Here is a 144,179-nt window from a genome sequence, read left to right as displayed (position 1 = left end):
CGAAGGAGGCTGCTGTGCAAGCTTTCGAGCAAGACGTGCCATAGTCCTTTCTCTATTCAAATCATGTTGATTTGCCAGCCACGCTCTGTCAATACTGTATTTCCATTTTGTGTTTTGTAAATAACTCTTTTTCTTCCTTCCTTTCTTTCTTTCTTCTTTTTATTTCTTTTTATTTTAGAAGCGTTTACTATTTTTAAGGAGTCTCTCTTCCTACGGGATCTGTTCCCAGCTGCGTGTGTGTGCGGGTGTGTGTCTAAAAAGTTGTGTACAAGTGCTCCGTACTGCCTAGCAAGTGCTAACTGGGATTTCTAGTATTTCTTTGTGATGACCGATTTTGAAATGGGTTAGTCTAATGCCAGGAAATCGCGTCTGATGTTGTCAAGTACTAGAACTGCCAATAGCCAGAGCTGAACGGAATGTCCTATTTATGTGGGGGGGTTTTGTAAGACGTTCGTTCACCTTTTTTTTTAATGAATTTTTTTAAATAATAAAGGTTGAGTAAATACACGTCTAACCTTGACTGTCTCTCTATCTCCAGACCGCTATGTACACTTTCCCTTTTACCGCGCTCCAATACCCCTCCGCCGGCGCGGAGGGGAAGGCGCAGCGGCAGGCGGGAGAGGATGCGCTGCTGGGGGCTCGGGGGCGGCGAGACGCTGCCGCGCCCGGCTATGGGTACTCGCTCGGATGCGACAGGAGCGAGCACCGCCCGCGACCCAGAGGAGAACGGCGGGGTATAGGGCGTCCCCACTGGGAAATTAAAACCTCCGGGGCTCCCGGGGTCCTAGAGACCGGCCCGGAGACTGTGCGCTCCCTCGCTGACCCTGGAGAGCCGCCCCCCAGGGCTGATTGATCCCTGTGAAGGCGAAGGTGCAGGGCTGGCCAGCGGCCGTGCAAGCAAGTGAATCTCCGCCAAAACAGCAGGCAGGTGAAAGCCGTCCTGGCCGAGAGAGCCACCCAGCTGCGGATGCCCCGTCGGGGACGCGGGCGGGGCCGGAGACCGTCCGGGGGCAGCGTGACGCACACCTGCGGCTGGGCAGGGAGGGTGGCGCCAGTCCGGCGGTGCGAGAGGCAGTCCCCCTCCCCGGGAGCCGACAGCTGCGTTTCAAAAGATGGGGGATGCTGGAGCTGGGTGCCGGAGCTGGCTACTTCGGAGCCCGGCAGGTGAAGCCAAGCATCCCGCAAGCCCTGCAGGAGCCGTGAAGAGTCGCCCAGAAATAACAGGTCTCTAAGCACCAGCCGTTGCACCTCTGAAAGCCTCCTTGCCCTTAACTGCAGCGGGACGAGGCGCCCGGGCTGTTCAGCCCGTGACTGAGTTTTGGAGAGGGGTGTAAGTAAGGCAGGCCAGGGACGCTGCTCTCTGCAGTACTGTGAGTCGCGCCCGCAGTGCTAAACTAAACCTGCAGAAAGCTATTTGTAAGGGCGTTGGAGTCCCTGTTTTGTCCATGACACTGCTCCTCTGTCTATGCAACGTCCCTGTCCCTCAACATTCACTTTACTGGGTTAGCTCGTGTAACCGCTTCTGGCACCACCCTGCAAAACCGGGAGGTCTCTCACAGCCAAAAAAACAGGGCTCCGACCCCGCTCCCCGGCCGCCTGTGCCCCCATAGTTCTTGCCCTCGGTGGGAGCGCAGCGCCCTTAGAAACCGGGTCACTTTTGGCGGAGGTGTTACAAGATCCGCTCAGATACCGTCTCGGTTCCCCGACCCGTCTGGCGGCGCAGTCGGCTCTGACGGGCCCCAAACACTCTCAGCCCTTCACCTTCCGCTGATTCCACCAGCGGACGCTCCCGGCAACGGGCTCAGGGCTACAACGGGCTCAGGGCTACAACGGCTCCGCCCGGCTCGGGCACCCCCGGTGATACTGGGGCGGCGCGGCGAGCGCCGGAGGTGGGCTTGCTTCCCCGGCCTGCGCTTTGGGAGCTAGGAACAGAGCCCTCAGAGAAGCCCTGGGAAGGAACCTCCGCAGCAGTCCCACGCAGGGCAGGCTGCGGAGGGACATCAGTCCACTCTCCACATCGTGGGCACCGCCCGCCCAGGCACAGTAAAGATGTCAGTGCGTGAGCCACTCCCAGCTGCCGTCCCTGCCTCGGCTTTCTCTCCGCCACCCTACGCGGGACAGACAAGCACTTTTCTCTGATCCTAGACTCCCAAACATCAGCATTCCCGGTTGCCACTCGCTTAAGGACGGCGACGCCCCGCTCCCTTTGAACGTTGTTCTCAGCACGGAAAGAGCCAAAGTGATGTTGGCACGGCCAGAAGGAGGGGAGAGGAAGAGGAGGCGGACGCCCACCCTGGGCTCCAGGCAGCAGGTGAAGGTGCTGCTCCTCTCCAGTCCTGCGCGGAGGGCGGCTGCTGGGGGCAGCACACCGCCGCCGTCTCGCTGACCCCCGCCTCCGAGCGCCTCCGATTCCCTACCCTCCCAGATCCTTTCCCAGCCCCACGCGTCAATAGCAAAGCCAGAAGAGCTCCTGCAAACACGCTCAGCGGATCTTCTCAGGAGGCCGCCGGGAAGGACCTTCTCACGTAGCCTCAGGGGAAGGGCGGTGGGTGCCTCCGCGTCCCCGCTGGCCAGAGCCGGGTCACTCGGCAGCGCTCGGCTTGGCTTCTTGAGGCGTGTGAAGGCTCGGCTCACCAGCACTCACCTGGAGGGTGTCAGAGACTGTGCGGCTCCGCGCCCACCCCCGAAGCCCCACAGGGTTAGCCGAGGTCGCACGAGCTGCTAGGGCAGCCTCCAGTGAGGCGATTACATTTTTTTTCCCGCCAACATCGTAGTTTTCCTTGCTTTACAATAAAGCCCTCATTTGCTTTCTCACCTCGCTCTCTCTTTTTTTGAGGTGTCCCTGCCCATGGCAGAGGGGCTGGAACTAGATGATCCTTGAGGTTCCTTCCAACCCTAACAATTCTATGATTCTATGATTCTTACCCGCTTCTCGGGTGCTTTAATCCGAAATTACGGGCAACCCCCAGGCACATCCCCCATTTCCTTCCCCGGTCTGGCCCCCAGGGCATTTTCCGGTCATATGGACAGAAATGATCACTGTCCTTACTCGGGTTTTAATAATTACAGAAACAGCCTTGTCTTTACTTTCTGCTACTAGCAGATTTTGGCCAAAGGTTGTGGGAGGTCATGATTTATTCTGCTTTTTCTAAATAAGTCAACTTTCTAAAGCTACATTCCTCCTTTAAACTGAACACAGAGCTCTTGTTTATCATTTTAATCAGCAGCAGAAAGAAAGAAAAATTTGCTGTGAATGCTCAGAATCCCTGAAAAAGATCACACTTTTTCTTTGCACAAATCAAAGTTATCTGCTTCTGTTATATTCTTCACTTAAATCATAAGCCTGCATCCCACTGGGCTTTCTCGGGGACACTTGTTTAGCCTAGACAAGAACAATATGCTTTACATCTAAAGAGCCGGGGGTGTTGGGAGCCTGTCTGGCTGATACAGAGTATTGAGAAACGTCCAATCTCAAGAGCACTTTTTTACTGCCTTTCCACCCCTTTAGTGCCTGACAAACAGAGAGGTTTATGAAAAAGATATCTGAGTGGCGTTTACGTGTTCTGTCAATAATTAATTGAATTATGTTCTCAGATTAATTACATACAGTCCTCTAGCTGGGGGGGCGGGGGGGGGAAGAAAGAAGGAAGTTATGGTGTGGTCAGAGGGACATCTCAGGACATGGTTCCAGTCATTCAGAATGTGATGTAACTCTGCAATCTGGTGTATTCTGAGGCACAAATGGGGAAATACAAACAAAACCAATGACTAAAATACTATTTGGTTTACATCAGGAAGACAGCAAAAGCACTTGTTTTCATTAGTTGCTTTCATTACTACTTTCTGCTGGGGATTTAAAGGTGTCTTACAAAGAAATTATCAGAGGTCTAACATGTTTGAACTATAAACTGTATGTTGCAATTTGGTCTTGTTCACCACATACTAACAGTACATTTGATGTTTCTGAAGTATGAAATGAAAATTAAAATCAATCTAGCAAGGCATCATACATCCAACACTAATATAGAAATTGCACATTCAACAAATCTTGCAAACAAGTTCTTAGTCTGACACTAATTTTTCTGTACTTCTTCCAGTCATAAGGGAGATCATCATATCATTATTAATTTATTATTTACTGAGAGCTGTTAGAGTGCTCTTTTGGTACACAAATGCAAGAAAACAAAGGGCTTGATTCAGTTCCCAGACAAGTTTTGCACTGGTGCAACTTCGATGACACGGGTGTAGTCACTTCAGAACCACCTGGGTGTAATTATGATCAAAATCTGGGCTATTGCACTTCCTTTGCTTTTCTAATGGCTCAAAACCTCTATTTTTCTACAGCGTGATGCGGAAGACAGACAGAGCTCAAAAATCATTCTCAAGTTCCTCCTCACTGGTGGTGCCAGTGTCCTAAATACTGCCAGAACTGAGTCATGTCAGTATATTTCCTCACCATTCTGCATTCTTCCTATAGGCCAAGAGTTGTAAACCTCACCAATGTATGTTCTTTCCCATTTGTTAAGACACATCCTCCCAGTGTCTTGAGTTTTAAATCAAGACTTTTGGATTAGGTAGCTTTTCATTTTTAAAATTTTTAAGCATCTAGCTGCCAAAAGGAATTTGACACCTGCTTCCTTCTTTGCAAAATTCTCTTTTCAGACAAACTCTTGATGACACCTCTTCAAAAAAGCTTCTTTTATGACCTCCATTTAATTGACTACTCCACGTATATCTCATCTTCTTGGCCTTCCACCTGCTTCTTCAGAGATGTTGGGAGTGGTTTACAGTGGCAAACGCACCAAACATGAACAGCCCAAAACATCACAACTAGAACAGTAAGCACTAGTCAATTATTCCTGTGTGAAGATAGATTACTAGATAAGGTTAAAATCATCTACTAAGCTTTGTATATGAAGCCTTCTCAGTGTATAATGCTTATACTCACAAAAGTATGGATCCACAGTCTGGTCTAAGGAGTTCCAGTGCTCATCAAACATAAAAGATCAGGCCTGGCTGATGTTTCCCCTCTTTTTCAAGTTAACAGCTCCTTCTTGACTTTGTTCATGGCAGCATTTGGTTGCATTTAATTTTAAGTAATAAATACCCTCCATCTAAAAAGGACTTAAAAGTATATAGCCAGATGGAGAAAGGTACTCTTACACCTTGCTCCCCCACTACCCAGAATTACCCAAACACAGAGAAAATCTTTGAATGTCTGATAAAGAAAACATTTAAGAGATGCAGCTGAAACTGGAGACATTCAAGGACAAATTGGCACATGGCTCCTGGCAGAAAGGGATCCCATTATCCATTATAGAGTAATGTGCACTATAATAAATGATAAACAGATTTAAATTTTACTGAAAATCCTAGAAATGAGGAAAAGGATGCTGACAAAGAGGGACCTGGGACTTCTGGTTGACAGCTGTCTGAACATGAGCCAGCAGTGTGTCCATCTGGTACAGAAGGCCAATTGTATCTTGGATTGTACCTGGAACAGTGTAGGCACCAGGACTAGGGATGTAGTTCTGCCCCTGTACTCAGCACTGGTGAGGCCTCACCTCAAGTACTGTGTGCAGTTCTGGGCCCCTCACTTCACGAAAGATATTGAAGTGCTAAAGCGGGTGCAGAGGAGAGCGATGAGACTGGTGAAGGGACTGGAAGGGAAAGTCTTCGGATGAGAGGCTGAGGGAACTGGGGTTGTTTAGCCTGAAGAAGGGGAGACTCGGGGGACCTTATCACACTTTACAACCACCTGAAGGGAAGTTGTAGTAAGGTGGGGGTCGGGCTCTTCTCCCAGGCAACTTGTGCCAAGACTAGAGGGCATGGCCTGAAGCTGTGCCAGGGGAGGTTTAGGTCGGATCTTAGGAAGCACTTCCTCAGGGAAAGGGTAATTAGACACTGGAATGCACTGCCCAGGGAGATGGTGGAGTCGCTGTCCTTGCAGGTGTTTAAGGAAAGACTGGATGTAGCACTTAGTGACATTGTCTAGTCAATGTGGTAGTGTTAGGTCATATGCTGGACTTGATGATCTCAGAGTTCTACTCCAGCTTCAATAATTCTGTGAATGCTTTCTGTCTCTTCTGTCCATCTTCTCTCTCTCACCCTTTTAAACCTATAAAGCAACTAGTGCTTGAGCAGTCCATTTGACTGGACTTTCACATCCCAGGTGGGATTTTTAAGGTCCTATTTCTTATTTCCTTGGAGAGTCTTACTTTTCTTGCCTAAAGAGTCAGTCAGAATGTACATTCCACACAGTAACCAAAATTCAGTATACTTATTTAATTACTTCAGGTTATCAGGCACAATTCCCGTGGAATTTAAATGAGGCTTCACAACACAAAACCTCACTTCAAGTACCTTCAACTTGACAAAAATTGTGTTGAAACATCCTTCTCAGAGCTCACAGAAGTTCATAAGCATAATTATGACAATGATAAAGTTTGTGCCAAAGAGCTCAAAGTGGAAAGAATTTTTAAAAATACATAATTGTTTAAATGTATGTTTATGAAGAATGGTATTTTATTAAGTGATAAATAAAATTTGAAAGTACAAGCTGTCATTAGTAAATCGCTATAAGGGAAGTGACCCTTACAAAAACTATGAGACTGGGCTGAATAAATTCAGGCAGTTGCAAAATTCAATGCAAGAAAAAAAAAAATTTAGTCATTTCACCACTTACCATTTATGATGAAGGACCATCAGGAAAGAATAGGGTACAAGCTTGCTGTCAACTGGATTTGCAGTATCACAGTATCACAATATCACCAAGGTTGGAAGAGACCTCAAAGATCATCAAGTCCAACCTGTCACCACAGACCTCATGACTAGACCATGGCACTAAGTGCCACATCCAATGCCCCCTTGAACACCTCCAGGGACAGTGACTCCACCATCTCCCTGGGCAGCCCATTCCAATGATGAATGACTCTCTCCATGAAGAACTTTCTCCTCACCTTGAGCCTAAACTTCCCCTAGTGCAGCTTGAGACTGTGTCCTCTTGTTCTGGTGCTGGTTGCTAGAGAGAAGAGACCAACCCCTTCCTGGCTACAACCACCCTTCAGGTAGTTGTAGAGAACAATGAGGTCTCCCCTAAGCCTCGTCTTCTCCAGGCTAAACAACCCCAGCTCCCTCAGCCTCTCCTCGTAGGGCTTGTGCTCAAGGCCTCTCACCAGACTTGTTGCCCTTCTCTGAACACGTTCATGTACATGGACATAGGGTTCAAACTGCTACTAACAGACAGGCACATGGAAACAATTACAAACAGAGATCAAAAGTAGTCCAGAGTGGTTTAGGGACACTGGAAAGGGAGAGGTAAGGACTTACGCATTTTATAGAATGAAACAGTTATTTTGAAAAGTGATCATTATACATAAATTTACAAAAATTACCAATTTCTGTTTCTTCTTAAACTGGAACACATCTATTGCTTAAATATCAGTGAATAGTAAAGAGTTCTGGGGAAACAGAATATATAAAGAACTCAGTTGCCTTGTTTCCTCTATTTCATTTATTATTATTATTATTATTATTATTATTATTATTATTATTATTATTATTATTATTATTATTATTATTATTAACTCTAGAAGGCATGCCACTGGAATGACTGTGGTGAGCTCTAGGGTTTTTTTGATGTTCATGCAGATCAAACTACCATGCCATCAAACTAAGTCAATAGTTTATCTACCTGATTACAGCAGAGGTATAGTAAGCAAAGGCAAGAAAAGAATTTGTAGTACATGGACCCATGGCCCAAAACTGACCTGCAGGATGTCTCCCATTCCCACAAGATGTCTTCACTTGATTCACTCAGTTTAAATAACTTCCAGAAATTATCTATTGGGAGGAACAGAATGGAAGGAAAAAAAGCAGATCAGGGAAGAAATGGCATTGATCCTGCTTTTTGGTTTCTTTACTGACTGAATTAAAAGTCTTCAGCTGCATTCTCATGAACACAAATAGCAGTTGAACTGAAACATACTATAGAAATACATCTGTGTTTCCAAAAGTTGGACAGGAAGCTATCCAGAGGGATGCATATCGGCACTTCCTGCAGTCACTGCTGGAAGCTGGAAATATTTTTGTCTTTTACCACATATTCTATGTTACTATGAACTGGCTTTGGAATCCTTTGTTTTGTTAATAAATCTAATCTTTAGAAAAGGGACTTGACAAAAAGGAAAATCAGACTTTTTACTTATTGAATATGCCCACTGATTCACAATTCATTTCCAATCTGTCAAGCTTCTCTTGCCTAATGCAGTAAGACAGTGTTTCATGGGTCAAAGGATGGGGAAGAAGCCATCAAGCATATAGGGTCTCTGAGAGAGACTTCAGTACTGCATTACAAATGCATGAGATAAGGCCCAAACCATGGGACAATGAAGAGAGGGAGCTGGTTGTCTGTTTCCCATGCACAGCACTGACAGTTGACAGATCTGCCCAGCTAAATACTGTCTGGTACTATTTTTAATGCCAGGTGAGCAATCAGGGTATTCACTGTAATTCCCATGTCATTCTTTTTTAGGCTACAGATATGTCATCATTGTAAAATGGAATTTTGGGTTTTTTTTTAAAAGAAATCAACACTTAAGCCGTACTTTTGAGCAAGTCATGAGACACCCAAGGGTACAATTGCCTTGTATGCTGCTCTTTTTTTGTAAGCCTAAGGAAAAGCATCACTGGATGGGTTTATAATCATCTGCTGCTTTAATGCAGACAATCGAAGAAGGCTCCTTGTTGATGGTTGTAAATTCATCATTAAGGATACCACTCAGAGTCATTTGGCACAACATTTTTTGTGCACAGAAAAGTGCAGTCTTAGCTTCTGAGTGACTAGATAAGTTGTATATCCATTAATGAGCATATTAGAAAGTGTTTCTCAACTTTGACTTCTCTCCTACAGAAGTTGAGAAGATGCAGATTGTCTTGCTGTTGTCTACTCATTTTTTTGCCGCATCTTTTCACTCTGTCCAAGATCCTGTTTGAGAGTCTACTATCATCATGCATTGTAGATTTTACTTTTGACTCTGAGATCATAACAGTCTGGCTGTGTTCACTTACTACAAAATCCACAGGATTACAGGCAATATGAGAGCAAATCAGTTGCACTAATCCTATAATGGATAAACACTTCTCAGTTCACTGCTTTGGGAAACAAGGGAATTGCTAGATCATAAGTCCAGGAAAGCTGGACAACTTTTTGATCCAACACCCATTTGCCAGTTCAACCTACCTAAAACTCAAGTGTCACCCACCTGAAATTATTCCAACAAGAATTCATTAAAGCATTACAAACTTTAAAAGTGAAACCTAAAAAAAAAAAAAAAAAAAAAAACACCCAACAAACTATGCTCATATTTCCATAGATCTCCTTTCTAATTTAAAATGTTTCATTTACAAATATAGCTAGGTTTTGCTGAACTCAAAAATCTAAGTTTCCCTGTAATACAAGTGAAATCAAAGACACATTATTTAAATTCCCTGATCTGTACTGTTTCTTACATTTCAGGAATTGTTCATGAACTGGTTATGATCTGTTAATCTACTCTTTATTGGCACACTTCATTCATCAAATTATGTGAACAAATTTTTGCCAAGAATGTATCACCTAATTGTTAACTTAAGGTATTTATTTAACTGTGATATATGACCATCATTATATGAATGGTGTCATATTTGCTCCCCTGCTTGATATGTGGTTTCCTTTTATTCAGAGAGGAAGTAACCAAATATGAAGTCATGACATTTCTCAGATGTAAATTTTCAGATGAATAATCAATACAAGTTTAAAACATATACAAAGTTTCTATCCAGACAGAAGCATTATCTACCTTTAAACCATCAACAGATTTTCAGTGCTTTAAACCAATATATTATACTTAACCGCATGCACAAAGTATACGTACAGATTATAGGAGCTGGTAGAATGTAAGAACAGTCTTTAAAAAACAAACAAACAAACAGTCTAGACTTCAGTATTTAGGCTTCCAGCATAAACAATACCACACAGGACACTCACTCAAAGGAGAAGGTTCTAGTACAAGCACAGTCCACACTAATGGATGTGAAACAGGATTTTCCATTTCCCTGACAATGTCACAGCCTGTGAAATACACAAACCATTTCCTTGGCACTTTAGGGGAATAGGTACTGATCTTGTGGGGAATAGTGAGAGAAAGACTGCTCCTTTCCTAGCAAAGGAACTTATTTCAGATATAAAACAGGTATGTTACTGTACCAAGCAAAATATCAGACAAATGCCATAACTGTGAAGCTACTATTTAAATCCAGATAATTGCCATTCTTCTTTATTTTATTCTGTAGAGAAAGTCTATTCTAACTTGAGAAATCTTCCCAATGAAAATGTACTTTTAGCCAATAAAAAATAACCTCATAAAATAGCTGATATTATCAGAACTTATACTCACATTCCAAAAGAAAAAGTCTCTTTCAAAAGTTCCAGACCATCTTTAGAATGGACTTTCAGAGTTGCATGTAACAACGTTCACTGTCTGATTGATCAACATGTTTACATGTTTGCATATCTGGCCTTATTATGTATATGATCAAGCACCATGTAGGCAGGCATGCTGTCCAATAAAATCTCAAAAAGCAGTGAAATATTTCCATCATTGCAAGCAACAGTTCTCAGTATAAGTAATAGTCTTGTCATCTCTCCCCAGGCTCATTCTCTTTCCTTTCTTTCTTCCTTGCCTGCATTTCCTCAGAGATACTCTTTCTCCGTCAACATAGCCTCATGTTACTTCTCTGCAGCTCTGCTGCCCTCCATTCTAAAATCTGGCATTACAGTGAAACTTCCAAGAATTCCATTCTCTGAAGCATTATGAGTCACACTGTAGTCTTCAGCAATATTTTTAAAACACCAATGTTTTTTTAATCACTCTTGAGACCCACAGAAGAAAGTAAGGATATTATCTTGCTAACTTACAGTCGTGGTTGTTTTTTCTATTGCCACCCACACTCTCTCATCTTTCTCCAGATATTCTGCTCCAGCCTCTCAATAGTGCAGGCATATGGTATTCAAGCATGCCAGAGTCTGACTTCAAGTTTTAGTCATTTTTCTTCCTGTAAAAAGGATGGAAGGACAGCAAGCCTATAACCATTTGTGATCTTTCTTTATATAAGAGTTTTATTAGGGTTTATATTTTAATAAATTAAAGTATATGCTATACCATAAAACTAACAAAGGTCAGATCGGACTTCACAATTTGTCATATCTGGATACCTGCAATGCCATGTGTCTGGTATGTCAGAGGCAGTGCAGAATTCAAGGGTGCAACAGTGAACATAGGAAGGGGAGAATTCCTGCCTGCTCCTTGCAGTGATTTCCAAAAACTGACTTTTAACAGAGGAGCTGGTAATCTGTAGGAGTTGTAATTCCAAATACTGTCCCCGATAATAAAAATATCAATCTTTATTCTACTATTTGAAGAGCTTTCTGTTTTAATAAGAAGAGAACTATTACTTATCTCTGGTAAAATATCAGTTACTTTTCATTGCACATTTTAATTCTTTCTCCCCTTTCTTGTGCATGGGGGATGAGGCAGCTTGTATTACGAAAGAGTTATTTGCAGCTTAGGACAAAAGTTCCACAAAATGCTGTTATCTGCCCCACAGATACTCATGTGATGTGCTGAATAAATATACCTCAAGGCAAGCACATAACACTGGACAATGGGTATTCAATAAAGAAGACCCATAAAGACAACAGTTATCTGAGCTTCTTTAGGGATCAGCTTCTTGCATGAAGCATCCAAGGATGACTAGCTGCCCCATGATAGACTTTAGAAAACACTGCCAGGAAATAAGAGGACAAAGAGACCTAGATTTCCAATTACCAGCTGATCATATGAAGAAAGTACATTCTTAGGTCTCAAAAGTTACTGAAAAATGGTCAGTGAGCTTGCCTGTGCAAGAGATGGTTGAGAGAACTGTGAAAACAAACACATCATTGAGAAATGGAGGTAGGATGGGTGTGATTGCTTAAGAAAAGGTGAGAACAGTGTTAAGAGAAATAGAAAAGAATCCATATTAAATAGTAGCATTAATGCAGCAAGCCAGGAAACTACGAGCAATCAAGACTCCTCAAGAATCAAAGGTAGGTGAGGGATTTTATACACACACGTATATGTATTTACATAAAATAAAACACAATCACATGAAACTGCTCATCTTTATATCCAGCTCATATAGGGCTTTTCTCTCTCACTGCCTCATTTCCAGAAATGTGGAAAAACAGTAAACTTATCTTTCATTTTAGTAGGATTTTGCTCCCACTATATGCATCTTCAAGGAATTTTGGCCACTTTTTTCACTTGGTTGGACTAATCCTAAGCTTTTGGAAGATGCTCTGCCAGGCCAAGGTGTTTAGAAATTGCTTTACTCACCATGGGTTTTTAAGATCAAAAATAAAAAGATCATTTTTCTAGGAAATAGGGCCAGAATATGTGTGTGGTAGCCTAATGTTAATATTTTCAATCCACATTTAGTCTCCCTAGTGTCAGTAAAGTTATGCCTCAGTGACAAACATCAAACTATTTATAAACTCATGATCATTATAGATTCAGAAGCCTATTTAAAATATAAGCATCTCATTTTGAACATTTGTCCTAAGACTGTAGTAGTTATGGGCTAAGATCTTTGGTTATTGCTGGTGTCATTGATCAGCTGCAGAGATTTTGATTTTTCACCAAAGTTATTGCTACCAAAAGAGCATGTCTTTAAGCACCTTCTGTTTCATTATTTTATACTACCTCTAAGAAGAAGACTATTGTCATCTTCTCTGAACTCCCTTCGCTGTGATTTTGTGCCTTGGATGGAATAGGATGCAATGGACACTACAACCAACCTCTGGTCTGGGCTGCACACATCAGACTTAGCAAAGAGAACATCATCAAAGATCAATTGCTAAAACTTCCAGATTAGTCTGAATCATTCCCCTGAGTGGCCTTCATACTGCCTCTTACTGGCTTTTCAGGACTAATTAGAAACAGGCAGCAGTTGTACCATTTCTGTAAGTTTGAGGCAAGCTGAAAATCAGAATTGAATTGCTACATTTTTACAACAGCAGAAAATGTCAACAGCACAGGCAACTTCCATTTGAATTTACACACACTTTTTGTCAGTGATTTAGAGAAAGAAAAGCCAGTTGACACAATAGTGAGATCTAGCACATACAAAGTATGAAGCTCTGAAGACTGTTGTGAAATTTAGAAACACGATACTGATGTGAATGTGCATGTCTCTGAAACAGATTCTTACAGATCTCAGATTTGTATATGCCAGACATAGCTGAATGGAAGCCAAAGCTTAGATGAATCCACTTTCTATATAAATTGCCTGCATGTCTATCTAAAAATCAAAACACAGAAAATAATATCAGAGAGCTCATAAAGAAAATAATGTTAAATAAGTTACAGATAAGTAAGTAATTAGTTCAGGAACTGAATAACCTTGAAAGATCTTTTTAGTTCAATTTTTCTTGCATGAAATACACTTCCAGAATTTAGTTTTCATTACAAGCATTCCTTAATAAATTCCCCAGTACTAATTAAATAGTTAGTTTGTTTGTTATTACCTTCTTATTCTATAATATTTCCCCCTCAATATAATTTGTGGGTGAAAAAAAAACAAACCTTGGGGTAATGAAAAGACAAAGAAGACAAAGATTGCATAATTTGCAAGTTTACCCTAGCATGACAATATGATGGGAGTTACAGCTGTAACAGATTTTACCTGGGGAAAAAATGAAGCAGATTTGCAGATGGAAATCATGTCTCAAAAATGTACTAGGCTTGTCTAAAAGAACGTGTGGATAAAATGACCTGGTAACTGTGGTGTTGCAATTCCATGCTTGGTTGTATATGACTTGAATTTCCATACAGCTTTGGGAAAATTCACAGGCCCTTGAAAGAGTAAAGCTACCATGGTGCAAGAGGAATGGTCCTCTTGTGCATTATTTGCTTTTTCCAAGTTAGGAAAGAAGGGTCAGTTGTCAGAAGGGAGAAAGGTTACTTTCAAGGCACTACAAAGTCTCTGCTTGAGACCCTGCTGTTCAGCAGATTCATGAGTAATCTGTAATACAGAGTAAATAGAAACTTTATGCACTCTGTTGATGATATGAAATCACTCAGGATAGTCAAAACTAAAGTTGTTTGAGACAAAGTCTAGAAGCATTTCACAGTACCAAATGACTAGCTGGTAAAGTGACAGATGAAATAAAATGCCATTTCTAAGTTGAGGGAAAAGGTGTGCACACATTTTTGCACATATTGGCTGCCTGATGTGACTCTGAACAACAGATTCTACAGAAATTTACAAAGAAATAAAACTATTTCTTTTAATTAATTCATATCAGTGATTCAGAGAATTTCTGATACTGTCGTTTAGTTTTATTGAAAGTTAGTGGCATTTAGACTATCTACTACAGTATTTTGGGGGACTGAGCTTCTCTGTCTTTACAGTGCTTAATAAATATGAATTAATTATCCTAATAATCTATGAGGTTAGAAAACTGCATAACTCTTTTCACATAGGAAAAAAACTGAGGTAGATCAGTTAAATGATTTGCACAAAGTGCTAAAAATTTGTTGAGCAACTCTCCACTAAACCTCTTACTAAAAGAAATTAAATATGACTTTGGCTTTTCTTGACAAAGCAGGAAACACTTCTAAAATGTAGGCATAGTTCAATCAGACATTTCTGGAAAAGAAAGGTCCACATTTTCACATTACAAGATTTCATATTTAAAAATTCACAAATGTTTAAACTGAATATTTTAGTCAAACAATGTAATCCAAATGACTAAAATTTGAATAATTTTTTTCCTGAAGATGGTCAGCGATTTGTCTTTCTGTTCCCACTTGGGATGACTTTGTTTTACAAAGTGTTCATCTTTTTTTTGAGAAACCAAAATGTTCATTCTCTGGGCCCATCTGTTTGTCCATTACATGCCATGAGTTGACAACATCACAAGAACTATCTCTCAAGAACTCTTAACAAAATATTATACTGAAAGATGAAGAAAAATACTGAAGAAAAAAAATAATCACAATTTTAATAGAGGAACTGATACAAATTTTAAAGTCTGTGGTAGCAACAGTACTGAACTGTGACCTAAAATGATTGGTGTCACCTGCTCAGTCAATCTGTAATTCTGCATACAGCCCAACTAATGCTATCTGTGTATGAATAGAAGATGTTAGGTAACTACTTGCGCCTTTCTAGATTTTTTTCAGCTGCTGATCTTTACACTTGCAAGCTCTATGTTCTGTATCAAATCAAAATGTGCTAATAACCCTGTGCTGGGAGAGGACCAATTGGAAAGTAGCTTTGCAGAAAAGAACCCTGGGGCCTGGTGGACACCAAGTTTAATATGAGCCAATAACTTTGCAGTAAGTGAAGATGGACAAAGTTACCCTGGGCTACCTTAGGAAGTGTGTTGTGAGCAGATGAGGCAATGCGATCCTTCCCCTCTACTCAACACCAGTAAGGCCACACCTTGTCCACCTGTGTCCAGTCCTGGACTCCCCAGCACAAGTGAAACATAGAGCTACTGGTGAGAGTTCAGAAAAGGGTCACTAAAATGATCAAGGGACTACAGCACTTCACATGAGGAGAGAACTGGGACTGTATAGCCTAGAGAAAAGGTTCAGAGGGATGTCCTCAGGGAAGGTGTAGAAAAGATGGACCAGGGCTCTTTTCAGTGATGCCCAATGACAGGACAAGAGGCAATGTGCATAAACTAAAACATGGGAATTTCCATTTGAACATCAGGAAGCACTTCTTTACTGTGAGGGTGACTGAGTACTGGCACAGGTTGCCCACATAGGTTCTGGAGTCTCCATCTACAGAGATGCTAAACAAACATCTCAAAATGGTTTTAGGCAACTTGTTCTAAGTGGTCCTTCTTGAGAAGCGGGAGTGAACCAGATGACCTCCAGAAGTTCCTTCCAATCCCAGCCATTCTGCAATTTATGATTATGTTAAATATTGTTCAAATTGATAGAAGATTAAAGAAGGAAAATGAAAGAATAGATGAAGAATTCAGAAAAATGAAGTCTTTAACAAGAAAACTATGGAAAAGATGCCTGAGCAACTAGAACAGCAGAATCTTTCTGGTACATTTATTTATAACAAGTACTTAATAAAACAGCTAGAAAAAAAATACAAACCAGAAGGAGGACATATGCATCCCCAGATCATAAAGGAATTAGCTAGTTAATTTATGAACCACTGACAATTATATTGATATGCAAGAGGAGAAGGTACTGAGAAACAAAAAAATTCAAAAGGGAGGAATATAGATTGGTACTTTTCCTATGGAAATCTATGGAATTCTAGCTGTTACTTTCCAGTATCTCTCACTTCTTCCAGAAAAAAAAAAAAAAGAATTGACTGAATGCTATTAGGAAAAAAAATGTGTAAATCCAGAGAGAGATCAAGAGCATACTAGAATCACAAGCAACAGAAAACATGAAGAGAACAAAAAGATCATAGAACAATTCAGGTTGGAAGGTATCTCTGGAGTTCATCGATCATAGTATCACAGTATAACTAAGGTTGGAAGAGACCCCAAGGATCATCAAGTCCAACCTGCCAATCTAGTCCAGTCTTCTCTGGCTCATGGCTTGGTCATCTATGAGATCTGACCAAATTGCTCATGCAGTTTGGTCTTGAAAACCACCAAAAAACTTCTGATGAATCTGTTGCAATGTCTGACTGTCCTCACTATATAAAAGTTTTTCTTTATATCCAGTCTGAACTTAGCCTTCATTCAGCTCATTCTCTTGTCCTATTAAGCTTGGCTCCATCCTCTTGGTGATATCCCACTATAAGGTCTCCCAAAAGCCATATCTTTTCCAGGCTGAACAAGCCTTGGATTCTCCTACTAAGGCAAATACTTCAATGCCCTGAACGTCTTGGTAGTCCTCTGCTAAAATCACTCCAGTTTCAAATTTAAGGGACAAATACTGGGTAAGATATATAGCACAATCACTTCAGAGAAAACCATACTGTAGTGGTGAATAGTCTTCACAGCTATCAACGTTGTAGAATAGTTTGTAATCTTTCATAGAATACATAGAATACATAGAATACATAGAATAAACCAGGTTGGAAGAGACTTTCAAGATCACCGCGTCCAACCCATCAACCAATCCAACACCGCCCAAACAACTAACCCACGGCACCAAGCACCCCATCAAGTCTTCTCCTGAAAACCTCCAGTGATGGCGACTCCACCACCTCCCCAGGCAGCCCATTCCAATGGGCAATCACTCTTTCTGTATAGAACTTTTTTCTAACATCCAGCCTGAACCTCCCCTGGCGCAGCCTGAGACTGTGTATCATCTTAGAGAACTCATACACGAAAGACACAATTTGAAAAGATCCTCCTGTTCTCTTTATTCAGGAATGAATATAAAGTTTTGCTTAACTTTGAGACTGAAATCACACTTAACAATTACATTTTAAAAAATCTATTTGCATTTCTTAACAAGGATGGATTTAAGCACATGTTAAAGTGCTTTCCTGAATATGGGCAAAAGTTATTATACGTAGCATATAACCTGCAACTGGACTTTGTATCTGATTGCCGTGTCTTTTGAAACTTTACCCACAAACGATTCACATTTTCCCAAACACTGACAAAACCTTATGAACTGCAAAGTAATTAAAAGACAGAAACAAAAGGCAATGGAAGAATATATATCAAATTTGGAAAGAGATGGTAGTGCACGCAACAGAATTCACTCAGTTTTACTTAAGATTTCCATTAGCTATCCATGGTGATAGATAAACAGCACTTACATTTCTAAATTATATTGTATAATTAAGAATGTTAACAAAGAGAATTATATGGTGCAAAGGAGTCTGAAAATATCAGACTATGGAAGCCAATATTGCTTGCCTTGCTTATATAAAATCCCCATTAAAACAATAAGGTGTGCAGAATTTGGCTCCTGGATATAGGAAATAAAGGAACAAATCCAAAGCCCACTGAAGTCAATAGGAGACATTCTTCTAACCTCAATGGGCTTTGGATATCACCCAAAATTATATTCATTCTGGAAAAATGCAAGCTGAAGGAAATAATAATTCAAAAAATATCTGGGAGAGAGATGTTTGGAAAACCTGGAAATCAAAGAATACCTAGGAGACTCTGTATAATACATGATACGTGACAAGATCTTATAAACACCGTTACAAGATTGTACCTTTTCTAAAAGCTTATTAGTCTAGAAATGAAGACAAAACATAAGAGAGAAGAAAACGACCCATTCCATCCAGTTAGAGTGTAGAACTCACAGGGATATCACATCACAGTGCAGGCAGGTTGTTTTGTATGGAATTTATGATGTGCTGAGCATCCAATAAAGACACAGCCCTAAAGGTAATCATGCTGTTGGAGAAGTCACTAATTTCTCAGCTATTGTACTATGACAAGTCTGCTAGTCTCTACAAAGATGAAAAGAACAAATGGTTTGCATAAGAGGAATTTATGGTCAGACCTCAATATTAGGCAAGTGTGACATTAGTGATTTGGTGTCTGCATTTTAGTGAAGGTCAACAGAGCCTTTTAAGATGTTGTCTTTCCAACTACACATGAACACCTTTCGCTAAGCCAAGGGTGTCCTTCCTCTTTGATGGATGGACACTCACTTTCATTCTCCCATATACTTTGCTGCTGTCAAATGGAGAACATTTCCATGAATATACATACAGTATAAGAAAGTCTGATCTTGTTCTCAAATGGACTCAGCATAGGCAATATAAACTCTCAAGCTACCTATCCTCAGCATTTATTTTCCTACAATCTCACTGTTGAGAACTGGACAATGACATCTGTAACATGCTATGTAATACGAAAATATTGTAAAACAATGATACAGCTAGTTTCCTCCCACCTAGTCTGTTGCCAGCAGAAGCACTTCTGTCTCCATTTATGCAGTGAAAGAAGCTAAGAATGGTTTGCGTAAAGAATAAATTGATTGAACTGAAAAGCTATGGCTGCCTGACTAATCTACCTATTGCAGTTCTGAATGAATTGATCCTTTTCTGCTGTCACTACTGTTGCTGCAGAAAGGAAAACTCTCTCACAAAAAAAAACCTCTCCAACCCCCAAAAACCCCTCAAACTCCAACACCAATCATGTGTGGCTCAGCAAATAGGATTCATCAGGCTTTCCAACCTCCCATTTCATTGGTTCAGACCATCTCCATATTTTCACTTGTAAGACACAGATAAGAAAAACAGTAAAGGCAATCAGATATCTGAATAAATATAATGGAATCAATAATTGTAGTATTATCACAATAAAGGTGATTAAGCTCCAGTTCATTTTAGAATGTCTTTAAGTTCCTACACTATAGATGATATGCTATTTAATATCATCCTTTCTGGTTGAAAATACTCCTATTCTTAGAGTTTAAAACAAGGTAATTGATTTTTTTTTTAAATTGTATAGCTGATCCTTCAAAGAAAATGTTGGACATTTTATTTTGAAACACTCATGTTTATGTTTCCTTTTTTTTATTTTTTTAACCACTTTGCATTTAAATCTCATTGGCTTTTGCTTGAAAATCATGCCTCAACATGACTGTAATTCTTTCAGTGGGCTTAATCCTGTGAATCCCTGAGCACTAACTTCTGCTAATTCTTATGTTTTCTCTGGATCTGATCTTTCGTGACATCATAAAAATTTCAGTGGAATGAAGTCACAAATAAAGGATTGATTCACATGCATAGAAATAAAAAGGAACATGTGGATTAGGAAATATGAAGCTTGCAAAGAAAATTCATGAATAATACAAATGGGAAAAGAGACATTGTGGATAACTTGATATACAAGAGAACATTTCTGAGCAGACTGCTTTGGAAAAATCTTTTGATAAAGCTTCAGTAGTTTTTTTAGAAATTAGACACCTATGCTCTTATTCGAAATCCTCCTTGATTTTATAACATTGATACTGGAAAAATCCAATCTCTTGCCTGAAAGCTCTAGTTCAATTAACAAGGATGTTAAGCTTTTTTGTTGCCTTTTTTTTTTGGACACATGAAAAGAGTGACAGGATTATAGACCACCAAATAGTTGGTATTTTAAGAATCTGACAGGCTCAGCACCATGTGCCATTCTAGCCTCTCTGTGTATCCTTTGTGGTTAAAACTCTTAAGCACTTTAAATTCTTTTGGTCAGTATTTTTTTTTCCTTTTAGGGCAGACAACTAGAAGCACATTCCAAGTAACCATTTATGGTGTACAGAAAATTATAAGATACCAAAATCACCTCTTTGAAGGTGTTTCCAGACTCTGGATAGTAAAACAAATATTTTATTTATAAAAAACCCAAAGTTGTTGTTTTAAATCTAGAATATAATTATCTATGTTCCAATTCAAACAAAAGACAGTAACAGCACAAAGACACAGCAAAATAACACATGTCAAATCCTAGAGCCTTTACATGGACAAATCTCCCATCAAGCTTTGGTAACAGCTTTGTCTGATGAAATATGGATGAGTCACACCTGAAATAAGCGAAACTTTAACAAGTGACAACAGTGGAATCAGTTACAAAACAACAAAGGAAATATTTTTTTCTGGTATCTGAAAAGTAATGACAATTTAGTGAATTATGAGTACAAAAGTGGAAGTTAACTTAAACAGGAGTCCTCAGTCTTATTTATCTAGATATAGTAGAGAACCAAAAAGATGTTTGAAGAAGCAGACAACTTTCCAGAATATTTGATAGAGGCTGGAAGAAATATGCAAACAAATTTTTCAAATCATCAAGCTTTGGCAAACAAAACTGACTGTAGCTTTGCATAATTTTAATTACAAATGGCTCAGTCCTCTCATGTTTCTTCTTTTCCAGTGAATAAGACAAAGGTGTAGACTGGTCCTGTGCAGATGACCTATCTAGGTGCTGAGGCTTACAATGGGGAAGAGGTCAGCATTTCTGCACTGAACCCAGGAAACCTGCCAGACAGCATGTTCCTTGGAGCCCGACAACTTGGTAAGAACTGGTGGACATGTAGCCCAAGAGACTGCCCCATTCATCAGACCAGCACACTGGGAGGCAGGAGGAGAGAAACTGCTAACCACCTGCAACTGGTATATCAGGTCACAGAGTAAGAGAAAGATTTTGGCACTGTGCTAGGAAAGTATGTAAGACATACCCCTATCTGTGGGGGTGCATCAATGCTGGAGCCAAATCTCTGAGTCTCACACTCGGCGCACAAAAACTTAACAGCTCAGATGGATGGGTAAAATCTGTATCAGTGCAGAAACTGCATAAGATGAAAGCTTCACAGTTCTGCAGAAGAATCTGGTTCTGCTCTGTACCATCTGTGTACCAGTTGTGTGGATTGTTTGTTGAGCTTTGTTTGTTTGTTTTAATTTGGGAAAGATACAGGAGTCAGTAAAAAGAATCCACTTCAGGTCAGTTTAATGCTTTTGCCCTTGTTACTGTAAATTGTATGTTCATATTTCTCACAAGAGTTAAAAAGAAGACTCATACTTGATTACCATTTTCATTTAATTTCAAGGTTTGTCCACATTACTGAGGGAAGTAGAGAAAACCCAGAAATACAAAAAAAAAGGTAAGATTCAAGGTTTGATTTTCAATGTTAGATCCTTGCAGCTGACAGTATATTTGTATGTGCATGCATTACATGTATAGTCTGAAAACTAATGACCATGTGATAGTAAATGCCTGTCAGATCCAGACCTTGAAGTGGATGCTCCCATTAGATTTGTGCTAATACCACTAATATTTTTGTTTGTTTGCATGTATTCGTACAATATGCATATAAATTAGATGGAACAGTTCTTAGCAACAAGTGAAGGCAACATGGTAAAATAACATCTTTATACATGCAGTAATTTTTTTATATATATATGCACATTCTATGTGCACCTAAACACATTTCAGACAAAGATTTAAGATCTTGATGTCCACAGGCTCTCCAAACATGCTGTGGCACTCAGAGAGGGAAATCTGAGACTATGAAAAACAAATTGGAGCCTTGCTTAATCAGGACTCTGCAGACTGCAGAAGCTCAGAGGGGCAGCCAAGAGAATTCTTGATGAAAATTGAGATTATAATGACATCAAGGTGAAAAAAGCCATTGCTCCTGTCTGCTTCTCCAGAAGCTTCTCTTGACTTACAGGAAACACAGCACCTTATGCTCTTGATCAACAGCAAAGTGCAGTGGAAGAGATGGATTGCATAAACAGTGGTAAATGTCTTACAGGAATGTTTTTTAAAATCTTGATGTTCTTTTTTGGCTTCTGGGGGTTTGGCAGGAACACCAGCCTCTGGGCCCATTTCTGTGTACACACTTTAATGATGGGCTTGATTAAGAGACGGTAATTCCCTGGAGGTTTAGCTGTCTTAGTTATTGACATGAACATGGGTACAACGCCAAAATCACATGGTTATGTCCCAAACAAATGGAAAATCACAGATGCAAACCCATGGTTGATTCTTCATTTTTCAGATTTCATGTATTTCTGTTATATAAGCTTTATAATCTAACCAACACCCAACCTGGCCTTGAAAGAGATTACCTTCCACCAAATACCAAGCAGTAGCAAAAATGCCAGCCTACATCTGCCCATGGGGGAATTACATTGAGGTCCAGTTATATTCGTCCCAGTAACTCTGCCTGCCAAGTGAGCCGTTTTCCCTCAAATGAAGATTTAAAGCAAGAACACAGATGTTGGCTCTGGGATAAGCTAAGGAAAATTGCTAAGGAAAATTCTAGACAATGAACTGTGTTAAAGAGTAGTTCAGGAGTCAGCCTCAGAGGTAAACAAGTCAATGAGTCCTGCAACCTTCGTCTCCATAGGATACCAAATTTCCAGTGAAGCCAACAGGATTTGCAGGCACATAATATATCTCAGGAGAGGACTTCACATTCAAAGCTCTCCTTAGTTCAATGAAGTGCAACCATTTCTGGGATGACCCTTGAAACTGTTTAATAGGGATAGGGCACAAAATGAATCTACCCAGCAAAGCACAATGTGGGCATGGCAGCATGCTCAGCATTTATAATATTTGGGAATCATTACTGATCACAAAATCTGTATCTCTGTCAGATTACTTAGAGATCAAAAATAATATATTGAGAAATAGAACTGAAAGGTAATATGAAGAAAAAAATCCTTGCCATCCCCTGCACTAAACAAATGGCACTGAACTTCAGCCTAATTGACCATTTTCTTCTTCCTCTCCCTGGAAGGGTCAAGGATAAGGACCTTCTCCTATGGCTCTGCATTCCCAAGAAAACTCAGTCTCCTGAAGCCTTCCGTCTTGCAGGAGAAAATGGAGATGCTCCACAGCCTGCAGTTCTACCATACTTTCTTTTATTGAAATAAGAAATGTTTCTAGATCAACAACTGAAGAAGCCAGTGGAGCATATATGTGCCAACATCAAACTCTCTTTTCATCTGTGAGAATTCCCATGATTTCTAAAAGCTTTGCCTTCTCATAGGGAGATAGCCAAAATCTCACAGAGAGTAGTTTGTGGCAGAAATCTACAAGCTTTTATCACCAATAACATTATTTCTTTTTAAATATATCTCAGTGCACATGCATACATTATTCTGTATGTTTAATTTCTGTTTTATTATTTTCTTCAGTGTGACTTCCATCTAATTTTCAGTGTATTGTGAAATTGTGAACTTTTTTTTTCCCCCATCCTTTTAAATTTTGTAGTTGTTCTCATTCTGGTACTTAATGACTTCACCCTTCACTTTTTCTTTTGTTTTTCCTTGAGGCAGCAAGCTATTCTTGTTGTGCTATACAGAGATGGGGGAAGCTGCCAGCAAAATTTCTGATGCAACACAGTAAAGGTCCTTTCATCACCAGATGAGTTTGTACAAGGTAACTCGAGATGCATTTTATCATGAGAGGCAATTGTAAACTCTCAATTTGTCTCAACATTTATATATATTCTATGCATAGATATTTATAACATAGCATGATAATGTAACAAGAACTTATGCATATTATACATATGAATATGAATGCACACATAGCATTTTCCAATATTCCAAGTAGCACGACAAATTCTTAAACAACCTGGTACTTGCAAATACTATTACATGAACAGAACAAAATATAGTCGTCAACTAACTGAAAATATTCATGTACAAGGAATAATTTTGTGTTTTATTTGATTTTTTACTTAATATTTTCATCAAATCTGTCTATTAGAAATCTGATCATTCATTTGCTGCAGTAGAAACCCAACAGTGTGATAATCTTAAAGAACCAAACAGTGAAATGAACTAGATACAGAAAACCTTCACAGTCTAGTTTCCTTATCAGAACAAACTGCAAAACCAAAATATTGAATCTGAGGAATATAAGTTATGTTGTAAATAGAGTAAGTGTGACACAAAACACACTGATATATTTTGGAAAACAAAGTACATGAAGTGATAATCTAGTACAGCACAGGAAAAAAGCTGTAAAACAATAAACTGTGTAAAGGTTATTGATGATGCAATGAATCTTTGAATATCGTATTCAATAATCTTCAAAAGATATTTAGCTGAAGAGGGAAGTGTCAAAGACAGGTAACGAAAATGTAGTTAAAGGTGCAATATGACCCTGTTATAAGAAGAGACTGAAATGAGTAAGTGACAATGTGACGCAGTCATGACGAAATTTTAGCAGTAAGTGCCATGAACAGTTATGTCCACGAGGTAAACAGGAATTCAGAGCAAAGAAACACATAAAGGAAGCATCATGTTTCTGATCACACACAACTACTGTACATGTAACAAAGAAAGAAAATAGAGGGAGTCAGTCCTAACTTAAAACAGTCTGCCAAAGGAAACAAGAAGGTTTTTGATTTTCAGGCAATAAAGATGAAGTGAAAAAAAAAAGAAAATAACAAAGTGGGAAAGCTCTGGGTCGATATTTTTCTGGTAGAAAAAAAGTCAGACAGATGTGCACAATACTTTATTGCGTTGGAACAATACAAATGACTGGAGAAAAGGGAAGTTTTGCTTCGTTTTGTTTCTTAAATTAACCAGTAAAAAGTATTACTCCTTCAGATATACACTGAAGATGTTTAAACAAGGTACAGAAAACTTTGGAAAATAGAAATTCAATCAGAAAGTGAGCTTCTCATAACTAACGATGTTGCTGTGGAAGTTCAACTCAACTATGGAGTTAATCTTCCAAATGCATTAATGGATTGCCTATGATAGACTCTTTGGGAAGATCCTACCAAAGACCACTGATGCATGAGAAGGATTCAGTAAGACACAGGTATGAAGTATGTCTAGAATTAATCCCTTGTATGCCAACTAGCAAGGTAATAAATTCTGCAAAACACTTTTTAACACATTTCATGAGATGTTAATTCATATTTGTCACCCATATTTGACAAAAGTAGCTGCACATTCCACTATGATCATTACATAACTTCCTCAAAGTAGTTTTGATATTAGCATTCAGATTGCTCCTGCATATACACAAATGACCAGTGTTTCCTCCAGCTCTGGAAATGGATATGGTAGTCACATCACTGCATGCAAATTACATTTGTTCTGAAATTGGAACTTAAGCCAACCAGCAGTAGTCTGAAGCTGGAAAGACACCATTTGAGAGTGAAACTAAGGCAAAAGTCAACAGCCCCTAGCCAAACAAGCCTGCGTTACATCATGTGGCATGAGAGATACACTGACCTCTCAGATCCTGCCTACTGCTATTTGTTCATCTCTTTCTCTTTTTCTTGGCTACTTTCTACCCACTAAGCAGGTATTTAATGATTTCTTTGATATCTCTTACTGGTGTGTCATGGTTTAAGTCCACCCAGTCAACACTAAACACCACACAGCACTTGCTCACTCCTACTCCTCTCTGGTGGGATGAGGAGGATAACGTCTTGAGGGTTGAGATAAAAGACAGGGAGGGCTCACCAGTCATGAGCATTGTTTTAGAAAAAATAGGATGCACAGGTAATTGCCTTATTAAATTCTTGATACACTGCTTGACACTATGACAGATCATTGTCTGCAAATGCTCCCAGACTTTTTGTCTCCCAGGCAAGGATGAAACTTAACACATTACTTCATGTCAAAATTGAAAGATATTGCAAGACTGTCTTACATACTTTACAGTGTTCAGTATCATATAAATTAAAATAAGCTTATCAAGATATTTTCTGTAACTTTTCACTAAGTAAATATATCCTTATGTCCAATAGCATGACTTAAGAAAGCAGAAGCAACTAAATAATAAGGAAAGCCAAGCTGAAGGAGTTACAGAAAGAAAACATTAAAATAAGCAACATGAACCACCAGATAATCTAAAGAACCAGCAATAGTGACCATCTGAAGTCCTACAACAATTTAGGAGAGAAGCATTTTTAATATTTTTTTTAATATATTTTACAGTGACACATATTTTTCTTTCACACACTCATCACTCTGACAAGCATAACACAAGAAACAAAGCCAGTTTCAAAGAAAGAAAAAAATCAACTTGCTATTCAAGCCATGGATCTGGTAACAGATGGAAATTGAACTTCTTAGACTGTTCTTACCATAATCACTACTTGGAGAACTTACTAACTCCAATTATAGCCACAATTAGCACTTTTTAAGGACATACATGCAATAAAGCACTGAGACAGATCTAACACACACACAAAAATATCTTGTTTTCTGTTATGTTGGCTTATAGCACTCTGCAACTGGAAAAGGATTCATCTTTTCACCAATTCCCCAGATTTCCTCAGTGTCCTGTTTACAGCGAATGGATTTGTCTTTGTGATTTTTAGTGACACCTGCAGTTCTACAAGAAAAATGCAGTGAGAAGTGTTTTTTGCTGTGGTGCAACACCAGCACAGTGCCCTCTATATCATTTATCCACCACTACTGGCTTTGGGCACAACCAAAAGGCACAAACCAAGATTTTCCAGTGGCTGTTGGAACAGCCCACTGAGGCCACTGGCAGTTAGCATACCTGGAGCATATACCAACTCAGAGCCCCCTTTTGCTATCAGAGAACTTAAACAAAACTTTCCTCCCTTTACCTTTGGCAGCCCCATGATGTATCCCAGCTGCAGCTCAAGTTTTACCTCTTCATTGACACAGTCAATGTCTCTCCTATCTACCAGGCCAGGGACAGAATCCTAGTGCTATGTAGTTACCTACTTACCAACACACAAATCCTAATGTCACTTCCTGTAGCTCCTTCTCATAGAATTTCATACAACATCATTAATATATAGATTTTAGTGATTGTTAAACATTAGCTGGAGAAAAGTCATTGATCCACAAAGTGGAGATGAAATTCCTGTTTAAGAAGAGAACTTCTGACATTGACAGCCTGTAACAATGTTGCTGCCTATCCTACACAATTGCTGTCTGTTTAGAGAGCTTCTGTGAGAAGGCTCATTGGTATTTCTCCCAAAGCATGGATGTTAGCCTGCAGTTGGAATGGAAAGGAATAACATTTCCAAAAATGAAAACCAATGCAACCTAGCCAAATTTTAATTGTAGCTATACAGCAAACAAAACTTTTTCCTAAGGAAAAGCAGACTTTGAAAACAAAGCTGTATCAACGAATTTTGGATTATTTTTACAATAAAAGTCGAAACAATAGAAATTATATGCAGAAAGGTATTTAGAAAGCCTTATGTAAATAACAAAAAGCCCAAGCTTTTTTTCCAGAAAATACTGAGGTGAATACTGATGTATTTTTCCAGTGTGAAGATGCTTAGGAATCTGATATACTTAGCAATCTGATATTCCCAGACCCATCTGCTCATTCTTAAACTTCTAAAACTTAATCATAATGATTTTTTTTCCACAGTTTTAAACTAAGTATCAATAGGCTCTGAAGACTTTACTGCCTTTCAGATTTTCACATTCCCAAGTCGTCATTAAACAATCATCTTTCATTGTAAACACAGTTTCCTCTTGGAGCAATGTTTATCTTTAACAGACAATGGTCCAATGAATATTTGGGGGTAGATTAGTAGTTTTTCACTACTACTCATAAACTTGTCCAGTAATGAAGAGATAACTGCTGTTCTGTAATTCAGTAAAAGAAAAATATATGGCACCTAAACATGGAATTATCATCCTCTTTTGTTTATAAGACAGACACACTAAAATTCATTCAGCAAAGCAGTCTGGAATTGTTAATTCTTATGAGAATTACACTTCTAGGAAAACTTTGTATAGAAGCTTCTCCTGTAATTCATACTGACACCTTACTAAATCCTAGCTAAATACTCTGGATCGAGACTATAGTTGCAGCGTTCCATAAACAAGGATTGTCTGGAAAAAATACCCTTACAAGGCTTAGATCTCCAGAAAATATCTAAACTAGTTACTTGAAAGTTTCCATAAAGCCTGAGATTATGGTGAAAGTAAAATGCAATCAGTGGCTATGCAGCAAAGTTGTAGAGGCTTAGTTGGGGAACTTATATGCATATCTTAGCACTGTTTAGACATTATCAGAGATTCTCTTATGTTTAAAGGACAAGAGCATCATGTAGCCTGAAGATGTAAGTATTTTCTAAGGGTTAATGGAAATACCGTCGTATAGAATATGACCATTAGGTACTACAATTTGTCCCTTTCAGCAACTAATTAACTCTAACAAAAGGCAGTTTATTCATTCTGCAATACTGGTTGACTTCCTCCTTCGAGTATTTGGATTGTTAGACATGTCCAAGCCAGAATGCCTAGATTGCCAGCTATTCCAATAATCTCCTCCAGTAGCCAGATACTCCACCCAAAAACTGAGTACAGAATGTAGAAAATAGGGGGATCCTGTATCTACTGCATGTTCCCTGCTTGGAAGGAAACATAAATTATGGACCCAAAATGAATAATGCATTGCCAAGGCCTACAATCTTGAAAGACTGTGGAGGCACATACCATCTAATATTAGTAATTAGTGAAACATTGTTCCCTTTGCAACAGAAGACTCCTGGCAAAAAGAACTGTCTATGAATTCTTAAGATAGTAGAGTGGAGTTTAATTCTGGAAATTAAAATGAAGGAATGATTAGACAGCAAATTCTCAACAAGTATTGCATGTCCTAAAGGAGACAGTGTCCTGTAGCTAAGAAAATTGCCATTGTTGAACAGGTAATACAATAGAATGGAAACTTATCTGCTATATCAAGAACCATTTGGAATGATGTGATGTATAAGAGACTATCTGGCTTCAGTTAAAAAGAGAGAAGAAAGTTATTGGGACACAAAACCACAGAGAACAAACCTATCAAGAAGTTAGAATCTATGTCTAGAAAACAACACCAAATAGTTCAGCAGCCAGCACTGCACCGATGTTGAGAAATAAGTGAGCCTGCTTGGACTGATGAGAAAGGAGACTGATCCACATAAGCCAGTTCTAGAATAGAACAGAATAGGATAGGATAGGATAGGATAGGATAGGATAGGATAGGATAGAATAGAATAGAATAGAATAGAATAGAATAGAATAGAATAGAATAGAATAGAATAGACAATCACTCTTTCTATGAAGAACTTCTTGCTAACATCCAGCCTAAACCTCCCCTGATGCAGCTTGAGACTATGTCCTCTTGTTCTGGTGCTGGTTGCCTGGGAGAAGAGACCAACCCCCACCTGGCTACAACCTCCCTTCAGGTAGTTGTAGACAGCAATAAGGTCTCCTCTGAGCCTCCTCTTCTCCAGACTAAGCAACTCCAGCTCCCTCAGCCTCTCCTCACAGGGCTTGTGCTCCAAACCCCTCAACAGATTTGTTGCCCTTCTCTGGACACCTTTCAGCAAGTCAACATCTTTCCTAAACTGAGGGCCCCAGAACTGGACACAGGACTCAAAGTGTGGCCTAACCAGTGCTGAGTAGTGGGACAAAATGACCTCCCTGTTCCTGCTGGCCACACTATTCCTGATACAAGCCAGAATGCCATTGGCCTTCTTTGCCACCTGTGCACACTGCAGGCTCATGTTCAGCCTACTGTCAACCAGTAGCCCCAGGTCCCTTTCTCCAGCCACTCTGACCCCAGCCTGTAGCACTGCATGGGGTTGTTGTGGCCAATGTGTAGAACTCAGCACTTAGATGTGTTAAGTCTCATGCCGTTGGACTCTGCCCATCTGTCTGTCCTGTCAAGGTCCCTCTGCAGAGCTCTCCTACCATCTAACAGATCAACACCCACTCCCAGCTTGGTGTCATCTGCAAATTTACTGATGATGGACTCAATACCCTCATCCAGATCATTGATAAAGATGTTACAGAGCATGAGGCCCAGCACTGATCTCTGGGGGACACCACTAGTGACTGGCTGCCAGCTGGCTGTGGCACCATTCACCACCACTCTCTGGGCTTGGCCCTCCAGCCAGTTCCTAACCCAGCACAGAGTGCTACTGTCCAAGCCATAGGCTGACAGCTTGACCAGGAGTTTGCTATGGGGGATGGTATCAAAGGCTTTGCTGAAGTCCACATAGACTACATCCACAGCCTTTCCCACATCCACCAGGCAGGTAACCTGATCATAGAAGAAGCTATTCTTGGAGTACAACATACACACACCATTCGGTACTTACACTGACTCCCTGGCATGGGCTCTTCTTTTAATGAAAATATATTTTCTCACCATTTTTTCTAGCAGAATGCTTTAGATCCACGAGTCTCAAGGGAGGTACTGCAGCATGTCCAGAGAAGGGCCACGAGGACGATTACAGGGCTGGAGCACCTCTCATATGAGGACAGACTGAAGGAGTTGGGGCTATTCAGTCTGGAGAAGAGATGGCTCTGAGAAGACCTAATTGTGACCTTCCAGTATCTTAAGGGGGCCTACAAAAAAGCTGGTGAGGGACTTTTTAGGGTGTCAGGTAGTGATAGGACTAGGGGGAATGGGGAAAAAAAAGAAATGGGTAGATTAAGATTGGATGTTAGGAAGAAGTTCTTCACCATTAGGGTGGTGAGGCACTGGAATGGATTACCCAGGGAGGTGGTTGGTGGAGGCCCCATCCCTGCAGGTTTTTAAGGCCAGGCTGGATGTGGCTTTGGGCAATCTGATCTAGTGTGAGGTTTCCCTGCCCATGGCAGGGGGATTGGAACTGGATGATCCTTGAGGTCCCTTCCAACCCTAACAATTCTATGATTCTATGATTCTAACACTCCTGCTGCCAGGGGTAAGTGAGAAGATTTTAATAGCATGCAGGCAGGACAATGTGTATACTACTAATGGTAGTAGCCTGAATGATCTAAAAGATTAAAGAAGCAGAGCCACCAGATCAGAAACATTCAGGAAGCAATACTGAATGAGTCAATGTGGATACTGTCCTACTGTGCACTCTGAATGTTGTCAAAGCTGACACAGCTGCATAACAAACTGATGCTGTAGGAGACAAGTGTGTGTGAACTTCTAGCGTTTTCCCCACAGACTGTGCAGAGTAAATCCCTAGGGTGTCTGACATCCCTGGTGATACTATGAATATTGTCACCTGTATGATTAGCCTATGTACTTACTCAGGTGGCACAAGAAATTTTGTCTCTGGTGGCATGATCAGAAGAACATGAAAAGACAAAAGCCTTCTTATTTGAGAAGTAAACTTTGCACAGAGTTTGAATCCTGAACAACCATCATAATTCCTGAGAAACATGTCCCTCATTGAAAAAAACAAGGTATGTAGGCTTGATCACAGGACACAAACTTCACTTGTTCTGCACAAGTGAAATGAGTACCTTTGGACTAAATACTCAACACAGGAGAAGTAAAAGGCAGTATATTAATTGCAAAAGATCTGCAAAGCATTTCTTTCCAACTATAGAACCTCCTTATATGGCATGTGCTGAGCAGCAAGGAATGGAACCACAGCACCCACCCCACAGTATTGCAAAGTCAAAACTTTAGATCTTGAATGCCTGGGCCATAGCAAACCCATCATAACACCTAACATGGATCCATTTCAAGAACTTGCAGTTCAGAGGGTGTATCAAGGACTAAGATTTTTTTTCTCCGGCAACAATAGCATCTGAGGTAGAGAGTATAACCTCTAAAAAGGTTGATTAGGCAGTAAATGGAAACAGCAGTGCTAAATATGAAAGGCATTTTTTAGGGCCTGTTTCTCCAAATAAATAAAGATTTAGGGCAGATGCCAGACTTAGAGGGGAGAAAAGAAAAGTGGGGACTGTTCCTCATCAAAGAGATTATTGGATAATAGGGAAATACCAGGAGAAAAGCTTCAATTACTGCAGCTGATTCTTCTTCCCACAAGGTAAACTGCACGTCTGTTCTTTCTGTAAGCCACAACCAACATACCATACCTAAAATACTAAATTGTTCACAGGAATAATTACACATTTATTATTGCACACAATATTGCCCTTAAAACTGTGTTATGTCAATGCACATTGGGAATTTACCACAGTGCTCAGAATGTAAACAGTGCTAAAGTTCTTATCGCACATAAAACCCCATCCCAGATAACTTTTTATCTTTCCATATAGCCAGGTGCACATTGGTGTCCTAGGCCCTGATCCTACAGGCTGCGGTCAGAGTGGCTGGAGAGCAGCCAGGCAGAAAGGGACCTGGGGCTACTGGTTGACAGTAGGCTGAACATGAGACAGCAGTGTGCACAGGTGGCCAAGAAGGCCAATGGCATCCTGGCATGCATCAAGAACAGTGTGGCCAGCAGGAGCAGGAAAGTCATTGTGTCCCTGGACTCAGCACTGGTTAGACCACACCTTGAGTACTGCATCCAGTTCTGGGCCCCTCAATTTAAGAATGACATCGAGACATTTGAACGTGTCCAGAGAAGGGCAACGAGGCTGGTGAGAGGACTCGAGCACAAGCCCTGTGAGGAGAGGCTGAGGGAGCTGGGGTTGTTTAGCCTGGAGAAGACAAGGCTCAGGGGAGACCTTATTGCTGTCTACAACTACCTGAAGGGTGGTTGTAGCCAGGAGAGGGTTGGTCTCTTCTCCCGGGCAGCCAGCACCAGAACAAGAGGACACAGTCTCAAGCTGCACCAGGGGAAGTTTAGGCTTGAGATGAGGAGAAGTTCTTCACAGAGAGAGTTGTTAGCTGTTGGAATGGGCTGCCCAGGGAGGTGGTGGAGTCACCATGCCTGGAGATGTTCAACAGGGGATTGGACATGGCACTTGGTGCCATGGTTTAGTAGTCATGAGGTCTTGGGTGACAAGTTGGACTTGATGATATTTGAGGTCTCTTCCAACCTTATTGATTCTATGATTCTAAGGTCAAAGCAGGAATTCCCATTCATTTCAATAATGCGGGATCTAATCCTAATTGTTGGACTCTTGAAGGTCTTTTCCTGCCTTGATGATTCTGTGTAACACTAGTCAAGAGACTGTCATATTTTCAGGCAGATCTTTAGTCAAAGAGCATTTGCTTAATGACAGTGCTTTTGCAAAAATCCTGTGTGAGCATAATAAAGGGTTAAGAAGAAAGATTTTAAATCAAAAACTTATCAGGTCTTCCCGCTTTTATCCCTATTCAAATCATATCTCCTCAAAAAAACAGTGAATTACTTCGACAGCTGCAGCTGGTACAGAATGCATTTGGAATAACCATTAATTTCTACAGCTTCAAGAGCAGCATGCTTTGGCTTAAAAAATGGTGTCTCAAATGCTATTAATCTCTTTGTCAAATAAGTGCTTTATACCTTGTGTGAAAAAAAATTAATAAAATGCTGTGGTAGTGAGAAAGCAGGAAATTAAACAGTTTGGGATTTAACAAAGGACTGAAAAAAACCATAAGCTTACATTTGATCTGACCAAAAAAGTAGAATGATCAATTAACTGCTTACATGATCTTAAAAGTTTGATGCACACTAATTGCCTTAATTACTTCAATTAAAACTAACAGCATATGGACAGACTAGGAAGAAGTATTATTGGTGATAAAAACCACTCAGGATGGACAAATCTAAAACTTGCTGCAAGGATTTGCAGAAGAATTATACTGTACTGAGAAACAGGAAATAAAATTCATTAACTACAAAGACAGTATCTCTGACTCTGGAATTTCCTGAACTGTAAACTGCTGGAGCTGGGGAGAATGTTCTGACAAAGTAACAATACATCATTGCCCTGTTCTAATGTTGTTTTTTTCCAACAGCACTTTATTTTAGCCACTCTTGGAGACAGGAAACTGGCCTAGAGTAACCTTTGGTCTAACCTAATATAATGATGTTAATGTTCTTAAAATGGATAATGGGCATAAAAGCAATAAAAACAGCATAACACACAAGGTGACAACATATAAAAATATGTCTCAAAAAGGCAAACAACACAGACAATATAAACCTACCATGCTCCCATCATTCACAAAGTAAGCAGTTCAGATATCCCATCTTAGGGGAAAAACAAACAAACACACAAACAAAAATGTGTAAAACTGAAATTTTAGCTTCTAAAAACTACAGCTTCTATGAAACTATAGAGTATAAAAGATAAATAGATGTATGTAACAGTTTCACAAAAGAGAAACAAAACACGCTAAGGTGATTCACTTCAAAAAAACAACCCAGAAGACTGAAGCAGATGACTAATGTCAATGTTAAGATGACTAATGTTATTAAGGTAATTAAGACAGTTAACAAACACCATACAAAGTCTCACATAGCAGGTGAGAGGCAATATTAAGACAGATGAACATTTGTTTTCATTTAATGTGGATGATCTTATATACTAAATGACATGAAGTAAATGAGGTCAAGAACTTACATGCAAATATTCATATGGTTATAGTAAAAATAGAGTAGATGTTCACAGGATACAGGACCAGATGGAATTCTCCTATTCAGAGGAATATAAAGTGCAAGACTTTGGAGCTCTGATTTTTCACAATTTCTGAATAGTTTTTATTTCATAGAGACACATACTGCTCTAGCCAATGCATTTACAAGGTCTTGTTTATTGTTCTGTATTATTAATATTTCTCAAACTTACTTCCCAGAACTGTTTCTTTAAAAATGTACTACTTGTCATGTCCCACTGCCCAAGCATACCCATATTTTGCCTTTTTTTTTACACTCCAAAAAGACTTAGGCACACTGAGTAAACAGATTTAATAAGCTGAGCTCAATCATGACTTCTCCAGTTACATTTGTGGCAGAAAATGCCTTTCTGAGTTTCTATTTCAGTAAAATTCACTTAATACAACCAAGCTGAGTAGGCTTTGATCCACAAAGTTAAAATACATGGAGAAAGAATAATGCTGGGAAAATACTCTCTTGGCAAATAAAAGCTGGAGCAAACTAATCCCATCAATTTCCCACCTTTAAGAGTTCAAAGCCTGCCGTCATTATTAATACTTAAATAGTTATTAACATTTGTATAAATGTAATTAGAAAAGGTCTTTGGACTTGCCAGTAGGATCGGAAGCTATTGGAACTTTTATCATATGAGCAAGATCAAAACCAAAGCGAATCTTTTATTTTTTCTTTTGCATTAAGCACCTTTCATAGATCAAGCATCTGACTATGGTCTTAACTTAAAGCACTTGGCTATAAATCAAAGACAAGTTCAAATAAGGTTCTTCGATTCCCCACGCAAGTACATGCACACATTCTTTTAATCCACTCTTCTTGCATGCAGAAGTCAACAAGAGATAAAGGCACCTCAAAACACATTCAACACTTTGTAGGAGGTGGCTCTTAGTAGAACAGAATAGTTGTACATACAGCAGTTCTGTAAATTTAATGATGGCAAGAAATTAGAATATTCAGTAGGCTTCTGGACATCATTTATGGATCAAATCAGTCATTAGTGCCTGGAAGTTGCATTCCTGAACTGCATGAACTTTTTGGAAGATTGTCAGCAACTTGTTTGTGAGCCTATAAAATGTTGTGGAACCACATGTTAACACCTAAGCTAGGCAATGTTAGTTCAAATGTTTTGGACTTTATTCCTGACTACTATGATATACTGCAGTAAATCATAGCATATTTAACTATATGAACATTTTGCTTATTAATTAATTAAAATTTCTGTTATGAAAGTAGCAATCAATAAATTTCCCACAAAGTTTTAGGAGAGTTGTGTTAGACAATTGTCCAGTTGGAATATGAATTGTGGAAATAGGAGTGCAGAAGGATTTTTCATCATTGGCTTGCCAACAAAAAACTTTATAATATCAAGGAGTAAAGTAAAAGGAAGAAAAAGCCTTCCTCCTTTTGAGAGACACTGGTTATTTAAAATTTCAGTTTGTTTTTTTTTTCTTTCTACATGAACATCACCACTTTGTGCCCTATTTTCAAGTAAATGAAATATGAAATGAGTTTTTATGTCTTTCCATGAGTCCATTAGTAGCTATGGGAAGGAAACAGTTATCAAGACAGGTAAGAGCACACCCTACAGTATTTGCCACATAGGTTAACACACTATGGCTTCTTTAACTGATCTCCTGCCTAGTGTTTGGCTGGTTACATCTTCTTTCCAGGCCTCTGTTTAATCATCTATAAAACAAATATCATATTTCTTATCAGAATAATCATCTGTTTACTTCATTAATATTTGTTAAGTACTTAAACATTGTTACATTATTCACATTAAATAAATCAAAAGTACTGCAGCTTGCAGACTCCTTATTTAGCAAGTCTCACGAGGTAGTTATTAACAAATAGATTCAGTGGGAAAATAAGAACATTAACCACATATTGATGTATAAATTGATAATTTTAAAAATGTCATTCACAGAATTATTGTTGTTGTTGTTGTTGCTGCTGCTGCTGCCATTGCTGTTATTTGGCACTAGAACTTGCTTGCAGCCCTCACTATTGGTATTTGCACTACACCTGTATTTACTGCTTCATTAGTATTTAGGCATCACTAAGTCAGTATATATTTTTTTATAATAGCAAGATTTAAGATACTCCATAGCTCATTCCTTCCAATAAATGCATGATAGGAATCCTAAAAATGGTGAGCACTCTCTTTTCAAATTTGAATTTCTTCCCTAGTGCCAATCTCAAAACATACAACTAATCCACCTTAACACAAATGTACTTTTGAATCTCTACCACATAAAGAAATTATTGAGTCATGTAATTGTGACTAGTTTTAGAGCATTTTAATATAATCATATATCCTCAAATATTAGCTTCCAAAAAAGAGGCTATTTTCACACTCAAACACAATAACATTTTGCCCAAAGCAGTAATATAAAAATAAAAATATTTCAAAGTGTTATGTAAGTCACAGGCAAAGACATACAGAATACATAAGGTTATTAGGTCATTAGATTATAAAAGCAGATATTCTTTAATCTGTAAAGTCTCCCTCATTCTTGATACCACTCGGCTTTAAGAATTATTCTTGTCATGTCAAATAAATTTTGTATCTCACTGACATCACTGAGGAATTCAAGCAATGAAGAGGCAACTGTGGAACAAAAGAAATACTGTGCATTTACATAGCCTTGCAATTATATTAAACTGATTAAAAGTAATTAATGCAAATTTTAAACAGTCACAGAAATATTAAGGGAAATAAAAAAATCAGCATTCATTGGAAGAAAAGCAGAAAACCTGATTCTTCATTGGCTGACAGGTTGTACATGTTAAAAATTCAGAAAAATAACAAACAAGGAATGAAAGGGAAAAGAAACCACAGGTAAGAGCCCTATCCTCTTGGACTCCTTATTCAGGTGTGTTTTGGGGTTTTGTTGTTGTTGATAAAAATGAATGGCACAGACATTTTATAAAATACCTGCTTTAATAGATACTTTAAGACACTTCTGGGGTCACATTTTGTGATCCAGCTCAATCTCACTACAGTGCTTGAATATCAAAAAGAAAAAAGACTGGATATCTCTGTCTAGATAGAATTCCCTGATCACAAAAGTCAATCCTAGCTGCCTAGAGTACATTATAACCAATTCCTGTAGTCTAAGTAACTAGACAATCTTAGTTACTTCCTACACAAATCACTCTATGATTCTATGAATTGGGAAGCAAGCATGGAACATGGGCAAAACAATTCCAGCTGGTGGACTGAGCAGCATGTGGATTATAATTATGCTAAGCGGTCCTCTTTTTGTAATGTTACAAGAACTGATGTAAAAGTGAATTTAGAATCTGAATCTCCCTGCTGGTCCTTTATTTTCCTTTGCCACAAAAACCAGTCCATTATCATTATATGTCGTGAATCATCATTTCAATGGTTTTATTGTACAATTATTGCACAGGCAGTGCTTACAAAGACATTTGCTTATTTACAGCAGTAAAGCCTAGATGCCTAAAATCCTCATGTTGGCCCCTATCCAGGCATCCCCTACTATAAATAATTGCTGAGTTGCAATTCCAATGGGGTTCTTTTGTACAACTCTTGCAAGCATTATTAAATAAATACAAATGATGTTGTTTCTATAAGTAACAAGAACACTCTTCTACAAACCTCAGTATTTTTTTAGAATTATTCTTTTAAACCTATTAATGATAATTAAAAATCAGCTTGTGCAAGGACAGCCACATCAGGGACTAGTCAGGAATATGGAAAAAGCAGAGTACTGTGACTAATATTGTTAATGCCTCTTTACATGAGATTATAGAGTCACATTCTCAAATCCGGAGGGAATTTGGCTTAGTATCTCACCCTGTTTAATACTTTTAAAGAACAGAATGTAATATGCTAAAAACATTTATTTGGCAAGAAAATTGTCTGAGACAATGCTGAGGGTAAAATAATTTCACAGTAGGTGGGTCCAGGCATTGGGAAAAGTTTGGGAGGTGACAAAGAAACTGAAGAGTGTTGTGATTAACAGACAAGATGACATCATGGAGTTTGTTCTTCATTCCTCAAAAGAAATGTGAACAGTACCAAACTCACTGCACGCTATATTACTCAAAGTATCTACTTATTTCTTTTGAGTAGCACATTACTTAGAAAATAATAATAATATAAACAATAGACAGGTGAATAATCTTAGACTGTAGATTCCTGTGAGTTTTTTTATAATCTGGTGTAAAAAAAAAAAAAAAAAAAAAAAAAAAAAAAAAAAAAAACCTCCCCCCACTTAATTAAATATAATTGAAAGCACATTTGACTGATATTTCTAACTCCTACACACATAATTTGTGTGTTCAAACTGTAATGAAAAATGTAGAATGACTGGGTTTTTTTTAAAGATAAGTCAATGAAGAAGGTATTCTGTCCTGGAAAGAGCAGAGACTGACATAATTACTCCAAAAATTTAAGAATTTATATTATTTTAGACTATTATAGCACTACAGCACTATTTCATTTAGGCAAAAATGCTTATTATTCTTAAAGATCTTAGTCCTGTCATATTCTGTTACCAGTCATTTTTGTACCACTGTTTCCCAGGAGAGAGCTGCTCCAATAAAGAAAAAGGCACTCCCTGGAAAAGCTGTGTGATGAATCTGAGAGTGCTTTTGTCATACAATATTTTGACCAAACATTTACAGCTCTTTCTTAATGTAAGTTTTGGGTTTGTTTGGGTTTTTTTTAATCACATCTGATCTCTTGACTTAAATATAAAAACTGGATCTCTCATCCTGAACCAATCTACTGCTCACTTTAGTACCATGTCCTTCCAGCTGTAGTCAGCAAATTCTATTTCAGAGAAGGACAGTAAAGAAATATGCACCTAGATATTGTGTCACTTACAACTTGAAGAAAAAAATCTCCCCTCATCTCTAAAGGTTCTCAGTTTAAAATACAAAGCATGACATTTAATAGATCTTTAGCTTGGGCAGTAATACACGTAAGAGTGAGTTGATACTGAAAGGTTTAGGTCAAATCTAACATGACAGCAAGTGAAATAGGTGAACATAGATTTTCTGATTTATTATCATAGCTCTGCTACATACCATTGATTTGCTTTCTCCAACTTGAGAAGTCAGGACCCTTTTTTAAGATCAATTGCTTCCAGATGTATGGGATAGTGTCAGTGGAGAGAAAAGGGAGGCATAATTCCCACTGGCATAATTGAAATCGTAGTGAAAAAGCAGCCTCCACAAATCAAAATCAATCTCTTCAGTGTATTTGTTTCTTCCCTCCTCTGTTACACACTGGATTTTTCTTATGTTTTTTTTCAATCACCAGAAAAACTAAAACATTTTGCCTGTGTAATTTCTTTGCTGATGTAATAGGACTCTGCTGCCTTACTCAGAGCAAGGTGATATCCTTATTCTCACTGAACATCACCTGCCCTAAAGAATTTACTTCAGTGAAGCCTTTGTAAAGTGACATATTCACCAAATGAAAGATCACTGCATTCTAATTCACTGCATACAGCATGCCATAACAGGGGCCAGTTCACAGGTATTAACGGAAATGGAGTATGACTCTGCTAGATTGCAAATTCACATTCATTAGTATGCAATTATTATTTGCATGACATCTTATAGCTCTTCGGTAACTGGTGAGAAATACATTTGGTTATTTTATTTCTACTGTTTCTTTACAGATTTCTGTCAGAAGAGAACACTCAGCCACTATTATACTCTTTTTGTGCACATCAGCAGGCAGCCCAAATTTTAAATGAGTGCATAAAATGAACCATGTTGTAGGTCAGCAGAGAAGGAAGTTATCCAAGGAACCTTGGCTATTCTTCCTGTGTTATTTGTCTGGCTAATTCAGTTCTGCAAAGCTAGTAGTCAAGACCCATTTGAAAAAATAATAATAGATATGAAAGTCTCTGTTTATTACATAGCTCTTCTGAAGTCTATTCTACACTTCAGTGGATAACTGAGAAAAATATTGCACTGGAATCCCAAATGATAAACAACTAGACCACAATGCTTCAGAGCCAAACATAATGTACACAAATATTTCAGAACTAACTCATAAAGTCAAATATTTGTATTTAAGGGAACATTCATGCAATTATCAACATGTGAAATTGCAAATTATATTTAATATTTGTTTTATTGCATGGCTCACTACATAAACACAGTTGGGGTTTTTAAAGACAATTTTTAAAGGATTCTTTTTCAAGGCAAAATATGTACAAAGAAAACATAACATTGCAAAACCCACTGATAGAATCATCAAGTGAGTATGCATTTTTTCATAACATAATATCAAATTAATTTGGTTTCAGTCAATAGGAACACTAAAACTTGTAATAGAAAATTCCATCTTCTTATATCCTTAAGCTATGAATTCTAAATATATGGAATACAGAAACATGGCGTTCAAGAGAATCAGGCAAGTGGAAGAAGGAAAAGAAGACAGATTCATCTGATGATACTGACATATTTAAGAGAATGTGGAGCTAAGATCAAAGTTTTTTCACTCTTTCTATATCAATGACTTATTTTAATAAAGCTTAAGAGATAAAGAGAATAATTTTTATCACCTATGATATAGGGCCTCTCTTCAGGCAAACAGATCGCAGCCTGTCATACACACATCTCCCTTTTACAGATCCTCACAAGCATTTCCACCAGGATGTCTACATACTATTTTTCTCTGACATTACTTTTCATTTCTTTATTTATCTGCACAAAGACACAGCAGAAGCAGAAATTCTGAGACCTCTGTATTTTCCATTGACAATGCTTAACTTTCAGAGAACTAGAGAAAAAGAACAATTCAGTCTTCATTCAAACACTGGTAACAAACACTGCCAACAAAATCACCAGTTGGAGTTTCCCATAGTTAGCCAATCTGAGATGTAAACTTCAAGCTATATTTTTGGGGAACTGGACACATACAGTTAATTCATTAAATAGTGCTATATGATCTGCCATAAACAATATTCCGTCACTAGCAATGTGAACTGGAATTCTGTCACTAGCAATGTGAAACTGAAGAATCAGAAGCAAAGGACTCCATAAATCACCACAAGCCCCTGAATAACATTTTCCAGGTGTAATAACATCTGAACTCTTCACATGACATTTGTAAAATAACAGTGTTCATTGCATAGTTACATATGACCCTCACTGTGGCCCCACTTTAATACTAATAGTTTTTACTGACACTAAAAATAGTTGTTGTCTCATTCATGAGAATTGTTTCTTGACTATTTATTGTTCTGTGGCTACAATTTTGTTGTCACAAATGTTATATTTTCACACTGCACTTAACATCATTAAAGCAAACACTACTTAAGGGAATTGCGGAACAAAGGCAACAAGACAATGACTTCTCTCTGTGTATATGAACTGTGCAGATAAAGTATCTCCTCAGTCCAAGAGTGGATTTCAGAGGGAGAAACAAATAAAAAATGGTAATGCAAAAATTTTGCAATACAAATTGAGTGTCAGGATAAAAATATAATTAATTTTTATGGGTTTACTTTTGCTCTTGGTTTTAAGGACAATTTGCACAAAAATTAAGAAAATATTTACCTTAAATTCTTTCTACACATATCAGAAAAACAACTTGGCACAACAGGAACAAATGCAGTTGTGAAGTAAAATAAGTTTATAAAGTATAAGCAATTTTTATTCATTTTCTCATATGTACCAATGTCAGTATAGCCTCTTTCGTATCCACCAGTGATATTTTATGGTGTATTAAGTGGTAACATTTAGAAGGCACAAGCCTATCTTCTAAAATGGAGATGAAAGCAGGAAATTAAGGCATTAAGACAGCTATGCTGTCCCCTAACTGGACCAAATACACAAGTGAGCTGGCTTATGGCAATTTTAGGCTATGCCTTTAAAACTTAGCTGCAGATTTCGAGCAGAAAAGTAGAAAATATAAATAAATCACTATTGGGTGTAAAAAGGAAAACAAAAGATTATTCTAAACAAATTTATTGGACAAAATGTGGAATAGGAGCAGCTGTACAATAACAATCTTTCACATTTCACTTCCATTCCCATTCCCTTTCTCTTCTCTGGCTTGGCTGTTCTGCTTCACTTGGAAGATAATAACGCTTCTGGCTGGCCTTGAAGATAAGAGCTAACATTCCTTCCTCTCAACTCCTCTCTTTTCTCTTTGGTACAAAGGGGAGGGGAGAGGACGTTTGGGGGGCACTGGAGCAGCTTCCCTGGTCTCTGGGGGAATCAGAGGGGAGCCAGGGGAGTTCTGTGTTATTTGCCAATTGTAAACATCTGTATAATATTGTAAATGCTGTATATTTTGTACATATTCATTGCATTCCATTGTAGAGTAAAGTTTCTGCTTGTAAATACAGCTTTCATTTGCTTCTGAGTTAGTCATGCTGAGTTAAAGTTGATGGAAAACTTCAACCCACCACATTACATGGATATAAGCCGAACGGTCTTTGAAAGTAAAATCAGGACAATAAAAGTACCAATAATATCACTTACAGAAATCACTCCATACTAGAACCTAGAGGTGTGTCTTTAACTGGGTCTTCTCTGTTTCCTGCTTCCACTTTGCCTCAGATTTACATGGGTCATGACCTCTTAATTTCCAAAATACCCTTTGAAATATATAGATTAAATTTCTACAAAATGCATCAAAACAGTGTAAAAAAAAACCACAAACACCAAAAGAAATACCATCAAAAAAGATGACTGTTGTAGTATTTTTTACATACACAGATAAATTCTCAAAATTCCAGATAAGGAACATTTTTAAACAACAAGTAAGAAATAATGTAAATTTTGGTAACATCTATCTTCACAGTAAGCAAATACTCTTTCAGTCCACACTGGTCTTTCAAGAGGGTAAGTTTGAAAAAGTGATACATTGGAATCTCAGAGTTTATTCTCTCACATAAAATTTTGCCTTTCCTTATTTTCCCTTAACATTTCAAACTGAAAAATGAAATTAAGAATATTTTATGCTCTTGTGGATACCAGTGTCTAGCAACACTCTCACCATGAGTGTTAGAGTTTAGTGCCAGAGTTCAAGAATAGACTACAAATGAAGTCATAATCCTACCATTAAACAACTTATATATAAGAAAACTACCACCACAGAATACAACTACAGAACTTTTATAGTCAGAGAAATCACAGGAAACCATATATATACTCTGTATTATAGTCACATAAAAATACCCATAGTGTAGCTGATGCTGATGGTTGACACATATATTGTCATCACATTGTATGCAGCATTTGGTTAGTCATCATATAAAAGAAAACTTAATCTATCAATAATAAAGTGGCCAGCAGGCCATCTTCTAAACGTAACTAAACCAACTCACGCTGCAGACTGAGACTTGTGTTAACACATAATGCCACTAGAGGACAGTATTGTCATATTACTATGCACCCCTATTAAGTACATGAAATTACTGTAAAGTTCAAGTTGTCTTCTAAAGCCAGCAAATGAAAAAGAAATTCATATTTCAGTTAAGGAGGTGTTGGGGTTTTTTATGCCTGACAAACCCTGAAATCCTTTTTAAAATAAAAATTGTTGAAAAAAATTCACATGGCAGAATTTCTTGTTAGTGTGTACTTAGTAAAATACTTAACATGCTATTTGTTTTCAAGTAAGTGACATGAATTTACCTCAGGCTGAGTGTGCTATGTGGGAATCTCTTGGGAGGAGACAGTTTTGTGCAGTGGTCTGACATAAAGCAGATAAGTGAACTTTATTGTGCTGGTGCTGGAAATACAAGATCTGAGATGTCTGTGAAACATGATACAGATCATGATAACCTGAGCTGGTCTAACTACTCGGTGCTACATCTCTACTCTTGTCCTGTGTTCTCCCTTGCTCTATACTGAGCCATTCCAGCACATACTTTACTAACTTTTCTGCCATTTTAGTTTTCTAAACTGACTCTCTATGATCAAGGAAGTGGTGCTCAAGACAGATGACATGCAAAAATATACTGTCCCAGCAATGTGTGGCACCAAAGTCACTTCAAATTAAACTGCTTTGTGTGTAGAAAAACTGCTTCTCTGCTTAAAAATCCATATTTTTCTTCTGTAGCTAATACAGCAATTAAATGGAAATAATTAAATTTTTATTGAGTTTAAAAATTAATTACAGAACTATTGACACCAACTATAGTATAGATCCTTTTGACAGTGTCATATACTATAAAAATGGGCTACTATAAAAACTTTCCCAGAAAGTTCAGCGTATACCTGGATGAAAAGCCCATGGGGCTCTGTGCTATTCAAGAGTCTTTGTTTTGGTTATTTCAGAATGTTCCCACTTCTTTGTAGTATTACAATAATTTCATTGGTTTGATGGAAAGTGGGGCAATTTGTGAGTTACAGATACCAGACTTGAAAACTCATTCACAGCCCACTGAGAACTAGGAAACAGATCAAGCCACACTCAGGTATACTTGCTTATGGCAGTAACAGGGAGTAAGAAACTTAGTCCTGTAATATATTGCTTATACATTCAATTGGGTGAACCAGAGTTCAATTAAAACATGCTGACAGAAGGTAGAAAAAGAAACTTGCACAAGTGTGAGAAGCACGCTGTATCAAGCAAAAAGCCATAATAAAAGGCTGTCATCAAGAATAAGAAAGGCAAGGAGCAGAAACTGCCCAGTCACCCTTCCCCCACCCCCAGCTCTACCAGATAGAGCACTGCTGTAAGTTTCTCCATGTTTAGAATAAGAATTCTAAATTCTGGGGAAAAAATCTAAATCTAGGTTTAGTCTGGTGACATTGGGGACATTCTTCACCAATAGAAGGCCAGAAGGTATTTAACACACTTGTTTTCAGCAACTGAGATCTACAATGGAAGGCAGTTAACTAATTTAGACCTATGCTTGACACATGGAACATTACACTGTTTATAACAGAGAGCATTTTCCCTTAATGCCTGTGTTCACAATACATATTGCTTACTTTACAACAATTAAATTAATGCACTTACTCAATTTTTTTTTATTGCTTTAATTTAAAAAGTCAAGAGCAATAGTTTATCCTGGAATACCTCTTTATGCATGTTCCACCTTTCCTTCATATTTAAAATTCTTTTATGATCACAAATTGCTACAGGATAAAAATCTCTGCTCATTCACAATCTTCCTGAATTCTGTACAGAGAAAAAGGTATTGCATCAGACTGGTTCACCCCACTTATTAGTAATGTAAAGAAACATTTTTAGGAAAAGGAATCTGAACTAGGTATATACAAAAGCTATTAAAAATTATTAAGAAAAGTGTGTCCAGCTGGTCTAGGGAAGTTCTCCTCCCCTTCTACTCTGCCCTGGTGAGACCACACATGGAATACTGTGTCCAGGTTTGGGCTCCTCAGTTCAAAAGAGACAGGGATCTGCTGGAGAGTCCAACAGAGAACTATGAGGGTGATTGTGGACTTGAACATCTCTCCTATGAAGAAAGACTAAGAGAATTTGGGCTGCTTAGTTTTGAGAAAAGAAGACTGAGAGGGGATCTTATGAAGGTCTACAAATATCTGAGGGATGGGTGTCAAGATGAAGGTGACAGTCTTTTCAGTGGTGCCCAGCAATAGGAGAAGGAACAACTGGTACAAGCTAGAACACAGAAGTTCCACCCCAATGTGAGGAGACACTTCTTTACAGAGAGCGTAACAGAGCACTAGAACAGGCTGCCCAGAGAGATTGCAGAGTCCCCTTCTCTGGAGACTTTCAAAATGAGTCTGGGTGCATTCCTGTGTGTCCTTACCCTAGGTGATCCTGCTTTGGCCAGGGGGCTGGACTCTATGATATCTGGAAGTCCCTTCCAACTCCTGACATTCTGTGACTGGGATTTTTTAACTATTATTTTTCTAGTTATAAATACACTGAGCAAACTTTCTCTGTACTCTTGTGTTTTATTTTGGTTTTAAATGTACATTATTACATGACTGTGAATAGGTAACTGCTGGCAGATGAACTTTACAGAAATAGCCAAGAGCTTTCATGAAAAGAAGTCCAAATGCACAGATACTGAACTTTGATCTATGAAATATTTTTAACCAGCATTAAGTTGTCTTTTTTTTCCCCATGGCTTTTGTTTGGGTAAGGAGACCGGAAACTGAAGTTCAGTTCTGATGCATGATCACTCACACATTAACCAGAGGTACAAGTTGAATTTAACACTTAATCAGAGAGTTGCAGAGCTATTAAGAAAAGAAAGAACCCAAATTACTTTCTCCCATACTTCACCTTTCAAACTCTTGGCTATTGTTGCTGCTATCAAATCTACTCCAATCATCAGTGACTACAGAAGTCTTTACAGTTTTAAAGGGCTGCAACCAGCTTTGAAATTTAGCAACTCTATGTGTAACAAAAAGAATAAACACAAGAACATTTCATATCCCACCTTATTTCACACCTCACCCTTAATACAAAGCCTATATCTGAAGCTGAGTTTGACTATCACATATACTTACACCAATAAGTCAGTCAGGGTTTTGAAAAATACCCTTCTGAATGAGCTAGTTGTGTTGTAAAAATGTGACAACAGATGAAGCAATATTGCCAGCACCAATGAGATGCAGTTAGTCCCACTCAAAGAATTACATTAAGTATGACTGAAAGAAAACCCCCTCCTAAATCAGTTTAAGATCCATCTGTACCTGTTTATCTGTAAGAGAACATAAATGGCCTTTATGCAGGTCCTTGTCCTGAAGGTCAAATTGGGGAGGAAAAAAAAAAAAAATAGAGCAGTCAACCAGCAGAGATATCAGTCAGCAGCAGATCTTTGGAGGCTCTGCAATTCAGGCTGTCAGTTACCAATCTGGCATTACCATAGCTATAGCTCCTTGGTCCCTGAGTACCGCAGTAATACAACCTTGAAAGCACAAAGGCATGAAAGCTCCAGAGATTTGTATCGGAGATGTCTTTGGGTGTTTTGGCGAGAGAGCTACTACCTGACATTAGAAAAATAACTGTGGATTAAAAATAACTTTTATTTTGTAAATGTCTCAGGTCAAGGATTACATCTGCATGCCATGTTCTCCCAGGCATATAATTACTTTCCCAGCATATACAAACTGCCCTTCTAAGGAAAAAAAAAAAAAATTTAAAAATCAATACTTCAAAAGAATAAGACTTTCAGGGACATTAAGGACTTAACAGCTAAGACTATCTTGTTTTGACTGCAGCCTTTAATTCTGACAACTTTTCAGATCATACTGTGCAGCCATTCAAAAACAAAACAACTACCTCAAATGATAAGAATACACGTTTTAGTTTTCAATTGCTCAGGTTCTAATGCAATAATTTTATTGTGCCTGGTGGAACTGTTTATTAAAAAAAACCAACATTTAAACACTGTCCAAACCAAACAAAATAGATATTTTTGGCCATCTTCCTGGCATTGACATTTCCACTGTCTTTGAAATAGCGGCACCAATTTGTGTCACAGCATTAAGCTCCCTAAATCCCAAAGATTGCCTTGCTCATTTCATAGTATTAAGTGATTTATATTATCAAGTACTAGATTAGCAGAGTTGTGTAAACTGTAATAAACTATGATACAAGTTACGATTTTTTTGCTCACACTCTCTCTTTGCAAAAGTATTTTGAAGCACTGTTTAAACATACTCATGTAGTATAGATTCTTATGCAAATCTAAGCAACCTCATACTCATGGATCAATTTTAAGGTCACATCATAAGTTTCAGTTCCTTTTGTCACCTAAAATAGAAAATACCAAGCAACTTGCCATGGCTACCAAAGAGATGTTAGAGCTCAGAAGCTAAATAATGCTGAGATAGCTCATGCTGGTAGAACTAATAGCAGCACAAAAGATAGAGCACAATCCATGGATACATTATTAATGCTGTTTTCTTCTCAAAACAGCAGATGGACACTGAACGGCTCAGGTGACTGGCAATGGATTACACAGCTTTTCATCTCAAAGTAACTGTTTCAGATCTGCCTCATGTTGATCGCAACTAACAGTTACTACTTGACAGGTATTCAATAGCAAATGTACTAACCAGTCTTACAATCTGGTTAACAAAGCTGGTATGCCATTTTCAAGCTCAGATCTGACTGGGCCAGAAGACTTTACTATCCTTTGATGTCTAAAAATTCAGCCCTTCAAAATAACTTTGAAACCCAGGTGCCAGTGGGACAACAGACTTAGTGGATATTACACTTTTTCAATTGTCAGTTTCCAGTATCGCCTATCAAGTATTTCTTCCAGTGGCCAAATTAACTTTTAAATTAAAAAAAGATAAGAAAATCAACCTGAGACGAATGGCCAAAACTAATGTAATGAGACAGACTATTGTTTTCACAAAGCTTGGCATGAAGGATATGATGCACTCTTCTTTTGTATGCTCAAGGCACAAGAATTTCCAGTAGCAATACAAACATATAGTATGGATGCAAAGTAGGTATACTGTCAAAAAAGCATTAATAAATTGATAAAAATCAAGTGACTGTAACTACCTTTTGCAGGAAGCCTAGGCTAGGCTGGCAGCTATTGTTCTCTATACAACTTAACATGGTCAACGTTCTCCATGAATTTTTAATTTATTATAGGTTTTTTTTTCATATTTGCTAAATGGAACCACACTTATGTTTTCACAGAACCCATCTGCAATTAGCAGGGTTTCAATGTGACTCAAAGGTTGCCTATATCATCCGGAATCTGACAGCAAAATTGGTCATAACATAGAAGCATTTTTTCTTTGAAAATAAAATATTACCAGGATACATTTGGAGTAAGCCTAGCAGTAGCCATCTCAGAAATAATTAATCAGTCATTTTCAAAGATAAGGTCAATATCATATGAGTATGTTTTTAATGAGAAGTTTTTTTGAAAATGTGTCAGGCAAGAAAGGGAAACACACGTAAAAGAGATGCACACATTTAGTGTAGGTCATAGAGTTGTTGAGTCAGAATTGTTACAAATACAACCACATTACCTCCTTGATAGTCACGGACAATATCTTCAAGTCTAACTTCTCTCATCTCAGTGCATAATAAGAAGACAGATGAAGACAGCTCTCTGATAGGTTAAATCCTGTAAGTTACAGATAATTGAACACTCAGTTTAAGTCTGTATCAATGTATAACCACACAAACCTATTACAATCATACTGAAATTGAATGATTGAATCTTACTTTGTATTTCATATTGTTATCATTATTACTAGAATAAGTATCACAGGAATTGTAGAGACAAATTACAGTAATGATAGATGAAAGAGAAAAGATGTGAAAAAGAAATAGAAACACAGAGGTCAACTTGTCAAAATCACACTGCAAATCAATGGCCAAATTAAGAATCGAATCGAGATCTTCCAAACCACAGCCTTTCCGGAGTTCAGAGAGTATCCCCCAGGCTTCTAAGACATTTTTCTTAGCCATCAGTGTTTACTGGTAGCAATTAATGTTAGACCATAAAAAGACCTTTTAAACAAAAAGCAACTGAATTTTCCACCTGTTAAAAATCCAATTCCTCTATAACATTCACAGAGTAACCAAAAAGTTGGATAAGAACCTCTTGAATATACCTGCTCTACCATATATACTCAAGGACCACTCAAGCCCCTAACAGCCTGTTAGGCTGGCTGAATATAGTACACTGGCTACTGCAGCCAACAGCATGCACAGGAACACAATGGTCAATATCATAAATGATCAAATTTATCTCTTCAGACAAAATGACACAGGAACTATATATAGCTGAGCAGCCTGGAAATGTATAGTCAAAGCACTCACCAAAGTGACTACTGAACCCATAAGCAATGTATACACAGTAAATTTTCTTTAAATTTTATAGCTTTTGACAATTTTCTTCTTATTCTGGCTTCAAATCCACAACTCCATGCATATAACTAATATAGCAGTTAACGGAGCAATACTATTTATGCAGCATACCATTAGGGAAGTATATAGCAAAACCAGGCCTTTCTGTGAAAAGGATGCTTCCTTACTAGCATTTTGTATACAGCAGCATGGTACTTCTATACTATGAGAAGTCAAAAAAAAAAATCTTACAAGATTAGTTATTAGTTAATTCAGTTTTTAACACTTCACATAAATAATAGAATCCTGTAACATATTTAGCAGAACTGAAATTCAAATCCTAACTTGTAAAGTTGCAAAAATCCAATTAATTTAGGATGAAGAATAGGATTTCTATATAAATGTATGAGAAGAATCCTTTATTTATATATTTTACCTACCTTATCTATTTATTTACACACTTTGTTCACCTTTTTACCTTTACCCTTTATATATATACATACAAAGGAAGCTTTGCCATGTGAATTATGGACAGGCCATTAACAAGCTGCTTATTTTATATGCTAATAGGAGGGATTTTCCAATTCAATTTAGAGTGAAAAGCAGTTCATCATAGTTCAAATGCCTGCTAATTCTTCCTATGGGGGTAGGGGGGGGAAGGCATCTCTGAAGTAATCTGGGTATTTATTCTACAAATTAAAACTAAACTAAACTAAAACAAAAAAGCAAACAAAAAAGCCCCAAACCACAAACCCACAAGACAGGCAAAAGAATGCCCATAAAATTATGTTGGTAGCCCTTGTGAAAGGAAGGGGAAAACAGTTCTCAAAACTGATTCTTGAATCAATGTTATATGTCTATAGAGTATTTCTCTAAACAGTCAAGAAACATACAAACATAGGGTCCTCTGAAAGTTGAAGAGAAACATGTAGGAGAGCAATAAACATAGCAAGCTGAAGACGTGAGCTGGTTTGTGGGAATTAAAATCTGTAAGAACAGCTGCGGTTAATCAGCTCAGTTCACATCAATAAATGTCATTTTCATGGACAGGAAAAAAAATGGCAAGCATAAAGTTAAATAAAACCCTGAGCCCCTTTTAAAAGGGAAAGCAGCAAGTATGAAGATTATGCACTGTGCTTCTTTGTAAGGCAAAAACACCTATATTGATTTTTCAATTCTCATTCATTGTTTTTCCATCTTATTGTCTCTCAGTATTTTTTTTCAACTGCGTGGTGTTCAAAAGAAATGCTAACACACCTAAGAAATTATGATATGAATGTAACTACAACTCATACCTAGCAGAATTTTTAAAATAAATACTGAACACAAGGTGCAGACAAAGTTAACTTTGGGGCAAAGTCTGTACAGGTATACCAGACAATCAGTGCACAGCATGATATAATACAGATGGAAAAGCAGTCTGTAGTTAAGTTTACTCAACTCTTCCTATTATAAGGTTCTAGTTTAAAATATCTATAAACTTTATCAATGTTTAATGGCTCAATCTAAAGTATTTCAGAGTATCTATTTCAAACCTTCAGTAAAAATGGAGACGACACCTTGTAAAATGTGACTAAGCAAAAATATTCTGGATTGCCAAAGTTGACAAATTCTTGTAACTCTTATGCTGAGAACCTGAATCTGGAATAATGGACTTGGAATTTGTGTCATCCAGTAGAATCTACAGCTAAGTGACAGACCAAAACTCCCAACATAACACATTAGGAGATTTTGAGTGTATCTGTGCTATTAGTTTGAATAATCACCTGCCTTGTTTCAAAACCCTCTTCCTTCAAATTCATTCTGTGCATGCTTGATTATTCCTGGAATCACTTTTGAAGAAAAATAACAAGGCTTCCACTCAGACAAAAACTAGAAGCCATTCAGTAGCTCCAGGAAATAGTTTGTGTACAAAGCCTCCCTTCCCTCTGCTTGGTGGACCAACATCATCCTTGCAAGTCTTTTGCCTGGTATGCCTGTATAACATGTCTCTCTAGTAACATGCTATATTAGCAAGTAAGTGTCATGCTGTGAACAGTTCTCTTTTGATCCTTGAGGGGAAAAAAAAAAAAAGTATTTATTGTTAAAGAACCTTTTGAAATTGTTCAGATGTCTCATATGAAAAGACAGACCTTAAAGGACTCACCCTGACTACCAAAAGAGCTGTGGTAGGGCAGCTTGGTGCTGAGGGATTTCAGCGTAGCCCCCAGGCAACAATACTTTAAAACAAACTTTATCCACCTTAATGTACACAATAAGAGTTGACATGATGACAAGATGCTGTCTAAGTAAAAAGGCTACGGAAAAGCCTACAGAAGACTAAAAGATCCTCCCAAACACTGCACAGTGTAGATGCAGGCAGACTGCTGTAAGGGGAGCAAGTCAAAAGCTGCGTTGGTGGAACCTACTCCTCCCATTCTGACCAGGAAGCATAGATTGCTCCTGAAGCAGATCACATATCCAACATATGCATCATCTGAGAAGGTGGACAGTTCTGAGGATACTCAGAAGAGGACCCTAACACACCTACAAACTTATGGAACATGCAGGGTCAAGTTCTGAGTATGCCTTCTGAGTCTGTCTTTCAACTCTTCCCACATAGCTATATTAGCTATGACAAACCCTAGAAAAGAAAAAAACAATGAGTGTTGAAAGATAAAATCTTGTAAGGCATCAACAGGAGGTAAAATTAATTTGATCTCTTTCCTCATTCTATAAATACCAACTTAAACAACAAAAACACCTCACCACTACAATGCTGTAATAACATCGTGTTTTCTCCATGGTCATCATTTATGTTTTGCTTGCTCATTTTAAAATAAAGTAGACCCAAACAGAAATCCAAAATTGTTGTGTTAACATATATGGACAACAGCTACTGACAACATCTAATGCTAGGCTAGTCACCAGTCAGGTATGACATTGTTTCCAACTGGTCCAGGATCTACCAGCTCCCAAACCTGGCCTGCTTTGTCAAGAGTTGTATCCGCATTGAGCCATGTCTCCTTCTACCTCGACTATTGATTAAGCTTCCTAGATGGACCCCAGGCATACATTGAATGTAGTCTTCTCCCAGGTCTTCTGGATGAACTGTAGATGCATGTGTCATGGGTTGAGTAGAATCTGCTGCTGTTATTCATACCATACTGCAGTCATGCCAGCTTCAAAAGTGAAAGTACTGGCTGGAGCAAAGTATTATGGGGCTTGAAGTTCAGATTGTAAAGTGGGAGGCTTCCTGTTCCAGTTGCTGCTTCTGGGTTCTGTTTTTTTTGTGTATTCCCTCTTCTGCAGGGATGGCAGCAAGTGGGAGTAGGGTAGCACACTGGTTTTCTTTTATGCTGTTGTTTTCAGTATTTCACTGCACTTCTGCAAATAGGCTAAGTTAAGATATCATGCATTGTATTATTAATTAGTTTATTAGTTAAGGCAATTGTGCATTTATGTTATCTCACTTACTCAGTAAATTCTTGTCTCTTTAGCTCAATCCTGCGTTTTTGTGTGTTACTTTTCCCTCACTTCTGTGTTGGGGGAGCAGGCATTGTGTTAAACCATTACACCAAGTTCTAAGTAGTTCTCTCTCTGGGCTTGTCTCCTGACAGCTCAGGCATACATTACAGGTAGTGTTGTCTCCATGTTGGTCTTTAGCCCTGTCTCTTGTTGCTCCTGAATAGATTTCTTGGATGGACGCCAGACTTGTGATATTGCCTTGTCTCAGTCTGGTGACTATCACCACCCTGACCCCACCAGGATGTCATCTCTGGTGAGAGAGGCTCTGCCTTTGCTGTAGCCGTGCTCTGCTCCCAGCTCTTTTTCTCTCATGGAGCAGCCCCACTCTTGCTGCTCCCCGACAGGTGATAAAGCAAGCTGACTTCTGGTTTTGCCAATAAGCCTCTGGGAGCTTGGTGAAAAGGGGGCTTATCATGATGTTTCACTACTTAGCTGAAGGAAAGAGAGTCCTGAAATTTTAACAGAAGTGAAAAATCTCCTAGCAAACACTTTCTATAATGCTGTAATTGCCTAAATAACTGATGATACTACATTTAAAATGTAGACTTAATAGGCAAGAAAGAGAACGAGAATGAAAACATTAAAGAACAGACAAAACTCAAGGAAATCTGTATTTCGATACAATACTTCCACATAACTACTGAAAACTCTTAAAGCTAAAATTTAGGTAGTATAATTAATCATATATGACCATATTTTACCAGTCCTAAATTTATAGAAATATGGAGTAATTATAGCTAGAAGGTATCCAATACAGACACTACTACATGTACATATGATTAATTATGGTTCCGAATGTGCACGTCTGGTTCTGTGTTGAAGTGACGCAAGTAATTGCAACTTCCCTGGAAGTTTTTAAGGCCAGGCTGGATGTGGCTCTGGGCAACCTGCTCTAGTGGAAAGTGCCCCCTGCCCATGGCAAGGGGGATAGAACTAGATGATCCTTCCACCCCTGACAATGCTGTGATTCTGTGATTTTGTGTAACTATATGGTCACATGAGGCTAAATTATCATGTTGCTTACATGCATGAAGTTCTAAAATTCAGCCTGTTACTCATTGCTTTAAAAAAGGTCTGACTTTTTTACAGCTTTGAATACAGTAACAGACACTAAAAAGAACTGAGAAGAATTAAAGCCTTACAGTTTAGACGGTGAACAGCTCAAGGATTACTTAATGTAATTCAGGGCAAGTGGAATAGTTTCATGCCAGTGGAGATAGTTTCTGAAAGACATATAAGCTTTTGTGTGAATATACTGGCTTTGCAGCTTTTGATGTTAGGCCACAGAGATGTCAATTGCAGGTGCTGCTGAAATAATTTATTTCCCCAGTTAGTTCCTCCAGACATAACCTAGCAGTTTCACTGCTCCTGAGAGGAAAGGTGCCTTAACTACTAGTTTGGGCTGCATAACTATGTAAAATTTTTCAACATTTAAACTCATCTATTTCAGCCTTTCTACTGCAAGTGGTGCTTCCGTTTTCAACTCTCTCTTCACATATGACACGGAGTGCCAGAAAAGATATTTATTTCAGTCCATAAAGGAGTGTTTTGAGAAACAGCCTGCCAGTGTTTGACAATTTATATAACAATGAAACTTGACTGGCTTTTCAAACCTTGTCCACAAGTACAGTTGCATAGTTTCAGTTGAGCCAAATTAACAGCTTGCTAGCAAAAAGTCTGTGTCCTCTCTTGCCCGTTCAGTTAGTTTTCTGCCATTTTAGCAAGTTGAACAGGCATACCACCCCATTATAGAGTGCACAGAAATCAGTAAAATCCTCCAACTGAGGATGGTAGATATTATCCCCATCACAGTGATAGTGATGTGTCCAATGAATTTGGGCCAGAGCATGACTGCAAAAAGAATATCCAATACAGTTGGGAAGGACTGTGTAAATACTCCCCTTTCATTGGCATACAGGACACTCGGCCCAGTTTCAAGGTACCGAGGTATTTTACACAAGATTTGAAATTATTTGATGATTTAACTTTTGCAAGTGTAGACAATGTAATTAATACAGTTAAAAAGTGCATGTTGGTAGCTATGCTACAAGCATTAGCTTTTGCTGTTTTAATTACAGAGATAACCTAGCACTCTGTATCTGATTCAGTTTTTGAAAACATCTACTTTGCATAAAACATGCTCAGAAGTTAATGAAAATATTAATAGAGTCATATTCACACTCATATTACATCATCTTATTCACATAGTTAATCCTACTCTGCAACAGAATAATTAGGTCTAGAGTGATACACCATTGTAGTAAAAGCAAGATTTCATCTCAGTGCCACGTGAAAATGTAAGTCACTTGTCTTATTCTCATATATTATAGACACTGGAGTATACAGATTGAGCTATTTTTCTTGTAAACTACCTCCACCCACTGATTATTTCACATAATACAGCAGACCTTGAAAAACACAATTGCTTTCTGTTACTAGTGGGGTGAGGGGGTGTCAAGTTTTTACAAGAGTTTCTATATCCGTGGTCACAAAGAAAATCGCCTAAATGTTAACTAAGTCAGTGTCATCATTTGAACATGTATTCAGTCTGGCATACTGATTCAAGGTTTCCCAGCTAACACCAAAATAAGGGCAAACAATTGCTGCTGCTATTCAGAAGTATTTGGGTAACAACGGTACTGACTGAGTTTTTCCATTATTTGGAAAAACTATGAGCACTAGCAAGCACAAAGGAGGCCAAGAGCCAATGAGAAACTCATTAAGCTGCTTAAACTGATCTAAATCTAGGCTGTTGAGGTCACATCCCGCCCCCGCCACATATTTCCACTCCCTTCCTTCAGCCGATGCTGATGTTTACAGAAACAGGTGGTGGTGTGCCAGTTCAGGAGAAAAGAAGCCAACCAAACAACACATCACTTCAGGGGAGTTTTCAAGCTGATCAATTCTATTAACTGGTTTAAGGAGCTGCATAGTACAAGCATCAGTACAGAGGAGGTAGGTAGGCACAAACCGCTGGGAACTGAGAGTAGTTTAAGCTTCTATGAAAATTAAACCTAACAAGGAACTGAAAGCTCTCGACTTTATCCTCAGTTGTACAAACCGTTTCATACACTGATCAAATGTCAAGCTACAGATGGAGGTAGATTTCGTTCTCTCATTGTCTCTTAGTATGTTCAAAATCAACCTTGTTCTGTGGGCAAGAAGACTTATTTATTAGCAGCAACTCATTCATGGCTGGCTCTAAATGAAAGCACAGTAGTGATAACTGCACCTGATTTCTAAAACCTCAAATCAGAGAAAAATAGGAAAACAGTTTGTTTTCCAGCACTTAAGAAGGAGGAAAGGAAGGGAACTGAAGCAAGAGGAAGCAGCACTCCATAGTCAGTAGACTACTTTGCAGTGTCTGGAAAAGCAAGAGTTTCTTTGTCATTTTACCACAGCAAAAGCTCAGTGGTCAAATATGATGGATACGAGCTGATGCTAGATACCATCACATCAGACACAAAAAAACCCCAGAAATCCCAGTTCCTAAAAATCAGAGCACAGACTATTGCTCATGCTGGCTTTAGTACTCACAGGTTGGGTAAGGAAAGAGATCAATTTCACTTCTATAGTGGAATTTATTAGTCTGTAATTTTTCCATCTTTTAGTAGCACAGCACAATTAGAATATAATAAGCATGTCTAATCCCAATTTTACATGCTTTATATCTTCACATTATTATGAGTCTTAATATTCCTTATGCTTTTTTACTCAGCTAACAGTAATTTGAGGCTTAATCTGGCCACGTGAGAAAAACAGTTTGTAGATTTTCTTTTGTCTAAGAAGATTGTTCAGATTTTTGCATTGTGGCTTGCAGAAATTAAAGAGTGATGTTTGAAAAAAATATCTCTGGTACAGGTACAGGTGGGCGTCATGAAAGCAATCCCATCCTCACCCAAGCTTTTAAAACAAAGAAGGGACAAATAAAGATATACTTCTAAACCAGCCTGCAACTATGCAAAGCTCACATTTTCCTTATCCATATACTGAAAGCATACAATGGAAGTCCTCAACTCATGATGACCACACTGAATTTGTACGAAGGCCAATGTGCCTCAAACACACCCTATCTTGGAGTGGTTTTTTCTTTCTTAAACATTTGCCGCTTTCCAGTGACAGGCTCCTGGACCTCGCACGGTGGTCCCACCCTTCCCTTCATCCACAGCAAGGCCCAAAGCCCTCTCTCTCGAGCGCACTCCAGTAGGCAACTCGGACCTCGGGGTCTGTAGAGAACTCTCACACCCTATGGGGTGCCACCGTCTGAGGAAGATCCTGCGAGAGGCCTGGGGTGCCAGGAAAACCTCAACCTGGCCCAATGTTCCCTCTCAGACAAGCGCCAGGAGTACAGAGGCAGAACAGCTCAAACCGGTGGGACCCACCCGAAGGCGTGGCTGGGGTCATGGGGCCCGTCCCACAGTCCGGGCGGAACGGAGAGAGGTCCAGGCCCAAGCCCAACTCCGGGCCCGCCGGCTGCCGCCGCTCCGTGACAGGAGGAGCGAGGGGCGGGAAGCTGCCGCCAACCCCGCCTGCTAGCTGACGGCCTGGGAGCCGCGGCTCACGTGACGTGCGCAGCCAATGGTGGGACAGAGGCTCGCTCTCGGCGGGCGGGGGGTGGAGGAGGAGGAAGGGGGTAGGGGGAGGGCTGAGCCTGTCGCCGTCGCTGAAGACGGGGGGAGCGGCAGAGCGGGGCGGGCGCAGCGCGGAGCGGGGCCGCCGGGGGTTGCGCCTCTGCGGTCGCGGCGCGTGGGGCGGCCATGCCGAATAAAAACAAGAAGGAGAAAGTGAGTCGATGGGGTTCGGGGGGAGCCAGGCCCTGAGGCAAGGCTGTGGGGCGCAGGCCCCGCGGGGAGGAGGGGCCTGAGGCAGAGCGCGTCGCGGGGCAGCAGAGGCGAGCGCAGCCCGGCGTCGAGGAGGCCGTCGGGACGCTCCCTGCCGCTGGGGTGAGCTAGGCGAGGGATAGCCCCCTCACATCACCGCTGTGTGCTGGCCACCTTCCTTCTGGAAGCCGGGTACTGGGAAGCGGGCAGCTCCCGGTGGGGCCTAGTCTAAAGGGTGCTGTGCCCACCGTTTCTGGGGGGTGTTCCCGTGTCGACTCGCCGGGCCCTGGGGGCCCGCCCCGCCAAAGCGGGGGCGCGGAGCCCGTGATGGGCGGGCGCGGATTTGGAGGCAGCTGGAGGGAGGGAGTCAGTGGAGAGAGGCCATGGTTTTGGCGTGCGGGGGAGTGTTGGAGAGAGGGGCTGGGAAACGTGTCCTCCAGTCGTGTCTGGCGAAGGGGTGAGCTGGGAGGGGGGCGGCCCGGGTGCGTTGAGGAGGAAGGAGTGTTTTTCTTGTGGCACAGCAGGGCTTAGGGGGGTGGGGATGGGTGTCTGTGCCCGCAGCTGCTTACACGGTCTCTGTCCTGGGAAATTTCGCTGCTGCGTGGCTCTGGCTGCAGTTGGAGTTGTGCATGGAGGATCACCATAAGAATTCTAGGAGCACTAATTGCCTCTCGAAGTATTTTGCCCTCCTTTTCCTGACAATGGAAGAGGATCTGGTTTTAGCTTCACTTTGCCTCTGTTTTCCTCAGTGGTCCCAGGAGTGATTTGTATAGCAGTCACGAAAGGGGCTCGCACAAATAATGTTCACAGACAACTTCTAAATCCAACAGAAAGTTAACTGGATTGCACTTTATTTTATGTAATAGGCAATTAGCCATATGAATGGAAGTCAGAAACAGTGAAGTATACAGTCTGCCTCATCCAACTGGTATCCCTTTAGACCTTATCCGTTTGGTTGGCTTCTGCTTGTCTTTTAGTTTTTCAGCATGTTTTTAAAATTAGATGCAGGGAGGATGGGTGTTACAGTTTGTGGGTGTTTGTTTGGTTTAACTTTTTCAATATCCTTGCCACCTCTGATATTAAAAACATTCAAACTTTTCTTACTTCTCTGAGAATAACAAATCTCAAAAATATGCCATGCATGAAGGATGCAAGTTAAATACAATGCTGGGAGGGAGAAAATTGGGTTGCTTCTAATACTAGACTTTCTAGCTCCTAGAACAGACAAAATAATAAAGTGTATGTCATGCACTGTACTAATACTGGTTTTAAAGCTAAACTATTCCTAAAATTGAAGACAGCAAGGATTAGTTCTTAGATACAGTTTAGATCACTTGCATTCTTTGTTCCTGCTTGTTTCCTTATAGGAAAGCTTATCTTTATATACTTTATGGGTGAATTTTGAGGCGTAACACTCAGAAACCTTTCTGCATGTGAAATATGTTTAAAGCAGATTCAAAGAAAGTGATAGTTCAATATTATGTATGGTCTTCAGATAAAACAGTATTGCTTTTTCCCCCTGTTGATTGTAATATTCTTAGTGAGTGTCTAAAAAAAACCCAACTTATTTCTTGACTTCAATCTGTCTAGATCTCCTTTTCAAACTAACTGAGTCTGCAAACTTTTCTTTTAAGGAACCTGCAAAATCAGTCAAGAGTGGAAAAAGTGGCAAAGATGGGCAAGATAACCAAGAACATGAGGTAAATATTTGTAAAATACACAATTTTTTTCCACAGAAATATGTCATGACTTCTGAAGAGTGTTTTCAGTTTTTGTAGATTATTATAATTTTGACATGATGGGTGGCTTTGAGTGAAAGGGGTTGTGAAGCTTCTGCTCTGGTATTTGACAAAAAAGTGTTTTGAATACTTAAGATGCTTTTGTGAAAGTTAATGCGTGCTTGCTACAGTCTTAAATATTCATCTCTCTTCTTTTTGATTGTAAGATGTACATCTATCTTATTTTCTAGCCTTATGAGCGTTAGTGCTTGTCTTCTAGGTGGTCATTGCTGTTTTTATCGTTCTCTGTAATTCCCAGAGTTCTCTCAAACTGTCAATGCTGACATGTCAGTTAAGTGTCAGTAGCCTGTTATATTGTCAGGAGACCTTAGGCTTAATCAAAGACTGCCAGTTCCGTTATGTGACTTCTGTTTATAGGTACAAAAAGGTGCACAATGGAGAGTTTCATTTTGACTGATTATTCTGCTGATACTGATTTATTTTATTTTTTTGTTTCTGCATTGCTCTGTTTTGGCCACCAGCAAGGTACAGAGATGTGAAAGGGGTCAGTTAAATCAACATTCACTTGTTTTTACACAGTAATCCAGAAACTCAGAATTGATAAATTTGCTTCATTTGGAAAGCCACTCTTCAGGCGCATTCTGAAATTTCCTTCAAAATGTTCATACCAGCCTGACTGTAAAATGCTACATTGAAAAGCTTACGTATTTCAGCTTCTACACTGTATGTCTTTACACAGAAAGATAATGGTTGAGAACAAAATACTCATCCAGCTTTACCATTTTATACTTCCTGAAATGACTGTTGCCATAGGTGAGTGAAAATACTTAGTATACTCTTTGTGATGCACTTCAGTGAGTTCTTGTTAGTTGTTGTGCAGAAAAATGCAATGCTACTTGGCAATTAGTAAGATCTGTTGAACCTTGTAAAGTGCTTGTAAAAGTATTCTGGCAAATTCAGGTAAAAGAATGACAGAGTTTTGTTGGAGTGAATCTAGCTGTTAGGAGAACTTGTAGAATAGTGTGGCCAACAGTAGTAGGGAGGTCATTCTGCCCCTGTACTCAAGCACTGGTTAGGCCACACCTTGAGTACTGTGTCCAGTTCTGGGCCCCTCAGTTTAAGAAAGATGTTGAGTTGCTGAAATATGTCCAGAGAAGGGCAGCAAAGATGGGGAGGGGTTTGGAGCACGAGCCCTGTGAGGAGAGGCTGAGGGAGCTGGGGTTGCTTAGCCTGCAGAAGAGGAGGCTCAGGGGAAACCTTATTGCTGTCTACAACTACCTGAAGGGAGTTTGTAGCCAGGTGGGGGTTGGTCTCTTCTCCCAGGCAACCAGCACCAGAACAAGAGGACACAGTCTTATGCTGCACCAGGGGAAGTTTAGGCTGGATGTTAGGAAGAAGTTCATCACAGAAAGAGTGATTGGCCATTGGAATGGGCTGCCCAGGGAGGTGGTGGAGTCACCATCACTGGAAGTGTTTAAGAAGAGACTGGATGGGGTGCTTGGTGCCATGGTTTAGTTGATTAGATAGTGTTGGGTGATAGGTTGGACTTGATGATCTCAAAGGTCTCTTCCAACCTGGTTAATTCTATTATATTCTATAAAATAGGAAATACATTGATGTAGCTGTTCATATGGTGTAAATAGATGTATTTTACTTGAATGTGCTTGTATCTTCACAGTTTATTGCTGTAGCATTAAAGAGCATTACTTCCTGGCTATAATTTTATTTCCTGTGCAATTGTAAGGCTCATCATTTTCAGCATCTTTGCCGTAAGTTTGCTGACTGCTTATTTTCTCAGGCTCCTGAGACCAAACAAATTATCTTATTTCTTCCTGGTTCTTCAAGATGGAGGGTAAAACTCATGTAGTTAATTAGTGGAGAGCATTAAATGTTATCTGAAAATGTATATGCAGTTTCATTTGTAATGTCTTTCCATGTTTCCAGATCTGGTTTGCCTTTTTTTTTTTTAACTTAAAATACGAGAGAGATTAATCTCAACAGGAGAATATATTGTGGTGTTCATGCATTTTTCTTTTTCAATAGTTCTTCCAGGTAGAATTCCCACTGAAAAGTAATTTACTTAACTGTGAGTAGGGGCAGAAGGGGGAAGGGACTGGGAATGTGACTGGCACATACAGTGTGATTACCATTCCCAGTGGGCATTGTTCAGTCTTCATACAATTTTGAACACCTCAATGCTTGACTCATTAACTTAATTAATAGAATAGTTGGACAGAAATAGCAGTGTAAACTTTGCACTCTAATGTGGCTGGCTATAAAAATTATGTCTGTTAGCTGGCACTTACATGAGTGGAAAGGTGGGTATTAACATAGTGAAGATGAGTAAACAGAAATACTCTGGAACACACTTCATGCCATGTGCATGTGTTTAAACGTGGCTTCTTAAATCTAGACTATGGATAGGTTTGGAAACAACTCTGGTTGATTTATTAGTTGTTGGGGTGTTTTTTTTTCCCTTAAAATGCATTTAATGCAAATGGCAGACTGTAAAAACTAGAAACTACTTTTCAAAGAACAGGGGCAACAAGCAGCAGCATCCCACAAACACTTTATTTATAGATACTTTTATAGCACTTAACCAAATTCATGATGCCTTAGACCTCTCTAGACAAGAGTACAACAGACCTTAATATTTACAAGAATGAACAACTTTTTTCCCTGTCTTGTAGTCATGGAGGCGAGATCTCAGCTGAAGCTCTACAGTAAGTTTGAAAAGGGATTGAAATTATTGCTGGTATGTCAGGTCAGGATGCTCATGCTGAAGGGATGGAAATAACTTAAACTGATGTTTTTGTGGCCTGAAAATTATGGCTAAACATGTACAGAAGTGCTGCATAGAGGCTGCAGTGCACAGATGACCTGCTGAAGTAGATGCCTCTTCATTTAAATCTCAAAAAATCACACTGTAGTTGCATTTGAAAGCAATGTCCATCTTGTCTATTTCCCTGTCTCCATCATTCTCATCAAGCAGATTGTTAAGGTGAAAGAACAAAAGGTAATTCTTCATGCTTTACCTGTGCCCTGGTTACCTGATGCAGTATCCAAAGTCATGCTACTTATGAAGCAACATAGACCTCTTTTTGCTTGCTGTGTCATCAGTAGTGGATACTCAAGAGAGATTCAGAAATTGAATGGATGTATGGTCTTCCATCCGGATATGCTTTAAGCCAGCATGTGGCTTCGAAGATTGTTTAGCAGAGGTGTTGTGCGAAATTGCTTTTAATATTGTGAATGATTTAATTCTTTTCTTATCTGGTCATATTTAGATTTTTTTTTGTCCCAAGCTGTATGTAATCTCTCCTACATGGGATTATCCATCTCTGTTTTCCATCTTCTGTTCTTCTTTCTGTGACAGTAGTAGCAGAAATGCACTGTATGTATGAGATGAGGTTAATTTTTTTTTTCTGTACCCTAATGCAATTATTCTAGTTTCCAGTTGCACATGGTGTTCACATTTTTAAATACCCATCAAATTTTAGTTCATGACCTGTTAGTAAAAGTTAATGCATTAGAACAAATTGTTGTCAGAACAATTTAATTGATCCCTTTCAGTATAACCTCTGACTCCAATAATTAGTCCAGAATATTAGTGTCTACAGGTTGTGAATGAAAAACTTGATCTGTTCTTTTATTCTGTATTGTTTTTCATTTGTGTGGAAGTGATAGCCCCACTCTGGTAAAAATACCTGAGGGGTTTGTTTAGCAGTACTCAAAAACCTATGTTTACACAAAAAAATACAAAAATTAATAAAAATGCCTGAGTGTGGGGATCAGCTATACCAACACTTGGCAACTTGTGACTATATTCCCTGAGACCTCACTGGCCTTTGAGGAAGTTACTTGCCTCAAAGATAAGCTTTGTTGTGACATGCTGTTTTGTCATGGGGTGGGGAAGCCTGCCTTTTGAATTAAGGCAATAATAATTTATGATCGGTCTAATTTCTTCAGAAAGATGTGGCTTGGTAGTCATTAATGATTGTTGAGAAACTTTACCTTTTTCTGTCTTTAGCAAAAAACTTGACACTTCTAAAAAATTCAAGTGCAGTGCTTCCACAGTAGTTTTCAAATATAACCACGGGGGAAGAAAGTAAAAATTTTAACCCTGTTTACTCTTATTTCTACCTGTTTTGCCTGTGGGAAACTGTGCTAAAACTTGCACTTTTTCCCAGTCACTGAAATGATGTGGGACCACTAGGATAATTAACCACTGTGGTTTGCCTGGGGAGTGGAAGGGTCGGAAATAGCTGGCAATCCTTCATAAAAGGCACTAGTAGGAGCAGTAGCATCTTCTGTCTAACTGAACTGTTTAAAGAAGGCATGAAACTTCTAAATTTAAAATTCTGTTCATTTTCAGTCTATGTGCTGAGTAGTACCTAGAAGGAAAGGACTACTTCTGTTGTTTAAGAAATTACAGACTTAGTGACTTTCAAGACATGAGAGCAGAAATTGTAACTTTTTCTGCAAGTTATTCTGTCATGCAAACAGAAGACTAATGTGGTTTGAAGAGCATGTGTATTTGTGTGTATTATCTCATTGTTTCTTTGCTGCCCTGGGTGTTGTTTTTTTTAATACAGGCAAATAAAAATGTAATAAAACACAAACTGCATTGGCCAGTTTTCTTGCTGTGCAAGAAACTGCTTGGTTTTACTGACAGCAGGCATTACTAATTTTGGACTATAATCACTTTTGAGACCAAATTTTTAAAATCAGTTAAACTGTTAAATACTGCTCCATGCTTCTGTCCTGCCTCTGACTCACAGTCATCACTTTCCAGTAGGTTTATTAAACACTGGTAATAGCTTCCAGTGCAGCAGTTGTATCAGACTTTGTTTTCAGAAGTTTTTCTTCCCTTGTGAAGCCATTTTTAAATTATTTTTTTTTAAGTTAATTTCCTAAGATACTCAACACAGTAATAAAATTTTCCAGGAATAAAATTAAATGACAGATATCTCTCTTTAAGGTGCTGTCTTTAAAATACTTCAGCAGAAGTAAGGATTTTCACTTCTCTGGAGGATCCTTGAGAAGCAGCTATTTGGTTTTCTGTTGATTACCTTTCCTATGTTAGCCAATACAGAGTGAGGAAAGACTCAGTATTCTCATTACTACATTTACCAATTCCTGATTACTTATGATGGCTACTTACCCCTTTCTAAAATTATTATTTTTAAGGTGGGTGTTGATGCTGTTGTGTGGGTTTCTTAGGAGAGATTATATGTACAAATATGCTAATGTTGAAAAGGGGGAGGAGACAAAAGCAAAAATCCAGCAGATTTTGTGTTAACAGGTTCCTGTGATTGGCAATAGCAACTTCTTTAGAAAGCTGACTCCATATTTTCTATATATTGTTACTTATTTTTCTCATGCTTCCTGTTTGATTTTTCATTGCAATGCTATTTAAGGTGTTGTGTCAGGTATTAATAGCCCTGAGAAACAAACATACCAGATAGGATCTTGAATATGGAGTCTATTACAGCATCTACCTGCTGACTAGATTTTTCTACTTCAGAACTTTTAAAGCTAAAGTCTTAGCACTGATAAGTACCTAAGGACTACACCAGAGGACCTGGAGGTTGGAGAGGGGAGAATAATTTTTGACGCTTCTGGAGTTCTTTTTCCCCCTGCCTTTTTCACTTGTATCAGGACTAGTTCTGCTCCTAAGTAATTTCTGGAAATATCTTCATGCCAGAGAACATTCTTTCAATCTGCTGAGATTATTCTGTTTTAATTATTTAGTATGCTAATTTGTACCTGCATGTAATTCACTGTATATATATCTATTGTCAAAGCAACTGTCATTTAAGCTCTCTTCTGTTACTTATTAGATGGGTAATCTCTGTCATTCAGTGACACAGCTTGTTTGGTTGCATTGAGTTCGGCATCTCTGAGGTGTATGATTCTTCTGTATGTGTTTTTCTTCATAGAAGCAGATCTTGTTTTGAAAGAGGTATATTTAGCATGGATTGGATTTAGCTCTTATAATTAATGCACAAAGTTAAGTATTCTTTTATAATGGGGAAACAGTGTTTTAAGAGCTTTGATAGTACTCCCTACCATACTGTCAGTTTGATGCTAGTTGTGTATCTGTCTAAATCAGGAATGGCTTGGTAGTCTGTAATAAAGCATTCTCAAGCCCCCAGGTTTTCAGTGAACCAAATCAATAAGCTGCATTTGTTGTTGGTTGGTTGGTTCTGTTTACAAAAAAAGTAGTTGTCATCCCTGTGCAAGAACTAGAAGAACACAGTATCGTATCACGTTTTCAGAAGCATCTCCTTTCAGGAATAGAATTATTAGGGTTGGAAGGGACCTCAAGGATCATTCCAATTCTATACCATATGTGTAACATATGATGTATGAAGTCTTGGCTTGTAGTTTGTTTCAATACTTGCTATCTTCTAATTCCTAGTCATGTTTTTAAATTCTCAGAATCATTCCTGAATGAAATCACAGCAATGAAGGCAAAGACTGCTCTAATATAAAGGAGCAAAGTGGCCTTCAAAAATGCTTATGGGCAGTTTGTAAACTGAAAACACCTTTTTCATCCTTTGTGTCAAATTGTTTCTCTTTTTTTTGGTAAGAGTTAAGGCCTAATATTCCTTAAGTTTGTAGAAGACTTGGGTGTTCGTTAATGTGTATGTGTTATACAGAATGTGTATCTTATAGGGAATGCAAAGAGTAAGAGAAGCCAAGTAGAGTTTAATCTATCCATGTGTTAACAGACTTTCTAACATTAAATATGGATGGTTTGGGTTTTTTAGGTTTTGGTGGGCTTTTTTCCCTCTTCAGTTTTCATTTGAAGCTGGAATAAATTTCTGATTCTGCAGCTGGGATGGTGGGTTCTTTTGTTTGTGACTTTCCACATGACCCAATCCTAACAGGCTTTGGGATCAAAGGGGGAAAAAAAGATGGGGGAAAAAAAATGCACCCCAAATTTACCTCATTCTTGAATATACTTAAAAGTTGGCTGAATGCCATCATTTGCTATACCTTCACAATGACTATAACTTAACATGCCTCTTCATCACTGCTGAGTTTAGTAATGTGAAGTACACTTTTCTAGTGACTTGAAAAATAAAAGCATGATGAGAGGCAAAGATGAAATAATTTTCTAAAAGAAACAGTCCTTCAGAAGTGGTCATGGTTATTATACTACTGAAATACCTGGGAACCTTGTCATGGACTGTAACACTCTTATGTAGCATCTAATACAAATACCAAATTGGTGGAGTAGAGCAAAAAAGACTTCAGTGTGAGTATGTGAAATGAGAAACTATTGTGAATGGATCGAGGAGCACAGGAATGCAGGCATCTTTAGTAAAGTCATACACATATGTACATATACGGTAGTCTTTGCTCACCAGTACCTTTATATGCTACTGTAAATTTTAATTATGTAGGAGTTGGGGCTTAAAGCAAATGAAAGGTGTTTGTGTGTGTTCCTTCAAATGTGAGAACCTTATATATGTGTGCATATATGTACATGGGAGTATATATGTAAAGAAGCACAAAAGCAGTTCTTGTTGATTTTTTTTTTGAAAGTAAAAAGATGATTCAGACTGATCATAGAGAAATTATAAATGAAAATCAAGGCCATCATTTACTCAGATTCTTCATCTCTATTCAAATAAATCCTTTGAAATAATATTTAGGACATAATCTGATTTTAGTAATGTTTAATTAGCTAGCTGATGGTTGCATGCACCAAATTTTACTTTTCTGCCTCTTTGAAGTTTCATTATAGAAGATGCATTAAGAAACAATTAGCTTTCCTGCCTGCATTTGTGAAGTACCAGGTGCTTACTGGTGGTGGTGTTTTCAGCAAGCACAAAACATTGTGAATTCACTTAAACAGTATGAGTCAGGGCACCCCATAATCTTTGCCAGTCCTCTACATCCTCAGGCTGCAGATCTGATCAGATCTGAAAAGAATCACGTCAGTTTGTTCCTGGAGTAAACTAGTTGAAACAAAATTAAGTTTGCAAGGAGCAAATGGGAACCAAGCTTCATGCTACTGATGCTTAACTGTGAACGTAAGATTACAGTACAAGAATGCCAAGGATGCAGTAAACTGAGACATTTTTGACTATTGTCAGGATCAGTTTGGTGTATTGCATGTCAAGTGTGTTGCACAAAGCTGTGATACGGTTCTTTTGAAGATCATATTAGGCCCTGTGTGTAAGCAGCAAACAGGAAATACGAAAGCAGTGCTTTATATTATGAAAAATAAATGCTAGCAAGAAAGGCCCAAGAGCTTCAACAAGTTGTAGATTGGTCTTCTAAAGTGGTCTGTGACTGTAAACCTTGCCATGGGCACACCTCTGCAGTGAAGAGATCCAGATGACCTTCACAACTCATAGGGAGCTTTCCAGTCATTGTTGCAATTCAGCAGACTCTGAGTGTCTGAAAAGACTAATGAAACTCAGTAGCTAGACTATTAGAAATAGCTAGCAGTAGCATTGCTACATGCAAATGCAAATCATAGCTCCTAACCAAGTACTGAAACAAATCAGTGAGTAGTGGTTACAGTGTGCTAGAATACATAAACATTGTCATCGCCACCATGAATCTCCATAGATTGAAAATACTGATGTTAAAGGTCTTAGCTAGTTGCTCCATAACAAAATCACTAGTGGGTGGGCACTACTTACATGAACTGGAATCACTATAGGCTGTCTCGATAGCTCTGTGAGGCTCAATATTTAATAACAAGAGTTTATTCTGATGAACTCTTGGAAGGCACAGAAATTAGCCAAACAGTGCTCTTCTCATAGTGTGTGATCTCAAACAGCTTTACCTTGGCCCCAACTGCCAATCTAACACCACTAGCTCACCTACTGCAGGTACAATGTGAGTATATTTACCAGTTTGATGGCTGCTGGGCTGTATGTCAGGTATGATCTGTCTATTTTCCAACCTCCAAAGCAGTAAATGAAGGTCTGCAAAGGAGAGAGTTTGAGTTTGATTCCTGCAGTGTTCAAAGTAGTTTGAAAGTCTCTGAAGTTAGTGCACAGGAAAAACCGCATAGAAAGCTCTTAACTGCTTTCTACTAATTTTTTTTCTCCTTGATCTTTGATTTCAGTTCTTATTTCAGGTGATTAAGTTCAACTTCTCAGCCCAATTACATTAGCCAAACTATTTTGATGACCTATTGGACCCTCATACAATTTTGAAAATGAAGTTGTAAATGTCACTATCATATTTTCTTATGGTCTTTGTTTTGTTGCAGTAAATTGTATTTCAGTTTCATTATATATTAGATACAGTCCATAATGCTATCATAGCCTCCACTAAGGGTGCCTTGGGCAAGAGCTTTTCTTTGGGCTGTAGATCAAAAGCAAGTCCGTGAAGGCTGCTACTTATACCAATAGGATAAATAGGAAGGGAATAATTCTGTTTTAATATAAGAATTCTTCTGTTCTCAGGTTCTGTCTAATGAATCTCAATAAAGGTGTTACATGCTTTTTGCTCTTTGCACCTGCATTTCACAGGCAGTCTCAATCGTTTCAATTGGTACAAGGTTCACATACCCAGATTTTGTAGTCTAGAGTTTTTATCAAGGTTCTTTCTGGTATGTGGCTTGCTGCTGCTGTACTGTGATGGTGAACACGTTGATGCAGACTTTAATTCATCGGTGATGTTCATTAGAGTGAAGAAATTGCATAGCATTAGACTGATCTATGTGAGGAAACTCCATACAGGGTGTTGTCAAGTACTGCATTTCCTTCAGGCAGAGAAAGACTCTCACCTCTTAGGACGTGATCTGATTTTTGTCACTACTAATCCATCTTGTTTGTTTGTGGTTTTGTTTTTTTTTTTAAATGAGTGCAGGTGATTTTTGTCCTCTTCAAATCCTCATCCTGCTCTGACCACCTTCCCTTAGAGAGTAGAATGAAAGCTTGCAGCATGGTTACAGAGTTGACCCCACTCTAGGCTTGGTCTGGCCAGGATCTTGGTTTTATGGAGCAGAAGGTTTTGTGTGCTTTCGTCTAACTCTTTGTTGTTAGCGACTGTGCTTTGAATGGTCAGGTCAAATGCAGTTCTGTTTGCCTATGTTTGGTGAAGATAGCTTAAATACCTGTTTCGTGAGGGCCTGTCAGAAAGGGAAGAAGAGGATCTTTGAAAAGACTTGATGACATACATGGGATGCAGTATGGACTCTCATTCCGGTTTCCAGTTTCTCTCTCTTATGTCTTAGGTGAATAGCCAGAAGTAAAAGTTGCCATGTGGGCTGTTTGATGGAAACTTTTTTCTTTTTCTTTTTCCCATAAAAAGAAAAAAATGTCTGTAATTATAGATGTGCTCTGTCTACTCATATCTTTATTTCTCTGGTCATAAATTTAATGTCATCTGCTGATCTATACTTGCCTGTGAACAAATCTGGGGATGAAGGATCCAGTTTTGCTCCAAACAATATTAAGATAAGCAATATATCACATGCTGCTTGATGCAGGATGACTGAAGGGAAGAAAGGATGCAAGGACTACATCCTGAACTTTTATGGCTGGCAAGAAATCTCTCCTCCCTGCCTTTCACTGTCTTGAATATGTTTTAAGCTTATTCAAGGACAGTGAGGAACATAAACTATTTTTTCAGTTCTAAGAGTCAGATTCATACTGTTTCCTATTGTCTTAATGTTCATAAAAGCATGTAAAGCTCTAGCTTTTAAAAACTAAATTGATCAGAAAACCTGAGAGTTGTGTTTTAATTATGATCTGAAGAACCACATTCTCAATCTGACTTTTTTTTCCATATGTACACATTTTTAGGAGTTTATCAGGATTTTTGGAATTGAATGTGTCTGAGTATGTGAAACTTTGAGTAGGAGGGAACTATTAACCAGAACAAGGGGAAGAAGAGGTATTTCCTGTTCTTGTCACAGGAATGGAATTGATACAAATAAATCTGTAGTTTGGCTGTTCCAGTGTTGACTATGTTGAAGTGGTCACTGATGTAACCAATGTCCATCAGTTATGCTCAGGAGTTATGGTTTCTGAAGCAGTTTGTTATGGGGAGGAAGAAGCTGAGCATTTTTCTCTCAACTAACGAGCACTCTCTTTAAAAGTTAAGTATGCTACTTTTAGCAAATGCATACACAGAGATGTTAGTCTGAATTTGTTTTCTTTTTAGAGGGGGAGTTAAAATTGCCAGCTGTGTGACTTAAGTTGGCTTAACTCACTTTATCCTGGTGCGCTTATGTCTAAGGTCTGGTTGTCTGCAAGCTCGAGAGGCCAGTTCTCCCGTTGTAGCACCATAATGCCACTTAGAAATGTCATTTGGTACAGCTGTGTAGTATTAAAATACTAATGAACTGGAAACTGTTTGGGCAGCTTTCTGATATATGCTTGCTGAGTGACTGGAGCAAGACTGAAAAGTGGGGATAATCATGGTTGATGGTAGAAAGGAGGAAGAAGTCTGTTGGCTAAATTTCCCAGCGATTCAGGGTTAGAATTACACTGGATTTATCACTGCTAGATGAGAAGCTGCCATAGCAACCAAAAAATACTTTCTTTTACCATTATTAATTAGAAATGTTACCCATCTTCTTAAATAATCACTTTTGACTAATTTTAGAATATATCTGAAATTTAGAATAGTTGGTTCCCTGAGGTGTGTGTTACCTCAAGATACTGTAGTGTCCACATGCATGCAGGTACACATGAACGCTTGTTAATTTAAAATTGAGAGTGTGTTTGGGAATAGAGGAAACAGGAAAGTGGTTTTTCCTGTTCCAAGTAATGAACAATGAACAGGTGGCAGTGGAAGATAGGTTGTTCTGAAAACACCATTAGATTGAAGCACAATGTTGAAAGTACAGAATCCTGTGCAGTAATAGTGTTTATAATGCATTTTAATTAACTTCTATTATTTAATACGTGGTAATTCATTGTCTCCTATTTTTTAGTGCTTTTTCTTTCTGTGGAGTCTATTCATATTTTTATTTGGAATGCCTTTTTCTTAATTTGAATTAATGGATAAAATTTACCTTGCAGGTCACTTATATTTCAGCAAAAAGATTTTTAAGCATTTAATGTTTGGGATTAAAAAGTGAAATGAGCTGAAAAATGCTTTTAACTTGCCAATATATACCATTTTTACTGAAACAAGTTTTAGAGGTTCTTTTGGTAACTTAAGACTTTTGAGTGTTCAGTGGATATTGTTCTTTTATTTGTTCTGTAAGGGACTTTGCCATTATAATATTCCCTAAATGGTTATCATAAATGTGTTTAATGAAAACTAAATTTCAGTCATGTCTTTGATATGTTAAGTACTGTGAGTATAATATAGCACAGATGCTAATCTGTTCTTGAAGCATAAACATTTCTCTCCCCTTTATGCTGCTATGAAAAAAAAGTTGAAATAGTTACGGTCTTAAATTTTATCTACCTTTAAAGTCTCTATGCATGGTAGAATTTCCATGTGTGCTGGGTATGTATGCTTCCAGCCCACATGGGAATTGTTGATAAATAAGTTATTCTAGAAGTCATTTTTAGAACATGAAATGTGATGTCTGTTGTTTTAGTCATAGCCCTGTGAAAATGCCACTGATGTTATTTCATGCAGGAATGAAACACTGCTTTCGTATCTTCTATACTTAACACAACTCTTAATTAAATTCATTAAGGCTACCAAAGCAGCAGCATTACAACCTGACTTCCAGCCTGAGTCCTATTCTGTTCTGACTTTTTGCCTATTTCTTGTTCCATGAGTACTTTCTGAAAAGGGGGATATGGTGTTTACAGTAAGAGAAAAGTGCCAAGGTGTATTTTCAGATGTTTACCTCAGTATAAAATAGTTTGCAAATTTGAAAGGCTTTCACAGGAAGTTAAGTTAAATGAGTTGCAAAACTTGCAGTAAGATTTCTTGCTCAGTTGTTACTGTATTTTAGTGTGGGTCACTCCTGCATGTTTTTATCGTTCTTGTAAAGAACATCATGAAATTATAGTTAAAAACTAACTATTGTCTACTTTAAACCTGCTTTTCCTACTTCAGAAAACAAATGAGAAAGACAGCATTACAAGTTCTGACAGGCTTTTGTTAATGATGCATTTTATTCAGCTTGAGAGAAGAAAGCAATGTCAAGTATAGTCTGGGAAATAACAGCAAACTAAAAATATAGGGGTGGGCCGGTTCTATGTTATAAACTTCTTACAGAGGTACAGTGACAATCTGATAAAGATTATTACTGTAAAAGGAACTTGCTCTGAATAGGCAGTAAACTGCTACAAGTCTTCATGCGTTTTAGGAGGTGCTAAACATACTGCAATAGTAAGATTCACTCCTTTATGTCAAAGCCTGAATGCCTAGCCAAGCTTCAACTCTACCAGTGAGGAACAGTACAAACAGGCAGTGAAAAGTTTACCTGCTGTAAATAGACAAGAACTTGTGGTCCCTTTGAAGCTGAAGTAAGACAGCCAAATGTCTTTGAGACTTGGACTTCTCAGGGAAAATGTGAGAGTAGCTGAAGAACTGCATTATTTGAAAATGTCTTTTCAGTTGGCCAATAACTTGAAATAAATCACAGAATAGAATCATAGAATCACCTGGTTGGAAAAGACCTTAAGATCATTGAGTCCAACCATAACCTAACATCTGCAAGTACACAGTTGTTAGACCATGTCCCTAAGCATCTCATCCAAATGTCTTTTATACATGTTCCTTGGCAGCCTGTTGCAGTGCCTGATGACCCTTTTGGTGAAGAAATTTTTCCTAATATCTAATTGAAACCTCTCCTGGTGCAACTTGAAGCCATTTCTTCTTTTCCTATAGCTTATAATCTGTGAGAAGTGGCTGGTGCCCACCTTGAGACAATGGCCCTTTCAGGTAGTTGTAGAGAGCAATGAGGTCTCCCCTCAGCCTCCTCTTCTCCAGGCTGAACAACCCCAGCTTCCTCAGCCTATCCTCATAGGACTTGTGTTCAAGACCCCTCATTGGCCTTCTCTGGACATGCTTCAGCACCTCAATGTCCGTGTTGTAATGAGGGGCCCAAAACTGAACACAATACTTCAGGTGCAGCCTTACCGTGGCCAAGTACAGGGGTAAGATCACTTCCCTGGTTCTGCTATCCACACTATTTCTGATATCAATAAACATCTTAAAGAGAACTGAGCCAAATACCAAGACCTGGGCAACACCACTTGTGGCTGGCTGCGAGCTGGATTTAACTCCATTCACCGCCACTCTCTGTGCCTGGCCAGCAAAGATAGTACCTGCCCAGACTATGGGCAGCTGGTTTGTCCAAGAAGATCATGTGGGGAACTGTGTCAAAGGCTTTACTAGAGTCCAAGTACCTGACAGCCACAACCTTTCCCTCATCCACTAAGTGGGTCACCTTGTCAAAAGAGATCAGGTTTGTCAAGCAGGACCTGCCTTTCATAAACCCATGGTGACTGGCCTGATTCCCTTGTTGTCCTGAATATGCCAGCTGGTGACATGACCTTCCCTAGTACTGAGGCTGGACTGAACTACATGTAAGAGGGTGATCTGTGCCCATCTATATAAGGGCTTTGTTACAGAAATTAACACTGAAAAGATGGAACAGAAGAACAGATACCTTATACATTCAGAGGATGATGAATACAGCAATTTGAATAAAAGTTTATTTTGCTTCATTTCTGTTACAAAAATCAGATTTTAGAAGATTTCTAAGTTCAGCTGCAATTAACTGCTTTCATTTCTTTTTAAACAGGTGTCAAACAAAAAATCAAACAGCAGTCCTCCCCCAGCACAACTATCTAAAATCAAAGTACCAGCACCACAGACAGTACTGAAGAAAGAAAAGCGGCAGAGTTCTTCAAGGTTTAATGTTAGCAATAACAGGGAGCTTCAAAAACTGCCAGCTTTAAAAGGTATGTCTTTCTAATTTAGAATTATTTGCAGGGGTTCTTGGGCATAAGACAGAAGCATCTTGCCTATCATACTTCTTACATCTGGAGAACATACATTATGTATCAAGTATACACATGTGCAAACTTGCACATACTCGTATGCTCAAACGTGCTGGGCTTTTTTTCTTTCTTTCATTCCTAATATGAGGATTTCAGTGTGTTGCCTTTTGGCAGTCTCTCTGGGAAATACCAGTGAGTTTCTTAAACACAGAAAAGTCTGTGAAAGTATATTCACACATTTCATATAAAATCAGAATATTTGGGCTCTCTATGTAAAACATAGGTCTGTCCTCAGTGCAGCATGCTCAAACCCTGCTTTGTTTGTACGATCATCTCTTGGCACTGTGAGAAGACTTGGTCTGTTGCTGTTTAGTGGTCTGATTTTTCCGAGTATGGGTCAAGCAGAGTCGCATCATTGTAGTAATTATTAATTTTTCCTTTGTCAATTTTAAGGTTTTGTGATGTTTTAGAATTGTATTTTCTGCTGTCTGTTATGGAAAGATAATTGATGCATTTTTCTCCTACTAACATGGCTTTTATCATCTTTATTTTAGCTCCTGTCTATTGTGTAGATACATGTTGGCATAGTGTGTTTATGGTAGTTTGTAGTTGTGTGAGGGTAGAATTTTCCAGGTGTGTATTGCTTATAAGCATATTACTTGCTCTGAAGGTTTATTTAAAAAAACAGCCAACCAAATCTATTTTGAATTGTGATGCTTACTACATTCCAGCATTGTACTGGTCAAGTCTGATAAATAGCTGGAATATTGGGTAGTACTGTTGTAAGCAATGTGGAAAGAGTCAAGGGATAAGACTTTTTCTTTTTTTCCTCCAGTCATTGTTTTCTTGATATAATGCATTAGTGATTTTTTAAACTGAGAAATGCAACTTCTCAACCTGTGTGAATTACACTTCTTTTCACAAAGATCAGATTAGGCTGCAATATCTTTCTCTTCACCCAGAGACCACTTTCACAAAAGGAATGTGAAATATTGTCTGTCATGCTACTAGTATAGTGTAGATAAAGATGCTGCTTAAATTTTTTTCAAGACTTAACTGTTGTATATTTAACTAATGAATTTCAATCAATTTTATTAGATTTGTGAATAAGAAAATTTAGCACTACAGACCATCAAGAATACTCCTTGTCTTTTAAGCTGACATAGTAGGTTTGTGTACAAGCTGTCACATCCAGGGTATAGAATAGAATAGAATTAACCAGGTTGGAAAAGACCTTCGAGATCATCAAGTCCAACCTATCATCCAGCACTATCTAATCAACTAAACCATGGCACCAAACATCCCATCCAGTCTCTTCCTAAACACCTCCAGCGATGGTGACTCCACCACCTCCCTGGGCAGCCCATTCCAATGGCCAATTACTCTTTCTGTGAGGAACTTCTTCCTAATATCCAGTCTAAACCTCCCCTGGCACAGCTTGAGACTGCATCCTGTTGTTCTAGTGCTGGTTGCCTGGGAGAAGAGAGAAACTCACCTGGCTACAACCTCCCTTCAGGTAGTTGTAGATAGCAATAAGTATCACAGTATCACTAAGGTTGGAAGAGACCTCAAAGATCATTGAGTCCAACCTGTCAGGTCTCCTCTGAGCCTCCTCTTCTCCAGGCTAAGCAACCCCAGCTCCCTCAGCCTCTCCTCATAGGGCTTGTGCTCCAAACCCCTCACCAGCAAGTCAACATCTTTCCTAAACTGAGGGGCCCAGAACTGGACATAAAGGTGTGACATAACCAAAGAACACTGAATTAGGATTTTTTCTGGTGTGGTGGGGGTTTTTTTTGGGTTTTTTTTATAAAGCAGCTATACATACAGCCTCATCAGCTGTCATCACCTTTTGAACAAAAACTGAGCCATGAAGAAAAACATTTATTACTTGGTCTTGGCTCCATTGTGTCCTTTTTGGAATAGTGTGTAGTGCCCAGGACCGTCAGCTCAGAAAGACTGGAACTCAGCATACAATTAGAGGCAGTGAACAGTATGCTGGAAATCAGAAAAATGAGTGCAGATGGGAGAGGGGAGGAAAGTAATCCATTTTACAATGTGTAAGGTATAGTTTTAGATTTGTTTCCCTCTTGTGTCTATTGCACTTTAAACTAGTAGGCCAGTGAAGTGCAGAAGGCATCCTGCTTGGACTTGGAGGCAGCAAGGGGGAGAAAGTAGTAAAAAAACCCACTAGGTCTTAAAAACTTTTCAAGGTATGTGCTGAGAATGTTATAGAATTTTTGACACCGCATACTTAGATATTAAAAAATGGTTACAAGTATTGTACACAGGCATTATATTTGCCTTTCAGTCTGTAATCACTCCCCCCAGCTCTCAAACAAATTCAAGTAAGAGATCCTGAGCTTATCTCTTGTTGATGTCTGATGTTGTATATGTGTCCTCTGGCTATCAAGGGTCAAACTTTGTGATGAAATGCTGGTGCAAATGCTGATCTAGTGATGGGTAGTAATTATTGTCATTAATAATAAAGCTATGTCCAGTCTCATGGATCATAGCAGGTGTCTAATTGCCGTGCTCACTCATGACGTAATTCCCATCGTTCGGGTTGCTGAGCACTTTGTTGGCCAGTCACCGTGTTTTCTTAATCTGTACACAGGTACATGATGTGCATTCTGTGGATCAAGTGAAGTGGGGAAACTTTCTTTTTGGACAGCTTTAAGGGTGTTCTCTGTGTCTGGACAGGTGTTAAATCGGACTGGCAGGCTGTAATTTAAAGGACTGAGATGATTAAGGCAGACTTGACTTACATAAAGTGCTAGGAAGAATGTAGCATTCCTTCAGATTAGCTGTGTTTAACCAGCTTTTAAACTCCAGTTACTTAACAACAAGTGGCTGTATTTCTATAGCTACAGTACCTGGGAAACCTTTCTACCTGTAGTAGACCAAGAGATGTGTGTTTTCTTCATCAGTGTTCAATTTGCTATGGTATAGTGTGATGTGCATTACATGAAATTATATTTTAAGCAACATATACAGAATGGGGTTGGTTTTGCATACTTAAAGGTCTGTATTAGATTTGTGAAAGCTTGTAATTGGTAAGCTCTGAATGGCCCACAGTATTGCTGAGAGAACTACCTTGCTTCTGTGCCATGGGACTGGAGTTAAGATCAGTGGATCACTTGAAATAGTGGCAAGGGAATGGAAGAGCTTCAGAGTATGTTTACGTCAGGGTTTCTGTTTAGGAAATACTATTTGATCTTTAGTCATGCTGTGAACTTTCTCTTGAGCGTTGCACAGAAGTGCTTATGATAGGCTTCTGGAAATACTAGTCTGTTTGCCCGGGTGACTGGTGTTGGTGTGGTATGGTTTATATTCATTGGAGCAGCTTACGATTTACATTAGTATGCCTCCAGTTCATTGGGGAAACAGAGGAGCAGGGTAACTCGGATAATGCAAAAAGAAAGGGAAATAAATTATGAGTTAAGAGGCTCTAAGAATAAAGATGAATGCAGAAAGGAGAAGTCTCTGGTGCAATTGGTTTGTGGAGCACTGAGATCTATATATTAACAAAGCTGCAAATCAGCAAAGCTCCCTGCAGCACAGTGCAATGCAGCCTGATTTAGTTCATGTAGAATAGGTGGCTTGTCTTCCCACAGATAACTCTGAGACATCTCTGGACAAATACCTTGAGAATTGTCAAATATCTTGAAAATACATTAACCTGTTTCCAGCTGTTTATTGGGAAAAATTTACTTCTTAACCTAAAGCTGTGTTTTGTTCTGTGATTTCAAAACTTGCAGATTAATGCTTTGGTTATATCAGAGATAAATGGCAAAGGGTGTTGCATCCTTCAGAAACTTACCAGTTGCTTTGTAACTTGGGATATATTAAAATTGTTTGCAACTTAAAGGATGTGTTCTTGAATTTGTGTAAAGGGATTTTAATTTGTGTAAGAGATAAACAGCAGAAGTGTTCAATATGCCTATTTAATAAATATCTGTTAAAGGTACCATGTCTGAATTTGTGTGTGCTTGTATTGCACTGATGGACTGAAGTATGGGTTCTTTGCAACTGCTTACTTCAACTTTATGCAACATGCTTGAATTTGTTGTGAAGTTACGGATTTTTTTATTTCTTTTTTTATGGTTAATTAGCAAATAATTCCACAGCATCTATGATTTTGTTTCTGTGCTAGCATTTATTTCTGATGATGCTGATAAATAAACGTCACTTTAGTTCTTGATTCTAAGTTACCTCTATGAACTTCTGTCACCCAAATACATTATATACTGGAAAAACCTCCAGTGCTTGAGTACATGGTATATGTGTACTACTCATCTAGCAGTGTTCATTCAGCTCTGGAAGGTAACTTTCCAGAGTGCGATCACACAATGGTCCAGGCTGGAAGGGACCTCCAAAGGTCATCTAGTCCAACCTCCCCGCAGTAAGCAGGGACATCCTCAACTAGACCAGGCTGCCCAGGGCCTCATCAAGCCTTACCTTAAATATCTCCAGGTAAGGTGCCTCAACCACTTACCTGGGCAACCTGTTCTAGTCTTCCACCACCCTCATAGTAAAGAACTTGTTCCTAATAACCAGTCTAAATTTGCCTTTCTCTAGTTTGAAGCCATTGCTCCCTTGTCCTGTCACTGCAGGCCTCTGATGGTATGTTATGAATTGCATGCTTGTTGCTTGTGTGCTTCACAACTGCAGTAATACATTTTCAATTCAGCTCTCACAGTGTACAAAGACCATTATAGAGATCAAGTTTCTAAAATAAAAATTTGCTGGTTTTAAGGCTGAGGGAAAGGAAGGCTATCTGTTTTTCCTTTAATGAAATAATTGCATTTACTGGTTGGTTGTTTTCTTCTCTTACATTCTTATTAAACTTTACTACACAAACATTTGTGAATTCTACAAGCTTAGTTTATTATCTAAACCGTTAGGAGATCAGTCTTAAGATGTTCTGAATTTTCCCTGGCATTTTTTTTATAAGTGTGTTTTAAACTGCAAATTAAAATTCTATTTTCCCCCTCTGATTTCACTGAGAATATAGTTGTCCCTTACCACAGAACTAGTGGTGGGTGAGTATCAACATCTGAAGGTCTCAGGTTGCTCCTGTGGTAGACTTGTTAAGTAGCAGACCAAGATCAAAAAGGAACAAAAAAATAGAACAGCCAACTATGTGGTGATTCATGACAGGATAACTGGCAACCTGTTAGTGTGTTTGACTTCTGTTTGAAGCTATTAGTACAGAAAAGGAAAATTTAAGGATTCAAAACTGTACATTACTAAAAATTAGAATTTCTATTCATAAGAATTTATAATTTTAGTAATACTTCCATTACTGGTTGACTTTTTCCCCCCGTGGTACAGTCTTGCTAATTGCATATTTCTAAGATTCTCCCTTGCCCATTATGTATGCCACAAGGGATCGTTAACAGTAAAAGTAGGTAAGCATACTTGTATATGCTTTGCAAGGATGTGGTGATTTTAGTAAACTGTATATATGTATATCATTTAGAAATAAATTTCATATGAAGTGATGAGATTTCTAAGGATGTGGTCTGAAACCCTATAATACATAACAGAAGTTGCAATGAGAATTCCTGGATACAATGCTAAGATGTCCTGAATGGGATTTAAGGTTTTATACACTGTCAAATACAATTGTTGTATCACAAATCTAACTTTAACATGCAATACTCATTAAAAGATAACATTTTATATCAGTCCTAGAATAATAAATATGAAAAAACAAAATTCAGTGCTCCTTAATACTCTGAAGTGTTGCAGAATTTCCCAATGAACATATGTTAATTTGGGTATGATTCAAAAATAGGCTTTTTTGGTAGCATTTCTGTAGGTTGTTTGAAAGCTGGATAGAGTTCTTTTATAGCCTTACAGAGGATTCCTGTAATGCCAGTGCCATGGTTTTCTTTGTTGATTTGGAGCTAGGGTTTTTTCTTCTTAATTAGATTTAAGATTATGTAAAACAATGTTAATTTTTAAGATGGGAATTGAAATTCAGCCTTTCTTTTCAAATATAGTTACTAATTTATTTGCAGAATTACTGATTACCTCTTGGAGTTGGATTTTTGATCTCAAAAAAGTGGATACAGTAGTCTTAAAGGTGTATATCAAGGTAGGAAGAAATGAGCTACATTGGCAGACTTGAACATACATACTAACTCTTAATGCTGAGAAGTACAGAATATCAAATACTGTACAGTTTTCTAAATGTAGTGTAAATGCATGTAATACAATTAAACAGATTCTAGTATTTAATTTTTGAAGATCTTACTATGCATGTTGTCCCTCAGACCTTCTGATGGGAGATGCCTGTTTCTGATTTGCATTATTTTAACATGAAAAAAATATAACAAATAACATAACGGGTAATAAGGGTGCCATTTATATGAGCACATTTCATGCAGAGTGCAAGGTTTCTTTTGTTTGTTTCTTTCTTTCTTTTTTTCCCATTTTTCTAAGCAGAGAGTTTAGAGTATAGGCGAAATTCTAAGTCTGTTCTGTGCAAGAGGAGAACATCAGGGTGGTGTCTCAACTTGTCGGCCTGTGATACAGGACTCTGATAGGGAGGCAAGCATTATTAAAGCTTTCCTAATTTTTATTAAGTCATAAATGGCTGTCTAGGAGATAGCTCTGTTTTCATTGTCTGTACAGTATTAAAGTCTGATGAATCAACATTGCAGAAGAAGTGATTCTAGTTGAAGATTCTGATACATAGAAAATCAATTGGATTGAATTTTCATTGATGAAACTGTAGTAACCATGAGGAAGGAGGAAAAAGTGACAATTTCTCAAAAGGTCAGAAATGTAAGCAGACTGACAGCAAGGTAAATTACAGTCCAGTATTGTTCTCTGTGCTGGAGAAAAATTCAACTTTGTATGTTGGTAATTTCTACAAACTCATATCAGCGCAATCTCAAACTCAAGTAGAGGGTGTTAGCTGTTAGTTTAAAACTAGTGCCTATTTTTGTGATTCAAAAAACATCGACTGGATATATGCAATATAATTGAATTTATGGGAATCAGAGATAACGGACTACTTTGGGGCTTGAGGAAGACTTTACTTACAAGCTTCTGAGACTGGAGAACTCAATGTTAAATGTAATTTTCATTGGAGAGACCTGTTGATGCCAGTTGTAGATTAGGTGGAGAACAAAAGTTCAGTACTTTGGCCTTTTTAGTTTAATTGTACTTCTTTTGTGTGCATGAACAGGCTTGAGAGGTGGGCCCAAGCCAATCTCATGAAGTTCAACAAGGCCAAGTGCAGTGTTGGGCACCTGGGTTGGGGCAGCCCCAGGCACAGGTGTAGGCTGGGCAACGAGCAACTTGAGAGCAGTCTCGAGGAGAAGGACTCGAAGGTGTCAGTTGATGGAAAAAACTCGGCATGAGCCAGCAATGTGGCTTGCAGCCCAGGCAGACATCTATCCTGGACTGTATCAAAAGCATGACCAGCAGGTCAAGGGAGGTGATTCTGTCCCTCTGCTCTTGTGAAACCCTGCCTCAAGTACTGCATCTAGTACTGGTGCCCCCAGCATAAGAGACACATTGAGCTGCTGGAGCGGGCCCAGAAGAGGGCCACAAAGATGATCAGAAGGCTGGGGCACCTTCCCTGTGGGGACAGGCTGAGAGAAAAGAACGCTCCAGGGAGACCTTATAGCAGCCTTCCAGTACCTGAAAGGGGCCTGCAAGAATGTTGGGAAGGGTCTTTTCACAAGGGCTTACAGTGATAGGACAAGAGAGAATGGACTGAAGCTTGAGGAGGATAGATTTAGACTAGAGGTTAGGAAGAAATTCTTTACAGTGAGGGTGGCGAAGACACTGGAACAAATTGCCCACAGCAGCCATGAATGGCCCTTCTCTGAAGGTATTCAAGGCCAGGTTGAATGAAGCCTTGAATGACCTGATCTAGTGGAAGGTGTCCATGCCCATGGCAGGGGAGTTGGAACCAGATGACCTTTAAAGTCCCTTCCAACCTAAACCATTCAATAAATCTATGGCAGTTAAGGAATTTCATCCAACTGCAAGGTCATCACTGTTTAATTTAAAAGTGTTTTATGCAAAGTGAGATGATAGATTCAACAAGGTAATGCTACTCCAAAAGATCATTTGCCCTAATGCGTAAAACATTTAAAAGGCAAAACGAATCACTTCTCATGCAAAACATTAACTAATACAGTTTTGTGAAACAGATGATGTTATTCTGCCTTGTACACAACCTACATTAGACTAACTTGGTCTGTTAAGTGCTATCCTTCTGGCTCTGGCTGCGTTCATGCTTTTATAGTATTTTTGGCAGCCCAGTACTGTATTGAATTTATTGAAAGTCCATAATGGAAAAAAAATGCAAAAACTTGCTCTTTCCTGCATCAGTGTGGTTAGATGTCAGCAAGTGTGTATTTTATCATGTGGAAGAACTGTGGAGACTTTCTTTGCCATCATAATTTAGTGACTTTGTCTTGGAACTTTGATCTTAAGAATGTTATCATACCATGTTGCATGAACAGACTTTCCTGTAGTCATTTTAAATGTTCAGGAGAATTAAAATACAAGTGTGGTAAGCATATAAATTTCTTAAAGCAAAAATGTCAATTGTTTGGTGTTCATACAGGAAAATATGATCTAACAAATGAGTAAATATTTTAAGAATTAATGATTATCAAATCATTATTATTAAAACATTTAGCAATTATCCAGTCTAAATAACTACGTAACATTTTAAAGATTAAGAAATGTGTTAATGAGTGAATAATTTCCCAAAAAAAAGGTTATAGAGAAAAACACTTGAGTGTGTGAAGGTTTTTTTTTTTTCTATAGCTAGCTTTACATAAAATCACAGGCTTGGATTAATAAGCCATTTTTCATTTCAACTGCCCTATCCAACACCTACTCATTAGTCAGCAGCTGAAAGTGTTAGGAGAATGCTCTACATCTGTCACTGGCAGCATTTCCTACCAAACTTGTTTCCACTGAAGCTTGGATAGAATCCATCAAATTAGGATTTCAAACATGGTATTGTCTTATTTTCTAGATTCTAACCTGTTTCTGAATTCAGAGTTTAGATCTCTTCTTATTTACAAAAAGAACTTTTTGTTCCATTGCACAGGCCTTCATTATCAGACTTAAACATTGCTGCTGCACTAAATTCCCTTCGTAAGACCTCTACTGGTCAAACATTGAATGCAGTATTTATACATGAAATGTAAGCCAGTGTTTGCTGGATAATTAGCATGCTCAAGTTTCTACTCTTAAATGTAATTTTTAACGCTTCATTTCTTGAAAATTACACGTGACCTATACAATGGGGACACAGACAAGAGTGAGCTTTTATACTCAGCTTGGTTAAAATAGTGTGAAGTACCTGAAACTAGCTTTTGCAATCAGCTCTGGAAAATGGGGTTTTGTACTGCATAATATTCTCTTAAAAAAAAAAAAAAAAAAAAAGGCAGTAGTCAACTCCTGAATTCAGAAAGCTGTACAACACACCAAAAAAACCCCACCATACTAGTTACCTAACTTAAAAGAAAATACTTCTTTTTCCCCTCCCACCCCCACTTACAAAAGCTATTGAATATACAATACTAGCTGAAGGAAATACTGGCACTGTTAAGTCTGTGTGCTGCAGTGACCATGCAGCTGGCTCCTCCGCCTCATCCCTGTGCTAAGCAGCAGCCGGGAGCAAGGACCCTTTCTGTCCTGACACCTGCCTGGAGCCACCTGCTCTGCGCTGCCCTGGCATCCATCTAGGACTCCTTGGCATCAATGGAGACAGTTGTGGCAGTGTAAAAAACCCCAAACAATAGCAACAACAAAACCCCCAACAAACCCACTCATGCTGAGCTCATCTATTTTGATATTGGTGGTGGAAATTTAAGTAGAGGCAAATCCAGTCAGAAGCAGATGTTTGCCAGTGCCACTTTTAATCAGTTTTTCCTGTATTAGGAGGAATAAATAGGCTCAATTTCTCAACAAGGAAGGTAGAATATTACTTTTTCCCATGCTTCAGTCTAAGGAATTCTTTAAGGAAACAAAATAATAGTTCATACTTCTTTCTTTTGTCCAGGTAAGGATTTTTTTGTTATCTGTGTATTTCTTTTGATAGCTAGGTATTAACGTGGTGTTTACTGGCTCTGTTTCTTTGTAGAATTTCCTCTTGGCTGCCCTCTGGAATTGAGGGCAGAAGGAGAAGCTCAGTAGCATTCCTGTTGCTGTGGTTTCTCTTCCACAATGTGTAGCCTCCAGGCCTTTTCTCCCATAGAGTTAAATTTTTGCCCTTGAGTAATTCATTGTTCAGAGCTGTGAAAAGAGACCCTTATCTTCTATAGCCTGACATGATTGGGTGTTAGGAAAGAGTGCATATGCACCATCCCTGGACATCTTCATGAACCATGTGGACATGGCACTTCAGGATGTGGTTTAATGGCCGTAGTGGTATTAGGTCAATGGTTGGATTCAATGATCATAGAGGTCTTTTCCAACCACAGCAATTCTGTGATTCTATGATATGTCAGCATGGTCAGTTTTGTTTAAGCTATAATTGGGGGGAACACACAAATTACGTTGTTCCTACCAGTGAAAGCAAGTCACATTTATCCCTGCCCCTTTTTTTGGACGGCTGTCTGGTGACCCAGATAATGGCTCAAAGTCACCCTTCTCCTTCTCTCTTTAACTCTACTCCATTTCCTAATCTGGTTCAACCATGCAGCTGCACAAGCTCTTGTTCAGCAATTTCAGATGGTTGTGCACATGTGCCTCAGAGGTGGGAATGAAGCAGTAGCTCCTATTGACATAGCTCAGCTTAGGCTGCCATAGAACACAGGTTTAAGTTAACAGAAAACCAACCTGACAATAAGGGAAGTGACTGTCTCTTGGTTTAGTGGCTGATGACCACTGAAGACAAGCATAAAATATAGCAGAGGGAGCAAAGCAGTCTGTAACTAGGGTGGCTTAAGTTGCTGACACATCGAATTATGCCTTTACTTACTTCATGGTTTACACTAGCCCTCTACTCTGCCAGTCTAAAAATGAAAACTCATCTAGTCGGAGACGTAACCAAGTTAATTTGTGGTATTTTCATGTAAATAGCAATTAATCCAATTTTAATCTTCCTATACATTGTTGATTCTGATGCTATCAGAATACTAGGTAGTTCAGAATGAAATACAGGCAACCTTTGGGCTGGTGAATTGGTGGGGGGCTGGGTGGTTTTTAAATCACAACCCAAATGGAGTATTTATTTTGAAAGAAATACTAGCTGGCTTTCATGTGTAAAGATGGTTCACCAGCTGTAGTGCTGATTCCTAAATGTAACACATTCAGTTATATCCTGAGAATTTTATAGTATTTTCCTTCGTCCCCATCATCAGGAAGTTAGAAGTAATAAGCAGAGTTTAGAAGAAACCTGTAATAGGTAGTTCTGCTATACTGTCAATATGCTTTTTCATTCATTTAATTCTAAAAATGGGTAGCTGAAGTTAATACAGTTTTTTATTCTCTTGCAACAGAAGTGTCTTCATAAATTTGCTGAACTAACCTCTTCCTCTTCCCACTGATATTTATTAGCTTGATTCCATTTGCACTAATATTCTTTACCTCTCATTAGTAAGTCAATTCTTAACTCAATTTTCTTTGCAATTTTTTCCCAAATGAGGTAGCTCAAAATAATTTAAGCAAATATTTCCCTTTGGTGGCAAGTCTTAAAGCTTAAAACTTAAAGCTGAAACAAAGGGAAGGTATACAAACCTCCTGAGCAGAATGTACCTCTCCATCTGCACAACTGGTGAAAAGATAGCAGATTTTATTAACAAGCAGAAGGCCTCACCTTTCATTCTATTACTGTAGCATGATAAAACTTCTCTAACCAAGGTGGAATATGCCCTATAATTTTTCTTGCAGACTTCAATCAGCAAATTACATAATTGAAATGTGTCTTTCTCTTTTTTTTTAAATGTCCTTCTTTTGGGGGGCAGATATGCATTAGGACAGTGGTGTAGATCAAGTAATTTGAATATTTAAAGATGACATGCTGTGCAAATAGCATTTGGGGAGAAGCACAGGTTTGGAGATGGAACAAGTATGACGTTGCCTGTCTCTCTGAACATCACTCCCAGAGGTGCATTATCTACAAGACAAAATGGTCCTTCACATAGCTCATGGTAAAAATAAACATGAAAGTCTCATATGAAGAACAGGGTGCTTGTGGTTTTGTTCCAAATACCTTAAGTGATTTAACTAAAAAGTTCAGAAATTAAGCGGTGCTCCTTTTACTATTATTAGTGGTATTTTACAGCAGAACTCTTTTCATATGCCTACATATAATAATTTATTTTGTAATACTAATTACTGAACTTTCTAGAAAGGAAAACCTGAATTTTGCAATATGCAAGTTTAACGACTTCACATTAAACTTAAGGTAGGTTCATTTCTAGACAGAAATACCGAAATGAACACAGAACATGATGTTTTCATCTCCCTGAATATGTGCAGATTCAGAATATACATATTAGCAGCCTGTCATAAAACACTTCAATGGGAATGCTCATCAGGTCACTAATAATGATATTATTCAAAGACGCGTATCTTACTGTGGGCTACCTTTTTCATATGGCTCTTGAAAGACTTAAGTTGTAGAGGTTGCCTTTACTGCTGTGTTTTTCCAGGGTTAAGCTGACCTCCTGTTTGGTAGCTCCTGGCAGCCTTGCTGAAGTAAGGGTTAAGCTTTTGGCTTTTCGGGAAGAGGCACAATTTAAAATTCATGTGCTCATTCTAGCAGGTGCGTTCTGAATATTGTCGGGGCGGAGACAAGGGGGGTGGAAATAACAGAGCAGCGATAGGATGAGCCTGGTTTAAAAAGGAACGAACGCAAAAGACCCGTCACCTCCTCCGGGCGGGGTTCCCCGCTCCGCGGGGCCGGCGCAGGAGCGCAGTGACAGCCCCGCGCCGCCTCCGCTCATTTGCGACCTTCTCCGTGTCATTTTAAGTTGCTGCCGTGAGCCAATGGGGCTCCTCCCGCCCGCTGACATCATTAACTAGCCAGTTCCCTCCAGCTGCAGAGCTCTTCAGTTTCTGTCTTTTTTTAAACTAAAATGGAGGCTGGTTTCTTGCCTTAAGGAATACATTGCCTTGCCTGCTGGAGCCTAGATGTTGACATGTAACAGAGCTGGCAGCAGGATGGTGGTTGACGCAGCCAATTCCAATGGGCCGTTCCAGCCCGTGGCCCTTTTGCATATTAGAGGTGAGTTATTGTGCGCGGGGGAGAGAATCGCGACCCTCTCACGAGCTAATAAATGGCTATTGTGGCGCTAGGATAAGGGGCGCAGGACGTCCTTTGTGGCCCCGTCCCCTTCGGTTTGTCACAGCCGCAGTAAAAGGAGATTGACACCCCCTTTCTGTTAAATGTGTTTTGGGAAGCTTTAAGTATTCGTAGAGGCATTGCATGCATAGTTAAAAGCAGGTTTTACTGCTTTCTGCCGTGACTCTCCCATCCCCCTTTCAAGCTGTGCTGATGTCAAAGGATGTGAAGTCACTACCCCAGAAAGGTACTGTGTTGGGGGAGGGAAGAGCCAAGTTCTCGCTATACAGTTTCTATAGAATGAGGGCAAATGTTCTTATGTTTCAAAGCCTTTTTTGTGTGAATCAGTCAGATAAGGCTCCTTTAAAATTCACTGTGGCTTCTAAAAGAATTGGAAGTGTTGTTGGAGAGGAAAGGGGGGACGAGATGTGACATTTATTATGAAAATAATCCTTTATGCATTCAGAAAGCATTTCCTAGAAGAGATGTGGCTCAGCTTCAACAAGCAAGCTCTTATATGCCTACCACTTCATGCAGTTCTGAATGTTCAATTTCTTAACAGAATTATGCTCTAATTTATAGAATGAGTGCACTGCAAATCTACATTTGATATAATTCATTGGGAAAATGCACTTTGGTATGACATTTATACATCATACTGAGTGTTTGTAAAATTTTGCATTGCTATGGATTTGTGTGTGTGTCTCTATTTTTTTAGCTGGCTGTTAACCAACCAAGCTTGCTCTTTTGGTTTTTTTACTTAAGGTGGCTTTGGCTTAGAACTTTATATGAAAGCAGAATGTGTGTTAGCTGGGATCAATACACCTTGAGCAGTGGCATTCATATGCAAGAAATACAAAACACAGGTAGCTGATACCTTTCTTAATTACTTCTGCTTCTCAGCTTTCATTGGTATAGGCTAGATGTTAGTTCTGAAAGGAGTATTTTTTGTTGATTTATACACTGAAAAAAAATTATGCTTTAAAAGTGTTCCAAAAAAATTAAAAATTCGACAACTGTTCAAAAGCCTGTTCCTTTAAGCAGTAGCACTGGCCTTCACGTATTAAAAAAAGGTGAGTTCCCATCACCTTTTAGAAGAGCCTTTTCCTCCTCTGAAGTGGGATTGAATGTATCCTAGAAGACTCTACTTTGGCTGTGTTAGTAGCGAGGAAATGTGATAAAATTCCTGTGAGTTAGAATAGAGACTTTGCTCATTGTCAAGAGAATGCAAATGAGGTTGCCTGACCCATCAACAGGCCTTTGCTTTTCCCTCTGCACACCTTAATTCTCTGACAGATGATGCCTTTTGGAAGGGGAGAAGCACCATCTATTAAAGGTGCAAGTCAGGACATCTAACCAAGATTGTAATCAGAATGATGAAATGTTACAATGATGAACCTTCATAGTGCTTTGTCTCAATATGATAACAAGGGTTTAGTCTGTGAATTTATTACCACTGTTCTTGCTTCCAATTAAATCTATAAATTGTGGAAACAACAGATTTTTAAGAAGTTATTCTGAAATTTACTTTCCCAAGACCTACGGTTCTGTTGCACTGGATAATACAGAAGTAAAGTAGAGGTTAAGGGTTTTTGTGGTTTGGTTTGTTGTTTGGGTTTTTTAAATAGATGATGACGGTGGACTTTCTTGTAAGCAATTAAGGAATAACTGGGAGATTACTTTTGGTTTTCAGGTGGTGGAAAATAAAATGGGTTTCTGGTATTACAGCCCAGAGGAGTTGCTTGACGCTAAGAAAGGAAAAGTGTGGCTTCCATCCATATATGTAGACAGAAGTTACTTTGTTTTTTTGAGTGTACCTCATCTCACGAGCTCTTCCGATGTTGTCAGAACAGATCTGCCTTGAGGATGAAGCTTGTCAGAACCATACAAAATGATTATATGTAAAAATTAGCTGATAACTCTGATAAAGTCCTTTTACAACATCTGTTCTTTGCAGCTCTAAAAGTTAAAACTTCAAAGTTGGAAGGGACGGAAGCCCCTCGCTTTGTTTCTGGTAGACCTAGTTTACCAGAAAAGCTGCTTTATCACCAGTAACATAAAACCTTCACAGTAAAGTTTTGAGATACTGTGTTTTATTTTGTCCTTCTATTGTAACTACCATATCTGGCATTATTCTTCTAAAAAAATATTCTGTGAAGCTTTGTGGACTACACTGTCAGGAGTTCTTTGAAAATAAAAAATGCAATGTTGCTTTTAAAGTTAATTCTAAAACACTTTCTGTACCTAGATCATATGGATTATGTAATACTTGCAGAATAAAAAAAACCCAACCTTCTGATCTGACATGGGATGGGAGCTTGCTTCCCTTTCTTCTGCCCTTCCTGAACTGCCAACAGCCTTGTTGTCTGGGCTACTTACAACTTTGCTGAAGCAACATGTTTGGAAAAAACATGTTAGATGCTAGTGGTTTGTATAAATGTTATGAGCCTTGTAAATAAGGGTCAGAATTTTATTGTCACTGGTGTCTGCACTGTCACCAATAAGGAAAAACAGTAGGTATTTGTAGGACAGAAGATGTTGGGGCCCCAAGTACCCTATCCTCCAGCAGTTCATTTGGTGCAGCCATGTAATCTTGAGTTGGATTTATGTGGAAGTAGCTGGAGTAGTCTTGTCAGAGCTCCCCTTTCCTTCAGGAGTTGTCTTTTGGCCTTGGCTGTCACCTCAGCTAGGTTGCACATGTGCAGTTGTCAAGACATGTACCTTGCTGGTATGGGAAGATTGCTATACAAGAATTGAGAGAACTGAGAGAATTGGTTTTGTTCAGCCTTGACAAAAGAAGACTGTGAGAGACCCCATCACCATGTTCCAGTAATTAAAGTATGATTCAGAGAAGATGGAGGCTCTTTTTGCAAGGATTCACATGGAAAAAGACTAGAGGTAATGGGTACAAGTTATTCCTGGGGAGATTCTGATTGGATGTAAGAGGAAAATTTTTCATAGCAGGGACTATCATCCATTCAAATAATCTTCCCGGAAACTCTGGTAGATTCCCCAGGATTGGACTCTCTTTAAGATTCAGCTGGACAGGGTGTTAGACCATCATGAAAGATTGAGCCAGATGATTCTTGAGGTCCCTTCCAACCTGCTGTTCTGTGAGCTGGATGCTGAAGTGTTGAGTTACCTGGCTTAGTGTGCATCTTCACGCTAGACTTGTTCAGCAACCACTGGACTGCTGGCTGACCCTGAGCAGTGCCAGTACACCTGCTGTCCTTTCCTCTTCCAGGTACTGAGAGTTTATGCCCTTTGTGACAACTGTAGACTGTTGGCAGTTATCCCAGGCCAATGTGTAGAAATCATTTCTGCAGAAGATGACTTTGAACCTGTTGGAAAATTCCAAGCACCAAAGAGCATAATTGAACATTGAACACAAGTGGCATGGAGTGATTACTGGATGATATTTGCTTGTGCTGAAAGCACTAGCTCAGTGAGGGTGTTTGGCGTGCTGGGGTAGTGAGCCCTCGGTCATTCCACCTGCAGCAGGCTTTCCGGGAGATCAGAGTTGCACTGCTGCTGCATTGATCTTTCTACAGTACAAATACAATGCATAAGGCAGCTGAGCTGCTTGGCACTGGTTATCATGGCAACCTGAAAACTTTCCTCATATTGGAAATATTCAAAGCTTCTAAGAAAATTAAAATTTCAGTTTGAAGTGTCATTATAGCCATGGAGTAACTACTGTGATTTGTGATCCTGGATATAGGCTGGAGCTTGTGGTTGGCTGTGGAACAAGTAATGTAGCCAAAGCAACTGGTCATGGGATATCTGCAGAGGGAGCTCCTTTAAGATCTTTGTGCATAGACAGATCGCCAGCTATGAGGATGAGATTAGGACAGCACAAAGAAAAGGGTTATTACCCGGTATTATGAATTTAAGGTTTTTACCACAAGGAGGGAAGCAGAGCTGGATGGCATTTTCAAGATGCATTTTCCTTATGGAACCCTTCCAGCAGCTGAACCCCGAAGGTGATGGAAGTTCACTCAAGGCCCTGATGGGAGCATTCACATAAATGAGATGAAAGGAATTGGGGTCCTTTTGACTTTAGTCCAAGCACTTGAAGGAAAGAAAGGAGCTGTAAAAGCAGCACAAATTAGGACAAACAGTAAATATTTGCCACTAGGCTTTGGAGTCACCAGTTCATATTCACTGTTGGGAGTTCTCTTGCTGAAACCTGTAGCTGTAGTAAAGAGTGTAGTTACTTGAAGAAAAGAATTGTAATTCATTCTTTAGCCAGGTTATAAATGCTTATTCATGGGAGGAGCAGACATTGTTAGCAATACAGTTCAATGATGTTAAAAAAAATAATACTGTTCTAGCAGTAAGTAGAAGTAGCCTAAATTACAATGTTTTTATAAATTCAAGATGCAGATGTTTGAACAAAACACAAGAAAAACTTTTCTGATCTACAGTAGCATAATTAGCAGAATATAGAAGTTACTTTAGTGGTTAAGTTACTGACTGGGATTGGTAATGGCTGTTCATGCTTTTCAAAATTATGTTAACGGTGTTTTGCAAGACATAACTGAAAGTTGAAAGTTGTGCTGGGGGAAGGGTGAGAACACCCTGATGTTCTGTTAACTCAAGCTGATGTTTCCTGTAGGGTACAACCTGTTTCAGATATTTCACTATCCATCCTCTGCCTTGCAGAGCATCAGACTTTTTTTTGACTGATTAGAATTTGATATTATTTAGATTGCTTTACATTATGTGAAAGATGCTTTGACTTTTTACAAAGAAGGTGTAAATGATGTTAACTTTGCCTGTTGTTTCTGTGTGCTTCTTGTATGAATTAATCTTGAGTAAGGGATCATGGAAGGCAGTTCATATTACATCTTCACATAGTCCTTTTCTTCAAGGCTAAAACCATCAGTAATAATGTTTTTGTGATGTAAATGACTATTTGGATAGAAATTTGCATGCTTGACAAAGCATGTTGAAAGCTAATTGTTCTGTTGGGTTAAATATTAACATAGCATCAAGCACCTGTCTGTTTTCCTTGAGCTTGGGCTACTTTGGGTCTGGAGCTGAAAGGTTACCTGCTCACTGTGAACTGCTGTCAGATTTGTAAATAAACCAGGTGCTATCTAACTATTGCAAGGTGCATTTCCACTGAATTTATATTTTTATGCTCTGGCCATGAAAGGTCAAGTCCCTTTTGACAATGCATAAGACATAAGGCACAATTTTTAAGTGAGCTTCATAATGCATTTAAACCTGTAGTGTGCAGTTTATTTATTAAAGAAGAAAAGCTCAGCACTTTGATGTTAGAAAGAAGCCAGTGTGTGTTTCTTTAAAAAAAATTGACATGAAGATTCTTTTGTCTAATCATAGTTGTTAAAAACCAGGAAGGCTCTTGCGTTGCAGGTGTTGTGTGTGAGATTAAAAAAAGGTGTGGGGGGGACAACCCACCCCAAAAAAAAATTTATAATGAAATGGGAAGTAGAGGCCAAAGCTCCCACTTCAGAAATAATACAGAGCAAATTCAGCATGCAGAACAGTAGCCATTAATCTCAAGATGTACAAAAAGAGGCTGAAAGAACTGGGTTTGTTTGGCCTAAGGAATAGAGGTCTAAGGAGAGCTCTTGTCTTCAACTAACTGATGGGAGGGAGGACAGAGCCAGGCTCTTCTGAGTGAGAGGTGCCCAATGTGAGTGGCAGCACAGAAGATTGCAATTGTTTACCTGGAAAAAATTTTCCCTGTAAAAGCTGTTAAACACTGGAGAAAGATCCCAGAAGGGACTGTAAAATGTGTGTGCTTTCTGTCATTCTTTGTTGCATATGACACCAAAAAATGAGTGGCCTTAACCTCACTTTAAAATAATATTGTATGAATTTTAATAGACTTTTTTTATTTCATAGTAAAGTAAACATTTTTTTCTTCTTCTTTTCCCTTCTGTTACTAAGGCAGGTATTTTTATGCGTTTGGTGCCAGTGTGCCTATTGGTAGTACTTTTACCTCTGTGTTAATTCTCAGTTTTTAGTGTTAGAATGTTTTAAGTTATTCTTGCCATGTTTTGTAGACTTAAAGATGGGTGACTGGAACTGAATGCGGTATTAAAAATATTGGCACACTAAGGATGCTTTGTTCAATTCTTAATATTCTGCTGGGAGCTCAGCAGTAGTGGGAAAAAATGTGGCAAGTATGTGGGTTTTTTTTTACACACCATCCATGACTCTAAAAATATCTTCTGAATAAGCTAGAGCCCAGGTATAGAGAGTCAGCTATTTCACCCACATTTCCTTACGTTTTATCAGCTTTTGGTAAGATCTAATAGATGGAATTAATTTGCTCGGTATTGTGAGATTTTTGTGTCTCTCTTGTTAAAAAGCTTTAAACTGGCAATGAATACGGCATTCACAAATGGTGACCTTGCTATTAGTCTTCTGTGGTGTTTATGAAAATGTTCAACGCTGTAATTTCTACCACAGATCCTTGCAACACACTTCTGTTAATCTTCCTGCAGTAGAAAAAGGCATAAAACCCAAGAGATAATTGTCATTTACCAGCTTTCTGATACTTTCCAAGAACCTCATAAATTTCAAGAATAATTTCCATGTGTTCAGTTTGCCTTTTGGGGGTATTCGTGGTTTATTAGTCTGAAAGTGGCCTATACTGTTTATGAAACCATATCTAAGAGTCTCAGGAAGTCATCTTTTATGGTACTGGATTTTTTTTGCTCTTAACTTATACTGCAGTGGAGAGAGAATCTTGTTTCATTCCTGCTCTGTAATGATAGTGCTAACCTTCATATTTCCACGTAAGCAGGTATTTTTAAGGATTGTTTAACTTGAATATGTATATTTATTTAAATATTAATTCCCTTTAATTCTTCAACACATTTAGCAAACATTTAAGTATAAGTGAGTAAAATCATCTTGGCAAGAAAGAAAATAATTCTTCAGAGATGCTCCATCACAGTAATGAATAGTGCTAATTCTGTTTCAGTGAATTTGAAGTTTAAAAAGTAAAGCTACTTGTAAAATTGCAGGGTTTTGGTGGTCTGTTGGTTTGGGGGTTGTTTGGTTTGTTCCTTGTTGGGTGGGTTTTTTTGGTTTGGTGTTTGGTTGGGGTTTTTTGTGTGTGGTTTTGGTTTGGGTTGTTGGTTGGTTGGGGTTTTGTGAATTCTGTGGAAATATTCCTCCAGAAAAGACTTTGAACTTTGTTTTTTTCCATTCCTTCTAATCCAGTAAATGGAATTTCCCATGGCCAGCACACATCTTCTGTCCTGCTCGTGGGTCATAGTTGTGGGGTTTGGATCAAATGAATAAGCCTCTACTGAGATTTAAAGGAGATTTTTTAAAAAAACAAAACACCTTGTTCTTCCCTTTTTTCCTGTATGAACCAATTATAACTTGATGATGTGAAGGAGTGAGAATGAGAACCAGCTGCATGTTTGGGCTGATTGATGCCTGTGCCTTTCTACCAAGCCACTCAGGCTCCATTGATACTCAGCCTAACTCTTGGAGTTGTTAGTCACCCATGTTGCCAAAAGTTTCCAATACCCTTATAACAAGTTGTCAGTCACTGCTGCTCTTTAACATTTCTTAAACCACTGATTAACCACTGAATTGTTAGCTTTGAAGCATGTGCATTGTTCCTTTTTAAAAGTTTTGCATCAAAAGGAGAAACTATTCTCTCAAGAACAAGCAGTGGTTCTGTTGTTAATGAACCCTAAGTCTCTTGTATCTATATGACTGTAAAATATTTGCTTGGTTCATCAGTTATCATTAGATAATCATCAGAATTGTCAAAGGACTGATACTGGTACAAATGGCTATGTACTGTATTGCCTCTGGTATGGCTTTGCTAGATTATTTGGCTGAGTTTTGGGGTGGTTGTGTGTGTTTGTTTTTTATCAAGGGATGTTGGACAGCAGCAGCACTCAGCCACACATGGGCTGCTGATTTTATTTTTTTTTCTTTCCCTCCCACTCCCCACCCCCCTTCATGTATGCTGCAGCAACTGGTGGGGAGTGCTTTGATACTAGACCAAGAGCAGATTTAAAGGAGATTGTTTAGTTATCACTCCTGATGCCTTTAACATGGTGATATGCTTTTTAACTCTTCACTTACTGTGCAACACTTCATCTGAGAATATATTTTACTTTGTTAACTGCTTGTCCTCTAGCACACCATCATTCCTCCTTGACTTTAACAGGTTGGGTTTACTTTTGTATAGATCTTTTGCCCATGGGAAGAGTGTGTGTATAAATCCTGCTGTTGGAAGCAATGAAGATGTTCAGTGTTCACATTATACTTAAAATCTCTAAGGATATGACTGTAAAACATCTCTGGAGGGGACTTCTTTTGTTGAGATGAAAATTCCATGAAATTGGAGGATGGTAGTCAGCTGGAATTTTCAAGTTACGTGTACTGACTCATGATGTAATTTGCATGCCCTTTCAAGGAAGCCAACTTATATCAGCGTAGATGCACACTTTCCCCATTTTTATTCATGCATCAAAAATCATCTGGTTTGTGACTGTTGGTATGATACACATTTTAAGATTAAAAGTCAGTGTCATATGTTTCTGATGAATATTTTATTTCCATTTCTGTTCAAAGCTTTTAATAATTAAACTTCTGTAGAGTCAGCTAATTCTCTCCATGTGCTGTCAAATACTGTTAGCTACTGAAACCGCATTGTAAACTATGCCAATTAAGTGAACACTCGCAATAGTTAATAGAGGAATATTTACATCATATATACAGACAAGACAGTCCTTTAGTGGAGGTGGCTTTTATGTTCTAACCTTTGTGCCAGAGGCAAACACCCTATACCAGTGGAAGTATACTCTTGTCAGCCTAACAGTACTGGTGCTCGGTTTCTGCCTGCCTGTTTGTCTCAAATGACAAAACTGAATTAAATGGTGCTCTGAGTGCGTGATATTTTAAAGCTATATCTGCACTTCTTTTAATCAATTTCACTTAATGCACATACAAATCATGTACTACCATTTCTGCTAGAACTTGCTAATTAAGTTTTCTTTCTAAAATGCAGTTAAAATTAGGGGTGTGGGCTGTCTGTGGACTATCAGTGGTAGAAGTGACAGGTTTATGTCAACTTTCATAATTGCTCTTGTTACTGATAATGATTGTATTTTATGAAGTAAATATTTTCTTTACAAGTTACACAAAGTGATACATGAAATGTAAACATGAAGTGAAATTGATTTTATGGATTTTTCATTTTTTTTATTAGATTTCCAGTCTGTGTGACTTCACACAACCTCTAGAACAGAATACTTATACTGCTTTTGTATTTGAAGTGAAAGCATAACAATGTCAGTGGCATTTCAAAGGTGTCCTGTGCGCATTCAAGCCACATTGGAAAGAAAGCTTGAATAAAATTGATCGATGCTTGAAATGCTATGAATGGTCTAAGGAAAAGGAGTATTGTCTGTCCTTTGGGTGTAATAAGTTTTTCTTCAAAATAATTTTCAAACAAATTATAACTAGTCTTAAGATTAGAGTCTGTCTTCTAAGCGATTTCCAAAATACTTCAAGTATCTTTTGCTTCTGTTACATAAAAACTTCTATAGAAAGTATCTTAAAATCCAAAAATCGATGCACAGGGAGGATCTTTTGAGGATTCTCTCTTAGAGTTACTTGAACTGCTTCTGTGTGGTTCTTGTCCCAGTAAGAAATTAAGATCTTAATAGCCTTTGAATCAGAGTAAACACGTTCTCTCTAACATTTTGAGGCTGTACGTAACAGCATGACTTTTCTCACTCCCTCTTACTGGAAACTCAGTATTCCTTAACATAGTTTAAGGGATAAAGAATCCTAAAGCTTCTTTTGAAATGGATGGAATTGAAATAAATTGCTTTCATAGCACATCGAAATCTTCTGTTTACAAATAAAATTATAAATAAAATAAGACATTGGAAAATGTTCCGTGAGTGAGATATCTAAACATGTCCAGGGCTTCTGGACGTGCAATAATGGTCAGAGTTGGTTTGGTAGCTAATAAAGCCAAGCACAAGCAGCTTGTTTGTTTCCTGTCAGTTTGCAGATTCTTTGGAAGCTCAGATTTAAACGTATTATGTACTCTTTCTGCTGTGTGAGGGGGTGGAACCTGGAAACTACAGGCCTGTCAGCCTGACCTCAGTGCCAGGCAAGGTTATGGAGCAGATCATCTTGAGGGCAATCACAGCACACCTGCAGGATGGCCAAGGGATCAGACCTAGCCAGCACGGATTTAGGAGGGGTAGGTAATTCTTCCTCTCTACTCCACTCTGGTGAGACCCCACCTGGAGTACTGGCTGGAGCACCTCTCCTATGAGGACAGACTGAGGGAGATGGGGCTATTCACAGTCTGGAGAAGATTTTGGGGAGACCTTATTGGGGCCTTCCAGTATCTTAAGGGGGCCTACAAGAAAGCTGGTGAAGGGACTTTTTAGGGTGTCAGGAAGTGATAGGACTAGGGGCAATAGAAAAAAAAAAATAGAAGAGACCTTATTGCTGTCTACAACTACCTGAAGGGAGGTTGTAGCCAGGTAGGAGTTGGTCTCTTCTCCCAGGCAACCACCAACAGAACAAGAGGACAGAGTCTCAAGCTGTACCAGGGGAGGTTTAGGCTGGATGTTAGGAAGAAGTTCTTCACAGAAAGCATGATTGGCCACTGGAATGGGCTGTCCAGGGAGGTAGTGGAGTCACCATCACTGGAAGTGTTTAGGAAGAGACTGGGGTGCTTGGTGCCATGGTTCAGTTGATTAGATAGTGTTGGGTGATAGGTTATGCTTCTTTTGATGCAGCCTAGGATGTGATTGGCTTTCTGGGCTGCAGCTACACACTAGCGGCTCATGTTGACCTTCTCATCCACCAGCACCGCCAGGTCCTTTTCTTCAGGGCTGCCCTCAAGCCAGTCGCTGCCCGGCCTATATTGGTGCCTGGGCTGCCCAGGGAGGTGCTGGAGTCACAGTTTCTGGAGGTGTTCAAGAAAAGATTGTATGTGGCACTTGGAACCATAGTATAGTTGTGAGGTAGTGTTGCATATTAGGTAATAGGTAATAGACTTGAACTCTGAGGTCTTTTCCAACCTGGTTGATTCTGTGAAATTTGCTGCAAGTCATTAGCATAATACCAGCTTTTCTGGCAGCTAAGCAACATTCTCTGTTACAGATAGTGTTGCTAACAGGCACAGTTTATAGTCATAATAGAATTCCTTTGTGAAACTGAAGATTAATTTGAACAGAGAATGAAGACTTGGGTTTGAAGGGAATATACATGTTTTCAGACAAACATGATAGGAGGAAAACAACATTGGATTTCTGCAGGAATGCTTTTTGAATTAAATGGAAAATTAAGCACTTAATTCTTGAGAAAACAAGCAAATAGATTATATCATTAATTTTCTTTAAATATGTCTGTCAAAAGCACATAAGTTTGTATATTTTGAAGCAGTTAGCATTTGATATGATCAGCATTGCCTGGTAAGTTACTGACCCAGCTTGAAAATTTTGGTGGTTTTTTTTTTCCTTTTCCCCAAAACATTGTTGCTTTCATGGTTGACCATTTCACTTACCAGTTGCATCACACAAGGTGCCTGAATTTCACAAGTATATAGAACTAAGGAAGTGTTGCTTATGTAAAAGAATGAGAGAATGTGAACACCAGCCTTTTCACTTGCCTCACAACACCAAGTAACAAAATCAAACCCAAACAAAAAGCAACCACAATCAAACAAGCCAGACCGACCCACACACACGGAATGAGACTTACTGTCTATTAAAATTTATTAAGAAATTGCACTCAGTAAAATCACAAAAAGGTCCTGGTAGTATTTGCTGATAGTTGTGTTCATCTTGTAAGGATTACCTGAGGTTTGAATGATACATGATAACCTGGGATGATATTAATCATCAATCAGCTATTCAGGACCTTAGTTGCATCCCAGCTCAGTGTTACTTGCACTAAAAAAGCTCTCCTATAAATAGATTTTTTTCAAAAGACTTACCCTACTCCCCATCCTATTTCTAATTTTGAGAAGTGGAGACTTTAGAAAGCTGATTCAGTGTTTTCATCCAGAAAAGATTATAGAAGTTTTTGTTAATTCAAAAATCAATGTCAGCTCAGGCAAGCTGGAACATGTATGCAGTTCCACCTTAACCAGGCTGGGCATTTGATTTTTAATTTGCATTAGGATATGAAACACTTAAATTTGACTAGAAAACTGAGGGGGTTTTTCTTCATGCTTTCTAATCTATTACATCATTCCTTTCGAAGCCAACACGTGAGTCAGACTTCTTCAATGAATTTTTGTGGTATTGTTGTGAATTTCTGTTAAATGTTATTATTAAATTCATCTATTCTGTCATTCATTAGGATCCAACACAACACAAGCAGTAACCCTCTAGGGTTTAGCGTATGCAAGGGGAGTGAGGAGAAGAGAAAGCAGGCAGATATACTGGGGGGAAGTAACCCAAGTTATTTTACATTCGGTCATTTAATTTTCCCCTAAATTACATTTATCCTAGGTGTATGATAGCTAACATTGATTGGCAAGTTTCTCAGACTCGGGAGTGGTATCTGACTAGAATGGTTGTATGGAATTTTAGTGTGTTACAGGGAATGGCACTTACACTTACAGCAGCTGGTTAGGCTTGCTTAGCTGATACTTATTTTGACCAGGTGTCCAGAGTGGAAGAGTGTGTTCGTGGGTTTCTTCAATTCACTTAACCTAAATCTTCTGACTTATACCATGCTATTGAATTATGTTCTGTATTGAAACTGAAGTCTGGTCTTACCACAGTAGTGGTTTGTTTTGTTGTTGCTTTGGGTTTTTTTTTCAGAGAGACTTGTTACATAGATACTACTTTGTCTAAAAAAAAATAAAATAATGTTTTCAAATGCAGTTGAAGATGCTGCATAAGAAGTTTGATTTTTATGGTGCAAGAATGGATTTAAGTACACTGTAATGGGCTAGGAAATTGAGGATTTTTCTTTTAGATTAATAGTAAATGCATTGTATTTTAAAATTACTTTTGCTATCCTATTAACCGTATCTATGCAAAAAACCTCTACTGAGACTCCATTATCTGTTTGGTTTTTCTCTTCCCTTGCTAAGACAGCTTTTTCTTCCATTGTCTATTTGATTATCCTCCCTGTCATTTTTATCCCTGATTTTCAGGTGGAATTTTTATTTCATTAGCTCAAACCCATTTCTGCTTGTTTCACTTGTCATTCCCTGTATGAGCATTCCTGTTTTATTCTTCATGCTGCATTACCTTTAAAGCATTTATACAATTATCACTTTTACTCCTTACTTTCTATATTTAAACTTTATAATATAGTCTAAAAATCTTTCTTTTGCTTAAAAAGTGATTACAGTGTATTTTCAGTTATGATTTTTTTTAATTCATTTGCCTTCTAAGAAAGCAGTTGAATTCTGAAAAAACGCTTTGTAAAGAAGAAGCTTAGGTGCAGGATGGTGTTACTGTCTTTTCAAAAGTGGACTCAGATAATTAGGTGAACAGATTATTCACTGTTGATCTACTTTTCTCATTAGACATATGATGTACACCTGGAAAGTGTGTTATTGGAAGTAATTTCAGTGCCTCATTGTTTAATATGTAAAAATTATGTCAACTAGTATAAGATGACAGCAGACTTTTTACTACATTACCAAATAGTCCTTAAAATCTTTGACAGTCAAACGACTTGACTTTAGTCTTTATCCTCAAAACCACTATGTAATCTTGTCGTTAGGAGATAGCTGCCACCAGCAATAGCTTTCAGCACCGGATTCCCCAACAACTGCAGCTTTCAGAGGGGATTAGTGTTATGAAACACCTGTTTTGAGCTTCACTCCAAGACTGCCAAACATGTGCTTCTCCTTCCTTTCACACTCTTTCGGTGTGGATTTTTTGGCTGGTAACTGTTTTGTCCCCCTGCCTTCTGCTGTTGCTGTTTAAGTAGTTTGATAATAGCTTGTTTCATTGTAATAGCCTTTTTTTTTTAACTCCCATTAAATGGAAGAATATGTTGCTGTTAAAGTCTCGGAACTAGTGAAAAGCCACTCATTTAAATGAGTTTTTACACAAGAGTTTTCTTTACAGAAAGACCAAAAACTTAAAATGTAGTGTACCTTTCTGCTTAACAAATCCCAATAAATTGTTCCTGCCTCCCCTCTCCCCACTTTGGTATCATGATTAAGACTGGTTTCATACTAAAGCTGTCATAGATGAAATACCTTTTTCTTCTGGCTAGATCCAGACTGCAGATCAGCATAGAAGCAGTATCAATGCTGTTGTTTTATTGAAATAATAAAGTTTGAATGTTGACTACTAACCAGAACTCATTTGCTGTCCAAAAATTTGAACTACTTAAAAATAAAATTAGGCTTGTTTTTGAATTTTCAGTAGAAAACGTGCTACATCCTATATGATTTTAAGCATTGGTTTTAAACATTACTTTCTATCAGTATATGGGGAAGCAGCTTCATATTTTGGGTGCTAGTATTTTTCAAGTGCATTACCAAATGTGAAACAGCAACAGTAAAGAAGAGTGACGTTTCTTCAAATGCAGGGAAATTAGACTGATCTTTTATTTCCAGTTAGAGACTTCTGTTATCTGAAGAACAGCCAAAAGGTATTTCTGGCAGCAGCTCAGTTCTGTGAAAGCAAAGGAGTAGATAGAGCTTGTAAGTAACTACAGGTTACTTTGCATCCCTCTGAATGCCTGGACTGCTAACTGGGTGTCACGGTGGGACACAAAGGCAGCTGATGCAGACACTTCAGAAGTTTCAGTCTGCTGTACAAGTACTGTTTGAGACTGGGAACTTTCCTTGTGCATCCACCTACCTTTCTCAGCTCACCTTCTAGGTGGCCTTGAACAAAACAACTTTGCTATGATAGCAGCTGGTTGGAATAGTGTTTTCTTGTAATCTTTACGTATGCTTTAAATACCTGCAAAAGATTTTTAATTGTGGATCAAGTGCTGTTTGGGAATCATTGAAAGTCTGTCTGATCTTCAGTGTCCTGTTGATGATGGGAAATGTGTGAAATAGTTTTAAACAAAACCGAAAAAAGGTTGTTGAGAGCTAGTGTAGGAATGTTTGCAGGTACAATGCATGGCAAATGGAGGAGGACTTTCAAATTGCAGCTGAGTTCATTTGGAGTAAGCCTACATGCTTTTGTGACCTTTCACATATGCATCCCTTTATCTTCAGTGGTGAGATAAAGAGAGGAAGCTTTTTCCTCTTCTATGCCACTTAAAATGTTTATGTATCATGCTCTCTTGAGTCTTAATACAAGTGCTCTAGGTTTTTCCATGAGTGTTCCTCTGGCTTCGGTCACTGTAGTAATTTTTCTTGTTTTAAGTGGGTGGGTTTTTTTGCAAACAGTTGCTTCTACAGGATCAATAATGTTTCAAATAAAACTATAACCATAGGTATGTTTTATGTATTTTTCTAATCCAGTGTATGCATACAGCAATACCTCGCCTGCTTTTAGTTGTCTGCAGCCAAGCTCCCACTCCCAAGGTTGCTATTGTATAAAATGTACTGCGTATTATATATAATTCTCTTTTATATTCCTCAAGGTTATTTTCAAGGGCTGCTAGAAGTAACAGTTGTAATTAAACTTTTCCATGCATGAATTGGAAGTTTTCTTCCCCATGCCACTCCTTATTTCTAATATCATGTGTTAGAATAGAATACTGTTAACAAGGAGAGTGTCATCTCTAAGCAGGTGCTGATTGTCATCATTACTTCAATAAAATCAGTGGTAACTATAATGAGTTTGTCAAATAGAAATGACATAAAAAATTAAGTTCTGTAGCCCCAAAAAATATTCCTTGGTTTGGATTCTGGTAGTAACTTAACCATCTCAAAATATTTTAAGTGGAATTTTGTTAAATCTTAGACAACTTGTTGTTGTTATCTGTCTGGTTTTCTGTGATTGTCTTATTCTCTTGTCTTTCTAAGGACTTGATCACTAGTTCTGGAGAAAATGTTATTTCTGGTAAATACACGTTTTGATAGATTATGCCCTTTCCCCCACACTTTGTAGTCCATTTGCCTTCATGTCTGGCAATTTCAGTGTCTTGAGTAAGAGAAATGGAGCTCTGCTTATTCTTTAAAAATTGCTGCCATGTTACTGCCAAGTGAAATGTCTAAGGAAACACTGCAAACAGTGCACTCCCCCTTGCAAGTTACAAAACCTTGTTTTTAATGCTTTTTGCTGTTGTACTGGACATAAACTTGAAATAGACTTATGGTCGCTTCTGACCAGCAGAAAGGGCTGTGTTACCAATAAACTTGATACATTCTAGACAGCACCTTAGTTGACAGGTAAATGTTGGGGGTTTTCCTATGTAATTAAGAAAACCTAGGCCTTCAGTAGGTTTGCAGGCACGTGTCATAGGGTGTTTCATCTGCTTGCAAGCTGGTGTCACCTTACATGCTCAGTCTTTTGCTCTACACCAATGTCTGAAGTACTTTCAGCATGTGATTTTTAGCTCCTCTTTTTTTTCTGTAACACTGTTTTTGCACATGCCCCTCCTGTGTGGTGGTCTGTGTGTTTCAGCATGAAATTACCTAGCTGCCCAGAGTAAAACTGGTACCTCCACTGAGCAAGAAAGTGCTCACACAGCTGAGGCGAGTTTTATATTCTGCATTATCTGCAAATTATCAACTATGTCTCTTGTCTCCTGCTTTCAGAATGATGAAACATGGTGAGTTTTAACTGATCACAAATCGTGTTTTGTGGTAGACGTAGTATCAATTGTTCTTGCTGTCAGGACACAACCTCAAAACTTAGAGCCTTGTTTCAGTTACAGTCTATACTAGGAAACAGCTGATCTGTGTGACATCTCTGGGTCACCTACTTACCCTGCCTTGCCTTTTGTCCTCCATTCAGCAGCTATTAAAACGTTGCCATAGAAAAATGGGCTTCTATGAAAAAGACAGGATGGATCAATTATCAATGCCTAGTGGTGACACAATTACAATAAAATCTAAAAATCTTGTAAGATTTGTAGGAACATTTAAAAAAAATGTTATCCAGAGAATGGTAAGTTCTTTACAGTCCTACAGTGCAAAAATATTCATGTATCATACAGTATCAAACATGTTCAGGCACTTAGGAACTGAATTTTAGTGTTTCCTGGTTTATTTCTACTTTCTCTACTTTTATTAAATTAGGCAAATTTGTTTAAATATGAAGACAGGACAGATCTTCATTTGATAACTGTATTGTAGTTCTTCAGTTATTCTGTATCTTGAAAATGGTGGTTTCTGAGGGTGCTATGGTCTGTGGGAAGCTGTTGGGTGCAGAATGATGGCACACGCTGGCTAAGCAGCAACGAAGGACAGAGGGAGGACAGGTAGAAGTGTGAACAGTTCGTTTGCAGGAAATTCATTGATCTTTAATTGAAAATAAGAATGGCTGAAGACATGCATGAAACTTCCAATGAGTATGTTTTTGTACAAAGTTGTCTGTTTATATTTTAGCTTTTACAACCAATCATCTGTATTCTACTAAGGCAGTCAGTAGCTTAGTACTGGATGTTTCCCTGACTTTCCAACTGAGATGTGGACTGAAATTGCTGTCTTTCACAGGGTGAGATAGTGCAGGTAGTCTGATAGTAAAAGCACAGCTGGTATTAGTTATACAGAGGAAAGAAACCCATCAGCAAGTTTGTGGCAAGGCCACAGCCAGAGAAAATGTTGAAGATTTGAAATTGTATAGCTACTTCTGTATCAGTAGAGGTTGCATCTGTCTAGGTTGTTGGTGTAAGTAGATCTGATAGTTATATTGGGATTATAGGGAAAGAAACTGAAAAACCTGAAGAAGGCAAAAAGCTGGTTCCTCAGGCACAGGGACTTACCTTGTCATAGTACCTACCTTCTTTTGATACTGTCCTTTTTGTAATATCAGAAAGTAGGGTAAATAAGCAGATTTAGTTATAGCCATTACAATATTTGTGTAAATCAGTGTCAGGGTAAATCTCTGTCGTCCAGCGTGACAGAAATTCTTGCTTTACAAAAAGCTATGCTCCTGTTCCACTGGAAAACCAGAAACAGTACTCAAAGTGTGATAACTGATAGGGTAAGTGTTGGGCTTGAATAGAGAGTCTTAAGATTATACTTGTGCTACTGTTTAGAAACAATTCTGTGAAATTACATAGATAGTGGCTAACAAATGGAAGCGAGTGTGTGTTGTAAAATGTTTTGTTTTAGGGGAGGGTTAGTGTTTAGTTTGTTCTGTGGTTGTTTTTTGTTTAAAAACCAAAACCAACACTGCTCTGAATACCTGCAGATGTCAGTTTTGAAATAAGTGTAAGGACTAGCTTCTGAGTAGCATGGCCTTCCCATGTTCATTGGTCATCTGAGCACCAGAGTTGCTCCATTACAGAAACTTTCACTTAATGGCTCTCTTCAAATGTTTCAGATAACTTAAGCAATTGCAAGTCAGGGATTATTGCTTAATAGAAGTGGAAGGTAGTGTGGAAATCGCCATGCATTGAAGTGAAAGAACATAACTGGATAATCCTGGCATTGAAAGCTTTAATGTCCACTTCTAAAGGGAGGGGAAAACCCTAACCAAACAAGACAGAGTTCCTTAGCAATGTGTGAGGTTCTCAGTTGATACAAAGAACATCTCTCTCCTCTAGAATAACAAGGATGACTGAAGTACTTAAGTAATTTAAGCTATTTCCAGATAAATGGTGTCTTGCCTTGTTGAGAGTTCTTGACCCTGTTAGTTGTCATCTTTAACTTTCAAGATTAGTAGTAATTACAGGTTTAAATGCTTCCTCTCCTTTCAGGTTAATGTACTGTAAATCACTGTCCATTACTTGTGTGATTATAGATTATATTTGTGAAGTATCCATTCACAGCACAGTACCCCTAACTGGAATTATGTTGTTATGCCTCAGATTGACCAACTTTGTCCATCCACAACTTTTTACATGCGGGTCATAAGTTTGTCCGGCTTTCAGTATGCAAACTGCTCAATTAAGTACTCTTTATCTAGGAGAAACTTTCCATTGCTATAGCTTTTAATCCAAAGAGACAGAAACATGTATCCTCAAATAGAGATTTTGTGTGGCAGGAATTTTGGTTTATTTTCTGGAAGGTTGTTGATCAGTTTAGGGACACCTGTCATTTAGCAGCGTCTTTCTAGTTCTTGAGGCCTTCACTATCCCAGGTGTCTTGCTGATAACAGAAACAGATTGTTTCTTTTCATCTACATTGCATTTTTGTTCTACATATTCTTCAGGGATATTACTTTACAGATACTCTTTTTGTTGTTGTTGTTTGTGGTGTTCATTATTTTTTCCTTGGAACTGATCTTCAGAGCAGTTCAGTGTACATGACTTCAGAAGAAAAAAAAAAAATTACAAGGTATTTTAAACCAAATATGTCCTCCAGGTTTATTATAACAAAAGTACTTTTGAAAGCAACTTCTCTTGCTGATGTGAAAAAGTGGTACTGCTTTCTTTTTCTCTGGCTGGTTACTTTAATGTTTCCTAAGTATTGAAAGTTAAGGTCCTGATCCTGAAAGTATTTCACATGTACTAGTCAACTACTCATGGGATTACTTAAGTGAAAAATAAAGCACATACAGAAATTTCTGGCATTAAGTCTGAAGTTCTGTAGAATTTAAAAAAGCATAACTTTGGTTTTGTAACTGTTGAAATGTTAGCCATAGGTGGTATTTTATTTGGTCAACATACGAATGTTTATAAATGGCAGTTTACTGTTAGTTATTTCTTAACAGTAACCTAACCTTCTATGTCTGTATTTGGACTTGGCGATTTAGGCTTACGTTAGTTTCAAATTACAATTGGTAGTTTTATGTTGATGTTGAGCATACTTTTAATTTTCTGAAGATTCAGTATTCTAGAAAGTACTAACGGCACAAGTGACACTGGCTTATTCATTCTCTATCTGAAGTTTGAACTGTGCAGCCTAATTCCACTTTGCCTTCAAGCTCTCAATAATTGTGGAGGATCAGCAGGAAGGATTAAGGTGTAAAACACAGGAAGTGAAAATTGGGAGGTGAAAATTGTGTAACTTTTATTACCTAGGTGTCCATGTCAAACAAAAATACCACTGCACAAAGACTGTGTAAGGCAAGGCAACCGTTGTCTCAAAAGGCTGTGTAACAGTGATACAGACAAGAAATTAAGACTGTAACCAGAAGGTGCACATATTCTTTCTTATTTTCTTTTTTCTTCTTTATTATTGAAGATGGAGTCTGGTCTCAGGATATCTGAAGCTTGTGAAATGTTTTATAGAGGTATCACAGAGGAATCAGAAGTTTCTTTATCAGCTGCATCTGAGTTACTAAACAATGAGTAAATATCAAATTAGGTATTTACTCTTTGTTTTAAATTTTACTGTTGGTTGTTTTTTGTTTTTTTTTCATATTATATATTAACCTTGGTGAAGTGTATGGTCTTCTCTAGATGACCAATGTTTAATTTTGCAGTGCTGGTCACAGTGAACCAGACGGACTCCTGCGAGTGCTGAAATAGATTGATGCAGGTCTAACTCTTGTACACATGAAGGAGACATTCAAAATAGTGTTATAAATTGACTAAATAGTTTCTTTAAATATTTTTTGTGTAAAGGAAGTTTTAAAAGATCTTGAATAGTTGCTCTGTGCCTAGGTTTGGTACTGCAGTCAGGTGTATCTTACGAAGCTCTTAGATAAAAATGGGCTTTGTAAAGTGCCAACTCACAGGTTTAGAAAGTGGGTCTGCCTTAAATCTAATGCTGAAAGCCAAGATCCACCCATTTATCTCCAATATCAAACCCAGAGCATTTCTGCAGATGGGGCATAATATTCTTTACACAGACTGAGCTCTCTGGGGAATTCCTTAAGGCATTTTTTGTCAAGCTTTTTTTTTTTTTTTCCATGCAGTATCTATTTTTTGTAAAGGCAAGTATGCATCACTGTTGCAATTATGTTAAATCCTGTCAAATGTAGTGTGTTTTACTGGGGTTCATTTATATTCCTGAAAGTCGTTTGAAAGCTTGCTGTGCCCTGTGTCTGAGAAGTGAAAATGGGGAGAAAACTGAAGTCCAATACAATGTATTTATAACCACTTATTTTTACTTTTCAGATGTTCCTCCTGCTGATCAAGAAAAGCTCTTTATCCAGAAGTTACGACAATGTTGTGTACTTTTTGACTTTGTTTCTGATCCACTAAGTGACCTAAAGTGGAAGGAAGTAAAACGAGCAGCTTTAAGTGAAATGGTAGAATATATCACACACAATCGCAATGTGATTACAGAACCTATTTACCCTGAAGTAGTACATATGGTAAGTGATTTAACAGTGAGAACTATCTTGAATTTTTTTCTTTCGTAGTTGTTTCTTCAGTTGTATCAATTTACTTTAAGAAATCTCACTGAAATCTTAAAAAAAAATCAATTATATTTGCACATCTGCAAGTACAGCAGTGCTTTTAAACCCTGTTTTTGGTGTTGTTTGTAAGACAGAAACTAGACACATAGATGAAGTAGAAATAAGCCATCCTAGCCATCTTAGACCTAGTTTATTTTTCTGTTGTGCTTAAGTCTAGTCCAGAGGAGGATGCTGTGAAACTACAGGAGAGTCTTTTAGTTTTTATTGTGGGGACTAAACACCAGTTGCCTGGAGTAGCAGTTGATTTCGGGTCTGTAGTTGTCTGAAATACACTGAGAACAGAAGCATCTTTTGAAATTCCTGTCTGCTAAGCCTATGAAAAATGTTGACCATGTGTGATGTGATGGGCTTTTCCTGAGACTTTTTAGCTTGGAGTGAATTTTCAGGAAGATGAAAAAACAGTGCACCTTTAACATAAATATTTACTTAGTAAAATTTTGAGGCCCTTACACAAATCAGACTGACGCTTCTTCGAAGATTCTAAGGATTTACACTATGAAAGATGTTGCTTATTCTGAAGATTGCTTGTTATCTATACCAGCCATCAATATTTACTGATAAAGAATTTAATGGGAACTTCAGAGTATGAGAGGATTATGAGTAACTCAAGGTGTCAAACGTGTAGAAAGCATTAGGTATTGTTGATTGTTAATGAGATGTGGGATCATGGCTTTTCCCATGTCTTGATAGCTTATTTGTATCTCTGGTATTGCTAATTGATTACTTGTTTTGGATGGTTCTTGAATAGCTGTCAGAATTGCTCTGTATAAGAAGTCTTAACTGTCCGTAATTTTATAACATTTGCCTTACGTGCCTGCATTATCTTCCTCTGTCAAGCAGTTGTGGCCAGAATCCATTTGGCTGAGTAGAGTATATGCTTTACTTTGGTTTACATGCAACTAATGGTAATGAAGTCTGCACTTTGGTCAGTTTAATAAATCTTAGTGCATAATTTGGCTGCTATCTAAATTGCCAGCATTTTGCTGTGAGCACACAGCATCTGTTTGACAGGTCTTCAAGTGAATTTAAAATTCTTTTTATGTGCACGATTCTAAAGGGTGTGGGATTTTGTTGCATGGGACTTCTATAGCACTGTGGCAGACACTTGTCAGCGAAGGCATGTGCACTAGTATTTTGAGGTTAAATTCAGACAACAATTTTTCACAGTGCTTTAATGAAACAGTTTTCTTCTGGTCATCTGTTTTGAAACAACTGTATCCATCCTGCAGTACTATTGTCAACTTATTTCATGCATGTACACGTAGATTGATTTGTACTTCTGTTAAGTTCTAGTAGCAGATTTGAGTTGGATCATGTGTGTTCTAAGGGAAAAATCTAATATCTTTGTGAACTTCAACACACTTTGAAGAGACATTGATCATTTTTGTGCTGCTGCTGCCACTGAATTATATATATATATATATAGATAATTTTACTGAAAGGACTATTCTGATAGGAGTGATCAAGAAATACTCAGATATGAGAGTAGTTCTTGGCTTGTAGAGTTTGTGGAGTTAGTAGGTAATTGGCATAGGAACTGGGACTTTACTGTGCCATTCTGTTCATCTTCACAATTTGGAGGTTACTCTTTATGTATATGTAGATATACATGTATGTGTGTGTGTGTCTCATTTGGGGGGTTTGTTACCATATTATTTAAGCCAAACACTTAGGGCAAGGAACTGCACAAGTTACCTGTTTAATAATTATGATATGCTTCCTTTTCAATAGCTTGACTTTTGAAGAAAACAGGCTTTGAGACTGTTGTGCACTAGTGTATCAGAAACACAGAGAAGATATTAGTTTTGTAGAACTTCTTGAGAATTGCTAGCTATATAGAATTGTTATCTGTGTAGCCCTAAATTCATGCCACTTTCCACCTCAGGGAAGGTTGGTTAGTATTGGTATTGCATCTGTTTTAACAGGAACTGTGAAAGTGAACATCACTATGAATATTCCCTACCCCAGCTAGCTAGCCACAGGGTATTGAGAAGAGTTGAGGAAAAGCTAACTGCATATGGAGGTCCAGGGTTGTAGTCTTCTGTGGTGTTCTGAGAGATAAATAGATAAGAAGTACATATAAGTATGGTTTAATTATTTCTGTAGCTCCTGAAGTAATTTCCTTAGTGATGAAGTACTTGAGAATGGTGCTTTTATTCAGCTACTGAAGCAGTTTTCATGGCAGCTTTTCACGCATAATAAAAATGAAATTACATACTCAGTTACACCCATCAGAGGTTGATTTTTTTTTGGGGGGGGGGGGGGAGGGCAGGGTTTGCAGGGGGTTTTGTTTGGGTTTGATTTTGGGGGTTGGGGGGGGTGTTTTTTGTTTGCATGTGTTTGTATTTGTGGGGGGTGTTTGTTTTTTGTTTGGTTGGTTTTTTTATACTCTGATCTTTGATTCAGAATAAGAGATGCTACTGTGAACAGAAGTGGCTTGTGGCTCTTTGTAACTGCTAGGATGTCCTTATTCACGTGAATACAGAAGGCACAAACTTTCAGATTTTATAGCTTGTCATTCAGAGCTGTTCATGTCAGGCTTCCCTTAGGCTGCTCAGTGGAAGGGAGGAGAAAATGTGTAATACTATCTCTTATGCTGACTTGTTTGAAAATATTATTCAGTGCTAAACAAAATGGGCCACCAGAAAAACAGGGTACATAACTACTGTCCCCGCAAACATATCTGTGAAGTGGTAAAAATGCAGGTTGTTTACTTTTGCCATCCTTTTTAAGTTATGTCCTTTGGACACAGCACAGAAAATTTTGGCAAACTGGCCCAGTCTTCATAAAAACTCAGGTTTCATAAATATAGGGGGGCTTATGGAGTTTTGTTATGGGAGGAAATATCTTTAAGTTCTGTCATGTTTACTGAGTACTTCTGTGGAAAATAAACTGTAGAGGAAATTAGACTTCACAGCTTGTTTTGTCTGTTTAGTCAAAAGACTGAGAAGTTAGGAAAACAAATAGCCATTTGATAGAAAGATAAAGGCCTTTCTGACAGTTTAACCCCATCTGGCAATTAGGCCCCACAAAGCCACTTGCTCACTCCCCCTCAGGTGAGATGAGGGAGAGAACCAGCAGGACAAAGGAAGAAAACTCATGGGTTGAGATAAAGACAGCTGGTGAAGCAGAAGACACATAAAGCAAAACAAGAAATTCATTCACTTCTTCCCATAATGTTCAGGAAAGCAGGACTCCATCACATGTCACAGTTACTTGGAAAGGCAAATGCCATCACTCCAAATATGTCCCTTGCACCTCCTTCCTCCGTCAGGTTTATATACTGAGTGTGGTATTGTATGGTATGGAATGTCCCTTCGATCAGTTGGGATCAGCTCTGCCCCCTCCCCATTTGTGCATCTCCAGCCTACTCACCAGTGAGTGACTCAGGCCATGACTCTGTGTAAGTACAGCTTAGCAATAAGGGAAACATCCCTCAGTTATCAACACAGTTTCCAACACAAGTCCAAACCACAGCCTCATATTAGCTATTATGAAGAAAATTAACTCTATCCCAGACAAACCCACATCTTAATTCTCCACACCTTAATCCATGCCCTCAGTATCCAATACATCCTCATTAAACAACTCCCTGCCACCTTCCCATCCTTGTTCCCTTAGTCTGTGGACAGTGTCCGTAAAATGTGTATAAATGTCCACAAAGTATCTCTTGAGTTCATTTAGTTCATATCTTGCTAAGCACTCAGAAGAGGTGATGTATTGCATGGAGTTTCTGGGTGCCAAAGCCAGCTCAGGACTGGTCACTGCTGCACTTAACTGCTTCTTGTAAAGCCTGTCCTCCATTGGTTCAGATGGTTCTTGCTGTAGTAATTCCTAGAAAATGCAACCTAGACAGTGGGTTACAGCAGTATAAAGGCACAGCCATAAAAATGTCTGCTCCTCAGCCAGGCTATAGGGTTTAACAGTGCAATGAACTCCTCCCCGTGCTTGCCTTTGCTCCAGCTTGGACTTACCCACAGACTATGAACCCTTAAAGATGTACCTGCTTCAAGTGGAGCCTTATCTATGAGCTACAGCTTCTTCAGGGGTATACTTGATGCAGGATAGACTTATCCACAGCCACAGGTGCTTTGGGATGCACTTGTTCCAGCATGGCCTTCTCCATGGGTCACAATATCTTCAGAGACAGGCCTGTTCCAGCGTGGCTTTACTCACAGCCACACTCCCTTCAGAGGTGTAGCTTCTTCCTTGTGGGCTTATCCGTGGCCTCATGCACAGCCATTGACGTTTCAGGGCATACCTGCTGCAGCATGGAGTTAGCCATGGAACACTGCCTTCCCCAATGTAGACTTGCCCTTCAGCCACAGTCCCTTCAGAGATACACCTGCTGCAGAACAGACACAACCATGATCACAGATGCTTCAAGATGTACCTGTTTTGGCATTGGTTTATCCACAATCAACTTTGGCATTTCCTGCTCCTGCATGGAGTCATCCACAAGTGACAGTGCCTTTGATTTGAGTTTGAGGTTCCAGGCTGTCCAGTACAGAAGCACCAAAACGGCACCAATGCTCATTTGCTGGTCCAGGAGCATTGTCATTGGTGTTCCCACGCACAGCGGAGTAAGCAGTGCAGCAAGCAGAGAAAGGAGAAAGTATCCACTAATGAGCACTAGACACTAATTTATAGTAAGGCAAGCCAGCCCTATGGCTAGCACAGGAGCCTGACAATTAATAGCTGAACAGTAATAACACCTATGAATTCAGCTTAGCACATTCCAGTCAAACCTGTTATCTCAAACACTTCAAGCACCGCACTGGGTGCAGAAGGACTATCATGTTTTAACCCCTATACAGCTGCTTGCTCATTCCTGCAGTGGGCTGGGGGAGAAAATCAGAAGTAAAAGTGGAAAAAAACCTGAAGTGTTTAAAGACAGTTCAGCAATTGAAGCAAGGCCATACATGCAAGCAAAGCACAAGAAAGGAATTAATTCCCTACTTTCCTATGGGCAGTATAGGAAAAGCAGATCTCTAGCACTGGAAAGTCAAGTGCCATCACTCCAGCTGTCCTTCCCTTCCTACTTCTGAAATAAAGGAATATTCTGAAGAAAATTGGAGAATCATCAGGATGACTTTTCCTTCATGGGAATATGATGTAAGACTTGCAGATTTAGCTGGTGCAGTTTGATACTGCCTCCCACTGTCTGCTCTGCCATCTGTCACATGTGAGATGGCAGCACAGCACATACATATGCTTCTTAGCCCTGCCAGTTAATAGGTAATTCACAGCATTATTTTAAACTGTGGATGAAGGTGTTAATAAGAAGTCAGATTGTGGAAAGGGAAACATGGCATTCTGTTGCTTTTCTTAGAAACCCTCAAAGATGGGTGGAATGCACTCCTCTGGGAAGTAGCATCTTTCAGCTGAGACAGCTTAATCTTTCAGCTTTCAAGTAATCTTCAAATGTGCAGCAAGTAAGCTCTGATGCTATTAAAAAAGACCAAACCAAACCAACAACAACAACCAAAAAAAAAAAAAAAAAAGGACAACAAAAATACCAGACCAAACTAACCAAAAAAATCCCCTCAGTTACACCTGAGAAAATAATAAAAATGCATGTATAGCACATGTAATTGTATTCTGCAGTGGAATTTGAATGTAGTGAAGACTGAAATAGACGTAAAGAATAGAATTTATATGTGGTATTGGAGCAGATTTTGCATTCTGAATAGCTGTGTGGTAAGTAAACTCAAACTTGTCAGGTTTAGGATTTTGTTTCTTAAATTGAGCTGTGTTATACGCTTGTTGAAAGTGTAGGAATCCATTAGCTGATGAAATAAAATGTTCTTTTACCTCCTCAAATGAGACATGCAGTTCAGTGCAAGCTCCAATGGGGTAATTTTTATTACATTCCACCCCCCCCGCCCCAGCAGGTCCTGGAGATACCCTGTATTGGCGTGTTTGCTGAGCCAAGTAGTAGTTGTCTTTGAAAGACTGTAAATGTTTCTGCTGCTTCTAGTAGCCTTTTACAAAGAATTTTCTTCTGTTCCTGGCAAATCAGCTTTTCTGCCCCATTGTCTCTGGCTTTTGCTACACTGAAGAAATGTGTTCTCAGATTTTCCGCTAAATGCTTGCAAGAAGATATCTCCAATCTGTTATAGCAATCAAATATCAATAACAGTGTAAAAGTTAACTCTTATTAACGCTTGTACATCTCCAGGATGGAGTAGATGCGTGCCTTACAGTGAAGGTCCATGCAGCCAGCTCCAGCTGCTTTGGTCAATCAGTTCAATGCAGGACATAGCTCCATTCAGCGTAGCCACCATTGTCATTGTAAGGAAATATTTACCAAAATTCATTTTAAAATATCATAATATTTTTAGAAAACACAAAACTACCTGTGTATTTGAAAGCAGAATTTACTTCAGTACTGTAAGAAGGAATAGCCTTGATGAAACTTTATATACTACTATACAACTAATATACTCAGTTGTTATGAAAGGTTAGGACAGTACAACCCTGTGGTTTTGTTTTGGCAGTCTTATAATTTCTACAGTTCAAGTTGTTGAAAGACTGAGGCATTTATCTCAAAGAATCATTTTGAAGTAATAGAGGTGATTTGGGACCATATACTAATCTGAATTCATGTTGGGGTTTTTGTTTGTGGTTTTATTTATTTTACTATTCTCTACAAAAATCATTTTAGACTACTGGGTATGGGTTTGTTAATGAGCGAGCAACAAAATGGAACAAGTCTCTACTATGTTCACTTAAGCAGCTAAATAGAAAAAAAGCAAGTGGCTTTGTGGGGCCTAATTGCCAGATGGGGTTAAACTGTCAGAAAGGCCTTTATCTTTCTATCAAATGGCTATTTGTTTTCCTAACTTCTCAGTCTTTTGACTAAACAGACAAAACAATTTGGTTGTCTCCTACCAACATCTGTCCTGCATAATATTCTGAATTTATCCATCTATATGTCAGCAAGTTGAAGTGCAATTCGTCTTTATAGTCTGCTCCTCCTCCATGAGGATGCTAAATGATTTTCGCGGATTTGAAAATTCAAATGAAGTGATCAAAGATCAAAGAATTTGGATGTGCATTTCTCCCCCATCAGTGCCCCTGTGAGGGGCATGGTTGAACAGGAATACCACAGGGGGAGGGCAAAAGTTGGATTTCAAGTATTTCCACATATTTATACCCAAAGTGTGAAATGGAACTGGTAATATTTTCCATAATAAAATTGTGGGTAATCATTGCCTTCCATCTCTGCTGCTGAATTCCACTTTTGCAGATTGTTGCAAAGCCTTGTAATGCATATATAATATGTTTTTGTAAACATTTTATATACATTTGCTTGGACTTCCAAAGTGTGTGTGTGTGTGTATATTGAAAGAGATCACAGCAGTATACTCAATAAAGCACATCCTGACTTCAGGTTTGCTCTTTAGAGTAGTGCATGAAAATATGTTCCCTAGGTTAAAACTCTTTAAAGAGGCATTAATGTACCTCAAATACTGGCCTATGAAGCTTGTGTTTTTTGCAAATACTAATTAATGTAGTTCATGTAAAGAGTTCTCAATCATAACTGTCTTTGAAGTGACTTTTAAAAGTCACTCACTTGTTTCAAATTTCTTAAAGGCACGTATGTGTGTTTTCAGTTTGCAGTTAATATGTTTCGAACATTACCACCATCTTCCAATCCAACTGGAGCAGAATTTGATCCAGAGGAAGATGAACCAACCTTAGAAGCTGCTTGGCCTCATCTCCAGGTATTTAATGAAGACTAGGATGTCATAGTTTTAACAGAATTCTTATATTAAAGTACTTGTTTATTAATTCAACCTAAAAAAAAAATCTATTTGTTCATTTTAAGTCAATTACACTTGCAATATTTAAAATATACTTACTGAATGTAGACATAGTCTTTTAAAACAATTTCAGTTAAGGATATTTGAAGTCAAAGGCTCCTTTCTTGTGGTACATATGTAACTGCTGTGATTTTAGATGAGCTTCTCTTTGTCACTATGAGTGCTTTGATCAGACTCTGGCACAGCTCTAGCTTTCAGAGCTATCGCGACATAATGGAACAGAGAATTTTCAAAGCACCTGCTTCTGGGCCTGATGAATATTAGATTACTGTATGTCATTTGAGTAAAATTCAGTGATGGAGCCCATCAGAATTTCACTGCAGTTTAAAGGGCCTTGTACTTTGTCTGGAGAGCAGGAGCAAAGCTTTTCCTGTTTGGTGTAGAAAGAGAAGAGCATAGTGCAGTTCTGAGCAAATAATTAGTAATTTTGTTAATGTGTTGCTTACTAAATGGTTCCTTTTTTAAAATGCTAATGCTGGTTTTTATTGTGTTTTTGTTTTTTTCAGCTTGTTTATGAATTTTTCTTAAGATTTTTAGAATCTCCAGATTTTCAACCTAATATAGCTAAGAAATATATTGATCAGAAGTTTGTATTACAGGTAAGGTGGGAAAAAAAATAATTTAAAATTATTGTGGGTTGTGTTTGGGTTTTTTTCTAACTTCAAGTTCTCAGTTGTTTTTGCAGTGAATAGAATAGACTAGACTAGACTAGACCAGGTTGGAAGAGACCTTAAAGATCATCACGTCCAACCTATCACCCAACCCACCTAATCAACTAAACCATGCAACCAAGCACCCTATCAAGTCTGCTCCTGAGCACCTCCAATGAGGGCGACTCCACCACCTCCCTGGGCAGCCCATTCCAATGGGCAATCACGCTCTCTGTGTAGAACTTCTTCCTAACATCCAGCCTAAACCTCCCCTGGCACAGCCTGAGACTGTGTCCTCTTGTTCTGGTACTGGCTGCCTGGGAGAAGAAACCAACCTCTGCCTGTCTACAACCTCCCTTAAGGTAGTTGTAGAGAGCAATAAGGTCAGCCCTGAGTCTCCTCTTTTCCAGGCTAAGCAGCCCCAGCTCCCTCAGCCTCTCCTCATAGGGCTTGTGTTCCAAACCCCTCACCAACTTTGTTGCCCTTCTCTGGACACGTTCCAGCAAGTCAACATCCTTCCTAAACTGAGGGGCCCAGAACTGGACACAGTATTCAAGGTGTGGCCTAACCAGTGCAGTGTACAGGGGGGAGTGCATTAGATTCAACTAACACAAAGCTTTTCTTGTCTCTCTGCAGCTTTTAGAGCTCTTTGACAGTGAAGATCCTCGCGAAAGAGATTTTCTTAAAACAACTCTTCACAGAATATATGGGAAATTCTTAGGCCTGAGGGCTTACATCCGGAAACAAATTAATAATATATTTTATAGGTATGTCAGTGTCTTTGTCTTGTGGGGTGTGTGATCGGGAATACAGCTAAAAGATTCAAGGACACCAGTAGCAATTTTTTTAATTATTAGGGTGTTTATACCCAGTATAGTTACATTTAACAATGATTAATACTCAGATTTATATTAGAGTAATCTTGCAGACAGCATAAATTTGGCAGCTGAAATTTGGGTTAGTACATGATTCAATTTGATATCTTTATCTCCGAGGCGTCTTTTTCTTACTGGGTACAGAATAGTGCCTTAATAAAATGCAGTGCTTCATAATGCAGAAGTTAGGCATAATTGAATGACAGAGTTCTGGAATTTTCTTGAAAGCACATATTTACTGCCTTTTCTTTCCTCAGAACTGAGATGGACCATTTAGAGTTCACAATTTTTAATTTTAATTCCTATGGAATGAATTGTGGTATTATGTCCAAATAAAACAAAAAAAATAATCTACCATATTACCAAAGGTATTTAAAAGTGTGTTTTTACTGCCATGATGTGAATCAAGATTATGGCACCCTTTTTCTTGTCTTTTGATAACATTTCTGGCTTCTACCAATAATTATATTGGGTACCAGTTTTACACTCCTCTCATCATGCTTCCCTTTTTCTCTACCAGTGTTGTTTTCATCCCAAAGTAAATGTATTATGCTACCCTTTTAAGAAAACAGCAAAAAGCTGCCACATACTTTTCCACTGCACAAGCTGGGAGGTCAAGGCTGCCTGTAATATCAGATGAAGATGTTGGTAGACTTGTATCTCGTTTTCAGCAGTAATCATGTAAAACTTCTCATTTATTTAGATTTATTTATGAAACAGAACATCACAATGGCATAGCAGAATTACTGGAAATACTGGGAAGGTAAGTTGTAGATTTTGTTTAATTAAGCTCATTTGGTCTTCAGAGTGGACTTTCAAAATCAAGTTGGGGATTGCAGATGATTGATTTGAGACAAGATTCAAGTAGCTTCGTATTATATGTCAAAGCCATAATAAAGGAGTAAGTTTTGTGTAACGTTGCAGAAACAGCAAAAACTTGAACCTGTGGCAATGTTTTTGACAGGGACTTTTTTTTTAAATAAGATTTAGGTTACTATAGTCAACTAATATCAAGATATACTGAAGACTGAGTGAAGCTTAAGTACTAGACCATGGAGGTAAATCTTCAAAAGTATTATTTAAATCACCAGCTTCTTCATTCTCAGTTTTGTTAGGTTAGCTTTAAGTGTTAAAAATTTTAAAGTTGAGGAGTTGTGGAGGTTTTTTTCCTTAGGCTTTCAAAATAATATTTCCAGTAGCTAAGTGATGCATCTGAGCTGTAACTGTTCTGTATTGGTTAGTCTTGTAGTTCTTGAAGGAATTTCACAAACCATAGTGTTGGCACAGAGCTTCTTATGAATAATGGCTTTCAACTGGGTTCCTGGGTTTTGATTTGTCAGAAATAGAGGAATTGAATTTCATGCTAAGTACTGGTTTTCATTCCTTTGCTAAGTGCTGTGTGATACTGGACAAATGAATGCCAGTCATCTCTTGACAGAGTTACAGGATTTCTTAACAATCAAGGCCAAACTTGCCCTACAGTGTGATTCTTTCTGTGGTTAGCAACCCTTAAAACATCTTGCTGAAGCTTTTACTTTTATTTTTTATAAAGTTAATGTGTATTTGGTGAGTATGTGGAAGTTGTGGCAAAATTTGTCAATTGAGATACCTCTTCTACATCCAGGCTGTGGTTCATTCTTAAATTCCATGAAGCAGCAGAGAGAAATATGTATTCAAAGTTCTGATGATAGTTCATAGTGAAAGTCAGAATCTGAAGTGTAGTTATAGTTGTATACATTGCTTGGGAGAAGGATTTGGGACCTGTGAAAGTCTTGGGTGAGGTTGATTCGACTATTCTATTTATAATATTTAGAGAACTAGATCAATGATTTAAACAGTTTCTGATGCGTACTTAATTTGGACAACTTTCTGTTGCTTCATATTCTCCAGGAGGTGGCAAAAAGAAGAAAGTTCTGAAAACAAGGATTTTGCTATATACTCTGGTAATACAGATTATGTATAATTACTAATATTTGTTTTAAAATTATTTTCCTGGCAGCATAATTAATGGATTTGCCTTACCATTAAAAGAAGAGCACAAAATATTCCTATTGAAGGTTTTGTTACCATTGCACAAAGTGAAATCACTCAGTGTCTACCATCCACAGGTAAGTTTTGTTCAGGACTTTTCACACAACTAGCCTAGGGAGGACTCCACTCACTCTGTTGCGGATTTTGTTCTAAGCTCCAGTGCCTTCCTGCTACCCAGCCTTGGGGAAATTTATTCAATAGATGAAACTAGAATGTTTTGCTTGTTGAAGAAAAAAAAATTTCAAAGAAAGTGTGTGTGTGTGTGTGTGTAAATATTGGTGCTTTCTTTAAAAAAGTATTATAGTATTTATAGATGAAGTAGTTGGTTAATATGAGAGTTCTTAATATTTATCCACACATAGAATTTTTTTGTTTCTTCTTTATGCTTAGACATAAAGAATTGCAGAAAAGTATGGTTTTAATGAGTGTCATCTACAAACCTTTTTCTTAATGCAGGGAGAATTTCATCTGAATTAATTTTCTTACAACTGTTGATAATCAGAAGGAACTGGGCATTTGCTCGGACATTATTTAATTCAGTACATATTTTTAGAAGTACACAGGAAAAAAGGGGGCATCTGAGGTTTATCATGATTTAAAACCAGCTGAGTCTTATGTGCTGAGATTAGTTCTGTTCAGAATACCTAGAGGAGCAGGAACTCATGCCATGTTAGAGAAAACACAGTGTAACTGCGATATACTGACATTTTCTCTAAGTGGTTATGCAGCTTTGGCCTTTTTTTTATTTGAAAGTTAAATGTTTGCTGTGTAAGTTCAAGTGCTCCCATTTCTTTAAATAAAATTACTAACAATCTGTATCGTTAAAACCACCGTTTTTATAGTTACAGTTCTGTAGCTATTGTTTTGGATCTGACCAACGGGGGCTCACATCAATTCCTGTTGAAGTAATGGGCTGCAGTGGCTCCCATTTAATTATTTAGTTTTTTTTCCCTAGTGCTGTGAACATAAGCTGTTGGGGTGTCACCAGCCACCTTTCTTACAACCTCTGCTAGTGCAGGCATCTGTGATTGCCACCTTTCCTTCTTACCTGTGTGAGGTGGCTTGGTCTTTATTTATTCCACTTAATTCATGAACTAATTCTCCCAAAACCTTGAATTGACTTGCCTTCCTCATTACCATTAATAAAAGGAAGACACAGGTAAGGAATGCTTGTCTTGTGCATCCCACCAAATGTAATGGGAAAGCACTTCAAGCGAACTTAGTGTGCAAAACACTGGAGTAAATCCACAAAACTTCTCATTGAAACAGCAGCAGATATTCAGAAGGAATTGCTGCCAAATCTGATACACATGAAGAAAGCTAATTTCTATATTCAATTCACATTTACTTTAGAAAAGTGGAGAACAACAGAAATAATGATCTTTGTACATTCATCAAGTTACCTAGGGGCATTCTTGGTAGCAATCATTACAAAGCAGGAAAGGAATTAGGCTCATCAGCTGAACTTCCATAAATGGAGAGACATAGAACAATGGTTAAACAGTTTGAGGTATGCAGTGACCCTTCCATTTACCTTGGGACTGTTGGCCTTTTGATCAAAAGGAATGTAATAGTTCACCTTTTAGAACAGAATTAACCAGGTTGGAAAAGACCTTTGAGATCATTGAGTCCAACCTATCACCCAGCACTATCTAATCAACTTAATGATGGCACCAAGTGCCTCATCCAGTCTCTTCCTAAACACCTCCAGTGATGGTGACTCCACCACCTCCCTGGGCAGCCCATTCCAATGGCCAATCACTCTTTCTATGAAGACCTTCTTCCTAACATCCAGCCTAAACCTCCCCTGGCACAGCTTGAGACTGTGTCCTCTTGTTCTGGTGCTGGCCGCCTGGGAGAAGATACCAAACCCCACCTGGCTACAACTTCCATTCAGGTAGTTGTAGACAGCGATAAGGTCTCCTCTGAGCCTCCTCTTCTCCAGGATAAGTAACCCCAGCTCCCTCAGCCTCTCCTCATAGGGCTCATGCTCCAAACTCCTCACTGTTTTGCTGCCCTTCTCTGGACAGGTTCCAGCAAGTCAACATCTTTCCTAAACTGAGGGGCCCAGAACTGGACACAGGACTCAAGGTGTGGCCTAACCAGTGCTGAGTCCAGGGGCAGAATGACTTCCCTGCTCCTGCTGGCCACACTATTCCTGATACAGGCCAGGATGCCATTGGCCTTCTTGGCCACCTGGGCACACTGCTGGTTCATGTTTAGCCTACTATCAACCAGTACCTGTAGGTCCCTTTCTGCCTGGCCACTCTCCAGCCACTCTGACCCCAGCCTGGAGCACTGCATGGGGTTGTTGTGGCCAATGTGTAGAACCTGGCACTTAGATGTGTTAAATCTCATGCCATTAGACTCTGCCCATCTGTCCAGTCTGTCAAGGTCCCTCTGCAGAGCTCTCCTACGCTCTAACAGATCAACACCCACACCCATCATGATGTCACCTGCAAACTTACTGATGATGGACTCAATTCCCTCATCCAGATCATCGATAAAGATATTAAAGAGCATGGGGCCCAGCACACAGACAGTTTCACTCTTTGAACTGCAGCTGGTATATATTGTAATTCAGTCTCAGTTTATATCAGCTTTACACTGGTACGCATAATTACTGTACGATGTACAACTGTTCAGTAAATTAGGTTATGGAATAGAAAATACTAATACGGCATGGGACAGCCAAACGTTAGCAAGTGGAAAGCACTTCTCAAACATGGGATTTAAAAGTGTGCTGTAATGCAGAGTGCAATATCTAAAAAGAAAACACCAAATGATGTGTTTGTTATAACCCAGGAAAAGGTGAGGACAGACATAGGAAGGTTGGGAGAATTTGGTAAAGCGTATTTACCCCTTTTTTTTGGTCAAATTGTCTGCCAAATCATTTTTGTAGACTTACAGAAGTAACTTTTTGGGGGGGGGGAGTGTTTAGTCTTGTGTTTCTTTTAAAAATGTTTTCAATTCAGTAATGTTCTCCACTTTAATGTCAGTGATTTCACAGTGTCTTCAGTTTCACAGCAAGCATTAATAAAAATCTTTTTCTTTTGCTGTAGCTGGCGTATTGTGTCGTTCAGTTTTTAGAAAAGGACAGCACACTTACAGAACCAGTAAGTTTGTCTTCTTGTTACGTATTTTGGAATATTAATATCCCTTTTACCTGTAGAGTGTTTAAAGAGGTTTTGAGAACAGAGTATAAATATGTAATTGTTTTTACTAGGGAGAATCAAATACCATTTTGATCTGTCAACTTCAGACTTTTCCAGCATGCATTAAAAGACCATTAACAGCATACAAATAAACAGACCCATTTATTCTGATAATTCTGTTCTGTTTGACTTGGGTATGAGATAGTTAATCCCAAAGAACTTTAGTCAGAAGTTAGCTTGCTTGAACTGGGCTCTGTTGTGAGACGCGTGTGAAGGAACAGAAATTTCTAGCGCACAGAGCTACTGAGGCTTTCAACTCTCATTCTATTCATTTACCAAATTTGGAACATAGATGAAACCAGACTTTGATCTGGCTGCACGTAATTGCATAGATGAATACTTCTAATTGTTCTTAATAGTACATAGTGTTTTGCCTCATTACACCAAATATGAAGTAGGTAAGAACTAATATATTTAATAGCCAAGTAATCAGTAAAAGGATTACTACTAACAAAAGGGCACATCATTAGTTTTAAACCATTTCCATTGTAAAATGGAGACTGGGATTTTTGAAACAAAGTATGCATCTGTGCCAGAAATCTTCTCCTTGGAGCTTTTAATATTTATTAAGATATTAAATCTCAGACATTCTGTCATTTGTGCTATATGAGATCTTGAAAACTTAGGTTTCTCCCAGACATCATGTAGGGTGTTAAATATATTTCCTAGTACAAATCTGAACTGATACACATCCCAGTTTGTTCCCTTCCCAAATGAGTTCATGGTTACAACATTCTTTAAAAACTTGGGACGTGCATCACCAAAGTACTAAGTTCCCATTCAAAAATTCTGGTCATTGCAAAAGAAAATGCTTTGTTTCCCCTTGTAATTGTCATATTGGGTTTTTTGACATCTTATTAAAAACATCTGTATAAGTTTTCCAGGGCTTCATTGAGGGCATAGTGTCTGCTTTCATGATGAAATAATCCGTACATGAAAGATGCACTGATGTCTCTCTGAGTTGTAGTTAATAAATATTACTTCTAGGTTTTAAGTGTAAGAAGCTGGGCTTCTATAAGAAGGTCCTCCATTTCAGAAACAAAAAAAGGAACTGCTTGGTTTTTTCCTAAATGCAGGGAGGAAATTGTCTGAGAGAAGGCTGATGGATTGTTCCAACTTTTTAACTATATATTAAAAAAGTACATAAAAAAAAGAGTTGTGTCAAGATTTCTTTACTGTTTGAGACTGAAGGGTTTTTTAGTTTTGCTTGGGTCATTTTTTTCTTCTAGTTTGTTATTTTTATGGCTTTTTAATCACAAAACAAAAGCACGTATAAACTTACATGTTCAAGGTTTTATTAATTGCTCATCAGAAATAATTTAAGCTTGAGTACTGTACCAGTAATTCTTAAGTCTTTAACATGGCTTAAATATCCTTTGAAGGAAAATGTCTTCCTATTTGAATTCTTCTTAAAACATAGTGATAGAGATTTGGAGTACACCTCCAAGAAATTAAGAGACTGAAAGCTGCTATCACTTAAGTGACAGATAATTTTCCCCACAATATAGCAGCAAACTTGCACTTTGATCATGTGAAGTTAGATGTCAGGATACTTCCTCTGGTCTTTGGATTGTAATATTTAAACATATCTTCTAAGTGTATAACTTTGTTTTCTGAAGTGTTTTTAGACCTATTAACAGTTACTTCTCTAATATGGTTCCGTATCTGATTGCTGCTGCCATATGGAACAAACAAATCTGAGTTTTGTGTCCTGTTCAAAATACCAGACTTCTTAATGAGATATAACTTAGTGCAAGGTAAAGTCAAATTATGTTGCAGATTGTGTTCGCTTTGTCTCTGCAGGTTGTAATGGCGCTGCTGAAATACTGGCCAAAGACTCACAGTCCAAAAGAAGTCATGTTTTTAAATGAACTAGAAGAAATTTTAGATGTTATCGAACCATCTGAATTTGTAAAGGTCATGGAGCCTCTTTTCAGACAGCTAGCCAAATGTGTGTCTAGTCCACACTTTCAGGTCTGTATTTATCTAACGTACATTAATGTGAATATCTTTTATAAAGCAAACTTGTTAGTAGTATTGCCTAGTATTATTCACTATCATTTTTGTTTATTCTAAAAGAAGTCTTCAATTCAATGTCAAATTTTAGGGATCCAAATGTTAGCTTTTTTCATTCCAAAAGTGTGATGTGTTCAGTCTTACTGTTGGTGATTCACTTCAGTGTTATGCTTAATGTAGATGTTCACATTTTCAGAAGGACCTCAACCCTGTCAGTACATACTGTTTGCATTTCATGGTTTCAAATAGAATTCTGCCAATGCTCTTTCCTTAGGAAAACATTTATTTGCTTGAAATTCAGTCTGTAGGTTATAAGTTGAATCGTGTCCCTATCAAGGAAAAAGCAATTTTTCCATCTCTTTTCATCAGCTCTGTGACTCCCATTTGCACTAGAAAAATGCAGATCTTAAGTTTCAACTGCGTTTACCTTCTCTTTATATTTGTGAAATGTTTCAATTATTTACTCTTTAAGAGATTGTCTGAAAAACTGTTCCTTTGTTTTGTCATGCTGTCTTAGGTTGCAGAGCGAGCATTATACTACTGGAATAATGAATATATTATGAGCTTAATTAGTGATAATGCAGCAAAGATTTTACCCATCATGTTTCCATCCTTGTACCGGAATTCAAAGACGCATTGGAACAAGTAAGAGGCACTTGTAGAAATAAAATTCTGCTACTTAGGTCTATTTTTTTTCTTTTTTATGCTTAAAAGTGGTTCAGATATTTGAGTTGCTAGTTTTAAGTGTGTTGAGCTGTTTATGATATTAAAGTTGCTGCATAAAGAGGAGACTTCTGACAGCAGTATTTTAAAAAATATTAAGAATTAAAGAAGATAGGTTTTCCTTTTTGCATTAAACAAGAAGCAGTTTTCATACATCTGATCTATGACATACTTTTATTCATATGAAGCAAATTTTGCATTAATGTGTAGATCAGATACTTCTAAACACCAATGCTGATTTCCAGTCTCTACCTCTTTGCTGATAATGCGTTTCTTCTGCATACTAGTGGAATATCTTACAGAACAGATCAGCTTTTCCTTTCCTCCCTTCCCACCCCTGCTTTTTGCTTATTATTTTCTCTGCTTTCTCCATTGACTATTTCACTTCTCCATACAATAACATAGTACTTAAGCATGAAAACAGTTCTGGTCAGCTCCTTTCTGCAGCTGTTCCATTATGAAGTGCCTCTTTGTTTGAGCTATTGTGCAACTGCTGGAATGATGAAAGTATTAGAGTCTAGTGCTGCCTGTGAATTGAGGACTGGCCAAGAATGAGTAATCAGTCTGCCACTAAACACAGGGAAAGAAACGGAAAATGAAGTGATGTTAAAGTGATTGGTTACTATCACTGGCTGTAAACAGTAACAGATAGTGTATTCACAAGTAAAACCAGTTCAGTGATGTAATTGTACGTAGCAAATGTGGATTGCTGATGCTTGTTTATTCTGGCTTTCAAGGCCATGCGTTCATTTTACTCTGAGCAATTCATGCTACTCAGTGCAGCTGCACTCTTACTTGTAACTCACATGTATGATACAAAGTAATCATGGATTGCATTTTGGATTTAATGATCAGATTATTCCATAAAAGTGCTTCACAAAGCAGGTTGTTTATGTTTAATTTTTCCAGTGTTTTCAACTTTGCTTTTCTAACGCTTCTCTAAAGAGTCCTGACATACTTGTGTTGCAGTGAGTGCTGTTGCTGTGTGGCAGTTTTCTTACTGAATAGTGTCTTTTCCAGGCTCCTTTTAATCACAAACGGTATTTTTCCTCTTGAATTTGTCAGTTACTAGTAAGTTACGTACACAAAGATCTTTATTGTCATTTTGCATTTTTTTAATAATCCTGATGTGATCAGTGTCAGCTACTAAATTTCAAACTAGTCCTCTCTTGGTACATGCAGTATTAAAAATTAAGTTCAAATGTCGAAAGTGTTGAAGTGATGAATAATATTATAGCATAAGAAAATTGCATCCAAAGTTGTTAATTTTAGTACTTGTATTAGCCCTTTTGAAGTTAAACTGAAACTTCCACTAACTAGTTTTGTTTCCACTTGTTCTGAAATGATGTAATTTTCCAGTTATGTAGGCTATTGGCTACTGTTGACCAGAAAAAAGTAGATTTCAAAGTTTAAAGTACTGTGAGTTTCAACCAGAAGTTTTACTTATAGGACAATACATGGCTTGATATACAATGCTCTGAAACTCTTCATGGAGATGAACCAAAAACTGTTTGATGACTGCACACAGCAATTTAAAGCAGAGAAGCTGAAGTAAGTTATCGTATCAATGTGTCTGTCTGTTTTTGAACAATTTGTTCAGAGTGCTTTATCTCTGAAAAAACAGTGCCTGTAGTGAGAAGTTGCTTGTTTGATTACAGTACAGCAGCTTCCGAATCAACTTGATGGAACTTCTTGTTATATATGAGCTGTAAAATCTGAAGAGTAGGATGCTTCCTGTAGTCTTGCATCTACTACTGCTGGGGCTCACAGTCTTGCTAAAAACAATTTTTTTGAGACTGCTAATCATGGAGGCCAGTGTAAAAGATCTGTTAAACAATTCAGTTTACTCCAGTGTTTATTTTAGCTTGCTTTATTTACCTGGTGTAATTTTCATTCTTGTTGTCACTTGGTTCTTCCCAAAACACTTCCCCAGTATTTTTCTGCATTGCATTGTGTGTGCATGTGTGAATGTTTTTCTGAAAATGACCCAAGATAAAGTTGTTACTCTATTGTAATACAGGGCATTCCTATATTATTTGCCAGAAAAATCCTGCTGAGTTTAGTATATTCATGAATAGGATGATGAACAAAGAGATTTGGAAGCTGGAATTTTTCCAGGTTTTGCCCAAAAATGCAGCTAACTTATGATCATAAAGCCACTTGTCTTCTGTTTCTCTGTTTCCAGTTATGTTGACTAGACTTAATTTTTTGAATATTCAGTATATTATGAAACCTACTAAAATAAGATTAAGTCAGATGTATTAATGATTTGTGCCTATAAGTTTAGGGCTGAGTGTGGTTAGAAAGCAGGTACTGAAAATACCTGGATTGGAATTTTATTTTCAGTTCCAAGTGAATAGATTATCAGTAGTGCTTCAAATTATACATCTATTTCAAGCCAACAAACTGGAAGTAGTACAATGTCTTAGCAGATTCATGTAGATTGATTTGTCAGTGTTTTGAAATTCCTTATTACAGTTTAAGTAGAAATGAGCTTGTAATAAAATAAATTTTTAAGATGTATGTGTCTTTGTAGATTAACAACATGTGAACATTGGTGCTTTTTAAAAATACTATGTAAATCTCTGTTCCCTCATAGCAAATAAGTAGGATCCTTTTTAAATGGGAAAGCAATCTTCTCTGGTTTTTGGGTAGCTTTTTGAGTGCTAAGTGACACAGTGGGGGGAAAAAAAAAAACCACGCCAAAAAACCATACCACACCAACAATCTCCCACCAAACAAGATCTCAAAAGGGAGTGGTTAAGGAGTCCTTCTCTGCCAAGTCCAAACTTAACTTAATTGAGAGTTGGACATAAATTTATATGTGCTTAAATGTAATTGCTCGCTCTCTTTTTTTTTGGGTGGGTGGGTGGGTGGTTGGTTGGTTGGTGGTTTTTGTTTTTTACATATGTATCATCTGATCTATGCATTGAAGCCTGAGAGCACTATGAGCCTTTTTAGCATTCTTAAGCTCCCAAAGACAGGTGTTCATTATAGTCTCTACAGTAAGTTGTTTGTAGGAAAAGGAGCAACGCCTAGATTTTACTATATTCAGTTACATTTGGTTTAAGAAAACAAACCCTTCCTTCTGAAGGAAAAAAACAACAAAAACCAAACAAAACAAACACCTAAACCCAGACTATCCCATGCCACCCTAATGGCAACTTCCTTAAATGAGGGTTGGGGGGGGGGGGTTATCAGGTTTTTTTGTTCGTCTTAGATTGAAAATGTCTCTGTGCCTTTTCCTTTAAACTACTACCCAAAGCCATTGGGCTAGCAGTGAAAGTCTCTCTGCCTTTTGTTTTTCAGTTGGATATTACTTTCTTATGCTTCAATATAGAAATCAAATATTACAAAATACAAACACACTTTCAACATAGAGCAAGACTTTGTGTTAACTCTCAACAATGTGCAGTTACTAAAGATAAAGTGATACCAGCCAATTTTTTCCTTTCATAAGAAAGTAGCTGCTTTTTCCCTTTTAATGTTGCTTTGCAACCACTGTGATGTAAATTAGCCTGTAAACATTAAATGATATTTTGGGCAGTAGGCTGAAACAGGCATAACTTAATTTATTCTGTTGAATTCTTCCGGAGAATTTCTTTACATTTAAGAAAGTATATGTGTTATGAGACAAAATTAATCAAGCTTTGCCTTTTTTGCTTCTAATTATTTTCATTTTTTTATTTTAATTTTTTAGAGAGAAGCTAAAACTGAAGGAACGGGAAGAAGCATGGGTTAAAATAGAAAATCTAGCCAAATCAAATCCCCAGGTATTTAGAAAAGATTAACATGTTCATGCTTAAATACTTGAGTTTTGTTAAATATCATTGGGAAAAACAGTTCTGAATGATCATGGAAATAAAGCAATTTCACTAATTGTATTACAAAAGATACACAATAAAAGTACTTTTAAAGTTTGTAACCTTTCTCTTGTGCAAGTAATTATTTAAAAACCAAAAAGTTTCTGAAAAGTATGATACAAAGTACTTTTTCCTTTTCTCATAATAGGAGATATTCTGTATTGCGGTTTGAATATTTTATTGTGCAAAATTATGGAAAATACAGAGATGCCATAATTGGTTTCTCTTGAAAAGCTGTTTTGCAAACAGTATTTTACAAAAGAGATCTTTCTGCAAACTGTGAGTTATGACTGGTCAGTTTTCCTCTGTGTCAAATGCATTAAAGTAATACTGTATGTTCTTGTCTGCTGCATTTGTTCTCATACTTGCACTGGTCTGGTCTTTTGGTGAGCCTGCACCTCAGGTTCTTACTGAAAGGAAAAGATCCTGTCAGAGATTTCATGATGTAACTGAAATTTTGATAAACAAAGGTCCTTTAGGCTATTCATTATAGTTTGAAATTATGGGAGAAGGGGTTGGACTGGCTTGGGATTTGGTTTGGTTTTTTTTTTCCTCTCCCTACTTAATTTGCTTGGTGAATGGTGCCAGTTTTCCTTTGGCTCAGTCATACTGATTGCTACTATGGGCAAAAAAAAGCCCCAAACATTTCAACTATTTTGCAGACAGAGTTTTACTATATTGCAGTAAGAAACAGTGTGTAGCTGAGTTTAAAGTGGTGGGAGATGGAGTGAAGGTACTGTATAAACAGAAATGGAACACTTTATGATCTCAGTGGTCATCTTCTTTTTTTCCTCTTGTGATGCTTCTCAGGGAACAATTGCTAAACTCTTCAAATAAAATTTGTAACATTAAACTAAATGTCAGTTGAACAGATCAGTTAATCAAAAAATAACCATTTGTATCAAAGCAGCAACTGACTTTTGGTGACAAAACACTCTTTTGATCAGATAAGACATAAAAGCCTTGCTTGAAGAGTATTTGTGGCCATTTCTGTCACAAATGATAAACAAATTGCACATCTGACTAAATAAGACTGGTTAGCACAACCTGTATACAGTATGTTCTGCGTAGTATGGTAGAAGAGAGCTAATAACTGGTAGCAATTTTTACTTAAAAATGATTATTTGAATGCTGAGTGTTCCACTGAAGTGATGTAATGATACAAATGTTTTTAGCACGCTATAATGGATCTTTAAGCTTTGCTTTTTTTCCTGGAATTTCTGTTAATTTCTTAATTTGTGTAATTGCTGATAGTACTCGTTCAGAGCTATTCCTGATTCTCGATGACACAAGACTACATTTTAAGATATTAGATCATTATAACTATATTCATTAAATCCTTGATGTCAGTTTTTTCAAGATCACATACACCTCATCTGAATTAAAACAGAATTTCAAATACTGAGATTGCTGTACAGTAAGTTTTAGATACAACACAAGTGTTTTAACAAAACTGTGTAATTCCCAGAAGAATTCTATGGCTGTTAACATTTTCTCAAGTCAGAAAAGTTTAGTATTTTGGATAGAAATTATTTTAAATGTGTATTAACAACTTTAATCCTTTTACCAGTGTATTTTCTCTTTCAATATAAAATTACACCAGAAAGTAAAGTCATTGTTACATTGATTACAAATCACCAGACTACGTGTTGGTAAGGCTTCAAGTAAGTCATTGCCAATGTAGACATTCCTTACTAGCAAAATCTGAATATTTTGAAATTCAGTCTCAGATAACTGAAGCATGGGGGGGTTATATTCTGACTGCATTTTTCAACGGACACTTCTGCCAGGTGAATGTATTAGAGTTTCCATTTAAAAATTTGTTACTTGGTGCCTGAAAGCATAAGATACTGAAGCTAGTCTCAAATAAGAAATCATGTTATTCAAATGCTCAAGTACACTCTTAGTATCTAAGCATTATTACTAAGAATGATTATTTTAACACTTTGCATTTTATTAGTACCCAACATATAGTGACACGAGTTTGCTGAACAGTCCTGTTGCAATGGAAACAGATGGGCCTTTAATTGAAGATTTGCAGATGCTAAAAAAGACAGTGAAAGAAGAGGCTTGTCAGGTAAAGCCATTTCAAGATAACCAAGTACTCTACTTTCTTTTTTTTGAAGCAACTGTTAATCATAGATAAAAAATGGGGGTTTATTCTCAGCCTGGTAACCATTTGTCCTAGAGTAAAAAACTTCATTAGAGCTGCTACTTTTAAGTGGTGCAGTAGCATCCAGGAATACAGTGTTGCATTTCTAAGCAATACGCTGTGTGGTCTCTTTTGACTGTCTTCTACAGAAACTTTAATATTTTTTTCTACCTAAACAACTTTTTATGTCATAATTATACTTTAGAGCATAATCTACCACATCATGTTCTATTCTTTTCTCTATATAATAGTTTGGGGGGTTAAAAAGGAAAACTTGCATAAAATATAGTCAGATTCTAATGATAAGCTTTTTGTTATTCCAAGCCCTAGTGGCTAAAGCTGCTATGCTTGGGGGGCTGGGGAGGAAAGGTGTGAAGTATGCATTTGTCTTGCCCACTCATGGGTTGTCCTCCTCAGTCCACCATCTGTCATGTTCCATTACCTACTACAGAGCGAGGACTCTCAAGGTCATTCCAGTCTCTGTCTTTAGCTAATGCTTAGTAATCTTTAGGTATTTTAAATTTAACCTTAGGTAAGCAGAACCATAATCCTAGCATTCAAACTAGAGATTTAAATTCAGAGTTGATGGAGAACTGAGAGGTACCAGTGCTCCCTAAGATACCTGGTAGGAATATGAATATCTCTAAATCCAGCAAAGATTAACACCAAAGAAATTATCCAAAGCTAGAGAAACTGGTTGAGATCAGTAATAGTCTGTCAATTTGAACCAATGTATCAAAGAAGAAATTTAATGAAAACATATAGTCAACCTAACCTGCTACACTACTTTCTTAAAATTCCAGTGTCATTATCCTGCAAGATTATGTGTTATTTATTATTTGTTTGAAGGCATTTTGGATAAAGGTCAAAATAAAAGAAATGCTGGAATGTTTCCAAGACATGCTCAGTGATTGCTGTTTTTTAAAACACAATGCATTACGTGTAAGTCTTTGTGTCTTGAATTGCATGTCTACCCAGGGCAGCAGATGAAGGTAGCATTCCCTCAAATGGGAACACAGGTTAGGGCTAGTCAGTGAGGAGCACCAGGCTTATTACAGTTTCCAAACCTCTGCCCTTCTTCAGACCTTGGATAGCTTAACCAGGCCCATGTGATGAGTAGAGGAGCCTCCTTTCACTAGCTCTAGTGCCTAGAACCAGCTCTAGTGGAGAAAAGCATGTAGAAAAATTACTGAAAAAAATGGAGTGCTGCTTAATCTTAGAATCGTATGGATGGCAGTGTCCAGCTTTTGCTGTGCTACTTCCTAGTGCATAGCCATTTTCTACAGATCTATGAGACCTTGGCTTACTTTCCGTCCTGGCCAGAGAGAATTAAAATTCATATCTCCTACCTCTGAGTAGTCTAGGGACAAAGCAGCCAAAGTATAACTCTATCCTAGTAGCTGGGACAGACAGTTAAGACAAACTTCCTAGTCCCAGCTGTTGGAAGTGTTCGGAGATTTGGGCCAGTATGAAGTGTGCCCAGACAAAAGAACGATGGCTTTACCTTAGTATGTTCTTTTCTTCAAAGTGTACCACTTCAGGAGCTGTAAAGTCAAGGCTGTCATCAGCATTATTGATAGCATTCTAGATGGAAAACGAGGGCATGGCATTCCTATGGATGAGCCTGATTCTCCCTGCCATCCTGATTGTTAGAAAGGGTGGGGATTAAAAATGTGACACTAATGGAAAAGAAACAAATTGTAAATGAAATAAAATTCTGAAACATTGGTTGGAACTGTCCAAGCATTCTTTAGCTATCTCTTCAATACATGCTTTCTTGCTTTTTGTTGCTTATCAAGTGTGCAGGAAATAAATGAGATCATTTGAAGGTTATAAGCCTGTTTATTCAGAGATCAAGATGATGTCTTAGCAGAGCTAATGGAATGGTTTGAAATAGGAATTCTTATTGTTAGAAAAAGTTAGAGAAATCTGTGAGAAGTACACCAGGCAGGAGAAGGATTGATTAAGTATTAGGGTCTTGCAGAATGAAAGCTAGGTAGCATTCTTGTGTCAGTCTTTGAGAGGACACTGGAAAGACAGTTCTGTATCCCTTGCTAAGTGCCATCAGAAATTGATGCTCCCATAAGAGATGTTTAAAATAAATTTTAAAAAGGGGCAAGTCAAAAGGACAACTTTGTTTATTTAAATACATCTTCGGAAGTGAGGAACTATGTAAAGATCTGCACAGTTTCAGTGAAAGTAAGGTTTATGCCAGAGTTTTACGTTGCAGAATATCCATATTGAAGAGGTGATGGAGTGACTGAGGGAAGTAGATGTGGCTGGGCATTTCTGTACCAGATTATGTGAGCGGTTTTAGAGAATACTCTGCTACCAAAAACATTTGACCATCATGACTTAGTAACTTTTTTAACATGGTAGTAAATCAATGGCTAAGTAAAAGCAAATCTGTTTGTTACAAGGACAAATAAGGGTAGGTAAGACGGACAAGTAATTAGAAGCATGGAAAGAACTTAATCATGTATCTCACATAGGGGCATACAAAATAAATGAGAAGATAGATGATAATTATATTATTTTAAGCATTGTCAAATGATAGTCATGATCAGAATGTCATGATTGCTAATATCTTAGGATTTCTGAAATATTCCTAATTTTTCTGTCTTAGCAAAAAAAACAAATGCCTTCAAGACTTGAAATTGGGTAGCTGGTAGGGTAAAGAGGAGAAAGTACAAACTTTTTCCTATGTGTTTTATTTGTTTGTTTGTTTTTCCATACCTGAAAATACTTATGTGCAATAAATATTTTAAAGTAACTGTTTAGTAATTAATATTTTTGGCCAACTTTGTCCTATTTTTATTTCAGGCACAGAAAGATCAGAAAAAAGATCGTCCTTTTGTGCGACGCAAGTCAGAACTGCCTCAGGATATCTATACCATGAAAGCCTTGGAATCACATTGCAGAGCTGATGAATTACTATCACATGATGGGCATTAAACTATTAAAATTAAATATTATTTTGGAGGAAAAGTTTCTTTTCTGGACTCAGTTCTACAGTAGAACTTCTTTGTGCCATACCAATCAGTTACACACAAAGTCAAAGCTTTCTTCAGCCCAGTTCTGTAGGCAATAACTTTTAAAGAGTATGCAGCTCAAGATTAGTAGTTCAAACAATGGTAAATTACCCAATTCCATTTGCAGAATATTGGGTTGACCATAATCAAGTGGACACCATTTTCCTGGAGGTGTTATCATAGTACCAGCTAGCTGACAACAGGCAGTTTTTATAGTCATATTTGTGAGAAGAATTCTATAAACTGTCTGACTAAACGAGTGACCAATAGTTGGTACTAATGATACATGAGCATTCTCAAAACTCAAATTATTTCCAATTTAAGTATTAAACTTTTTCTAGGATTTCTCAACTTTACAGTTGTTTCCACATTATTGCTGTCTTGTAATATACCAGAAATTTTGAAAAATAGGGTTATTCTTTCGTATTGTAAAACATGGCTTACAAACTGGTAACTTCCATGACAATCTACAATCATCATTCCTTTCTAAGAGTTCTGTAAATTTGTTTCTCCTTTACTTAGGATAAAGAGATATATCTATATATACCATGTCATAATACTTTATGTATATTTAAAGCCATATTTTCCAGTCTTTAGTGTATAATAAGGCACCAGTATTCAAGGTATGAACTGGTAGAAGAATTTTTCCTAAAATGAACATTTGTTTACTATGACTGGGAACAGACTGAATATAAAACTTCATTTTACGTTTTTTTTTCAAGTCGGTAAAATACTCTTTCTCTGTTTTCTCCCTTATCTGAGCTTTTAATACTCAGCATTTTTCTTGGGCTCTAGGAGTTCAATATTCTGTGGCAGATAAAATGCGTGGTTTCAGTTGCATCAGGTTTTATCGGAAAGGTGGACATAACCTTTCAGGAAACACAACATCCCGAGGTTATTAAAATAAGAAAACAACCCAGACCCTTCAATTCCATCCTGGTTTTTTTTCTTGGGGTTTTGTTGGGGGGGGGGGGGTGGTTGGGTTTTTTGTTGTTTTGGTTGAGGTTTTCTTCAAATGAGTCTAAGAGCTGAGGAGATAGTAACCATAATTTTACCGTGAAAATATTTTTTGCTGTTGTTGTAAAGAGCACATGTGCTGCAAATACACCTCACAAGTGAACTGAAAATGCATCTGAGTTGCTGATGATCTTCAAATGCTGCTATATATTCCACAAAATTACTTGCATGTAATGAGCTTTTTGTTGTAGATGGAAAAGCACGGGAGGAAAATCTCTTTAAAAATATAGTGCTTTGTCTTCAATATTTGATTTCTCTCAGGGTGGCCAGTATTTTGACTTACTTATCCTGCTTACAAGCTGTTTGAAATGTGTTCTGCTATTCTAAATGGGTGATTAGTTTCTTTTGTCTCTGGCAGTAACATGATATAACTTAATGTTTAATGTCTTGATGCATAAAGAGATAAAAATGTGGCTTCATTAAAAATAGTTTTGGTTTACTTTTTAAGGAAGTATAAGGTCTCCTGCATCCATTTAAAAACAAAAAAAAAAATAGAAAAAATAGAAAAAATTGCGCAGAGCAGACATTCATAGTAACCTTGTGCAGATGTAGTGCCTGCTGTTCGTTGGTTGCATTTATCATTCAGTTTCCAGTATTTGTTACATTGTCTATTGGAAGAAAATTGTGGGTGGTAAATATTGGCTCATAACGACTAAATTTAATGACCAACCCAAACTTTGAGTGGAATGTCCACTGCGTCTGAAAACATTTCCTGTAAAACTTGAAAAAGAATATGCTTTACCATTAGGATATACTATAGTAAAACAGTTTAAAGATGCCTTCTCCTTTTGAGGGAAAAAGGGTGCTTTTTTAATTGTGTAAAGCAGTGTCTATGTATTTTGATATACCATTGTTTGAACTTCCATCTTTAGCTGGTAGATTATCAGTTACCTTTGATTTAGGGTGTTCAGTATGTTTGTGCAAGAGGTTGCTGAAAGGAATTATTCTTATGTTACCCAAGGCGGGGAGGGGGGGAATACAACCTGTATATCAATGTTTGATTGATTGTGTGATGCTCAACGTATAGGAACATCTTTCACTGTCTAGATTTAATTTCTGTTCTTTACTGAAGATAAACACTCACCAAAAAAGGGGAAATACTATGACATTTTTAAAGGCTTAAAGTTCACCATAAATTCATGTTTGAAGTTTTGAGCCACTAAACATGTGCTTAGGCAGTATTCCAAAATCTATCGCCACTAATGGTTTAGCATGTTTATTATCAATATTTACATGGTTCTTACAATCCTATACTAAACCATTCTAAAAACAATATATCCAAAGTGAAAAGAAAAAATAGAATTTTGGTGACTGTTGCTCTTCATAAAGTTCTGTCTGACACCTTCCCCCATTTTCCAAAATTACACCTGTACATCAGGAATGTCAAAAGTAATATTCCAAGTGTCTTTTTAGTGTGGCTTTAGTATGGCTTCAGTTTAATATTGTACATACATTGTACCTTGTTTTATGGTAATAAGTAATAAAAATGTAGACTTCATATTTTGTACAGAATTGTCCTATGTACAGAATAAAAAGTTCCTAGAAACAGCAAAAATAGGTAAGTGGCACAATTATTTTTCATTAGACAATATCTGTAACATTATGCATTAGTGAAATGTTAAGTTCAAATGTACGTACCTATTTTTTAACTTTTGTAATTCCATTTTTTTTTGTTCTGGCATTGTTTCTGAAGAACTTCAAACACCTGCCATTTCATATGCTTTTATCTGATTTTAAAACTGAAGGAAAAAAAAAAAAAAAAAAAAGAAAAAGAAAAAATGATGATGATGTATTATATGGACAAATAAAGAACGTGTGAATTTTACTTGCTCATCACGAAACTAAATTTAGCACAGGGCTTTTGTGGATGTGGTCAGAATATCAGTTTTTGCAGAATCATAAATTTCACACGAGAAAACATTTATGGAAAGGCCATTAGTAAAAAGAGGAGTAGTAGCTATTCATTAGGAAAAGCAGACTTAACTGTCAGACCAACTGTCAGTGCTGAAAAGAACTTGATCGATCTCCAGTCTACAAATACAAACGGCACACCTTTCATACCATAGTATTTTCACCTGTAGCCCTTCTGTATTGATAGGGTTCAAGCAAATGCCATACAATGAGGGATTAGATTATGGCAGCTGGTATGTAGTCAGGGGGCAGTGATGTGGGGAAAAAAGTTATATCTGCAGTAGGAATTGTCTTCTCTCTGAAATCCATAAACATCTTCAAAGAACTAAGAAAATTATTCACATAAAGCTGACTTCCAGTAGTGTTGGGTTTGCAAGTGGAAGGGAGTTTGAGGGAGAGGGATCAGTATTTGTCTCCTGACTTACATAAGGTTTGAGCTATATATGAAGCCTTTGCATACTGAAAGTAGGGGTTTTTTTGCAATGAGCTTAGAAATCATCATATGCACTCCTGAGCTTAATCATAAATCAAAACCTTGATGCTCAAACAATTGAGGATCCAGTTTCTGAAATTAGTGTCAAGTACCTCACAAAGTATAATGTTTTGAAGTATTGCCAGTAATGGCATTTTTTCTGTATAAATATCTTGCTGGCTTGCAAGCATGTTCAAGAAGTGAATTTCAGTCCCTTTCTCTCTAAGGGGCTTTGGCCGCGCACCTTTTTTTGGCATTGCTGATTTGGCTAGCCTTTTAGAGGTGGAAAGGAGAGTGCCAGTGTAGCGCAGCTCCGCCTGTGTTTGGAGGTTTGCTGGCTTGCTTTGTGAAGACTATTTTTAGTACCTTACAAATGTACTTAGAAGAGAGAGCTATGATCCCAGGTTATCTCAGGTGGTGTTCAGGATCCTGTTGTGGACCACTCACCTAGAAGTGGAGTGTTTCTGCTCCTTGGGTCTTGGTCTTACTGTTTGTGACTCTGGAGACTGACTGCACATAGCTAATTATGAAGTGTCATTCTAATTAGCATATCATTGTCTCCCTGGATTATAGTGAGTTTTTCATGTGATGAGACTTGGCTTGAGCAGACTTTACCTTACAAAGTAGAACCGATGTAGTTAAAAATTTTGTATGAAAAATATCCCAAGGGACAATTTATTGTGGAGCTAAAGAAGATAATACACTATTCCTTTCTCACATAATTGAAGAGCAGCATGACTGTAGCTGGCTTTCTCTGAACCCAGTCATACTGGAACTGTTTTCACTCCTGCACAAGTTGGGGAATGCACACACAAAACATGAAGTTTGATAAGCAACAGCCCTATGGTATTGAGAGGAGAAGAGCACTTCAGTGTTGCTCCAAGGGGAAGAAGGGTTATTCACATCAGTGCCTCAGGCTATTTTGTGTGGTTTTGTGATCCAGAAGACCACAAGAACGAAGTTCATGCTAGCTTGAAGGCCTTGCCATAGTAATTTTCCTAGTAGTCCAGCGATTGAGATGCAAGAGGATTCAAGAAAGCAAGTGACTTGCTCTGATTGTTACTACTTTGGGGGGGTTGCTTTGGTTTTGATCTCAAATAGTACCAAACAGAGGAGAAAAGTGTCTTCTGTCTTTCTCTTTATCCGTGAGGTTTTCTTTTATAATTTGTGCAGAAGTTTTTCTTTGTATGTTGTATGGCATTTGCCAGCAGCAAGTCCTAGTTCTCATTCTCTGAAATACTTGCTTTTAGTTAAATTTTAAGGAAAATGTGTCGTATTGGTAATCTTGCCCTTTGGATGGTTAATTTCAATGGCTTCTCACATACCTGGGAGAAAGGCCACATCATTTGTGTATCCGAGAAAAGGACAATCATAATCAGCTAGATCCAGATCAAGACAGACTACTTTCTGCTTGTGCCGTGACGGGGCAAGCTAAAGCCTTTTTTCTCTGTAGGCTTTAACCAGACATGAGAACTCATGCAAAAAGCTACTGTCTCTTTGCTTCTTTTTCTTTTAACTTAATTTACAACATCCTCCTCCTGCTCCCTTTGGCACGGTAGATGAAGCTGAAGTGAAAAGTATATGGAGTACCTTACATCACTGGCTTTTAGTTGCAAGTAGCCTAGCATTTAAATATCAGATCCTAGACTTGCTCTTTACACCATAAAGACATGTTGCACATAGAGTATTTCTGATCTTAAAACCTACAAGTAAGATTAGACTTGTTGAGGTGCATTGATCCTACTTCCTCTGCAGTTCAGCAGCAATGTATATCATTACTTGAAATCTTATTTCCTGTCTATGTCCTGCTTTCTTCTTAATTTCATATTTTACTTGCTCTTATTTTTTCCTGGCAGAAAGTTTAGAGTAATGAAATACTATATCTTGCTTTGTAAGATAGAAAAAAGTTGTGACATTTTGGTGCATCAGATGATGGCTGCTCAGAAGAATGATCACACAAGCACTTGGAACCATTGTTCGAGCTAAGCCATGCCAAGCTACACCTGAGACATATCTAGCTTGTACAAGAGTATTATCGACACCCTTTTCATTAATATCTTGAAGACCAGCATGTTACCTGGTTTTCTGTTTATTGGATGCTTATCCTGTACTGACAATTAATACATAGATGTGAGAAAGACATCTGGTAAGACCTCACTTGGAGTACTGCATCCAGCTTTGGAGCTTTCAACACAGGAAGGACATGGACCTAATAGAGTGGGTCCAGAGGAAGGCCACCAAAATGATCAGAGGGCTGGAACACCTCTCCTATTAGAACAGGCTGATGGAACTGGCATTCAGCCCTGGAGAAGAGAAGGCTCTGGTGAGACTTAATGCAGCCTTCTATTACCTAAAGGGGACCTACAAGAATCCTGGAGAGGTACTGTTTCCAAAGGCCTGTAGTGATAGGATGAGGCTTGCAGTGGTTTGGAATTAGAGAAGAGTAGATTTAGATAGCATTTTAAGAACTATCTCTTTACCATGAGGGTGGTGAAACACTGCAACAGCTTGCCTAGGGAGGCAGTTGAGGCCCCATCTCTGGAGATGCTCAAGGTCAGGCTCAACAAGGCTCCGAGTAGCCTGATCCAGTAGAGGATATCCCTGCTCTCACTGTGGGGGGATTGGACTAGATGACCTTTGGAGGTCCCTTCCAGCCCAAACCATTCTATGAATTTTCCCCCCACTGGAATTCAGACAGGCAGGACTAGATATGGGGTAGCCTGAGAGTTCAGCCAGCCTAGTTCAGTTCGGTTTTTCATATGAAACATAACCTGCATGTAGAAGAAAGGGTGTGAACAAACAAGACTTTGGGAAATGGAAATAGGTGAAGGCTGTATTAAACACTATTTCAGTGGCTATATTCTGTGAATAGAATATTCAGATGAGTACCAATATATTTTTGTCAGCAAAAAAATAAAACCTACCTTTCTAAGAAGGCTTGGGATAGGTGAATGAAATAATTTTGATTGGTTTTCAGTGAGTCACCTCTATCAGTTCTGGTGTTTCTGGTTGGAACTCACCTGCTCAACAGATGATTTTCCCTGCAGATAAGAAGGTTTGAGATTTCTAATTACTTAAGTAATCAGTGTTTTTTTCAATGTTATACTGGACTCCTAAACCCCTTAAGCAGAGGCATGCTTTTTTTTCGCAGTAGAAATTAGTGAGTTAACTAGCTGAGCTTTCTGGATTCTTAGTATCCTAGCTGGACATACATGTTTTAAGGCTGAGCTGCACTTGTGTAGTGGCTTTACAGGTCAGGACCTCCTTTGTCAGGCAGGATATCCTACCCCAATTTCCTTCTTGTGCAGTAGATGTGGGTTTGAGGGTCTTGTTTTGTTTGCCTGTGTATCCACCTGAGGAGATGCACACGGGCTTCAGAGGTACTTTTGTGTGATTTGTTTTCTTGTTTTTCTGGTTTGGATGAGATGCCCTTCTCCATCTCCATATGAACCAAAAGTGGCGTTTTCAGTGCCAGAGCGCTTCTTAGGGCTCACTGGAGTTGCTCTGAACTTTCACTTGTACCTCCTCTCTACCAGACACATTTGTATGCCAGCCAGGCGTGGGGGAAGGGACAGGGGGAGTAGTTTGGGCAAGAAGGCCCAGCATTGTCCATGCTTGCATCAGTGAGATGAACTCATACCTCAGATCAGGCAAATGTACACACTGGGATGTGGCAGGTACGTATATGGCAGGTATAAAAGAGCTTTCAAGATTTTTACTATTTTTAATTGAGATTCTGAAAGACAAGTTCCTTCTTCACTGCTGTGCTTTCAGTCCCTCCTCTGTTCTTAACGTGCTCTGCTTTGGAAAACGGTCTCACAAATTATAGATTAAGGGGTCGGCGGCTGGCTTCATTGAAGTGCAGGGCTAGCTAGATGAGTGGGGTCTATAAAGCACCCAAGGTAAAAACATCGGGGTTTGCTGAAGAGAAGCCGACTGTCGTCTGCCCCGGATGGTGCGGCTGGAAAGATGTCATTTGGGCCACCTGGCTTCTGGGTTTATTTTTCATATGAATTAAACATTTTCTCTTATTTGGACAAATGACCCCCAGGGCGGATTTCTCTTCCGGGTCACGGGACAGCAGCATCAGACCCGGTCTTATCCAGGCCGGGGGCAGAAGGTGGCGCCGGGCTCCTGTTCCCTTTCCCCTGGCGCTCGGTTACCGCTCTTTCTCCTTCCTGAAGAAACTACTCG

The 144,179-nt window shown here is 38.3% G+C and overlaps 2 protein-coding genes across 4 annotated transcripts in view; both read left to right on the top strand.

The window, feature by feature from the left end:
* The window catches only part of DIO3 (iodothyronine deiodinase 3), a 1,801-nt gene extending 1,321 nt beyond the window's left edge, over positions 1-480 (top strand). Inside the window, exon 1 of the mRNA XM_009905091.2 lies at positions 1-480. This exon is cut by the window's left edge and continues 1,321 nt beyond it. The gene's annotated coding sequence lies outside the window, so the exon portion shown is untranslated.
* Positions 481-58,716: 58,236 nt separating this feature from the next.
* Positions 58,717-137,534, top strand: PPP2R5C (protein phosphatase 2 regulatory subunit B'gamma). Of its 3 annotated transcripts, none has more exons than XM_054161836.1 (16): positions 58,717-58,844; positions 60,515-60,580; positions 75,324-75,483; positions 109,895-110,094; positions 117,819-117,929; positions 118,535-118,627; positions 119,315-119,445; positions 120,257-120,316; positions 121,553-121,661; positions 124,647-124,700; positions 126,603-126,773; positions 127,333-127,460; positions 128,988-129,089; positions 131,239-131,311; positions 133,362-133,478; positions 136,377-137,534. In XM_054161836.1, the coding sequence occupies exons 1-16, from the start codon at positions 58,818-58,820 to the stop codon at positions 136,506-136,508; spliced, it is 1,734 nt and encodes a 577-aa protein (XP_054017811.1). In that variant the 5' UTR covers positions 58,717-58,817; the 3' UTR covers positions 136,509-137,534. The 3 variants fall into 3 exon arrangements, with proteins under 3 accessions (XP_054017811.1, XP_054017812.1, XP_009903382.1); XM_054161837.1 differs by lacking the exon at positions 58,717-58,844 and adding an exon at positions 58,982-59,003; XM_009905080.2 differs by lacking the exons at positions 58,717-58,844; positions 60,515-60,580; positions 75,324-75,483 and adding an exon at positions 88,428-88,741.
* The last annotated feature ends 6,645 nt before the right edge of the window (positions 137,535-144,179 follow it).

The sequence above is a fragment of the Dryobates pubescens genome, chromosome 5 (genome assembly GCF_014839835.1).
Source record: "Dryobates pubescens isolate bDryPub1 chromosome 5, bDryPub1.pri, whole genome shotgun sequence".
In the NCBI taxonomy this organism is placed as follows: domain Eukaryota; kingdom Metazoa; phylum Chordata; class Aves; order Piciformes; family Picidae; genus Dryobates; species Dryobates pubescens.
This window is presented reverse-complemented; position numbering and strand designations above follow the sequence as displayed.

Excerpts from the sequence above, each read along its gene's own strand:
- PPP2R5C (XM_054161836.1), top strand. The coding sequence starts at position 58,818 with ATGCCGAATAAAAACAAGAAGGAGAAA. Across the intron at positions 75,484-109,894 it reads AAAACTGCCAGCTTTAAAAG|ATGTTCCTCCTGCTGATCAA; the intron begins GTATGTCTTTCT and ends TTTACTTTTCAG. Across the intron at positions 129,090-131,238 it reads TTTAAAGCAGAGAAGCTGAA|AGAGAAGCTAAAACTGAAGG; the intron begins GTAAGTTATCGT and ends TTAATTTTTTAG.